Consider the following 121,896-nt stretch of genomic DNA (forward strand, 5'->3'; position numbering starts at 1 on the left):
CTGCCTGAGAATCCTGGTGACGGACGCTCTGCCTGCTGTCTCTGTGTTGCTGCCCAGGGCCGCAGAGCCAGTGCACAGATGCCATTCACTTAATGTGGTCATCCAAGCAGCTTGTATCCACGTGGCTTTGAAAACATTTTTTAAATGTATATGTTTTATCTTTGTAAAGAGAAGGTGTCACTACGTTGCTCAGGCTGGTCTCAAGCTCCAGGACTCAAGTGATCCTCCCATCTTGGCCTCCCAAAATGCTGAGATGACAGGTGTGAGCCATCACGCTTGGCCTAAGTGTCTTTCATTTAAGACTGTGTTTCCACCTAACTGTGAGTTTCTCAGGGTCTCTGCCCTTCCTTGTCTGTTTTCATTGCCCGCTCACTTCCCTGGAAGCTGGCTGGGTGCTGTGCTCACGCTGGATTTTCCAGGTCCAGTCTCTGCCCTTCCTTGCCTCGCCTGTCATGCGGAACCAACCTCTAATAGGGAATTGCCCAGTCCCCGTTACTGCCTGGCTTCCTCCTGGGTGACCAGGGGATGGCATCAGCCTCAGTGGCTCCACATGCCCTCCCTGCCCTCCCAGCTGTCCACCTGCAGCCATGGCCCCTGGCAGCCCCTCCTGCAGTTATAAATCTAGCTAGGTGAGGCTCACACGTTCCTCCCTCCGCCTTTCATGGCCTCCGAGGGTGGGGGCATGGTGGAGATGCTTGGTTGCTTCCCTAACTGCCTCACCTCTCAGTCGCCCAATTAAACTCCCTCCACTGTAACCCTGTAACCCTCTCGGTGTCTCCCCCTCCTGCAGAGGCCTTGGCTAGCCCCAGCGCGGCTCATGGAAGGCAGGAAGCAGACCCTCTCCCCGAGGGTGGACAGAGGGTCGCCCACCTCCGCACACAGCGTGCCACGGGCCTGGGCTGGGGAGGCCTCTGTCTACACCCAGGACCCCCGTTGGGGAGGGGGTTATTAGCGGGACCCCTCTCCCAGACATGAGCCTTCCACCCTCTGACTTCATCACCTAGGCATGCAGAAAGCCCTTGTTGGTGCCTATCTGAGAAAAATGTGGAATCTAAGTGTGCAGCTTAATTTACATAAAGATCCCATGGGGGAGGAGCAGTGAAGACGTGACTCTAACAAGGTGAGGACCCTCAGGACCCCTCTTCCTCTCTACTCCTGGGCATGTCCCACTTTAAGAAGGTGAGGACCCTCAGGACCCCTCTTCCTCTCTACTCCTGGGCATGTCCCACTTTAAGAAGGTGAGGACCCTCAGGACCCCTCTTCTCTCCACTCCTGGTCATGTCCCGCTCTAACAAGGTGAGGACCCTCAGGACCCCTCTTCTCTCCACTCCTGGTCATGTCCCGCTCTAACAAGGTGAGGACCCTCAGGACCCCTCTTCTCTCCACTCCTGGTCATGTCCCGGGTGCCTGACCCAGTGCTCTGGCGGACAGAGGAAGCTTTGGACAGAGAATTGGTGACTCTCCATGCTTAGCATTTAAATTCTAGCATCTCATCTTTCTGTGGCTGAACTGAACACAGTAAAGTATGTTCTGAGCCTGCAGCTGCCTCTCACCGTGGGTCTGCCAGGAGCCCGGTGCCCTGCCCGGCTGCCCTTTGCTGTGGTTGAGCTGACACTGACCAGGAACTCACTGGGAACAGAGCTCTGACCCACTCACCTGAGCCTTGTGACATCCAGCAAGGGGGACAAGCCTTTTCCATACGACCTCGGGCCCCAGCATGAGCACCCAGGAGAAGATCTCAGTGCAGCTCCTGCTGTGAGCTGGTCTTCAGACAGCCGCCGCCATGGTCTTCACGGGCCTGCAGTCCTGGCACCCTGCCTGGTATGCTGTAGCACACAGGGCAGTGTGTGCAGAGAAGGGCGCCCGGGACCAAGTGTCTCTTCACTCACCGCCTCTGAGTACTATGTGTGACAACGAAACAGTGTTCCTTGGCACAACTTGCACCTGGAAGGAGTGTTTGCTGTGGGACAAATCACAAGACTGGGGGCGGATAACAGGATTGGAAAGTGGCCATCAGAGGGGGTGAGAGTATTTCACCTGGACCCGGAGAACATGAAGCTTAAGCTGCTGTGCTCCTGCTCAGACAATTCACCCGCAGATGCGCCAGGGAGGTGCGAGGCTTCTGTGGGCCTCTAGAGGGCAGACACAGGAAGCCGTGAACAAAACACACCACTGCACATTCAGCTCCACAAGGGAAGAGCTCACCACCAAAACCTCATTCTTTCAGGCCCAAGTCATTGCACTGACCACCCCCTGCCCAGACTTCCCTGCCAATGCCACACACATGCAAACGAATGCTGTGCCACTCGGGGATCTTCAGGAACACATAGGATGGGGTCCATAGGATGGATCCGTGGATGGGGATGGGGAGGAGGAAGGGAAGCAGGGAAGGGATTGGGGGAAGAAGGAGGAAAGAAGAGAAGGGAGGGAGGGAGGGAGGTGGGGGGAGGAGAAGAATGAACGAAGGAGGGAAAGAAGGAGGGAGGGATGAATGGATGCAAGGATGAGTACATGTATGAATAGGTGAGTTGGTGGGTCGATGGATACATTGATTGATGGATAGATTTTTTAAATCGGCTCAGGTGATTGTGGGGCCAGCAGGTCTGAAATCGGGAGCTGAAGCTGCAGCCTTGAGGCAAAATTTCTCCTTTTCTGGGAAACCTTAGGTTTTGCTCTCAATGCCTTCACCTGCTTAGACAGGGCTCACTCACATCATCAAAGGTCACCTCCTCCACCTAAGGTCAATTGATGATAGAGATTAACCACAACCGCAATACCTTCAGAGCAATGTCTAGAGGAGTGTGGCCATGTGGACATATAAAAGCAATCATCACAGGTGACTTGGGAGATGCCTGTTGAACTGGAAAGAAAAGCCATCAATTCATGATGCCCTGAAATGCTCCTGTGGGTGGCAGCAGGTGGGGAGTGTGGATGTCAGGTACGGGCCGCCGTGTCTGAGCGAGGGTGGACTACACACTAGGGAGCCTCTGGGCCACTGGGTGACACTCTGAGAAGTGTCACTTGAAGATGGCACCAGCGCACTTGGGAGGCATTGAGTATCTGCAGTCACAGGGCCCCTCCTCACGATGGAATGTCCATACCCAGCACTTCCCCTGGAGTTCTGTTGAGATGCTGAAATGACCTCATAATCATTATTACGATGTTTCTGATGATTTCTAAACTTGAGCAAACTTAAAGCAGAGAATGCAGAGGTCTTTCCAGATGTTTCTAGTCTTTGTCACCCACCCCAGTGAATGTCAGGGCAAACTCAGAACTGCAAGGCTGCCCAAGAGTCTGCCTGATCATCTGGGGCTGGGCAGTGCTGCACGGTACACTTGTTTTCACTCAACAATGACTGTTCTAGTCCATCCCCGAGGGCTCCTGGCCTTGACAGGGAGCTAGGCATGGAAACCTTGTCCTGGGGCTGCATGGGGTGGGCTGTAGCACTAGAAGGATATTCACACTGGGAAGACGGTGAGAACCAGGGCCTGGAGGGGTGCACAGAGGGAGCCACGCAACTGAGCAGATTCTAGAAGGTTCAGTAGCAGTTTGCCAGGAAATAAAGTTGAAATAAGTTGATGTCTGGTGTTTGGGGAGAGAAGGGGCTGGAAGAACAGATGCAAAGCCACCGGAGATGGTGGCCCCAAGCCCACCCCATTAGGCAGGGGGCTGAGAGGTGCTTGCATACAGCGGTGGCAGGGTCCGAGCTGCGGCACATTCTCTGTGAGCGGCATTCTCTGTGATGAGCCAGGCAGACCCAAAGGCACGTGCCCAGGAGGGGTCTCAGTGGTGGTCCAGGGGCCAGAGCTCTGCCAACAGCCACGTGGAAGGAACAGTCCTTGGCACAAGGAATTAACAGGATCCTGTGACTGCTGTATTTAAGGACGGGGTAGGGATTGAGGTGAGAATGACCTCCAGGTTGGCAGAGGATCGCATTAGAGATTCTGGAGAAAAAGCGCATTCTTTATGGAGAGCGATGTTCTGGTTTCTGACATCACAACATTGGAATTCTTGTGGGACATCGAGGTGGAGATGTCTGGAAAGCATCTGGAAGTGAGTACAGAGCCCCAGAGCGTGCTACGGGTAGATGTGTGACTCCTTAGTACCTAGGACACCTGGATGGCTTGGAAAGGGTCCCTAGATGACCAGAAAGGTGATTACGCCTTGTGAGCGGGGTGCTTGCTTAAAACGGCAGACACAGCAGCGGGTGCCACTTGCCTAAACAAGAGTATCCATGTAAAGCTTGTGTGTTTGAGAAGGAATTGGGTCTTTTCCTCAGGTTCCTGGGACAGAGCTTCCAAAACCCTTGGAATTTCCCCAGGGACAGGAGTGTGTGTATTCATGATGAGCTCCCAGCCATGTCTGAGCTGACGCTGATGAAAGAACGCAGGATGGAGGCTGATCACCAAGACTGACCTTGTAGGGTGAAGTGTTTGGACCTTGTGCTGTCAGCCTGGCCTCCCTGGAGAGTTCAACCCCATGGACAGTGAGTCATCAGTCCTGCTTGAGCCATAAAACCCTGGTGAAAACTCTGGACACCAAAGCTCAGTAGAGCTTCCCTGTTGGTGATCACGTCCCTGTGCCGGGTGGTGATGGGCCCTGATCCCACAGGCCAGGCACAGAGGCTCTGCATTTGGGACCCTCCCTGACCTCACCTGATGTATTTCATTTGGAGGTTCAGATTGGTATCAATTATAATACAGCTGTATTTGTAACCACAGCACTTTCATCTGTTGTGTGGGTGGTTCCAGCAGGAGATGTAGCTGAAGGGGGTCTCAGAAACCTATGAATCTGTAACCAGTCAGAAGTGTGGATGGCCTGGGGACCCCTGAACACACAGGTAGTATTAAAGTGAGGGCGGCCTTACTGAGGTCCATCCACGTCCATAGCCTGCAGGGTCTGCTCTAGCTCCAGGTACTAAACCGCAGGACTGTACTGAAGTCTGCCTAGGACTCTTGTCTCCTCCTCTGCTGAACATAATGTTTGCAGCTCCCACCCAGCATTCTGCCCTTATGGAAATACAGAAGAAGCATTCTCGCAAGCATCCCTGTTCTACACAAACTCAAGAGTGACACATGGTAGGCAGCCTCTAAGATGGTCCCCAGTGGTTCTGTCTCATGTCCTTACACTCCCAGTTGATGCTCTGCTGTGGCATGTGCTGGACGCAAGAGCATCTATGGATGGAATCCAGCAGGAGAGATGGCGTCCACAGTGTGAGCTGGAACCACAGGAGGGTGTGGAGAGGATCCAGGAGGAGTGATGGCATCTGCATCTGGACCCACTGGAGTGTGTGCACAGGATCCTGCAGGGGTGATGGCACCCAGAGTCTAATCTGAACCCACTGGAGTGTGTGCACAGGATCCCGCAGGGGTGATGGCACCCAGAGTCTAATCTGAACCCACTGGAGAGTGTGCACAGGATCCCGCAGGGGTGATGGCACCCAGAATCTAATCTGAACCCACTGGAGAGTGTGCACAGGATCCTGCAGGGGTGATGGCACCCAGAGTCTAATCTGAACCCACTGGAGAGTGTGCACAGGATCCTGCAGGGGTGATGGCACCCAGAGTCTAATCTGAACCCACTGGAGAGTGTGCACAGGATCCTGCAGGGGTGATGGCACCCAGAGTCTAATCTGAACCCACTGGAGAGTGTGCACAGGATCCTGCAGGGGTGATGGCACCCAGAGTCTAATCTGAACCCACTGGAGTGTGTGCACAGGACCCTGCAGGGGTGATGGCACCCAGAGTCTAATCTGAACCCACTGGAGAGTGTGCACAGGATCCTGCAGGGGTGATGGCACCCAGAGTCTAATCTGAACCCACTGGAGAGTGTGCACAGGATCCTGCAGGGGTGATGGCACCCAGAGTCTAATCTGAACCCACTGGAGTGTGTGCACAGGACCCTGCAGGGGTGATAGCATATGGAGTTTCAGCTGGACCTACTCGAGTGTGTGGATAGAATCTTGCAGGAGAGACGACATGTAGAATGTAAACTGGACCGAGTGGAGTGAATGCAGAGAATCCTGCAGGGGAGATGGCGTGTGCAGTGGGAACCGGACCCACTGGAATCTTTGGGTAGGACCCAAACTCAACCACTGCTGTGTGTAGACAGGATCTTTCAGGAGAGATGGCATCTGCAGTGTGAACCGAACCCACTAGAGTGTATGGATAGCATCTTGCAGAAATGATGACGTCTGCAGTGTGATCTGGACTGCCTCGAGTGTGTGGGTAGGATCCTGCAAGAGTGATGGCATGTGGAGTGAGAACTGCATCCACAAGACTGTGTGGACAGCATCCTTCAGCAGTGATGATGTCTGCTGTGTGAAGTGGAGCACTGTAGTGTGTGGGTAGGGTCCTGCAGGAGAGACGGCAACTGGAGTGTGAACTGCACCCACTTGAGTGAGAGGCTGGGATGCTGCAGGTGGATGGCATTTGGAGTGTGAACTGCACCCACTTGAGTGTATGGGTAGGGTCCTGCAGGAGAGATGGCAACTGGAGTGTGAACTGGACCCACTGTTGTGCCTGGAGAGGATCCTGCAGAAGAGAAGTCATATGCAGTGTAAACTGGACCACTGGGGCGTGTAGCTAGAATCATGCTGGAGTAACGGCTTCTGGACTGTGAGCTGGCCCCATTAAAGTGTGTGTATAAGATCCTGCAATAGTGATAGCTTCTGGAGTGTGAATGGGACCCACTGAGGTGTGTGGATAGGATACTGCAGGGGTGATGGTGTCTGCAGTGTGAGCTGCAGCCATGGGGCATGTGGATAGGACTCTGCAAAGAGACAGCATCTGTGGTGTGAATGGCACCAGTGGAATGTGTAGAGAGGATCCTGCAAAAGTGATGTCCTCTAGAGTGTGAACTGGACCCACTGGAGGGTGTGGACGTCGTCCTGCAGGAGAGATGGCATCTGGAGTGTGAATGGCACCACTGAAGTGTGTGGATAGGAGGCCGCAGGCGAGAGCACATGGAGAGCGTGAACTGGACCCACTGAAGTGTGTGGACAGGGTTCTGCAGAAGATATGGCATCCGGAGTGTTAAATGCACCACTAGATAGAATCCTGCATAAGTTATGGCATCTACAGTGTGAACTGGAGTCACTGGAGTGTGTGAATAGGATCTTGCAGGAGAGATGGTGTCTACAATGTGAACTGAACCCCTGGAGTGTGTACATAGGACCCTACAGGAGAGACGACATCTGGAGACTGAAGTATGGAGATAGAATCCTGTAAGAGAGATGGCATCTGCAGTGTGAGCTGGACCCACTTCTGTGTGTGGATGGAATCTTGTAGGAGAGATGGCATCTGCAGTGTGAACTGGACCCACTTCTGTGTGTGGATAGGATCTTGCAGGAGAGATGGTGTCTAGAGTGTGAGCTGGACCCACTCGAGTGTGTGGATAGCATCCTGCAGGAGAGATGTCTGCACTGTGAGCTGGACCCACTTCTGTCTGTGGATAGGATCCTGCAGGAGAGATGTTGTCTGCAGTGTGAGCTGGGCCCACCAGAGTGTGTGAATAGGATCCTGCAGGAGAAATGGCATCCGGAGTGTCAGCTGCATCCACTGTAGAGGGTGGATAAAATCCTGCAGGAAAGATGGAATCTGGAATGTCAGCGGGAGCCACCGACCTCTGAGGATGCACCCTGCAGGTGTGATGCGGGGCCAGTTCCAAGGCTAGGTTAGGTTTTACCCTGGCTTCTGCGTTGTACTCTCATTCTCTTCCTCTTTCTTCTAATACCTGCCCTGGGAGGCATCAAGCCACGTCCGGTGTGCAGGCCATGGAGACCCACATGGCAAGGAACTGGAACCCCTGCCAGCAGTCTCGGGAGTCCAGTCCTTAGATGGTGCCCTGTGGTCAGCAATGCACCTGTGACCTCCCGGCTATGTCTTGTGGTAGTTGCTTTTGTGTTTTAACATAGCAACAGGAAACTAGCCTATTACCCACCAATCCCATTCCAGGCTGCTTTCAAACGCAGCTCAGGCTAGAACACCAGCACGGGGACACAGCTGAGACTCGGGGTTTGCGACGGGAACACACCCATGCTGTGCCTCTGAATCTGGCACCGTCACCCTGTGGCCTGGGTTCAACAACTTGGCCTCACCTTCCTTATCTGTGAAATTCAGACTGGGTCCTTGTGAGATGATTGGAGAGAATGTATGAACTATGTGAGAACGCCACCTTTAACTGTGCGTATTTCACGCAGTGTCTTCCCTCCTTTCCAAAGTCTTCCGCTGTCTCTAGACACACCCGACGTGGGGGGGGTTCCCTGGGTGTCCTCCTAGGTCTGTCCCAGGAGGGCACGCACTGAAGGCCACGAGCATCCCGGGGGCTGCGCTGAGCCAAGGACTCCACACAGGACCTTTCATTCTCCCAACTGTGCTGAGCCAGGCGGCCGGCAGAGAGCAGGTGGCTGACAGGCCCCGGGGAGCCGGACCGCCTGGGTCTAATCTTCCCGCAGAGACTCCCTTGCTGTGCGCTTTGGGGCTTGGGCCTTAGTTTCCTCAAAAGGAATGAGGGGCTTTTTTAAACGTTAAATAATTTCCTACGTGGTTGCTGGTAGGGAGAGGGAGAAAGAGAGGAGCGCGCCTGCGCGCCTGGAATCGTGCCCGGATCAGAGCAAGCGCTCTAAAAGTGTTACAAACAGCAAGGCGCCAACTAAAAAACCCGTAGTGAGCGCAGGCAGAAACCACGGGTAAGAGAAGTGGAGAAGCTCCGCGTAGGCCCCAGGGTCCCGAGCGCAGAATCAGGGGTGCCAATGCTCTCCTCCGCGCTCCCGAGCGCTCGCCTTGGCCATGCGGGCCGCCCCACCAGGATGCGGGCGCCCGGGCCGGACGCTGGGGCCCCGGGTTCTCGCCCCGCCCCGCCCTCGGGGATTCGGAGGGGCCGGGAGGAGCCTCGCGCATGTGCACAGCTGGCGCCCCCCGCCCCCCGCGCACAGCTGGGACGTGGGCCGCGGCCGGGCGGGCGCAGTCGGGAGCCGGCCGTGGTGGCTCCGTGCGTCCGAGCGTCCGTCCGCGCCGTCGGCCATGGCCAAGCCCTCCAGGGGCCCCGCGCGCCGCTGCCTGTTGGCGCTCGTGCTGTGCTGCGCCTGGGGGACGCTGGCCGTGGTGGCCCAGAAGCCGGGCGCAGGGTGTCCGAGCCGCTGCCTGTGCTTCCGCACCACCGTGCGCTGCATGCATCTGCTGCTGGAGGCCGTGCCCGCCGTGGCGCCGCAGACCTCCATCCTGTGAGTGCGGCGGGGGACGCCGGGGGCGTGGGGTCCGGGGGTTCGTGGAGATCCGGGAGCGCAGGGGTGATCGGAGCGGGGGGCGCCGGGGGTGGAGGGGCCATCGGGCGCGCGGAGGGCCTGGGGACTCGGGACGCAGAAGCGAACCTCCGAAGGGGGACGTGGGGGGACCGTGGCGTGGGGACCCGCTGGGCCTTTGTCCGCCCTGCGGGAGACGCCGAGGGGCGGACCACAGCGCTGTGCGCGCGGCCTTCGTAGCCGCCTTTGTTCGGAACTCGGAATCCCCGCAGGACGGGGAAGTTGTTGGAGCCGCCGGGGGGAGCCCCGCTCGCCTCCCGCCGCCCCCTCTCAGCTCCGCCGGCCTCCCGCTTCCCCCTGGTTCGCGGCCCCTCCTCCGCTCACCTTTCCCCCGCTCAGGACCCCTCGGTCCCCCTCCGCTCCCCGAGCGCGGCGCAGCCCTCTCCGTCCTCCCAGCCCCCTCCGCCCCGTTCCTCGTCTTGTTTGCTCCCCTCCTCCGCTCCTCTTCCTCCTTCCTCCTCCCCTTCCTCCTCCTCCTCCCCCGGCCTCCGCCCTCTCCCCCTCCCCCGCCCCTTGGAGCGCAGTGCCCACCCCATCCCCCCGCGCCGGGGAAGCCTCCCCAGAGGAGCTTCAGTTCCCGCAGCCGCGGCGCCCCCGCTCCCACTGCCCCCGCATCTGCCCTGAGCGTCCTCTCCTGGGGTGTCCTGGGGGCCCCGCGCTTTTCAGGGGCTTTTCCTGCGCCCGGAGCGAGCCGGGCGGCCGGGGTTCCCGAGAGGGGCCGCGCGGTAGTCACGGAGCCTCAGGGCAGCCCGGGTCTAGACGGAGCCGGGACTCAGAACGGGTTTCTGCCTCGGGCATTTCTCTTCTTTCGCTTCTCATCCACGCGAGCGTGTTCGCAGTTGCGCTAAACGTTTAACCGGATGCGTTGAGATGGGGTTGACACCCTGTGTCCCGCCTGCGGGCCTCCCCGCGTCACGGTCTCCACAGCAGGAATCCCCACCTCCGCGCCGCGGCTCCAGGTACCGAGATGCCGCCAGAGTTCGCTGCAGGCCTCCTGTGTTCTGAAGCGACTCGGATTCAACATTTTCGGGATCTGTGAACGCGGGCTGCGTTTCAGGCGCCGACTCTAATTTAGTCCTGTAGCGACTTTTCTGCATGCCAAAAATAGTTTTCACGTTTCTTAGCTGAGCCAGAGGACTTTTTGGCACCAGCAAGGAGTCTGCAAAAGTTGTAAAAAAATTGAGTGAACAATTCAGGAAGTGGGCGGCCAGTGCGCTTACCTCCGAAACAAAGTGCTGGGACAGACCACGGCTCCCAGGGGTCGCCGAGTTTGCAGGCCGCTTCCTGGAGGCCCTGGGGCGGGGCGGGGCGGGGCGGGGGCGCGAGTTCCTCTCCGCCTGGGAAATTGTTCCTCCGGAGAGAGACCAAGGCTTTCTTTCCAGAGCCAGTGAATGGTCAGCCCAGGCTGGACGACTCGGTGGCATCTCACTCAACAGCAGTGGACTTTTAGAATGGAGCCGGGTGAGGTTTCCCTGGGTCTGGATAATGTAATTCTTGCTGAGCCAGTGGAAAAATGGGACCTCAAAGATTTTTCACATCTGGTCAGTTTCATAAAGCTTGCGGTATGCTTTGCCCTGGAATATTAATTGCTTGTTGAAAATAACATTTTAAAATAAGTGTTGTAGGACACACATGGGGTCCTCTGCTCCGCTTTGCATGGTGTGCTCGTCCACAAACACCTCACCGAATTTGAAAAAGGAGCTGAGACTAGACGGGTGACATCATCGTCCACTCGCACAACACTTCCTCAAAGGGTACATTTGCATCCATTTCTATCTTATACTTTCAGGGGTTTTTGCAGTCTTCAGTGATACTTTGAAATGTTGCTGTTGAGTCACGTTGATTCTGTGAGGCAGGTAGACTGGTAGCTGTTAAGTTGATCGAATCCCTTATAGAAAGCACTTTACTGGAGAAATGAACATACCCATTTTCTGGCGGTGGAAACAGAAACTCTGGGAGAGAAGCGCAGCTCCTGACGCTATTCCTGTGGCCAAGAGGAGGAGGGTAGCGCTGGTGGCCAGAATGGAGTCCTGGCTGGATGCATTCCAACAGGGTGATTTTTAGCAAGTCCCGTGTCCCCTGGGAGAACGTGAGGATGTAGCTGTGCGGACCTAGGCACAGTGGACGGGTGTCATGAGCGAGCGCTAGCGAGTGCAGCCTGGGGAGGCAGAGACCGAGGGAAGAGGGAGAGCTATTCTGCGGGGACATCCTGTTGAGGGGTCTCTGGGGGCATGGTCTTGAGATGACTCTGGGGAGACTCTTGAGAGTCTCTGGGGGCATTGCTTGAGATGACACAGTTCTACATGATACATGCTACACGTGAAGCAACATTTCATGTCCACTTTCAGCTTTCTCCCAGGATTGTGCTCTCATGTATATGTGATTATTTTCTATTAAAATTTTTTGGTAGAAATTGGGAACATACTATATATGAAAATTAAAAAAAAAAACCTGCCCCAAAGTTAATTGGGCCGTCCAACCATCACACTGTCCCTTTGCTTTCAAGAGACTCACCTCCATCCCAGCCCCCCAAAAGATTAAATCAGAGCCATTGGGAAACATCTTATTGCTCCTTCCCCCGAAATGCTCCAGGAGTGTGTTTAAGCGGGTCTGATACTGGATTGTTTGATTTGTGGCTTGGGGGCTTTGGAAAACAGTGGAATAAGCCCATCCACGACTCAGTTTGGATCGACCTTTGAGCTCCCTCAGTTGCAAGTGTGAAGGGAGCTCTGGAATGGCAGGAGCCCGCGCCCTGTGCTTCTGGGTCGGTGGTTTGGCCTTGCTGCTGGGTCTCCTGGAATGGCAGGAGCGCGCGCTCTGTGCTGCTCGGTTGGGGGTTTGGCCTTGCTGCTGGGTCTCCTGCAGAGCGCCTCCCCTCTGGAGGCCTTACTTAGTTCAGCTGTGTAGAAATGGTTGGTTTTTGAATACAGAATCATTCTGTATCCAACACAATAGAAGTTCATCACAAATGGTAGTTCAAAGCTAGTATTAAAATAAAGTATGCCGTTGTACGCCCCTTCCTTTCCTCCTCTCAACCCCAGCCTTTTTGGGGAGGTCACATTTGAAACATTCTTCATCGCGGTCGCACCGCTGGGGTGCTGGCTGGACACACTGGAGCTAGGCCCTCCACGCCCTTCTCCTGTCCTGCCTTCCTCTCTTCCCTGGAGGCGCCACGGTTGAGGCTATGGTCACGGACTCATCAAAACTAACATCCTCACCACAGTCCAGGCTGCTGCAAAGCCATGAGTTATCCCAAACTGCAGTTCTGTGACAGAAACCCTGACACTGGAGGGGTCTGGGCATGTGGAGCTTGGGGTGGGCTCAGGGAGGTGGCATTGCAGAGAAACCACAGGCAGGCGCCATGGCAGGCGGGGCGGGGCCTCCTCTCCTGCAGGATCTCCAGACCGCCGCTCCTCATTCTCAGTTATTCTCAACATCTGCTGGGTGTTAGGCCCGCGCCGTGTGCTGTGTGTTGGGCCAACCACAGAAAAGGAGACCGGAATCTTGCCCTCATGGAATCCCCAGTCCAGCGTGGCCCCCAGAGAGTCAGGGGGCTTCCTGGGAGTGGTAAGATGACCCCAGGTGTGTGCAGTACTGGTGGGACGGGGGATGGGGAGAGGGTGCAGAGCGCTTGGGACCCTGCACTCTTGGTGGTCTGGACTGAGTGGATGCCCACCTCCTGGCCTGTGTCCACATGAGCAGAAGGTTCCAGTGTTGCTGCTCCGTGGGTCTCCTTCCACCTGCAGGCCCCTCAGGCCCTCTGGGGCTCATAGTCCATAGGTGGGAGTGGGTGTTTGGGCCTTTTAACTGACTTCCTGTGTCTAGGAGACTGCGTCCCCTGAGTCACATCGGCCCCTGAGTCACATCGGTCCCGAGGTTGATCCTTGGAGCTTCCCTGACCTCCCTTGGAGAATTGGCTGCCTTTCGGAGAGGACTTCTTCTCCTCACACGCAGATAGAGGTCACAGGGTGTTTGTTGCCTGGCACTCAGGGAGCCGGCTGGCTGGTGCTGCAGAGGGGCCCGCCTGCCAGGGACTCCCTGGCTGTCCACCCTCAGCACTTTCCGTACGCTCCTCCTCCTCTGCATCCTCCTGCTCCCGGGAAGTTCCCTCACATCTGACTGCGTCTTCTGGGAGCACCCGCAGCCCCGGGACGCCAGGCCTCTCCTCCTTTGGGCAGGAGACTGCAGGGTCCCCGGGTGTGAGTGGGAGCCTGGGGCTTCTCCGCCCTATGCAGGATGTGCAGATGCGTCTGCTGGGACGGTCCTGCAGGTGCTAGTGTCAGTGTTTGCCTTCCATAGAACAGATGATGCTCATGTTTGTTGGCACAACAGAGTCAAAGACTTTATTATTGCCACGCAAATACATTGAAAAGTACCATAGAGACACTTAAAACGTATTTAGATGTTGATAATTTATCTTTGCAAGGTGGTGGGTGGACCAAACATTTTCTCAGCGTGGGAGCCTGGGAGGTGGCTGATCTTCAGAGCTCTCTGTGTTCTGTGGCCAGAAGAGGAAAATTTTCAGTGTTCAAAATAAGCTTAGGGAGGGCCCATCCCCAAGACAGTGTGTGTTGGGACCTTTCCTGGGATGTCCAGTTTGCCATCCAGGGAGTATATGAGACCCTTAGGCTCTCACCATGACTTTAACCTTTGAAAACTAGTATGTGAGTACATGAGTGCTGCGTGTCTGGAAAGTGCTTTCTCTTGTTAGGAAGTCAGAGTAATTGAGCTCTTCTTCTATTGTTAGAACTTGCCTCCCTCCTCTGTGTTTTTTCATATGTCAAGGAAATAGTTGTAAAAAGAAAGCATATCCTTCTCTATGACTCTGAATCCAGGGGCAGCTCTAGCTTCAAGCGTAGCTTGATCCAGGGTCGACATGCTGCGATATTCTATGGTTTTCTCCCCTGGATGGGTGACTTGGCTTGCTTCTCTGGTGTTCTGACTCAGTTTCCCTAGTTGCTGATGATTGGCAGCTGTGTAGTTCCCTTCCGACAGAGCTAAGTCCGGTGGAAAGAGAATGCGTGACTCAGTGCACAAGCAGAAGTTTGGGGAATTGTCTTAATGGACCAAATGGTCTGTGTGGCACGCCAGTTTTCAAGACGTCCATGAGTGGACAGGAGGCCTTGCCACTGGGTCTGGAGTGCATGACTGCCTTCTGGGGCCATGGAAGGCACCTGATCTGCCCGGAACACACTGGCCAGAAGCTGATGAGGGCCCCTTACCTGGGGTAAAACTTGGGCCTTTTTAAGCGAAGTGGGTGTTGCATTGTCTGGGCAGGAGCCTCCGTGGCACAGATCCAGGGTTCAAAATTAAATATGTAAACAGAACAAAGACAAAGTTCCAGTCTGCAGGGCAGATCTCATGAATCTCAAAGCTAGGTAAGAGTTGGAAGATCAGGCTGGGTGTGGTGGCTGATGGCTGTAATCCCAGCACTTTGGGAGGCCAAGGCGGGCAGATTGCCTGAGCTCAGGAGTTCGAGGCCAGCCTGAACTACATGGCGAAACCCCTTCTCTACCAGAAATACAATTAGCTGGGCCTGGTGGTGCACACCTGTGGTCACAGCTACTCGGGAGGCTGAGGCATGAGAATCGCTTGAGCCTGGGAGGCAGAGGTTGTAGTGAGATGGGATCACGCCACTGCACTGCAGCCTGGGTGACAGAGCGAGACCTAGTCTCAAAAAAAAAAAAAAAAAAAAAGTTTGAAGATCAACTTGCATTATGCTGATTCCCATTGGCTTATTATGAGATAAATACCTTTCTGATTGGAGAATCCAAGTGTTTTTCCTTTGCACATGACAGTAAGAAGCTAAAATAGATGCAAATGCATGCAGTCCTGCTGGGCCCACAGCAGTGCTCTGGGAGGGGAACTCAGGGCTGGGAATCGGGCGATCTCTCAGGAGTACAGAGATCTTCCCCGCTCCTACTCAGGATCTGGAGCTGAGAAGCTGATGCTGGCCTCTGGTCTTTAGTGACCGACATGTGGGCTCTCTCGTGCTTCCCAGCGCCCAGGTTTACTAATTATTTTAATAGTGATAGTTCCATATGCTTTTGGGGTTCAGAAGAAAATGTGATTTATTTAAAAGTACCTTTTTTGAGGGAATTCAGTTTAAGAGAAGACAAACTTTACCATGTTTGATGCTTAAATAGCCGATCAGGACATTTTATATGTTAGTGGTGTCTCTCTATGTGGGCCAGTGGCTCCCCAGGATCAAGGCTGGGTGGTTGAATTGTTAAACTCTGCGTGCTGCCGGACCACCTGCATGTGACTTAGCACGCATGTTAGTGGGTGGGTGCATACTTCTTTTGATGCTAAAGTAATACAACTGGTTGATAGATATTTTTCTAAATTCATAACACTAGTAATTTTTGTTTTCTTTGTTTTAAAGTTTATTTTGAAAAATAGGCATTAAGGCGGGCGTGGAGGCTCACACCTGTAATCCCAGCACTTTGGGAGGCTGAGGTGGGCAGATCACCTGAGGTCAGGAGTTCAAGACCAGCCTGCCCAACATGGCAAAACCCCATCTCTACTAAAAATACAAAAATTAGCCGGGCATGGTGGCTCATGCCTGTAGTTCAGCTATCGGGAGGCTGAGGTAGGAGAATCGCTTGAACCTGGGAGGCAGAGGTTGCAGTGAGTTGAGATCGTGCCACTGCACTCCAGCTTGGGGGACAGAGCAAGACTCCATCTCAAAAAAAAAGAAAAAAATAGGCATTGTGTTTTTCCCCATCTAATTTCTCTTCAGATCCAAAAGGCCGCAGCAAAATAGTAAATCCAAAAGATGTCTCAGTGGAATGATTACTCACGCAAGGTAAACTGAAGCTGGCAAAAACGAACAAAAACCATGAGTAGACTGTCCGCTGTTTCGTGGGTTAGATCTCCCTGGCGTAGATACGAGATCAGTCATCACTGCTGTGTTCATTGGTTTCTTTATTCTGGAGGATGTTGCTTTCCCTCCTGTTTCAAGCGAAGAGGATGGGAGACACAGACCTCCAAGGAGACTAGCCCGGAGGTCCGAGGTGAAGAATGGCAGCCGTCCTCCGGGCGTCTGAGGGCCCTGCGTGTTCTGGCGTCTTGTTTATTCCAGATCTGACTGCCTCCTGCGTCATCTGCCCGTGGAAAGCAGGGTTCATGCCCTGCTCCTGTCCAGATGCCCTGCACATCTGAGCAGCCCGGAGCACCAGGGCAGGGTGTTTACGGGAAAGCAGTATGCGGTCAGCCCCACACCCTCTGTCCTACCTGGCTGTTGCATGCTGAGCCCTGCAGAGCTTTGGAGGCTTCAGGAGGAGCCTGTGGGAGCATCTGTCTTTTGTTCTACAGTTAAATCAGAAGGAGAAGCTTGACCAGTGACTGTTATCCAATTTGACCTTTGTCCACATGAGATAACAAAACTCTTATCAGACACAATTGACATTTTAAAAGGGCACATACTTAAAGTAGGCTTGCTGAGTTTTGACATCTACCTCCAGGGTGCAAGTAATCCTCCTGCCTTACTCTCCTACTTTTAGCTACTCCTGAGTAGCTGGGACTATAGGCATGTGCCCCCATGCTGGATTTTTTTTTTTAAATTTATTTTTAATTTTTTATTTTGTAGAGATGGGGTCTTGCTATTTGCCCAGGCTGGTCTTCAACTCCTGGCTTCAAGCATTCCCTGCACCTTGGCCTCTTAAAGCCCTGGGATTACAGCTGTGAGCCATTGTGGCTGGCTTGTAATCAGTGATCTTTGATGTTACTATTGTAATTGTTTTGGGGTATTATAAATCACACCCATGTAAGACTACAAACTTAATCTAAATGTTGTGTGTGTTCTGACTGTCCACTGACTGGCCGTCCCTCCATCTCTTTTCCCTTTCCAGGCCTTATTCCCTGAGACACAGCAGTATTGAAATCAGGCCAGTTGATAACCCTACAGTGGCCTTTCAATGTACTAGTGAAAGGAAGAGTTGCATGTCCCTTACTTTAAATCAAAAGCTGTAAATGAGTAAGCTTAGTGAGGAAGGCATGTCAAAAGCTGAGATAAGTCAAAAGCTAGGTCTCTTGCATCAGTTAGTTTATGGAGGAAGTTTTAGTGGTTTGGGAAGAAGAGCAAACCAGCTACAACATTCTGCTCAGCCAAAGTTTGATCCAGAGCAAGGCCCTAACTCTCTTCATTTCTGTAAAGGCAGAGAGATAAGGAAGCTGCAGAAGGAAAGTTTGGAGCTAGCAGAGATTGGTTCATGAGGTTTAAGGAAAGAAGCCAACTGCATAAGATAAAAATGCAAGGTGAAGCAGCAAATGCTGATGGAGAAGCTGCAGCAAGTTCTCCAGAAGTTCCAGCTAGTATCAGTGATTAAGGTGGCCACACTCAACAACAGATTTTTAATTAATGTGGACAAAGCAGCCTTCTATTGGAAGAAGATGCCATCTAGGACTTTCATAGCTAGAGAGGAGAAGTCATTGCCTGGCTTCAGAGCTTCAAAGGACAGGGTGACACTCTTGGTAGGAGCTAATGAAGCTGGTGACTTTAAACTGAAGCCAGTGCTCATTTACCATTCCCCAACCCTAGGGTCTTAAGGACCATGCCAAATCTACTGTGTTTCTGCTCTACCAATGGAAAAAGAAGGCCTGGATGGCAGCATATTTGTTTGCCGCATGGTTCTCTGAATATTTTAAGCTCACTGTTGAGACCTACTGCTCAGAAAAAAAGATTATTTTCAAAATACTGCTGCTCGTTTACAACGCATCTCATCACCCAAGAGCTCTGACGGAGAATGCAAGGGGATTAATGTTGTTTTCATGGCTGCTAACACAAAACATCTATTCTGCAGCCCATAAATTAAGGACTAATTTTGACTTTCAAGTCTTATTATTTAATAAATTCATTCCGTAATACTATAACTGCTATAGACAGTGATTTCTCTGATTAAACTGGGCAAAGTCAATTGAAAACCTTTTGGAAAGGAGTCATCATTCTAGACGCCATTAAGCATATTTTTGATTCATGGGGGGGTCAAAACATCAACATGTACAGGAGGTCGGAAGAAGTTGATTCCAACCCTCATGGATGACTTTGAGGGGTTCAAAGACTTCGTGGAGAAAGTCACTGCAGATGTGGTGGAAATAGCAAGAGAGCTAGAATTAGAAATGGAGTCTGAAGATATGAGAGAATTGCTACAACTTCATGATAAACTAGAACAGGTGGGGAGTTGTGTCTATGGATGAGCATAAAAAGTGGCTTCTTGAGATGAATTCTACTCTTGGTGAAGATGCTGTGAACATTGTTGAAATGACAACACAGGATCTAGAATATTCCCTAAACCTAGTGGATAAAGCAGTAACAGGGTTTGACTCCAATTTTTATAGGATAGGCAAATGTGAGCCTTTATTTTTATTTATTTATTTATTTAGAGATGGAGTCTCACTCTGCTGCCAGGCTGGAGTGCGGTGGCACAATCTTGCCTCACTGTAACCTCCACCTCCCAGGTTCAAGCGATTTTCCTGCCTCAGCCTCCTGAGTAGCTGAGATTACAGCCATGTGCCACCACGCCCAGCTAATTTTTGTATTTTTAGTAGAGACGGGGTTTCACCATGTTGGCCAAAATGGTCTCAGTCTCTTGACCTCGTGATCCGCCCACCTCGGCCTCCCAAAGTGCTGGGATTACAGGTGTGAGCCACCATGCCTGGCCGATTGACTTCAATTTTGAAGGAAGTTCTACTGTGGATAAAAAGCTATGAAACAACATCACATACGACAGAGAAACCTTTTGGGAAAGGAAGAGCCAATAGATATGGCAAACATCATTGTTGTCTTATTTTCAGAAATTGCCGCAGCTACCCCAACCTTCAGCAGCCACCACCCTGATCCGTCGGCAGCCAGCAACATCAAAGCAAGGTTCTCTACCAGCCAAAAGAAGAAAACTCTCTGAAGGTTCAGGTGTTTTATAAAATATTTTTAGCAATAAAATATTTTTTAAATAAAGTATGTATAGTTTTTAGATGTAACGCTACTGCATAGTTAGTCAGCTATATTATAGTGAAAATAGAACTTTTGTATGTACTGGGAGACCAAAACATTCATGTGAATAACTGTTTTGCAATTTTTAACTTGTTTCAGTGTTCTGGGCCCAAACCTGAAATCTCTGAGCAGTATATTTCTCTCTGGCCCCAATTTTTGTGATATTGTTGTCCTACATTTTATTTGTACATATGTTATAAACTTCACACTCTACTTCTATTATTTCATTTAAGCTGTCAGTTATCTTTTTAGAGATTTAAATAAACAGAGACATGTTTTTGTTCTTTCCAGTGCTGCTTATTCCTCTGCGTAGGTTCATATTTCAGTTCTTTTACTTCAAGAGCTCTAAAAAAAAGTCTTATAGTGCAGCTGTATTGGTAATCGATTCCTTTAGCTTTTGGATGTTTAAAAAGTGCTTTACTTTGCCTTAATTTTTGAATGATATTTTGCTGAGTAATATTCTGAGTTGGTGATTTTCTCTGACACTGCTTTTTTTTTTTTTTTTGACATTTGACACAGGATCTTGCTCTGTTGCCCAGGCTGGAGTGCAGTGGCACCATCTCAGCTCACTGCAGCCTCCGCTTCCTGGGTTCAAGCGATTCTCCTGCCTCAGCCTCCTCAGTAGCTGGGATTACAGGCGCACACCACCACACCTGGCTAATTTTTGTATTTTTAGTAGAACCGGGATTTTACCATGTTGGCCATGCTGGTCTCGAACTCTTGACTACAGGTGATCCACCCGCCTTGGCCTCCCAAAGTGCTGGGATTATAGGCGTGAGCCACTGCACCCGGCCGACACCGCTTTAAAAATGTCCTCTCACATTGTTTCCCATGAGGAATCTACTGACACCCGTATCGTGTCAGTAGAACATCTGTGTGTCTCTGGCTGCTTTTAAGATTTTCTCCTTATCCCTGGTATTGAGCAATTGGATTATTATGCCTTGGTGTGGTTTTCTCTGTGTTTTTTTGTGCTTGGGTTTTTTAATTTTGATTTTAATTTTTTATTTAATTTTATTTTTAAATGTTTGGACCTGTGGGTTTACAGATTTCTTCAAATTTGGAAAATGTGGGGGTGTTATGTTTTCTGTCCCCATCTTTGTCTCCTCTTCTTTGAAGATTCCAGTTATACATGTATTGGGCCACGGCTCACTCATCCAATGCTTAATTTTTTGTTACTGTGTCTTTTTCTCTATGTGTTTCATTTTGGGTAGTTTCTATTTTTTGTCTTGAAAGTAACAAGTCTTTCTTTCTCAATGTCTAATTTGCTGTTAATTCTACATATTTTTTAAATCAGACATTATGATTTTTCACCTTTAGAAAATGTGGGTATTAAAAACAAACCTTCCATGATTGCTTGATGTTTTGAACTTATGGAATAAATATAATTTTAATAATCTGCTAACTCTGCTAACTCTAACACCTGTGGCAGCTCTGGGTTGGTTTTAATTGAGTAATTTAATCTTCTCAATAGGGATTGTAATATCCTTCCTTTCATGCCATATCATTTTTTTTTAGCAGATTCCGGACAATGGAATTTCACTTTGGTGAGCACTGGATGTTTTTGTGTTCTTATAATTATCCTTGAGCTTTGTACTTGGTGCAGTTATATGGAAACAGTTTGGTTCTTGAAGGTCTTGCTTTTAAGATGTGTTGGGCAGGATTGGAGCAGTGCTTAAGGCTCATCGCCTTCAACCACTGAGGCAAGGCCCTTCCATGTCCCATACCAACTGCCTGTGAATCATGAGGTTTTCAGTCTGGCTGATGAGAACGGCACTGCTCACTTCTGGCCCAGTGTGTGTGTGGCCCCGTGATCCCTGCTCCATTTGGGTGGCTCTTTTCTGGCTGCGGGCAGTTTGTACGGCTCAGGGCTCTGCTCAGTGCTGGACGCTCTGCAGGCCCCTGGGCCTATCCCGGGAGGGCTCAGGCGTCCCATCTCTGTCCTGCCACAGGTCTGCCGCCTGGCCTTCCTGGGCTCTCAGCTTTGTCTTCTCTCTTAGGCAATGAGCTGGGGCCGTTTTCTGCTGGCTACATCTGTTTTCCGTCACACGGATCAGTGCTTCGTTGGCTGATGCCCAGTAACTTGAAAACAGTTGCTTCATATATTTTGTCAGTTTTTTTGGTTTTTGGTTGTTTCAGACAGAAGAGAAAGTCTTCCCTCTATAATCCCATCTTGTTCTAAAGCAGACATCTCTGAATTCTTCTGCAAGCAGGTGTGGTAAAATAAATAACATCATAAAATAATGACCACATTCACATTCCCAAGCTCAAATTTAAGAAAAGATGAAAATGACTCAATCCTGGTGTTCTCCATATTTCTTTGGAATGCCGTTGCGTTAGTCAGGGCCATTCAGCTTTAGCTGGTGTCCTGAACAACGGCAGAACCTCAGTGCCTTAAAACAGTGTGAGTTCCTGCCCCACTCACACAAAACCTCGTGCAAATGTTCTTGGCTGGGCAGCTCTTCACTGGAGGTTCAGCTCTAAGCCGTGGGATAGCTGCGTGTTTTGTGCCTGAGCTCTGTGGGATATGCCAGGCCGATCTGTCTACATTTCGTCTGTGGCTGCCCACTTCTGGCAGAGGCAGAGGTGAGTAGTTGTCACAAGCCAAGCTGTTTAGTCTGGCTTGGTAAGAACATGTTTGCTCTAACATTGACCCAAGGATCCCAGCTGTGCCCCGCCTGAAGCTCCACCGTCACCGGTCCCTGGCCTCGAACCTGTCACGGAAGGGGAGAGAGGAGGTTATGTGAAGGCTCACTGCTCCCACCTGCTCGGAGCTGACGCGTTGTTTCTGCTCCCAGCGCACTGAAGAGACGGTACATGTCTCAACCCAGATGCAAGGGTGCTGGGATGCGGAGGTCAGCCACGTGTCCAGCAAACCCCGATGCAAGGGTGCTGGGATGTGGAGGTCAGCTGTGTGTCCAGCAAACCCAGATGCAAGGGTGCTGGGATGCGGAGGTCAGCTGCGTGTCCAGGAAGTGGAAGTGGACCGTGAGCTTATCGGTTTTTGCCATAGCTGTCCCAGAGTTTAATAGCACACAATTATTGCTCGCTCTCTTAAAACTTCCTCTCGCTAGTTCATTTGTGTGTGTGTGTGTGCGTGTGTGTGTGTGTGCACGCTCTCCTCAACAGTGTTCTGTTGACATGGATGGAGCAGCTCTGCCTGCTTATCACCTTTCAGAGAGGTCTGTGATGTTGATATTCCCTTTGCTTGCTTCTGTGTTCTGGGACTTGCAGTGATTTTATCACCTCCCAACCCATCTTCTAATGTGGGCTGTAGCAACTACTACCACAGATAGTTTTAAGCTCTGTCCATCCTCTTCTAACAGGAAGCATTTTGTTATCATTTGGGGATTAAAGGCAGTTTATGTACGCGTCGTGGCCCAGTGTGATTATTGCGCTAAGAGTAGAATGGTTTCAGCGACTGGAACCATAGGTCACAGCCGGATTGCTTGTAATCTAGTTGCTTAACTGAAGACTTTTCTCTAAGGGATGGGACAGATTTGGGTTTGACCTCACGTGTGCCCTGGGTAATTAGAGAAGTAATGGGTCACCAGTGGAGGCTTTGAAGGAAGCCAGCAGGAATCCCGAATTCTCAGCCTGGATCATTGGCTTCTGGGGACCAGGAGTTGGATGTTTAAGTGGTTTTACTCAGATGTAAACCATGCCTCCTCCCCTGCCTGTGCTGGGCCGTCCGCCATACCCTGAGCCTGACTGCGGTCCTGCCCTTTAGCCAAGGAGCCCCGGCTCTTCCTGTTTACTTAGCGCAATTCTAAAGTTGTGTATGAATTTGTAAGAGCTTTGGAAATATGCCCCACTGCCTTCTCTCCCAGGACCCCTCAACTGCCCATCCATGTTCACCTCTTGTAGGTGTGGAGTTTGGTTAGGCACACAGAGGGGTATAATCTGCCAGGCCTGTTTGCCACAAGGGCTCAGCAGCTTTTTCTCCACGAGCTGTAAGCTAAGAATTATGATGCCTGCTCTTTTACCCACTAATTGCATCATCCAGCTTTCTTTTACAACATATTTTAAAAATATTTTTATGCAAGTTGCACATGTTCATGTTAGAAAAATTCAAAAATAAACAGGAACAAAATGAAACAAATTACTCACATTGCTGTCATTAAAGAGAAACATTAGTTGGGCTTTGTTCTCAGATGCACACACACACAGGCATTCAGGCGTGTGTAGTGCGTAGCAGTATTTATGTACCTGTTAATATTTATCTGTCATGTATCTATTTTCAAAAATTGGGTCATGCTACATGTTCTGCTCTATAATGCACTTTGTATGGTTTTAAAATCTGGGAATATATCATGATTGTGTGTCTGTTCAATAATTGGAGGCCTCCATCATCATTGTTAATGACCACACAGTATTTGTTTGAAATGGCCGAATTTGCCTAACCGAATTCTTATTATGGGTCATTTCTTTGTTTCTACTTTTCTGCTCCTGCAAACAATATTTCCAAAATGTGATTGCATGCATTTTTTTGTGTATCTGTCTAGGTTGTTTTTGGGGCACATTTGTATAGAAATCTTTTTTTTAAAAGATTTTTTTTAATTAAAAAAAAAATTTTTTTTTAAATCTTTTTTTAAAAAAATTTCTTTTTTTGGGGGGAACAGGTGGTGTTTGGTTACATGAATAAGTTCTTTAGTGGTGAATTCTGAGATTTGGGTGCACCCATCACCCGAGCGGTGTACACTGCATCCAATGTGTAGACTTTTATCCCTCACCCGCCTCCCCGACCCTGCTGTAGAAACCTTCTGGGAGGTTTTGATCTGCACCAGGGACTGTGGTTGGCCTACGGTGGGCTTTCCCTGTTGTGTTTTCTTCCTGGCCCCTTTCATATTTTCCTGTGGATGGATGTTCTCTGTAGCTGAGCAGTGGTGACTGACTTACTACAGGACTAATATAGAATGCACCTTCGGAGGGGAGCCTGTAACGGGTCAGGAGGGAGGGCTGAGGGGGAGGGTCAGGGGCCAAAGGTACCGTCTGTGACCCCGGGATGGTGGAAATACAGCCTGTGTAAGTGCTCATGTTTCTTTGCTGAGTAACTGCATTTTGATTCTTACAATTTGTTTTTTCTCCAACTGGTTTGATTTTCGGTATGCCCTAAGAGCCAAACCATCTAGCGTTTGTGCTTGTCATGTGTGTTTATTTGCCAGCTCTGTCTTTATCCCGGGTTCTGACAGTTCGCGCCGTGTGGCTTGTCTGTGTCTTGTTTGGTCTCTGCCTCACAGTCAGCTGTTCTTACCAGACCCATAGTCACAGTGGGACCTGCACACCGGGCCCTGAACTGGGAGGAGCTCACAGAGCAGCCAGCCCAGCACCCTGCCTGCTGTTCCCTGGGGCGGAGCCTGGTTAGCCGTGGTGGTCCTGTTCTGCAGAGCCCCGGAAGGCTGAATAAAAGAGTGTTCGGCCTGTCTCGCTTCTAGAGGACTTGCAGGGCTATATCTCTGGCCACAAAAGTTTTTTCAAATCCTCCTGTTTCGCGTGCATTCCTATTGAAGGACACTTTGTTTCTGTACATTGTTGATTCACTGACATTGTTAACGAGCTGTGGCCACGAACACCGTCCCCCACTCCTGAGTGGAGCTCCTCCACCACACCTGTTCCTTGTGAGGACAGCACAGACAGAACGGCAACACTGTGCTTTGGGGCCGTTTTAAATGGCAAAATCACCAACAAAAGCACAAAAAGTGTGAAATGCGTGGCCCTAAATAGACCTTGAAAAAGACCCTGTTTACGGCAGGAGAGTGGAAACAAGAGGGCTGCTGTCAGCTTCACCAGCTCAGCTGTGGACCCGGTTATCAGGTGACTCTGATTTTTCCCCATTCTGCGCCTGTCCACGGATAATGGCGGAGGTGCTCCAAGTACTGATTTTCGAGGTGAAGTCACAAATTTGGAATCTGCAAATAATGCGGAGGGACTGTATTCTCCGGCTGGTAGCTTCTAGAGAGAGGCTCTGTGCTGAGGGCCCAGGGACCCTGCCAGCAGGTGCCCTTGCCGTGTGACCGCCTCAAGCGAAACCTGCCTCGGAATCTGTGCTGCAGGGTTTACATTAGTCGTTAGGAACGGGACAGTTGGCTGGGTGGGTGCAGTGGCTCAGGCTTGTAATCCCGGCACTTTGGGAGGCTGAGGCGGATGGATCTCTTGAGCTCGGGATTTAGAGACCAGCCTGGGCAAAATGGCAAGACCCGTCTCTACAAAAAATACAAAAATTAGCTGAACATGGTGGTATATGCCTGTAGTCCTGGCTACTTACTTGGAGGCTGAGGCAGGAGGATTGCTTGAGCCTCGGAGGTTAAGGCTGCAGTGAGCTGTGATTGCACCACTGCACTCAAGCCTGGGCAATAGAGCCAGACCCTGTCTCAAAGAAAAGAGAACAAAAAAAGGAACAGGACAGTCTTGTGCAGAATAGCACAAGACAGTGAACAGTTTAGCAGTCCCTAACTAATCTTCTTTAGGGGAGAAAATATCTTGCCTTTCAGGCTAGATCAACTCTGAAGTTGTTATATTTAATTATACTATTGGGAAGTCAGAGAGAACACGCCACGTGGAGGCCCTGCCGGCGGGTGCTGGGGATGGAGATGAACTCAGCTGGCTCTGGGCGATTGACTCACAGGGGGTCTGGTGGGCAGGGGGTTGGACTCCACTGACCTGTGGTGTGACACGGTGGAGACTGTTCTTGAGAGGGATGGGAAGGCTGCCTAATTGAGGGCTGAGGAAAAATGCACCTGCGTGGTGGAGCCAGCAGCAGGTGCAGGGCATGTGCCAGCCTTGAGCTGGGGTCCTGCTCTGTGCTTTCCAGATGTGCTCCCTCGAGGACGTGACCGCACCCCCTGAAGCCTCAGCTTCCCCATCTGTAGGAGTCCTGAGGAGTAAGGAAGGGTGTGCGTGCAAACCTCCTAGCACACAGCCGAGCACAGTAGATGCTCTTGCAATGGATGCTGCTTATTACGTTACGGCTTGCATGGAATCCTGCACATTTAAGTGCGATACACTGAAATATGAGGCCAAAGAAGTCCGAAGGAGGGGCAGCCGCTGGTCCAAGGCTCAGGAGGAGGGAGCAGGAGGGACTCGGGATGGCTGTGATGGGGCAGTGGCGGTTCTCCGGGTGGAGAGTGGGCTGTGTGTGCTCGCAGGGCTCGGTCAGCGTCAGTGGTTACTTGATGTGCTGACTTTAATTGAAACAGATACTTCGATGCAAACAGGAAATTACAAGGAAGCCGAGTGTTCACTGCATTTTAGAATGGCAATTTTGTCTAACCGACCAGACCTATAGTTTAAGAAACATCTGATTTTCCCTTTTGAGACAACACTTTCTGCATTCTGGGGGTCCAGGACATGATCTGTGAGTGTGCCCTTCCCTTCCCAAAGCCCTGTCTTTATTTTTTAAAAAGCAGTTCTCGATTTCTAAAGTGTCATACTCACATAGATCTGTTAAGTCTTTGCTAAGAAGTACAGACAATAAAAACGGAAATTCAGACTTACTTTAAATAAAATATAAGGCTGATGTTGGTAGAGATGGAAAAATTTTGACTTAGCACTGATTGAAACTCTTAGATTAATATTTTTCTGTGGGGATGAAAATAAGACTATAACAACTTTCAGGCAGGAAGATTTCTTCACTGAGAATTGTTGTAGGAAAGAAACATGGCTTTGGAGACAAAATGCGACAGTGTCTGTGTGTTTCAACAGTGGAAAACAAAGGCTGCAGTTTATCTGAAGTCCTTGTCATTAAATTTATGCTCCTTTTCCTAGTCATAGCCAAGCTTCCTTTTGGGAATAAGATGAAACTTGTTGCATCCTGGCATGAAGCAAATATTTCTAAAAATGTATAACCAGCAGAGCAACACTTTTAACTTTTAAAAAAAATCAATTAAAGCAGATACAGTTACTCACGGTTGTAACTTACTCAAACACGTGGGATGTTTGTATTGGCATGGCAATAGGCGGCTGATGTTAGTCTTGAACATTTGTTTTCTTGTGCATGTTTTTTTCATTGTATGATTTTCCTGGATCAGTGCCCATGTCACCCCATCCATTCACGTTTACCCATCCATCCATAACCCCTCTTTCATCCATCCATTCATCCATCTATCTATCCGTCCATTAATCCATTCATTCATCCATCTATTCATTTATTAGTCCATCTGTCTGTCCATCCATAACCACCTATCCATTTATCCATCCATTAATCCATCCATTCATTAGTCTATCCATCTGTCCGTTCATCCATAACGACCCAACCATCTATTCTTCTATCCATCCATTAATTTACTCATTCATCCATCTACCCATTAGTTCATCCATCTGTCCATTCATCCATAACCACTCATCCATCTATTTATCCAGTCATCCATCCACCCATTAATCCATTCATTCATCTAGTCATTCATTAGTTTATCCATATTTCCATTCATCCATAACCACACATCCATCTATTTATTCATCCATCCATCCCTCCATCTATCCATCCATTAATGCATTCATTCATCCACTTTTCCATTCATTAGTCCATCTATCTGTTCATTCATTCATAACCACTCATCCATCTATTCTTTCTTCCATTCATTAATTCATTCATCCATCTGTCCGTTCATCCATAACTACTCATCCATTTTCCAGTCAGCCATCCATCAATGTATCCATTCATTAGTCCATCTGTCCATTCATCCATAATCACTCATCCATCTATTCATCCATCCATCCATTAATCCATTCATTCATCTATCCATTCATTAGTCCATCCATCTGTCCATTCAGTCATAATCACCCACCTATCTATCCATCCATGATGCATGCATCCATCCATCCACACATACATATCTCCATCTAGCTACCCACCCATGCACCCATCCATCCATTCCTCACTACAGGAATCACTGTGAAGTGTCCCACACTGGTGACAGCAGCAGGCTGTCAGGTGCTAGTGGTCTAGAAGGGGTCAGGCTGTGAGGCACACCGTGCCCTGCAGCACTGTGCCCCTTGAGCCACAGCCCTGTCCCTGCTTCCTCGTACCCCCTCCCATATTTTAAGAATGGCGTTGGAAGCCTAGCTAGAGGGTTATAGAGAAGGAGATAGCTGTGGAAGGAGCCCCACCTGTAGACGCACACCTCTTTTTTCCTAAGTTCAGAATGCACTGATTTTAAAATACAACTTTCTTATATTTTTTGAGGGGAGGTTAGAGAAGCCTCCTTTGCTGGGAGGTTCCTCAGAGTTCTGTGTCTAGCGGTCTTTTTCAACTGGTTATTGAGAAAATAAAGCTCCAAAGAAAATGATTTGGGTGAATATGTTCCCAGTTCTTTTGAGGATCACAGCCAGCTAGAATCTGGATGCTGGGATAACCCATGCATTGCACGCAATGGATGCTGCGTTGAGATTCTCCTGTTCTCAATTTCTCATTGGAGAGGGACTGCCAAGCCACCAGGACTCTGAGGACTCAGTGCCGAGAGAGGAGACTGCGTCAGCGTCACAGCCCCGGAACGAGGGAATGGCCATGCTGGCTGCTGACCGGAATAACCTGAGGCGAAGTGAAGACGTCCATGTGGAGAGCTTTCAAGAGGGACTGCTTTGGCTTAATTTTATTCTTTTTACACATTCTATTTTGTGTCTGCTTGCTCAGAAACTTCCTGATAGTTCATCTTCAGCCCATCCATTGTCAACACTTCTCGGGTTCATTATTTCTCGCATACCTCTTTGTCCTGTGGTATTTTTTCATTGATAAAACTGTCTTATTTAGCACTTTAAAAAGGGTTTCCTCATTCACTCATCAGTTTGGCTTGCCTTTCTCGCCTTCCTAACAAGTGATGTGTATGTGGGAATTCCCGTAGGTTAGATCCCCCTTTAAGTCTCTTAGTAACTATTTGGTATAAATATTTCTTGATTCCATTTTATGATTCATTTCCTCAGTGGAGGTCATTAAAACACAGCCTGATTTGAGGCTTTTATTTATTTATTTATTTTGAGACAGAGTCTCTCTCTGTCTCCCAGGCTGGAGTGCAGCGGCACGATCTCGGCTCACTGCAAGCTCCGCCTCCTCGGATCACGCCATTCTCCTGCCTCAGTCTCCCGAGTAGCTGGGACTACAGGCGTCCACCACCACGCCCGGCTAATTTTTAGTAGATACGGGGTTTCACCGTGTTAGGCAGGGTGGTCTCCATCTCCTGACCTCGTGATCCGCCCGCCTCGTCCTCCCAAAGTGCTGGGATTACAGGTGTGAGCCACTGCACCGGCTGATTTGAGGCTTTTAGAAAAGCAACAAGCAAAACTGAATCTGTTTCAGTAGAGCCTGGAGTCAGTTACTTCCTGGGCTTGGTTTGTGAAGAGGGGCTTCCTGCCTGCCGGTTGGCTGAATCCTGGATGAATGCCCAGTGGGATTAACATGATTCATCCATTTATTTTGCTCAACTCAAAGAGCACACTGGGTCTTTCTCAACAGGAACCACCTCAATTAACCCGTACAGTTGTTTAAACTATTCCCGTTCAGTTGTTTGAATTCTGACACTTCTCCTAAGTTGGCTTCATCTCAGCTGCCTTCCACATTTGCACCTTCTAAGTGAAGGAGCCCCGCCCTCAGCCACGCTGCATGCCTGCCTGTGATGCTGAATTTTATGTCGACTTGGCTGGGCCACTACACCCAGATATGTGCTCAGATATTATTCTGGATGTTTCTGTGGAGGGGTTTTTAGAGGACAGTAACATTTAAATCTGGCCGACTGTCCTCTGTGGTGTGGGTGGACCTCGTCCAGTTAGTTGAAGGCCCTAACGGAATAAAGGCTGACCTCCCCTGAGCAGGAGGGAATTCCACTAGCAGAGGCGGCTTTTGGACTGGAGCTGCAACTACCATGCTTCCCCAGGGCTGTAGCATCGGTAAGCGGCCAGCATGTGGACTGCTGTCCTGGGTCAGGTGCCCACCCAGGTCCAACCAGCTGCGGTCCAGGAGGACCAGGTCATGTGACACACATTGTGAACACTGGGTTGGTCAGGGTTCTCCAGAGAAATGGAAACCACAGGATGTGTGCACATGCGTGTGTGTGTGTGTGTGTGTGAGAGAGAGAGAGATGCAGAGAGAGCTGTATCTGAGAGGCAAAGGTGGTTGGCTGCCTCCCCAGGCTCTGGTCTGGAGCAGGTGGTATGAGAAGGCGTGGAGCGAGGCACCCCTGCAAACTCTGGACTTGCCAAGCCACCACCATCTCAGCCAGCTCCTTAAAATACACCTCCTCCTTCTGCCTCTCTCCTCAACTTCAACCCCACCTCTCTCTCTGCATCCCTTCCTCTCTCTCTGCATCTCTCTCTCTCTGCATCCCTCCCTCCCTCTCTCTCTCTCTCTGCATCCCTCCCCTCCCTCCCTCTCTCTCTCTGCACCCCTCCCTCCCTCTCTCTCTCTCTCTGCATCCCTCCCTTCCTCTCTCTCTCTGCATCCCTCCCTCTCTCTGTGCATCCCTCTCTTTGCATCCCTCCCTCCCTCTCTCTGCATCCCTCCCCTCCCTCTCTCTCTCTCTGTCTGCATCCCTCCCCTCCCTCTCTCTGCATCCCTCCCTCTCTGTGCATCCCTCTCTTTGCATCCTTCCCTCCCTCTCTCTGCATCCCTCCCTCTCTCTGCATCCCTCCCTCTCTCTGCATCCCTCCCTCTCTCTGTGCATCCCTCTCTCTCTGCATCCCTCCCTCCCTCTCTCTCTCTGCATCCCTCCCTCTCTTTCTCTGAATCTCTCTCTCCCTCCCTCTCTCTTTCTCACACACACACACACACACACACGCACGCGTGTACACACATCCTGTGGTCTCCATTTCTCTGGGGAACCCTGACCAATCCAGTGTTCAAGATGTGTGTCACATGACCTGGTCCTTCTGGACCACAGCTGGTTGGAACCGGGTGGGCGCCTGACCCAGGACAGTGGTCCATGTGCTAGTCGCTGATGGCCAAGCTTAGCCCAGCCAATGCTGTCTCCTGAGAACTTGAACTTGAAAATGTTCAGGGATTAACAGCTGGCCGTGGGGGCTGAAATCGGAGGGCTGTGGTGAGAGTCCAGAGAGGCCCTGGAGGCCACTGTTAGAGGCACAGGGGCGCTAGGGAGCCAAGCAGGCAGGTCAGCGGGGACCCGCGGGGAGTTCAATGCCTCCTGCAAGGCCAGCGTCCCCTCTTAGGTTCCATGTACCCTCGAGGCACACAGGCTTTGTGTGGTTTATGTAAGGATTCGTGCTGGGGAGAGGACCCTGACCAGGGGCACAGACTCAGGGACCTCACCCAGGAGAGCCTAGGACAGAGCCTGGCTGGGTCGGGTGCTGCCGGCTGCTGCCTGGGGAGGGCCTGTCTCCATGGGGTGTGCTCTTAGGGGACTGCCAGGCTGTGGCTGAGGGGCAAAGGTGGGTGGCTGCCTCCACTGGCTCCGTTCCCACATGGGGAGCAGGTGGTGTGAGAAGGTGTGGAGCAAGCCCCCTTCCGAGTAACTCAGGCGGGAGGCTTGGCCGCAGGGCCCCAGGCTGGCTCGCTCGTCTAAGGAGCCATGACTGTGCCAGTACAGCCAGCCCCTGGCCCCTGGCATCTGAGCTCGGCTGCTGTGCCCAGTGTTTGCCTTTGCAAGGACCTTGCATGGCTGTCAGCGTGTCCTGGGTGTGCCCTTCACATGCCATCTGCGAGGTATGGTCTTCGGGGCTGGGCTTCCCCCACAGCCATAAGAACCCCTCTTTGGGCTGGAGTCATGGCAGGTTGCCGTGGGCCACACGCGGTGGCAGGTGCTGGGAGCTGCCCGCTCTGCCCTGCCCTGCCCTGGCCATTTCTTCCTCAGCCTGTTTGGCTGTGGCAGGCCAGAGCTGGAGACCAGGCTCAATCAGAGGACTGGACATCACCAGAGAAAGGATGCCTAGAAAGGCCTGGAGATCCAGCAGCCCTAAAGGGACCACACACGCCCTGCCCACATCACCCCGTGTTTGCTGCTCCATGTCACCCCGTGTGTGTGGCCCCACGTCACCCCGTGTGTGCTGCCCTGCGTCACCCTGTGTTTGCTGCTCCGCGTCACCCTGTGTTTGCTGCTCCGCGTCACCCTGTGTTTGCTGCTCCGCGTCACCCTGTGTTTGCTGCTCTGCGTCACCCTGTTTTTGCTGCCCCGTGTCACCCCATCTGTGCTGACGTTGCTGGCCTCTGGGTTCCTGAAGATAGTCTCTTCCCTGTGTCACCCTGTGTGTGCTGCCTGGGGTCACCCTGTGTGTGCCTGCGTTACTGGCCCCTGGGCTTCTGAAGACCGTCTTTGCAGGTGGACTGGGGCTGTGCCATACCCGCATGCATCAGGTGGATTGGGACTCCGCCATCGCCATGCGTGTCAGGCGGGCTGGGGCTCCGCCGTCCCCGCGCGCGTCAGGTGGGCCGGGGCTCCGCCGTCCCCGCGCGCATCAGGTGAGCCAGGGCTCTGACATCCCCACATGCATACCTGCTGCACGCTAGCCTTTCTTCTGTTCCCCTGGCCCCAGACACCCTCTGTGTCCCCTGTGTCCTCTGCTCTGTCCATGTTCCCAGTGTTGGCAACACCCTTCCTGGTCAGCTGCCATCCTGGGAATTGCTCAGTCTCTCTCCTAAAACTCTGGGCTTAAATTCCTTTGGGTGGGGACACCAGACAAAAGGGGTGACCCACAGGAGGGGCTCAGGACTCCCCTGTGGGATGGGCAGAGTGGGTGAGTGTGGCAGGGCGGGGAGTGTGGCAGGTTAGTACAGTAGATTCATATGTTGGATTAGTGTGGTAGATAGTGTGGTAGACAGTGTGGCAGGTTTGGGTGGTAGATTAGTGGAGTAGGTTAAAAGAGTAGGTTTGGGTGGTAAGTTAGTGGCATAGGTTAATAAAGTAGGTTTGGGTGGTAGGTCAGTGGAGTAAGTTAGTAGAGTAGCTTCAGGTGGTAGGTTAATGGAGTAGGTTTGAGTGGTAGGTTAGTGGAGTAGGTTAAAAGAGTAGATTTGGGTGGTAAGTTAGAGTAGGTTAGTAGAGTAAGTTTAGATGGTACGTTAGTGACATAGGTTAATAGAGTAGGTTTGGGTGGTAGGTTAGAGGAGTAGGTTTGAGTTTTAGGTTAGTGGAGTAGGTTAGTAGAGTTGGGTGGTAGGTTAGTGGAATAGGTGAGTAGAGTAGGTTTGCGTAGTAGGTTAGTAGAGTAGTTTTGGGTGGTAGGTTAGTGGAGTAGGTGAGTAGAGTAGGTTTGAATGGTAGGTTATTGAAATAGGTGAGTAGAGTAGGTTTGGGTAGTTGGTTAGTAGAGTCACTTTGGGTGGTAGGTTAGCACAGTAGGTGAGTAGAGCAGCTTTGGGTGGTAGGTTAATAGAGTAGGTTTGTGTATTAGTCTGTTTTCATGCTGCTGATAAAGATACCCGAGACTGGGTAATTTATACAGAAAAAAGGGTTTAATGGACTTAACAGTTCCATGTGGCTGAGGAGGCCTCACAATCATGGCAGAAGGCAAGGAGGAGCAAGCCACGTCTTACATGGATGGCAGCAGGCAAAAAGAGGGAACTTTTGCAGGGAAACTCCGCCTTATACAACCATCAGCTCCCATGCGACTTATTCACTGTCGTGAGAACAACAGGGGAAAGACCTGCCCCCATGATTCAATTACCTCCCACCAGGACCCTCCCATGACATGTGGGAATTCAAGATGAGATTTGGGTGGGAACACAACCAAACTATATCATTTTGGATGGTAGGTTAGTGGAGTGGGTTGGTGGAGTAGGTTTGGGTGGTAGATTAGTGGAGTGGGTTAGTAGAGTAGGTTTGGGTGGAAGGTTAATGGAGTAGGTGAGTAGAGTAGGTTTAGGTAGGTTAGTAGAGTAGCTTTGAGTGGTAGGTTGGTGGAGTAGGTTTGGATGGTAGGTTAGTGGAGTAGGTTAGTTGAGTAGTTTTGGGAGGTTGGTTAGTGGAGTAGGTTAGTAGAGTAGGTTTGGATAGTAGGTTAGTGAAGTAGGTTAGTAGAGTAGCTTTGGGTGGTCGGTTAGCAGAGTAGGTTAGTAGAGCAGGTTTGGGTAGTTGGTTAGAATAGCTTTGGGTGGTCAGTTAGCAGAGAAGGTTAGTAGAGCAGATTTGGGTAGTTGGTTAGTAGAGTAGCTTTGGGTGGTCGGTTAGCAGAGTAGGTTAGTAGAGCAGGTTTGGGTAGTTGGTTAGAATAGCTTTGGGTGGTCAGTTAGCAGAGAAGGTTAGTAGAGCAGGTTTGGGTAGTTGGTTAGTAGAGTAGCTTTGGGTGGTCAGTTAGCAGAGTAGGTTAGTAGAGCAGGTTTGGGTAGTTGGTTAGAATAGCTTTGGGTGGTCAGTTAGCAGAGAAAGTAGAGCAGATTTGGGTAGTTGGTTAGTAGAGTAGCTTTGGGTGGTCGCTTAGCAGAGTAGGTTAGTAGAGCAGGTTTAGGTAGTTGGTTAGAATAGCTTTGGGTGGTCAGTTAGCAGAGAAGGTTAGTAGAGCAGGTTTGGGTAGTTGGTTAGTAGAGTAGCTTTGGGTGGTCAGTTAGCAGAGTAGGTTAGTAGAGCAGGTTTGGGTAGTTGGTTAGAATAGCTTTGGGTGGTCAGTTAGCAGAGAAAGTAGAGCAGATTTGGGTAGTTGGTTAGTAGAGTAGCTTTGGGTGGTCGCTTAGCAGAGTAGGTTAGTAGAGCAGGTTTAGGTAGTTGGTTAGAATAGCTTTGGGTGGTCAGTTAGCAGAGAAGGTTAGTAGAGCAGGTTTGGGTAGTTGGTTAGTAGAGTAGCTTTGGGTGGTTGGTTAGCAGAGTAGGTTAGTAGAGCAGGTTTGGGTAGTTGGTTGGAATAGCTTTGGGTGGTCAGTTAGCAGAGAAAGTTAGTAGAGCAGGTTTGGGTAGTTGGTTAGTAGAGTAGCTTTGGATGGTCGGTTAGCAGAGTAGGTTAGTAGAGCAGGTTTGGGTAGTTGGTTAGAATAGCTTTGGGTGGTCAGTTAGCAGAGAAGGTTAGTAGAGCAGGTTTAGGTAGTTGGTTAGTAGAGTAGCTTTGGATGGTCGGTTAGCAGAGTAGGTTAGTAGAGCAGGTTTGGGTAGTTGGTTAGAATAGCTTTGGGTGGTCAGTTAGCAGAGAAAGTTAGTAGAGCAGGTTTGGGTAGTTGGTTAGTAGAGTAGCTTTGGGTGGTCGGTTAATGGAGTGTGTTAGTAGGGTAGGTTAGTTGAAGATGTCCGTGGTGCAGGTCAGTAGAGTAGTCCATGTGGTTCCAGGCTCAGGATCAGCTATTTTGTGATTCTGTCTGCATTTATTAGAAGACCTTGTATAAATAAGTTTCCCACATCAACAGTTTGGTGACCTGATTCTTTTCATCTATTAGGTAAATTAGGTGAGTCTATTGTTGCAAGTTTTTCTTTTGTCAATAGAAGTTTACAAAGATTCAGGGGTGTGTGAAGTCTTTTCCGTTAGTGTGTGGACCCATTGTTTCTTGGTTGTGTGGTTACCAGTCAGGAAAAGCTGCTGAGCCCAGTTGAATCAGATAGCCCCGGGCGAGAGGCATTTGGACTGATCCGCAGAACCGAGAACAAAGAGGCCTTGAATAGTGGACAGGCAGCTGCGGAATCCCTGTTCCTGTCAGACTTTCCACCAGCCAGTTTAGGCATTAATCTATTGTCAGGGGAAGGCCAAGAATTCACCAGCCAAGCAGCCTTTTTTTCTCAGGAGTGGCCTCAGCCAAGAGGATAGTGAGGGAGCTTTCTCATGGCCATTGTTTCTAGACGTCAGATTTGGGGAGGCCTTAGCATTTTAAGATCGATGGCTGTGTTACATCAGATTTGTCTTCCCATCAGTATGCAAACCTTAGCCAAGTTAAAAATGGGGAGTGTTGAGTGCAGCAGAGATCATGCTTACCAAGGGGCTGTTGAGAGTGGGTCAGGGAGCAGAGTTTTGGGGACATGGGGCTGGATGGGGGCGAGGCTAGTGACCCCTTCTTTTTCTTCTCCTGTTGGGCTGTGGGACTTCAGGCACAGGGACCCACTTATCTGAACCTGTCCATGTGGTGTGAAATGAAGGAGTGGAACTGGGCATCCTTTCATCATTTTCCAGCCCCTTATGTTTGTCCTTGGGGTCAAATGGGGTGTCTGGGGTGGTTACCCCTGTACTGATGGAGAAGGGGCTGGGAGGGCTTGAGAGGTACCACCAGGGCATAAGGCTCCAGACAGGACCTCACTGTGGGCCCCACCACGTGATTGGAGGTGCCTGTCTCTTTCCGAGGAGGATGCTGCACACTGGGCCTGCATGCCAATCCCTCGCCCTAGGTAGAGGGTGTCCCTGTGCCCAGCCTGCCTGCCACCTCCGACGCTGGTCCTCCTTAACCACCAGCTTCCCAGTGTACACCTCTTATTTCATCCGGTCCTTGCCGCAGTCCTGGGAGGCAGGCGATGTTGCCGCCTTGGTTTTTTTTTTTTTTTTTCCTGAGATGGAGTCTCGCTCTGTTGCTCAGGCTGGAGTGCAGTGGCATGATCTCGGCTCACCACAACCTCCGCTTCCCGGGTTCAAGTGATTCTTCTGCCTCAGCCTCCCAAGTAGCTGGGATTACAGGTATGTACCACCATGCCCAGCTAATTTTTGTATTTTTATAAGAGATGGGGTTTCACCATGTTGGTCAGTCTGGTTTCGAACTCCTGACCTCAGGTGATCCACCCTCCTCAGCCTGCCAAAGTGCTGGGATTACAGGCGTGAGCCACCGTGCCCAGCCCGTCACCCTGGTTTTATAGATACATACACTGAGGCTCAGAGAGGCCCAGACATCTGTCCAGGAAGCCACAGCCAGTCAGGTGGCACAGCTGGATTCTACCCCAGGCCTGCTGTTGCCTTGTTTTCGGCCAACACTCCACCACCTGCCTTCAAATTAGAAAAGACCAACACTTGCTCGGAGCAGCTGGGTGAAGGCTATATCGTTTTCCTGGAAAAAACTATGTCTGTGTCATATGCACACATTGGGCAGCTGGGTGAGGGCTGTATTGTTTGCTGGAAAAAAACTATGTCTGTGTCATACGCACACATTTTGGTATCCCCGGGCAAGTACCTTAACCCTGAGTATGGAAGATATTCATCCTGCAGAGGTTGGGCTGGGCAGGGAGGTGAGGCCTTTCCATGAGTTACCTGCCGCTCTGGTCTCTGTGCTCAGAGCCTGGGAAGTGGTCCACTCTGCACTTCCCTGGCTGTTTCCATCTGCAGCTTGTTCGGCTGCTGCAAGCCAGGGCTGGAGACCAGGCTCCAGCAGAGAGCCGGCCGACCTGTGGCTGAGTTGCTTTGGTGTTTCTGGGATGCTGGGGACGACACCCGCCCGGCACCGTGGCGTGTTCCTTGAGTTAGAAGATACAGCCCCTTATTTGCACCTGTGTCCTGTTTTCATAACAGGAAGGCGTTTACAGTTTCTCAGCAGAAGCTGAGTTGAGTTCCCACTTCTCTTCATCTGGGATTTCATTTGCATGATTCTGCTGGGAATTGGCTCCCGCTCCGTCGCTGTTTTTTGTGGCTGTTTCTAATTAGACAGATGACGGCCGGCAGTGTTTTCCCGGACATACTTAGCGGGAAATGTGGAGTTCCTGCAGTTGTTTCACATGCCTGGTTCTTTAGCAGATGACCGTCGGCTGTTTCCCTCTCATGACCGCACTGTCCTTGCCCTTAACCCCGGAGCAGGGTCTTTCTGGGGCAGAATGAAATGGCCTTGGAAGAAGTTTTCAGGATCGCAAAACTGCCCAAGTTTTTCTGTCTGGAAGGCAGGAAAAATACTGAATTTTATTTTTTAACACCCATGGAAGAAGTTTTGGATTATTTTTCCCAAAGAGTAAACTGTATATGCATGAACAAACAGATTTGTATTGTTTATTTGTAAACCGGGGATGGGGGGAGGGGGCTTTGTATTAATGGGTGGTGTGTTCACATGTAGCCTAAAACCTGATGCTCCCAAAAGATAAATGCTAGAAATGGGTTAATCTTGGACAGAGTGAGCAAGACAGGGCGCCAGGCCAGGCTCCCAGAGCCTGGAGGGGGACCCCCTACTTCCTGTGCCCTTGGCCAAGGGCCCCATCTGACCCACGCCTGGTTTGTCCAGACCAAGAGCTGTGCACTTTGCATTTCTAAATGGTTCAAAAAAATCAAAAGGGTAATATTTCATGATGTGAACATTTTATGAAATTGGAATTTCAGCACCATAAATAAAAGCTTATTGGAGCTTGGCCACAGCCACCCGGTCGTCTCTTCTGTGGCTGCATTCCTGCTGCAGAGACGGAGTTCAGGAGCTGCAAGGCCACGATCTGCACCTCAAGCAAAGATGTCCCCACCTGGCCTTTTAGGGAACGCGCGCACTGGGCCTGCTGTGGGAGGGGCATTTCCCTGAGCGTGGACCCTCGGTCACTGCTGGGCGAGGATTGGTGGTGATGAGGAAGGGGTTGGAAGTTCAAGAAAGTGTAACTGGCAGGGTCCCTGCTCCCACAGTAGCCCTGTCTTCTTGGCAGAGGCAAGGCCTGCTCTCCTCTCAAAGGCGTGGGAGCAAGTGGGCCAGGGTGCAGGACCATCGGGGGACACGGGAACCTTCCGAAGATTGGCTCCTGGGGTTTTGGAGGGCTTGACCTGGGCTAGGGTTGGCCCCTCAACTACCTACCCAAGGGTGCTGTGGGGTGACGTGTAAATCCATAATAATCAAGTGCAGATGTAAGAGCAATAAATGAGGCAGTCGAAAAAAATAACAGTATCCTGGATGCGGATGGGTGTTGTGGCAGGGAGGTCACCAAAGGTGACGGATGCACTTTCTTGAAGCTTTTTATCTGAAGGCCATTTCCAAAGCTGCCAATCCCAGTATTATCGTAGGTTGCCCAGGCTGGGCCATGTTTCAGGGTGAACGAACCTTCGCTGTCCCTTACGACCCACGTGCCCAGCCCGCACAGCAGAGCCTGGGAGCCTGTACCTTCCTGGCTCTGGGAGCTCCTTCCCACCTGCTGAGGCACTCTTAAGTTCTCTTCTCATGTCTCTTTTTAAGCAATACCAAAAAAAATGGGGTCAATGAACACCCCAGGACACTTATGGGGAGATGCAGTTCTCTGGAGCAAGCTGCACTGGGGTTGCCTGGCTGCCCACCTCTCACCTCTCAGGGGCCCGGGGTCTCAGGTGTGCCCCTCAGTCGGTGCCCCCATGCTCTGGAGGCACTGCAGCAGCTGCAAGTACCAGGAGCACACACCAAGGCCCCGAGCACACGAGCACTGGGGGTTGGGGGTGCCGAGGCTCCCACCCACCCGGGGTCCGTTTGGAGGCACAGCCGCTGTGCGGCCACCCCGGGCTGTGAGGGAGGCAGCCTCTGGCGCTGGAGCGGCCAGTTGAGAGAGGTGGCCCCCAAGCTCTTCCTGTCAGAGGCAGGTGCCCCTCCCACTCTCCCCAGCCTGCAGTCACCCGCAGGAGTCTGGAATGGGTTTTCCAGGTGGGGATTTTGCTCTGGACTGGGGGGCAGGAAGACCTCTGAGCCGCAGACTTCCCAGGTGCCTCCTGTCGGATCCACCTGCTTCTTTTCGCAGGGATGGAAGCCCGGAGGCCAGGCTGAGTTATCACAGCACAAAACTGTAGCAGGGAGAGGCTCAGCCTTCTTTCTTCTCCGGTAATTGATCGTTGGTGCAGAAAATTAGAGTTGCTTTAGATCTCGCTCTGCAAGGCACTGGGGAGCGTGTCTGAATCCTGAGGGCCCTGCTTGTGACGTGAGATGGGAGGGTGGCGGGGGCCTCGTGCAGCGGCTTGGGGACTCGGGCCCCAAGATCACCAGGTCTAGGAACCAGGGGCCACCTGTGTGACTCATTCATTTACTTTTAATTAAAGGAGTATTCTTTTTAAGAAAAAATATACAACATACTCCAAAACGGCCGGACACAGTGGCTCACGCCTGTAATCCCAGCACTTTGGGAGGCCAAGGCGGGTGGATCACCTGAGATCAGGAATTTGAGACCAGCCTGGCCAACATAGTGAACCCCATTTCTACTAAAAATACAAAAAATCAGCTGGGCCTGGTGGCGGATGCCTGTAATCCAAGCTACTCGGGAGGCTGAGGCAGGAGAATCGCTTGAACCTGGGAGGTGGAGGTTGCAGGGAGCCGAGATTGTACCACTGCATTCCAGCCTGGGCAACAAGAGCAAAACTCCGTCTCCAGAAAAAAAAAAAAATCTAAAACTAAGAATAACAGTTTCCCCACCCCCGAGTCTCATCCGATGGTTTTCGTTTTAGTTCTGCTGCTGGCTGCTTTTCCATGACAAGACCGCCATGTGTGACCTCCTCAACTTCAGGCCGTCCCTGGGGATTCGCTGCTGTGAAGAAGAGGAATTTAGCAAATTTAGATTTCCATTCTTCTCCCCTTTCTGCCTGCTTGGAATTTTGTTGGTGATGTGATCTGACATGAACCAGGCTCCTGACATTTCAACTTGATCCTCCAAACAGTTGTCTTCCACAGTCTCTCTATAGGCTCATTATAAAAAGTTGAACCCAGTAAAACAAGGTTTAGTGTTATGATTATTTTATGACATGATGCATTACAAAAAAGTGAAACATCACCTTAAGAAGGAAATGATATTGTCATTAAATCCCAGAGAAGCCTAATATTTAAATATTATCACTGCATTTTTACATTTGCTGATTGAACTCAGAAACCTAAAATCATAATAAAAATTATAATGTACGTTCTTCCTTTCAACTTGTCAATACTTTGATTTATTTCCCAGTCTTCTTTGGAAATAGCTTTCTGTCCTATGCTTTTCATACTAACTCAGTTTTCTTTTCTGAGTCTGTATTAATTGGAGAGAAAAAATAGCTTTTTACCTTCTTTGATCTTGATCGATATATATTCCTCAACATTTTCATTGACAAGATTTTAAAATAATTTACTGGATGATTACTTGAGAGTTGAGTTAACTTGACATCTTATCTTGGGAAGCTGAGATGGGAGCTGCTGGTTGAGTGCAGTGGAGCTTTGGATGAGGAGGAGCTCCTGGGTCAGCCTCCTGCCTCCTGAGAGAGCAGTTACAAGTCCAGGCCCCTGTTTATAGGGAGCTGAGATCTCCCCAGACCTTCTGAGTGAGGATTTGGTTCGTGGCTCCCAAATGCAGTGGGAGCTGGCTGTTGAGAGGCGTCATCACTGCCAGAGAGCCTCCACCAGCACCAGCACTAGCCTTCCCCCAGTGGTTCCTGCAGGTGGCCCTCCTTTTATTCAGCCTAGTGGTTCAGCAGGTGCTGGTGGAGGAGGTGCTGGTGGAGACTGGGTGCTGTTGGAGTGGGTGCTGGTGGAGTGGGTGCTGGTGGAGAGTGGGTGCTGGTGGAGAGTGGGTGCTAGTGGAGAGTGGGTGCTGGCGGAGTGGGTTTTCGTAGAGTGGGTGCTGGTGGAGTGGGTGCTAGTGGAGAGTGGGTGCTGGTGGAGTGGATGCTGGTGGAGTGGGTGTTCGTAGAGTGGGTGCTGGTGGATAGTGGGTGCTGGCGGAGTGGGTGTTCGTAGAGTGGGTGCTGGTGGAGTGGGTACTAGTGGAGAGTGGGTGCTAGTGGAGAGTGGGTGCTGGTGGAGAGTGGGTGCAGGCGGAGTGGGTGTTCATAGAGTGGGTGCTGGTGGAGTGGGTGCTAGTGGAGAGTGGGTGCTGGTGGAGTGGATGCTGGTGGAGAGTGGGTGCTGGCGGAGTGGGTGTTCGTAGAGTGGGTGCTGGTGGAGTGGGTGCTAGTGGAGAGTGGGTGCTGGCGGAGTGGGTGCTAGTGGAGAGTGGATGGTGGTGGAGTGGGTGTTCGTAGAGTGGGTGCTGGTGGAGTGGGTGCTGGTGGAGAGTGGATGGTGGTGGAGTGGGTGCTAGTGGAGAGTGGGTGCTGGTGGAGTGGGTGCTGGTGGAGAGTGGATGGTGGTGGAGTGGGTGTTCGTAGAGTGGGTGCTGGTGGAGTGGGTGCTGGTGGAGAGTGGATGCTGGTGGAGTGGGTGCTAGTGGAGAGTGGGTGCTGGTGGAGTGGGTGCTGGTGGAAAGTGGATGCTGGTGGGATGGGTGCTCATCTAATGTGTGTCAACTCCAAAGGCTTCACCTCCTAATACCACCACCATGTGCTGCTGTCTCCACCTGTCCCCCAGAAACGCTGCGCCCCCAGCGGCCTGGGTCTGGGTCTTTGTAGATCCATGTGCTACGGTCAGACTTGAGCAAGTTCCTGTCCTTCAGGCTTGCACAACACCTGTATTTATAGAAGTGGCCCACACCTAGCAAGTGAGCAGCAAACGGCAGCTGTTCTTCGGCGTGTGTCTCCTTTGACACAGCAGTGCCATTTTTAGGAACCTGTTTCATAAGTATATTAACACGCATCACAGATGGGATGTACCGAAAGCTCATCATTGCAGGGCTATTTGTAATAGTGCAAAACTGGAGGAACCCAGATGCCCTCCTCTCTGCAGCTGCGTGTGCTCCTCTGGTGGGCTGGGCGGCGGGAAGGGCTTGGAGACAGTGTGTGCTGTTTGCATTGGGCAGCCAGGGCAGCCAGGGCAGCCCCACAATACCACGGATGGGGCAGCTTGAATCACAGATTTATTTTCTCACAGTGGTGAAGGCTGGAAGTCTGAGATCAACGATGCCAGCAGGGTTGGGTTCTGGTGAGGGCCTCTTGCAGGTCTGCAGATGACGCCCTCTCTCTGTGTCCTCACGTGGTGGAGAAAGAGGAACATGCTTTCTGGGTCTCTTCCTCTTCCTACAAGGACACGAATCTCATGATGGGGCTTGTTGTCAGGACCTCATCTAAAGTGCGTGGCCTCCAAAGCCTCCCCTCCTGATAACACCACCGCATGGGGGTGACAGCGGGAGGACCGATGGGAGCCGCCTTGCCAGCCTTCCGGGGCTGGGCAGTTGTGGAGTGGGAGCGCCGCCGGGAGCATGTCTTGTTCAATGGCCCTGACTTTGGAACCTTCAGAGTGTTTGAGATAAAGAAAGGGAAGCTCCGAGCTGGCTCCGGCTGTACCCCAGCCCCGCTGCATCCCAGCCCCGCTGCACCCCAGCCCTGCTGCACCCCAGCCCCACTGCACCCCAGTCCCGCTGTGGCTTCTGTTAGAGGCCCTTTCCTCACCCTGTCTTCCGTGGGGCCGAGCACAGTATCCATTCAGCAAACCCCACACACCCTGCCCTGGTCAGATCAAGCACCTGCACTCTGGGGCCCTCTCTGACCCTGCAGCCATAGCTACTCCTGGGCCTCCTCCTGAGCCTTTCACTGCAGCGGGCGCCGTGGTCACCTGCTGGCACCTGGCCGCCTCCTCACTGAACAGCTGTGCTCATGGTCCCCGCACCTGTGGTCAGCATTGCTCATGACCTGCAGATATGCCGCTAATACCAATGAGTGAGCGGCAAGCACAGGGGCTGGGATGTTCTTTGCCGTTCCACGGGTGGGATCAGAGCCAGGGCGCAGGGACCGGAGCCTGGCTCCCGTGGGGAAGACCGGCCACCAGCTCCCTCCCGCGGTGAACCCGCAGCTTCAGCAGATCATGCCTGTCATCATGCTGTCTGTGAAATCAGACAACACCATGGTCAAAGGCGCTGCAGGACTGTTTTGGAGCCAGCATTCTGCATCATCAGTGACTCCTTAAAAAAACTGTACTTGATAAAACCTGTACGTGTAGAGAGGCTCTTAATGAACCCATCCGGGCACACCAGACTCCATGTGCTCTTGGTGATTTGTGTCTCACACAGGAAGTGAGGTGATCCAAATCGATACCATAAAAGATGCCCCCGTTGCTATGAAATGTGCGTGCCCAGTGCCCGTGCAACTCGGATGCCTGGGAGAGGAGGTTCCGTCACACCATGGCCTGGAGGTGAGGGCAGCTCAGGGAGCTCTGTTTCTTCCTTGCGGGGCGAGTCGGGGGTTCTGGGTGCATGACTGCATCAGGGACCCCCTCTCCCCTTCCTCTGCCATCATGGGTCAGGGCGGAACCTCCCCGGCCTCTGTTCCTGCCTCTGTAAAGGAGGATTGACAGTCACTTGGCTTCTTACGATTTTTGCCATTCTAGTCAGGAAGAGGCTTCCTGCAAAGGGTGGAGGCTGACTGGGTTCTTGGTGTTTGGGTGGGATTGAGCAAAGCCCTCCAGTCAATCCACAGGGGGCCTCAGGGGCAAACTCCAGGCCCAAACCAAAGAGGAGCTGCTCGAACATGAAAGGGCGAACCTCTTTTAAATCCAGGAGCTTTGTCGGCTAAAGCGTCCTGCTGGGTTGTAAGAAGCATGTTTCCCCCTTTTAACTAATTGCAGAACAATGGCAGGGACAGAGGGTGCGTGATGAGACCTGGGCCTGCGCCAGGGCACATGCCGACAGCCAGCCCAGCCCCACGATCGCAGCTCGAGCAAGGCCAGCTCCAAAGCAAACACCAGCTCCCGGGTTTACTTGGTGGGGAGGTGGGAGGGTAACTTGAGAAGTCCCATTCATCCTGCAGCTTCCAGGCCTGGGCGTGCCCCCCTTGTTCGCGGGACAAAGCTCATTGTTCCAGCTGGAGAAGAGCTCCTTGGAGGATTGCCTGCGTTTGGTTTCCGTTCTCTGGTTCTCCTCTCGCTTTGTGTAACTTTCCAGTGCCTTAAGAGTTCCTCTCTAGCCCTTAGGATGCTGACGTAAGTGTGGTAAAACGTAGATCCTAAATGGGTTCCTCTTAAACGTTGGTGATTCTTCTTCCCTTTAGACAGTCACCAGAATTGTTGCTAGGGGAAGGATATCTGCAGATTGTCGCTTTAGGCACCTTGGTACGAATCCCTCCTCTGCACCAAGTTTTAATGAAGAACCCAGAGTGTGTTCATTCCCTGCCTCGTGCAGGGAAATGTCTTCCCCTTTTTTGTTCTCTTCTACGTAGTTATTGCGTCTTTGACAGCTGATAGCCCCTCTGCAGGGATTTCTTTTGTTCCATTTTGGAAGACTTTTGGCAACCTCGTGCTTCCAAAAATTTGGGTGGAAAGTGTGGGTTGATTATTTACACAAAAGTCAGACATATCACAATTAAATCATAATTTCTTTCTGATTACTTTAATTTGACAGTTTGATGTTCTGAAGGCGTGGATGAGGCATCTGGGATTGATGAGCAATGCAGCGTGCTCTAAGGTTGTGTTATTAGTGGGGCAGGTGATGCTTAGAGCTGATTGGTGAACACTGCAGCGTCCTCTCAGGCTGTATTATTAGTGGGGCAGGTGATGCTTAGAGCTGATTGGTGAACACTGCAGCGTCCTCTCAGGCTGTATTATTAGTGGGGCAGGTGATGCTTAGAGCTGATTGGTGAACACTGAAGCGTGCTCTCAGATTGTATTATTAGTGGGGCAGGTGATGCTTAGAGCTGATTGGTGAACACTGCAGCGTGGTCTCAGATCGTATTATTAGTGGGGCAGGTGATGCTTAGAGCTGATTGGTGAACACTGAAGCGTGCTCTCAGATCGTATTATTAGTGGGGCAGGTGATGCTTAGAGCTGATTGGTGAACAGTGAAGCGTGGTCTCAGGTTGTATTATTAGTGGGGCAGGTGACTGGCTTCTGGCAATGCCAGCGGGATGTAAGATTCTGTGGCTTGCAGTGAGACTGTGTCCGATTTGTGATTTAAACAGTTATTACTGCACTTGCTCCCTGGAGGACTTGATATCACATGGAGGCAGGACTGTGACCCAGTGAATACCAGGCCGACAGTGGGACCCGGAAGCCCCACCCTCCCCGATAGATATTTAGGTGCTAGACAGACCAGCTCCCAATTTCGTAGAATAACCCAGGAGCTCCTAACTCTCACTGAAGGTCAGAGATGCTGGGACGGTCTCTGGGTGTGAGAGCCCAGTAATCGGAGGATGGGGTAGAACTTGAATCCGGCATCCAGTCGGATCCAAGTGCTTGCTCTGACTGAGGTCTGGAGACCTTGAAGAAGCTGGACCAGAGAAGCCAGTAAGCTCCGGGGGTGTCCAAGCCACATGGAAGCCTGAGCGGCCCTGCTCGGGAGCCTGGAGTGCCTGGGGGAGGCCATAATGGACGGAGAACTGCTCCTTGTAGCCTCACACTCCACGCAGGAAACTCTCCAAAAGGGCTGGTGACACTCCACGCGTCCAAGGTCATGGGCAGCTGCACCTGCATCCCAGGTCATGGGGAGCTGCACCCTGCATCCTGCGTCCCAGGTCGTGGGGAGCTGCACCCTGCATCCTGCGTCCCAGGTCGTGGGGAGCTGCACCCTGCATCCTGCGTCCCAGGTCGTGGGGAGCTGCACCCTGCATCCTGCGTCCCAGGTCGTGGGGAGCTGCACCCTGCATCCTGCGTCCCAGGTCGTGGGGAGCTGCACCCTGCATCCTGCGTCCCAGGTCGTGGGGAGCTGCACCCTGCACCCTGCGTCCCAGGTCGTGGGGAACTGCATTCTGCACCCTGCGTCCCAGGTCATGGGCAGCCGCACCTGCGTCCCAGGTCATGGGGAGCTGCATCCTGCATCTGGGCTCATGGGGAGTGGCACATGGCTGCCTCCTACACTCACCCCTCCCAACCCCAGGCTTCGTGGAGGGAGTGTCTTCAGTGGGTCCTGTGGGTTTGGGAGTGAACTGAGCCGTTCTGCCTTTCCCTCAGGGGAGGCCCAGGGCCCTGGGATGTGTGCAGCATGCCCTCTGCTCTCACGACTCTCACGTGAAGGGCAGTGCCGGGCGACATCGGGGTTGTGCTCTTAGTACTGTTGTCTTTTTTTCTGTAACTTCAGTTAATTTTTAGTTGGTTACTAACTAGCTCCTGTGTGCATCCTCTCATTACATCCTCAGAATACACTGACGGATAATGCATCATCTGCTTTTATGAATATAATGTGATAATGGTTGATTCCCAAGACTTGTATGAAAAGAAAGTAAGCCTTGGGACCCCCCGAATCACTAAGTTAAAGGGAAGAGTCAAGCTGGGAACTGCTTAAGGCAAAGCTGCCTCCTATTGTATTCAAAGCCACCCTCTGCTCACTGAGACATGCATATCTGATTGCATCCTTTGGAAAAGATCATCAGAAACTCAAGACAATGCAGCCATTTGTCTCTTATCTACCTGTGACCTGGAAGCTCCCTCCCCTCTTGGAGCTGCACCCCTTCACCTGGAGTTGTCCCCCCCTTCACCTGGAGCTGCCCCCCCTTCACCTGGAGCTACCCCCCCTTCACCTGGAGCTACCCCCCCTTCACCTGGAGCTGCCCCCCATTCACCTGGAATTGTCCACACCTTCACCTGGAGCTGACCCCCCTATTCGCCTGGAGCTGACCCCCCTTCACCTGGAGCTGTCCCCCCCTTCACCTGGAGCTGTCCCCCCCTTCACCTGGAGTTGCCCCCCCCTTCACCTGGAGTTGCCCCCCCTTCACCTGGAGTTGCCCCCCTTTCACCTGGAGCTGCCCCCCTTCACCTGGAGCTGTCCCTCTTCACCTGGAGTTGTCCCCCCCTTCACCTGGAGCTGCCCCCCCTTCACCTGGAGCTGCCCCGTCTTCACATGGAGTTGCCCCCCTTCACCTGGAGTTGTCCCCCCCTTCACCTGGAGTTGTCCCCCCCTTCACCTGGAGTTGTCCCCCCCTTACCTGGAGTTGTCCCCTCCTTCACCTGGAGTTGTCCCCTCCTTCACCTGGTGTTGTTCCCCCCTTCACCTAGAGTTGTCCCCCCTTTCTAGACTGAACCAAGTTCATCTTACATATATTGATTGATGTCTCGTGCCTCCCAAAAATATATAAAACCAAGCTCTTTGGGAGGCCAAGGTGCATGGATCACCTGAGGTCAGGAGTTTGAGACCAGCTTGGCCAACTCCGTGAAATCGCATCTCTAAAAATACAAAAAATTAGCTGAGCATAGTGGCGGGCACCTGTAATCCCAGCTACTCAGGAGGCTGAGGCAGGAGAATTGCTTGAACCTGGGACACGGAGGTTGCAGTGAACCGAGATCGCGCCAGTGCACTCCAGCCTGGGCGACAGAGCGAGACTCTGTCTCAAAAAAAACAAAAAACAAAAAAAAAACAAGCGGTGCCCTGAAGACCTTGGACATTTGTCGTCAGGACCTCCTGAGGCTGTGTCGTGGGCATGTCCTTGACCTTGGCAAAACAAACTTTCTAAATTGGCCAAGACCTGTCTCAGATATTTGGGGTTCACACATGTCACTGGGGTGGCATCTGTGACCTGCGGGAGAGTCGGCCTCTGTCTCCCCTTCTCTCTTAGAGCAGCTCCTGGCCCCGTCCATGCAGCCCTGGTGGGGCCTGCCCCAGGCCGAGGCTGTTCGCTGCGTCCTGGAGGAAGCCTTGGTGACGGGACACTGTGCCGGGGTTGGGGGGGCGGCATCTGGCAGGGGAGAGGATGGGCAGTTCCCCACTTCCTGTTGCCTGGAAGCCAGGATAGATCTTCACTCAAGCCTCCTGCTCCTTCTGCCTTCAGGTATTTGCGATACTCCGGGATCCCACAAGAAATGACCCTCAGAGCCAAAGGATTGAGGCCAGGTTTCTTTAGCTGAGGGCCAGGCAGTTCCTGACTAATGTAATTTGATCTCATTAATGGTATTAGTGGGCGTCTTACTCCATTCAGGCCTCTCTGAGGATCCATAGGCGGGGCAGCCTGTAAACACAGCAGCAGTTACCAGTTCACCCCTGCAGCTCTGGAGGCTGGAAGTCCAAGATCAAGCACCAGCCAATTGGGTGTCTGCTGAGGCCACCCGGGTTCAGAGAAGGGCCCTTCTCCTCGTGTCCTCTCACATCGTGGACAGGACAAGGCCGCTCTCGGGGTCCTTTCATAAGGACAGTCATCCCACCCACCCGAGGGGCACCACGGTCATAGCCTCCTCACCTGCCAGAGGCCCCACCTCCCAACACCATCCCTTGGGGATTAGGTCTCAGCACAAATTTGACGGGGCGCGAACGCTCAGTCTGCAGCAGTGGGGTCTCAGGGAGCCATGAGCACTAGCCCTGGACCCAGGCAGCCGGACACCCCTGACCCCATCCCGCACCTCCCACCTTGAGCCCGCTTCTCTGCGGCTCCCCTTCACCTGCAGGGGAAGTAAGGGGCATCCTGAGGCTTCCCTCGCACCACACAGCCCACCTCAGTGGTCCTATCCACTCTTCCTCCAAAATACACCATTGCCCTCCACTCTGGGCGCCCATTTCTCCTGCGTCTGCCGGTGTGCAGGCTTGAAACTCGTCCGTGCCCTTCGTGTCACTGTGGCCGCTGGCACGGGTGGCTCAGGTCACACCTGTTAAGTACAGAAGCGAGTACATTATGAAGTCCTAACCCTTCACAGACTTCAGTGGGCCACGTGAGACTTTCTGACATTCAACCCAAGTGCATGGATGTACTCAACCCTGTGGTAAAGCAGTGCCATCTGTGACTCTCAGAACACAAGCTCTGAGTGTTCCTTCAGTGACGAAAGGCAGTCCTTAGTAGGAAGCGCTGAAGTGATTTTAGGTCAGGCAAATGTTAATGGAAAACCACATGGCCTGGCTTTGGGATGCAGCTTTTCAAACTCCCCCAGCCTCCCACTTTCAGCAAGACTGGGATGGGGAGATAGGACTCAGCCTCCTGCCTTTCCTAGTGGGGCCAGGGTGGCGGTTTCTGTCCTGTATTCATCCTGGGAGAGAGCATGTGGCATCGGTTATAATTCCAACCTTTAAAATCAGTAAAGCACTTTGCATATTTGCCCCTCTGAAGCAGCACAGTCTAAGAGCCTTTGGGTTGTATTGATTTTTTGTTGTTGTTGAGACAGAGTCTCGCCGTGTCGCCCCGGCTGGAGTGCAGTGGCTCCATCTCAGCTCACTGCAACCTCTGCCTTCTGGGTTCAAGCGATTCTCCCACCTCAGCCTCTTGAGTAACTGGGATTACAGGTGTGCGCCACCATGCCTGGCTAATTTTTTGTATTTTTAGTAGAGACAGGGTTTCACCATGTTGGCCAAGCTGGTCTCGAACTCCTGACCTCAAGTGATCCACCCACCTCCGCCTCCCACTGTGCCTGGCTTTGGTTGTGTTGCTGTATCCTGTGTGTTCTCACTGCTGAGCAACACAAATGACAAAGAACCACAACATCATCACTGTGATTTACTTCAGGAAGGCACATTCGTGTTGAAATCCTGTACCTTAATGAGGAGCTTAAAATGATATTTCTGCCATTAGCTTCAAGATAATTTTTAGCATTGTGATCCAAATGTGATCAAAAATCTTAGGTAACATGTTAAGATGCACAAAATAAAGAAAAAAAAATCCAGACAATGGCTGGATGTGGTGGCTCATGCCTGTAATCCCAGCACTTTGGGAGCCTGAGGTGAGTAGATCACCTGAGGTCAGGAGTTGGAGACCAGCCTGGCCAACAAGGCGAAACCCCATCTCTACTAAAAATAAAAAAATTAGCTGGGCGCAGTGGCACACGCCTGTAATCCCAGCTACTTGGGAGGCTGAGGCAGGAGAATTGCTTGAACCCGGGAGGCGGTGGTTGCAGTGACCTGAGATCGTGCCACTCCACTCCAGCCTGGGTGACAGAGTGAGACTCTGTGTCAAAAAAAAAAATAAATAAATAAAAATGCAAATCTAGACAACAAAGATAAAGTCATAATAAAAATGTATTGAGAAAAAGACAATTTACCTCTGAAATGCATAGCTTGTGCAGGTAACCCCTGGCTCTTGTTAGTTGGAAACATAGGCCTATCTTACATGACTAGCGCAAGAAAAAACAAAAGGCAAGAGTTCCCATCACATCATGAGAGTAACTTCTTACATTTCAATGCTCTGACCTGAAATTTTCATTCCATAATTGAGATAATTTTGGTTCTCGAACCGAACAATATAGTGTGTAACTTTGAATTTGTTGGCAAATTGGCAAACTCTTATTTATTTATTTTGTTTTGTTTGTTTGTTTGTTTGTTTTGGTGAGACAGAGTTTTGCTCTTGTTGCCCAGGCTGGAGTGCAATGGTGCTACCTTGGCTCACTGCATCTCCACCTCCTGGGTTCAAGGGATTCTCCTGCCTCGGCCTGCCGAGTAGCTGGGATTACAGGTGCCCACCACCATGCCCAGCTAATTTTTTGTATTTTTAGTACAGACGGGGTTTCACCATGTTGGCCAGTTTGGTCTTGAACTCCTGACCTCAGGTGATCTGCTGGCCTCGGCCTCCCAAAGTGCTGGGATTACAGGCATCAGCCACTGTGCCTGGCCAAATTCTTAATTTTTTATATTTAAAAATGAATTCAAACACATCTGAGACTTGCATATGGGAAAAGTCAAGATTGTTTTATTTTAAAAATCAGTATTATGGAAGGTATTATAATAGAATAAACTTTATAAAACAATCTTTAATGACTGCTTTTTAGAATTCATAACTTTGTCATGATTAAATTAAGCATTACCAAGTGGTCTGTGCATTTTAGTTTACTGTGGAAGGGAATCTAATGGCGAAAATCCCTGGAGGGAATTAGATGAAAACTTGGATCTCCAAGCTTCCTTTTAGTTCTAACCTTCAGCTGTTCTGTGGTTCTGCAGTGACTTGTGTTTTGATATTGAGTGTAAACCTGTACTTTGATGTTTCGTTCCAAACACTACAATTCTTGACATTTTTTTTTCCTAGTAGGATTTTTAGTACATTAAGATTTGAGAATAATGGAAACATTACAGCAAAACAAAAGGAAACACAAAAACTACCCTAAAATTTCTTGACTTGAAGTTCACTTGCTTTTTAAATGTAAAATGTAAATGAATCTGTGTTCTGTTTTTGAGACTGTAAATTGAAAAATTCATAGTTCATGCTTAATAGTTATTGCAGGCTTCTCTTTAAACTTGAGAGGGCTTGTGTTGGCGTCCACGTTCCCTAAGTAGGTCAGAGGCAGCGGCTCTGCTCTAACACTTGGGAGAACTCTTGAATGTAAGTGGCAGAGTCGGTGAGTTCTACCAGAGAGGATTAACCTCTTGAAATGCCTTCAATGAGAGCAATTTTAATGCTGAGAAAACAGCCCTAGGCTGACTCTAATTGCATTTCTAGTTCTGCCGCTTACAGACTGACTGACTTTAGACAAATTACCTGATCTTTCTTAGTTTCTTTTTTTTTATTTTTATTTTTTATTTTTTATTTTTTTATTATTATTACTATTATTATTATTATACTTTAGGCTCTATGGTACATGTGCACAACGTGCAGGTAAGTTACATATGTATACATGTGCCATGCTGGTGCACTGCACCCACCAACTCGTCATCTAGCATTAGGTATATCTCCCAATGCTATCCCTCCCCCCTCCCCCTACCCCGCAACAGTCCCCAGAGTGTGATGTTCCCCTTCCTGTGTCCATGTGTTTTCATTGTTCAGTTCCCACCTATGAGTTAGAATATGCGGTGTTTGGTTTTTTGTTCTTGCGATAGTTTACTGAGAATGATGATTTCCAATTTCATCCATGTCCCTACAAAGGACACGAACTCATCATTTTTTATGGCTGCATAGTATTCCATGGTGTATATGTGCCACATTTTCTTAATCCAGTCTATCATTGTTGGACATTTGGGTTGGTTCCAAGTCTTTGCTATTGTGAATAATGCTGCAATAAACATACGTGTGCATGTGTCTTTATAGCAGCATGATTTATCGTCCTTTGGGTATATACCCAGTAATGGGATGGCTGGGTCAAATGGAATTTCTAGTTCTAGATCCCTGAGGAATCGCCACACTGACTTCCACAAGGGTTGAACTAGTTTACAGTCCCACCAACAGTGTAAAAGTGTTCCTATTTCTCCACATCCTCTCCAGCACCTGTTGTTTCCTGACTTTTTAATCATTGCCATTCTAACTGGTGTGAGATGGTATCTCATTGTGGTTTTGATTTGCATTTCTCTGATGGCCAGTGATGTTGAGCATTTTTTCATGTGTTTTTTGGCTGCATAAATGTCTTCTTTTGAGAAATGTCTGTTCATGTCCTTCGCCCACTTTTTGATGGGGTTGTTTGTTTTTTTCTTGTAAATTTGTTGGAGTTCATTGTAGATTCTGGATATTAGCCCTTTGTCAGACGAGTAGGTTGCGAAAATTTTCTCCCATTTTGTAGGTTGCCTGTTCACTCTGATGGTAGTTTCCTTTGCTGTGCAGAAGCTCTTGAGTTTAATTAGATCCCATTTGTCAATTTTGGCTTTTGTTGCCATTGCTTTTGGTGTTTTAGATATGAAGTCCTTGCCCATGCCTATGTCCTGAATGGTAATGCCTAGGTTTTCTTCTAGGGTTTTTATGGTTTTAGGTCTAACATTTAAGTCTTTAATCCATCTTGAATTGATTTTTGTATAAGGTGTAAGGAAGGGATCCAGTTTCAGCTTTCTACATATGGCTAGCCAGTTTTCCCAGCACCATTTATTAAATAGGGAATCCTTTCCCCATTTCTCGTTTTTGTCAGGTTTGTCAAAGATCAGATAGTTGTAGATATGTGGCATTATTTCTGACGGCTCTCTTCTGTTCCATTGATCTATATCTCTGTTTTGGTACCAGTACCATGCTGTTTTGGTTACTGTAGCCTTGTAGTATAGTTTGAAGTCAGGTAGTGTGATGCCTCCAGCTTTGTTCTTTTGGCTTAGGATTGACTTGGCGATGCGGGCTCTTTTTTGGTTCCATATATGGGTAGGAAGAATCAATATCATGAAAATGGCCATCCTTCCCAAGGTAATTTACAGATTCAATGCCATCCCCATCAAGTTACCAATGACTTTCTTCACAGAATTGGAAGATCTTTCTTAGTTTCTAAATTCCGATTTGTCCAGGAGCGGGATTTCTTCTAACCTGGATCTCATTCTCTCCTCCCTTCCCTCAGTCAGCCACCTTCATGTGCTCTGTCTTAGTGTGCTCGACCATTTCCCCAGGATGTGCCTTTGTCACTCTGAAGTAGGGGGTGACCTTGCTCTATGGTCATCATTTCTGGGAGCTCTCTAGGGTTTCCTGTACGCACCGATCTTCTCCAAGTGCAGGTGCTGCTGCCTAGCTCAGAGGTCGCCCCAGATCCATGCTTCGTATGCTCAGTGAATGAGCTGATAAGACCCACTGGAATTGCAGGGGATGTTCAAGATGGATATTTACAGAGTTTTGGTGTTTATGAAGGACTTTTCACACACAAACTCGTCGTCCTTCTGTGACCTTGTTCACCACTGCTTACTGTCATTGGTGCTTTATGGTTTAGGGCCCCAGGCTTTAGAAGGGATGCACCCCTCACGCTTACCCAGGCAGGGGTGTGGCGTTTTTATCGCGGTCTCCTGGGGCTTTGGCCTTGGCTTCAGCAAGAGTTCATGGATGACCTGCCTGATGTTAGCCCTCAGTGTTCATCTGTGTTCTGCTTGCTTTAGTAATCATGCCACTTACAGGTTTCCCAGAACTTTCTAGAATCTGTCTCCATGCTCATCATGCCAACTTACTTCATGGAGGGAGTGCCAGAGCCCCTTGCTTGTTGGGAGAAGGGTCCTGTGGCTGCGGAGGGCAGGTGACCCAGCGGTCCGCTCATTGGCATGTGGCGCACAGCTAGGGCCACGCCGCCACACCTGCCAGGGTCCCTCTCCAGTACCCTCATCCCCTTGGGGAGACATCACTGTAGGAGGATGGGGTGGGAGCACGGAGCCCCGGGGAAGAGCCAAGGAAGGCTTGTTGAGTGCTCTTTCAATCTTTAAAGTTTGGGGAAGTTTTTTTCCCCTCGTTAGGCTTATCTGTGGAACTATTTATTATGATTGTTAAAATAATAATTCTGTTTTTCAAGTTGTTGAGTCATATGTAGGTACATAATGCAGGGATCAAATGCCTCTCCACAGTCTTATTCTGCCCAGACATGTGCAAAGCTTGTTTTAAAAGTTGTAAAGTGGGGAGCACTTACATGTGGCACTTAAATTTAAGTACTTTTTAATTGGAGAGTTTTGCTTTACATTTATTGTAAGCTTTATGTCAGTGATGACCGGTAAGCTGAGGATCAGACACGGAAATGCAGAGGAAACAAGCAAATACCTGCTACTAGTGTTTATGAGTTTGCATGTGTGTGCAAATGCTTTTCCTATATCTCCTCACACACACACTTAAAAATATACATAGTGTGTATTTGCATTATATCTTCAGCATTCCCCAAGAACAATGACTTCCAAACTTTACCTTGCTTAGAATCACTTCGAAATCTTATTAGAACCTACATTACTGGGACCCACTCCCAGAATTTCTGATTCTGGAGATTTGGGGTGGGGCCCAGAATTTGCTTTTCTAACAGGCTGCCAAGCACTGGTGCCGTGGAACAGACCCCACCTGACCTCTCTAGAATCTCGCAAGTGAGAAATGATTCAGGCAAAAATCAGCCCTTGCATTTGTCTTTGTGACCTTGAAGTTGGGGTTCATATTTGAAACGAACGTTGGCTTCTTGTGTCTGTGGTGTCTTCTTGCCCTGAGCTTGTCTCTTGGGGATGGAGCCACAAGAACCTGGACCCTCTGCCCTTTCTGTTGCTCTGGCACCGGAGGGTTTCTGAGGCAGCTCCAAGTCCACTCCAGTAACGTGTGTAGATGTAGCTGTGTTGTAAGTCAGCCCACCCCAAACACACGCTCCAGTTTGGTGACAATCTTTCTAGCTCCTTTCATGTGCTGTGGTATCAGACAGAAAATGTAAACACGCACACATGCAGATGAATATGTGTGTGTATAAATATTGGTGTATGAGTGTTTTTTCATCTCTGTTCCTCAGATTAGATCATTTCTAATGCTGAGTAGCTCCCAAGTCCTCTCCCCTCTGCAGTATTCAATATGTTAAGTCCATGCAATGAGCTTTTTATTTCAGCTACTATATTTTTCAGTTCTAGAATTTCAGTTTGGTTCTTTTTTTATTGTTTCACTTTGTCTTCTAAGGTAACCCCCTTTGCAGTAAAGGGGACCGTCTGTTTTACCCTCTTCATAGTAGAAGTCTTTTTTGGTGGTCTGCCTTGGAACATGGTGGGAGGTCTGACTGCTGTGAGCAGGTGGTGAAATGATCCCCTTACCCTAGACCAGTGCCATCCCACAGAAATATGATGAGAACTACTTATGTAATTTAACATTTTCTGGTCACTTCGTGAAAAAAACTAGAAATAAGCAGTTAATTTTTAAAATGTTTTATTGAACTCTGCATGCCAAACTTGTACATGTTTCAGCATGCACTCAATATAAAATTTTATCGAAGATATATTTATGTTCTACTTGTTTGTAGGAAGTCCTTGAGGTCCAGTGTGAGTTTTGCACTTTTACTCAACACTGGCCACCTCTCAGGTGCTCAGACACAGGGCACAGGGGGTTGTGTATGGGACAGCACCTCTCTGTCCAGCAGGGCACAGGGGCCTGTGGATGGGACAGCACCTCTCTGTCCAGCAGGGCACAGGGGCCTGTGGATGGGACAGCACCTCTCTGTCCGGCAGGGCACAGGGGCCGTGTGTGGGACAGCACCTCTCTGTCCTTCACTCTAGAGGTTTTGGTGCAATCGACTTCAGATCTGGGGAAAGGCCTGCATGTCAGGAAGGTGGTTTTGTGGCTCTTCCTGCTGTCTTCCCAGGCTCTAGGAGCCAAGTCCACATCTTGCTTTCCAGCTTCCACGCTGTTGCCGCTGCCTCCTCCGTGCCTTGAGTGTGGGTTCCCATGGGGAATGAGGAGCCGGAACAAGTGGGGCTCACTCCATCCTCTGCTCTGGAGGAGCAGCTTGGTTTCTGGATTAGATGTGGTCGGAGTTGATTTCTGCTCTAAGCTGTGATGCCTGGCTCGGCCTTCCAGGACAGCCTTTCTTACCTGTTCAAATGCTGGGAAGCCCCTCAGCTCGCTGTGTCTCAGGTCCAGGAGCTTCTTTGCAATCGTTTGTTTATCCCGAAATTGCAGCTGGTCAGAATTCTCTCCTTATCTGTACTTGATCTGTGTTTTCCGTATGGAGTGAGTGGGCATCCTGCATGGCTGCTTTCCCCTCCCGTGCCTTCCTCCAGCACCGCCTCCCAGTTTCGGTGCCTCTGACTTTCAGCAGCTCCTACGTGGAGAGTACGTGGAGCCACTAGTGATATTCTGAATATGAATGTAAATTAAAATCTCATCTGTTTAGAAAGGAGCATGGCAGTGCAGGGGGAAGGTGCGTTTGAGGAGACTTGGTGGACAGTGGGTATCACTGAGGAAAGCGAACCCAGGTACGAGGGCACAGCGTGGAATGACGGCCAGGAGGGCCAGGGAGGAGGGCCGCCTTCCCCTTCTCCTCCGGGAGAACTTGACCCACAGCACGGGGGCGGCGCTGGGAGGGACACATTTCATTCACTGACCTCTAGGCTGGATGCTGTTGCTGTCAGTGACACAGATACTTTTTTTGAAGTATCTTATTGAACCATAAACTAGAACCAATTCTACAAACTACTGACAGTGATTACATTGGCATAGGATAATCGGATTCCTTAGAAGGTTATAAACATTTTATGTTATGATACCCTAATGCCCTGACCTTACCTGTGATACCCTAATGACCAACCATAGTCACGTCTGAGGCACTGGGGGTGAGCGTTTCAACATGTGGATTTCGGGGAGACACAGTTCAACCCATACCAATCCCTACTGGACGATATTAAAAGAGATTGGACCTATGAGCAAGTAATTTTCATTTTTCTAAGAGTATTTGATAAATAAATTGGTCTTTCTGTTAATTTTTCAGTGGTTTCTATACCTGTTCAATTTATAGTTTTAATTCAAGCTGGGATGGGCTGTCTACAAGGGTAGAGCCGATGCCTCTGCGTGTCTGCACTTCCCATCGCTGCCTTCAGGCCTCTGACCTGGCTGCCTGTGCTGCCCCCAGGCCCGTGGCCTCCGTGGCTGGGGCCCCCCAGCTTTCTCTGCCTGAGCATCAGATCAGCAGGAATTGAAGTGTTTCTCCTTCCAGCACCAGATTCAGTCTCTGGTCGATTCTGGCGTACTCTCTGGTCTCTCATGGGCTATTCGGATCCTTTCTCCACCCCTGAAATATAAATCAATAACTGCCTTAGCAGTGGACGTTTAACTTTACTGAAAATACCTGTTTGGAACCATTAGGGTAAAACCCATGTGTGAGAAAGCCTATTTTCCCAATTAGCATGCTGAGTTCACCTTTGTGGTTTTGAGACATTCAGTTTAAATCTCATGAAGGTAACAGTTTAGGTCATTGACTAAGGAACGCTGAATTCCAGCTCATGAAATCACTGGAGTAAACCCTAAAGTGTTTACTCAGTTGCACAGGTGGCGTCACTCTCTTCTTGAATGTCATCAAACCTAACCTAGGTTTATTATCCTAAGACTTATCGACACAACATTTTCCAGTGGGTTGCCAAAGATAGGCTGTTTAGGTAGTTTATGTAATTTTTCTCCCCATAATTACTGTTTTTAAAAATTCTGTAATGTGATACTGTTGTTCCACCATTCAGGTAAATATTCATACACTTATTAGCCTCAGTGAAAAAGAAGATTCATTTAAGGAGTGAATTGAGTGGTTTAATATTTTAAATGCATTGTCACCATTTTGAAACTAAGAACAGCAAAGGTGTAGCGATGTTTGTAGATTTCTTTTTCACGTAATAATACCTTTCTTGTTTCTTCACAGAGATCTTCGCTTTAACAGAATCAGAGAGATCCAACCTGGGGCATTCAGGCGGCTGAGGAACTTGAACACATTGTGAGTGGAAATATTCTATTGGAAACTAATAGAAAAATAGAAATCATTACATTATTTACCTGTAGGTAGAACTCATCATCCACAATCAGTGGGCTTGGGTGGGGAAAAGTGGAGCAGGAAAGTGAGGCTGGGAAATGCCCCTGAGTGCCAGGACCATGAATACCAGGACTGTGGCCACTGTGTTTCTCGTCTCATGGCTGGGTGCCTGTCTGTTGCATGTTGATTGGGACCCATGCTGACCGCTAAGCTTGTCCCTGGCCTTCACGTGGGTCACTTGCTCCAGAATCACTCTGCCCTTGCTGGGTCAGGCTGACCTCTGTGTGCTCCTGCACCTCCTCTGTGGCAAGATTGAGCAGGACAGTGCTGCTTCTGAGTGTGGAGTGGACTGAAGTGAGGGTTCAAGGCAGTCCCATGTTGCCCGGAGGGAGCAGGCAGGGCCAGGTCCAGTGTTGCTGTGCAGACCTCAGGCTCTGCAGGACACGCCCAGTGCAGTGGAAGCTGGTTCCCTTCTGCACCAGGACTGAGCACGATGGTGTAAGGGCAGGGTCATGGGGACCGTGGGACTGCCTGGGCCGCCTGTTCACTGTTGACCCTGGAGGGCAAGTGGTCCGGGGCCTCTCACCCCAGGCCCTTGTCTGTGCACACGAATGGAGCACGGGCCGCAGGGCCCACCTTTCCTGGCACGTCTGTCCGCCCAGACCACCCTCCCCACCATGACTGCCTTAGCACTGGCTACAGTCCTGGCTACAATAGAAACTCTAACAGACAGCAGGATAAAGCTACAAACTCCCTTCTATAGGAGAGAAGGAAATTTTTCTCCACTGTATCAAAAGGTGGTAGCTGTGGAGTGGTACGGACACCATTGCTGAGCAACTTTTTCATCATGATGGTTAAACGCTAAAGCTGTGTTTTGTCCTGCGAATTCAGCGTTCATTGAATGTTGATGGAGAGTCTGTAACTGAATTGTTATGTGACCTTTTCCGAGGCTGTCGGGATGTTTTAACACAACTTTGAAGTTTGTTTTCTGTTGTTTTTTAAAATTCTTATTGACTCTCTTTCATAGGCTTCTCAATAATAATCAGATCAAGAGGATACCTAGTGGAGCATTTGAAGACTTGGAAAATTTAAAATATCTGTAAGTTAATGATCAGTTCTTTAACCTAAAAGCTTACGGTATCCATATTTAGATTACTTAAAAATAGAGCTAAATTTCATGCTGTTTATGAATTATTGTAAATATATTCATTTAAATGAGGTTTTATTTTCAGAAGGTGAGTAAACATTTAGCTGGGATTATAAAAATAGGTTGTCAGTGATATAAAGTGCTACATTCTGTGATTTTTAGTGTTTCGTCACTAAGCCTTAGTAAAGTGGATTGCATAAAATTAAAATGCACAGCCTCTGAAAAGCGCTCTGGAAATGATGATGATGCTTCTAGAGGGGAAACTGATGACCCAGTGAGTTGCCGATATAAATAGCTGACAGGTGTGTTGCAGAATATCCGCTATCAAAATAGTTTCCAGTTGCCTTGCCAGCTGCAGGTGACATGTAAAATCGAAATAACTAACCCCGGTGGAATGTCACTAATTCCTGAAGATTTTCCTGTCTCCTGCTAAGTGATTTCACCTCTTATTTTTGTGTAGTTAAATTTTATTTCACTTTTTAAAACTGATTTTAATCGATTTATTTTCATTTAACACATCTTCTGCTCGTTGAGATCAGTTTTGCAGTTTAGAAAATGAGCTTCCTGGAAAGTACTGGTTTAGTCTCAGTCACACACATACCTGCTATAAAATTGGAAAGGTGAAGAAAACACTCAGAGTAGAAGTGTGTGTCATGTGCTTTTAGAAGAGTATTCTTTTAAGACTTAGTCACTTTCCAAAAAGAGCTATTTTTAATAAAAATTATTTATTTCAGCCATTTTTGTTGGAAATTTTTATCATATGTGAACCTAAACATGTTTAAGTTATTTTGATTTTTTTTTTTAATTTTACTTTAAGTTCTGGGATACCTGTGCAGAATGTGCAGGTTTGTTACATAGGTATACATGTGCCCTGGTGCTTTGCTGCACCCATCAACCCGTCATCTAGGTTTTACACTCCACATGCATTAGGTATTTGTCCTAATGCTCTAGTTATTTTGATTTGTAAAACAAAGTCGTCTTGTTATTGTTGATGTATACTCTGAAATCTGTTTTGATTCTAGCTGTGTCTGTGACTGTTAATTACAGAGCTACCTTTAACTCTGTTTATTAAAATATATTCCCTCTGTGAGATATTTGTCAGTGTTACATACATCCTTTTTCCCTCCATCATTGTGGCATAGGATGTTAATTTTTAATTTCATATAAACATGACGAAGCCTTGTCCCACATTTTTAAAATGAGAGGCAGGCCTTTTATTTGTTTATTTACCCTTTTTTTTTTTTTTTTTTTGGTATTTCGAATGTTGTGCAAGTTCCAGAAGAGGGCTTTTGTTTCCTGGAAAGTAGATCCAGATCCAGTCAGCTGATAGCCAGCATTCCTTGTGTGTGTATATGTGTGTTTAATAGGTTTAACAGGTTTTTTAATATTTTATTTTATTTTTTGTTACTGGTTTTGAATTATTAAGAGCAACTTACTGTGCACTCAGCAAACGTGTTCAAAGTGGAGTTGTTGGGGATGCTCTGTTTTCACTGATCTCTTTTCAATAACCCTCATCCAACCTCATCTGCTGCACAGCTGGCTCTGAGCGCCCACACTCCAAACTCTTCCCTCTCTCCCTTGATAACAAACTGCGGTGTCCCTGGCGGTGGAGGACACAGATCACTGGGGTGGAGGAAGCACAGGCTGGTGGTGAAGGGGCCGTGGGTCATGACTCAGAAATGGACTAAAGACCAGGGCAGAGGAGGGAAGCCGTCCAGAGAGGCCCGGGGACCCCTTCACACAGCAGCTGCAGCCTCCGCCTCTCAGCTCTCGTTAGTGGAGTACATTTGATAAGTGCTGATTTAGGAAACTGTGTGAGACTTAAATGCTGTGATTTAAACTGTGTACAACCTAAATGCTTAAGAACTCTCCTGAAATTTATTGATTATTTCAGCCTTCTATATTGAGTCAGTACCAAAGTATACTTGTAGAGGTTGAGTAGCTCTTATTTCTTGGAACTCCAATTACTTCTAGCAAGGCATAAGCCTTCCCTTTAATTCACATTGCTTAATGAAATTATTTCTTGAGACAATTAGGACTCATTCAAGGGTCAACTCTATGATGAAGCAGAAAATCACAATTTATGATCAATACTCACCTTTTTTTTTTTTTGAGACCGAGTTTCCCTCTTGTTGCCCAGGCTAGAGTGCGGTGGTGTGATCTCGGCTCACTGCAACATCCACCTCCCAGGTTCAAAGGATTCTCCTGCCTCAGCCTCCTGAATAGCTGGGATTACAGGCGTGCGCCACCATGCCTGGCTAATTTTTTGTATTTTTAATAGAGACGGGGTTTCACCATTTTGGTCAGGCTGATCTCGAACTCCTGACCTCAAGTAATCCACCCACCTTGGCCTCCCAAAATGCTGAGATTACAGGCATGAGCCACTGCGGCCAGCCGATACTCACCTATTCTTATGAAAACAAATTACATTCCAAGGTCTTTATAAACACACATTCATACATGTTAGTTTGATTCAGTTGTCCTGTGTATTCTTTAAAAAGATTCCCTTTCATTTTTTAAAATGCGTCTAAAGCAATGTTCTCATTGATGCTTTGTTTTTATTTTTCTTTTTAAAGAAATGGGCACAGAAAATTACATTTAAACTTGCCTTCTGCAGAAGTGTAGTAACAACTCCCATGTGAACAATAGTTAATGTGTGCAGGGGCCATATTGTAAGAGCTTTATATATATATATATATATATATATATATATATATATATATACACACACACACACACACACACACACATTAATTTCAATGACTTCTGTCCATTTTAGAGAAGAGGAAACTGAGGCCCAGGCATTACGTGGAAGTTCAAGGATTCCCACACATGTGGCCTAGAGAAGTAACGGCCTTACCAGGCCTCTGCTGCGGGCACTGGGCTCTCGGTCGCTGGGGAGTTCTGGGTGGTTCGTGTTAAGGCTTGTAACTCTTTATGAGGTCAGCTCTGCAAATTTGCATGGAGGGAGGATGTGAGAGCCACTTAGATGGGTTGTAAGAAGTAAGGCTAGCAGGGCTGGTCCTATTAAACTGGATCCTGCACCAGACATTATTAATTACTTACAATCAAACACTCGGCCCTTCTGGATATGAATTATATAATATTATAAGCATTAAGACAAAAAATGTTTATTTAGTGGAGCGAGTAGGTGAAACCCAGGCATAAGTAATCAATTTTGAAGAAACGTGTCTGCCTGAATTTGAAAAGTAGGAAAAGCGTGGATTTTGCCTTGCCCATCTGCCTATGTCAGAGATGGAGCCCAGGGATTCTAAGAAAGGGTAGTGGCAGGTCTCCCCATGTCTGGGCACAGACACAGATTCACAGCCTTCTTGGGGTCCCCCAAGCTGCTGGCCTAGAGCTGTGTTGTGAGGCAAGCTGGCTGAAGGCGAGTCATGTCTGAGATGGGTAGGCACAATGCACATGGTTTTGGGGCTCTTTTTGGAATTGTGATACCTTGGTGTGGAAATTTTCATCCTCCATCTGTTAGGTCGGGCTTGGCAAGTGTTTTCTGTGCAGGACCAGGCCTCTGTGAGCTGCGCAGTCTTTACTGGGACCACTCAGCTCTGCCACACAGTGCCAGCACAGCCCCAGACGGTGCGGAGTGAGCGAGTGTGGGCGTTCCAGCAGAGCTTCATTTATGGACACTGGCATTCCAAGTTCACATGTTAGGAAATAGGATTCTTCTATTGAGATTTTCCACCATTTATACAAAGAAAAGAGCCAGGCCAATTGTGTGGCTCTTCCAATATGCCTCTGTTGCTTCTGTTTCCTAAGAATGCAATTCTAGGGATGAGTTATTCAAGATGCATTCGGTCTTCATGTTTTCCACTCCCCAGATTATTTCTAGGTATTTTAGAGATGTATCAGTATCAGTTATAGAATCTTACAACCAATGCATTATACATGCCTGTGGAAAATGGTTTTTATCTTCTCCAGGCTTTGAAGCAAATGTATTGTCAGCAATTCATTAGCCATAGTCTAAGGTCTCTGAGTTGCCTGAAAAACCCGTCGCAGGGGTTTGATCACCTTCAGTTGGCACCGGTTGCTTTTAGCTCCCTTGAGATCTGAGGGAAGGGAAGCCCTTGGGAGAGGCACTGTACTCACCGTGCAGATGGTTTGTTTGCATTCTAATAGTCATTAATTGTGAAACTGTCTCCACGTGTCAATTTAATTCTTCTTTTCCGTCTGAAGTTTGACCTCCTGTCTGTGTGCTAATGCTCCCCAATGTTTCTTGTTTCAGCTATCTGTACAAGAATGAGATCCAGTCAATTGACAGGCAAGCATTTAAGGGACTTGCCTCTCTAGAGCAACTGTAAGTGCCCCTTCTCTTCGTGCTTTAGTTCTTGGGTGCCACCTGGCTCTTTTCCTCTTGTAGGCACCAGTGGACTGAGCTAGCTGTTTGCATGATGCATGACTGTGCTACCTGAGGTGCGGGGAGTACGTGCATGATGACGGAAAAATAGGGATGGGCGAGTCATTTGCCCTCTGCCCCACCTTCCACCCAGCCAGCCCTCCACCCACCCCTCAGGACGCATCACTGGTTTCCCTACAGCGGCACCAGGCCCTGGGCCATGCTTTCCTGACACCAAGGACAGTAAGATCAATGGAATCCCTGTCACAACTTAGAGGAGAGACAGGCAGGCGCACAAGTCCAATCAAGGCGTCCTTCGTAGGGGAAATATCCAGGGTGCCCGGGGAGGAGAGGGCTCTTTGCCTCGTTCACTGTTCCTCCTTATGACTGTGAACACATGAAGCTGAATTTCTTCAACTGTGATGCCATTATTTTGGAGAAAACCCTTTTTTCCCTTGTAGTTCTAGTTAGTGTATGCAGCATGTCATGAAACGCTCTTAGTTTCTTTGGCCAACGTGAAGTCGTACTTTGCTGTGAAGTCAGCATGTTGATTTTTCATTACGATGTCCTGGTAAAAAGGAGGCTTTGTCCTGGTTTGTTTGCTCGGCCGGTCACCTTTCACTCGGCAAGCTGAGCCCATTCCCGAGGAGTTGCAAGTTGTCACGGTTTTAGAAATGTGGATGAAAGCAGCTGTTTGCTGTGATGCAGCGTGACGTCTTCCTGCCACAGCTGCTGATCTGTGGTCACGGGTCACTGGCTGACTGGACACAGCGATGTTGTCAGAGAGTTTGAGGCCAAGCGGTGCGGGGGAGAGAACACTCTGGGATTGTGCATCCTGAGGACCCACAGTGCTCATGTTTCGGAAAGTGTGTGTTGATTCAAGTGAGCATGGACAGGGTGCGGGTAGATTTGGGAAGAGGTCTGTCTCTACAGAGAAGGACAGTGCAGCTCATTGCAGAAACACATGGAGGTATCCAGGGAACACCCAGATGTAGGGAGAGCTTGCAAAGGAGCAAGTTCTCATATCCAACAAACGTTTCACTCAGTGGGGGTGAGAAAATCTTCATAGCAGACAGTTCTTCAATCCTGAGTGGATCGGAAAATCCTCATCTGGCTTTGTGCTGGGTGAGTCTAGTGTTATTTTTAAGGAAGGAAAGGGCAAGTCAGGGGAGAAACGAGGCTGAATGAGGAAGGACATCTGTGAATCACCAAGTAGATGTTCGCTGAAATTTTGGATGATGGGGAGGGCTTCTTGAGCTGGCCAGGCTGCCTTTAGCACCCAGGGTTAGGTGAGCTGGGGTCTCTGGTGTTGCGACTTGGGTTCCATTCATTAAATGCTGTACAGTGAGCCTGAGGGCAGCCCGACCCCCACCCTCAGGCAGGGAGCTGTTGGGGAGGGGATAAGCGAGTCCACCAGACCTCAGTGAGAGACTTGGGCAAAGGGCTGTGTGTCCAGGGAGGGCGGCTTGTGCCGGACCCTGGCGAACTGCACCCTTTCCCTGGATCGGCTCTACAGCCCTGAGCTACTGAAAACATGCATTCCTGGTGACACTGGGAGACCGGAATGCAGGAATGCCCTGGAGCCTGCAGATGCAGTCCTGGGAGATCTGAGTGTCCCTGATCCAGAAAGAAAGGCTCCTTGGGAAGCTGTGGACACAGGTCAGAAAACACACCTGGCCAGTCAGGAAACGTGCGTTTGAATTCAGTGATGACCTCAGTGTACTTGGGGAGCCATTTCCTGTCTTTGGTCCTGTTTTCTCAACTGTTCAGGGAGGGGTGGAGGACACCCCAGGCTGCCCGGGGCCCCGGCCTCTCTAAGATCCTGTGCACCCTGGACCGTCATTTCCCATAGCACCTGTGCAGCAGGTGCCAAGTCCCACCCGCTCAGCCGTCCCCCTGGCCAACCTGCATTGCAGAGTCTGGGTGGAGGGATTTTTACACCCACCGCTCTCCATAGGGCTTGAAATCCCCACTTTCCTTCCCTTGGTCAGCGCCTCCTCATCCTTCTGGGCTTTGCTTGGGGGACTCCACCCCTGCCTGCCTGCACTGAAACCTCGCTGAGCAGCTCACAGCCACTGTGTGTTGATGGTGCCTGGGTCTCACATCGGTCTCCGACTGGCGTGGGCTGCGAAAGGCCAAGGACCCCAAAAAACCACAGGTGCTCTGTCAGCACACTGCCCGGCAGAGACGAGGCTCCAAGGATTCTGTCGTGTTCGGCCTTCCTCGGGACCCCCGCATCAGGTGCCCGCCCGTCATGCTCACCCACGGCGGTTTTCCTTGTCTTCCTGCTCCAGTTTTCCCTTCCCTCACGTTTCCCATTCGTGCGTGGAGTGCTGAGCACAGACCTGTCCCGGGGCAAGGGGCAGGGACAGTCTGCGTTTGGGGGCCCTCCGGCTGCAGGTGTTCGCAGAGACTCAGTGTGGCCTGTATGGGTGCTGCCCGGGGAGCTGGCCCTGGGACGGGGTAGGCCCTGGCAGCCGCACTCTGGTGCCCTGGTGGTGACGGTAATCTCAGAATGTCCACAGACCTGATTCTCAGGCATGTGTTCTGAGGTTTCTTCCTTTCTGTGGAATTATGAAGACCTGTGAACGCTGGCATGCTGCTTCTTTACTCATTTTGGCCTCCTGAAGAAGTAGTCATTTAAAATGTGTGCTGGTTGCAGGGGACACCTGCGTGGGCAGGAGGGGTCTCCCAGCAGAGCAACCCCAGGGAGAAGACTGACTTTGTGTTTGACTTAAGAGGAAAAAACCCACTTTTCAAAATGAGAAATTTCATATTCAGGAAAAATTAGAAAGAATGAGTTATATCAAAAGGTATAAATTGTGGAAGTATGGAAACATGTTAAATGGAAAGAAACAGAAACACTGGGTATTCTGTACAATCAACGACACCCGAGGAAAGATGGTCTCTTATTTAATGCTTCAGGACTGATGGAGAAAGTCGTGTGACATTCTTTTTGTTTCCTTTGTGGTCTTGAAGGATATCTTTGTATCTGTGTCAAAGTATATGATGATGCCCCTGCCAAATTCATACACGAGTTAAAAGATTTGAGTGAAGGTATTCACCTGTTTATGTATGTGCTATCATTAAAGTTATCCTTTTGATTTTTGCTTTTTTCCATATATTTTGGAAGCGAAAATGGCCGAGTCAGGCCAGGCCAGCACTGCCCTTCTCATGCGGTGTCAAGGACCTCAGTGAACACCTCTAGGCCTCCCTCACCCTTATCCAGTCACTGGGGTGGACGTCTGTGCCTAGTGTTCAGTTGTATTTGTCGAATCATTTAATAATTTTATATATTTTTCATACAATGTAGGAAGTCTATTGAGTGAGCTATCGATAACTGAATTTGAAATGACTAGGAAAAAAAATTTGGGCAAAAATCTGGATCTAAGAAAATAAATTGTAAGTTATCCTTTTTTTTTTTTTAACATCTCTAGATACCTGCACTTTAATCAGATAGAAACTTTGGACCCAGATTCGTTCCAGCATCTCCCGAAGCTCGAGAGGCTGTGAGTTGTGTGTTGTTCCTTGCCTTTCCATTCACAGAGCCCAGCCTCAGTCACTGGCTTGGTTAGATTAAGGTCAATATCTACCAAACACCTGAAAACTGTTTCAATATAAAGTCCATATTTCTAGTCTAACAATTTGGAAATAGGACTTAAAGTTTTCTCTTTAATTGAGAGTGTTGACAAAATAGGAAAAAAAATCCATTTCTTTTGTTTTCAGATTCATTTGTATTAAATAAATGTAATCACTGAGATTTTTTTAAAGCTGATATATATTTGACTGCCTGTATTCTTTTCTACACATTTTAAGAAATATTTTTCAAAATTGGTTTGTTATAAAATCTCTTTCAACAGATTTTTGCATAACAACCGGATTACACATTTAGTTCCAGGGACATTTAATCACTTGGAATCTATGAAGAGATTGTGAGTATAATACCTTTTGTGTTTCCTTTGCTGCAAAGCCTTATTTCTCTCTGTTATCCATTCACCTGGTTCTTTTTCAAGTATTGTGAAATGCTGATAACAATCTGATTCTGGAAGAAAGAATATATGGAGGGTGGATTGAATCCATTAGAGAGCAAAATGAAAAACATGTGGTTCAGACAGTGTGGCAAGTAGTTAATCCTTTGATAGGCAATTAAGACTTAAAAAATTTTGTTTTCAGATAGGGTCTTGCTCTGTTGCCCAGGCTGGAGTGCAGTGGCATGATCACAGCTCACTGCAGCCTCAACCTCCCAGGCTCAAGCATTTCTCCCAAACAGCTGAGTAGCTGGGACTATAGGCACATGCCACCATGCCCAGCTAAGTTTTGTAATTTTGTGTGGGGTTTTTTTTTGGTTTTTCTTTCTTTTTTCTTTTTTTGTGATAGGGTTTTGCCGTGTTGCCCAGGTTGGTCTTGATTTCCTAAGCTCAAGTGATCTGTCCACCTCAGCCTCCAAAAATGCTGGGATTACAGGCATGAGCCACCATGCCTAGCCAACATTTAAAAAAATCACCTTTAAATTCATCAAATTAATTTTTAATTCCAGTGCATATTTTACTGGTAGAAATAAAACCAGTGTGGAAAGAACCTCTGTGCTGTATTCTATGTCTTTCTACAGCATACTAAGGAGGCTGATCTTCACCCTTTTTTTTGAGACAGAGTTTTGTTTTTGTTGCCCAGTCTGGAGTGCAATGGCTCGATTTCAGCTCACTGCAACCTCTGCCTCCCAGGTTCAAGTGATTCTCGTGCCTCAGCCTCCCTAGTAGCTGGGATTACAGGCGCGTGCAACCACGCCTGGCTAATTTTTGTATTTTTGGTAGAGACAGTTTCACCATGTTGGCCAGACTGGTCTTGAACTCCTGACCTCAGGTGATCCGCCCGCCTCGGGCTCCCAAACTGCTGGGATTACAGGCGTGAGCCACCGCACCCGGCCTCCACCCATTTTTTAAGGCTTCCAAATATACTTTTTGCTTATACTGAGCTATTTCATATAATTAAGGCATTTTAGTACTGGTGGAGAAAGTTGTGACATTCTTTTTGTGTTTTCCTTCATGGTCTTGAAGCCTTTATTTTCGGTTAGATATTACTGAGTGTATGCAATCAACTAGACCTAGAAAGAAACAGAAAATGCCAAGAGACAAGCCTAACTCCAGAGTGGTCTTATGTTGTTTGTTTTATCTCTTCAGTGAAATAAAGTGGAGTAAAACATAGACCTTCAGAACTATATGTGATTTTTTTTTCCTTTAGGATAAAGATATCACAAGCCAAACTAAAAACTACATCCTGGGTAGGAAGATGGGATGAATACTTCCATATTTGATAGATAACAGAGAGTAGAAAGAAATCACCAGATAAACGCTCTAGAAAGTAGCGAAGACAAGTTTAGGGCAGACTGGTAACAGCCTGGATTTTGCTGACAGCTGCCTTCTCTCTGTTCTCAGCCTCTGTCTGGGTGTCTGGCAAGGTCCCCCTCTCCTGTTTGCTCACTTTACTAAAGTTGCTCAAACACTACAACCCCAGATTGAGATTCTGTGATAGATTTACAGAGCTGCATCAAGAGAGCACGCTGTGTCCTGGCTGCCGTCTGCTCGGAGCAGTCTCTAACCTCACGTCCCTGAAGGGTCCCAGGCCGAGGAGGCCGCGCCAGCTGCCCCACCTCTCCAGACCTCCTGAATAGCCCTCTCTGCTTCAGAGCAGATGAAGGTTGGGGGTCCTGTGCTTCCTCGGGTGCCCTCCGCCAGGACCGACTGGCCAGATGCCACATACTTAACCGTGACCATCCAGGTCTTGCATGTGTCTGTGGTCCTGTACTGACCTTCAGCTGTGGGCACAGGTTGGGTGCCCTGGGCACGTGGCTGACACTGTCCCCCTCACAGCCTCCTCAGCTGAGAGCTGTGCACCTGCTCACGGGGGAAAGGGTGATTCTGGTCGTGAGGCCAGTTCTGTGTTCCTGTCTCCTCTGGGCTCATGTCTGGGAGAACCTTGGATGGGAGGTGCAGCCTCCCGTTCCCCTCCTGGAGCCAGCATCGGCCCCTAGTGATGCCCTCACGCTGCTGCCCTGGTGAGCACCTCTTGGGATCCCATCCCCATCTCGGGGGTGCCCTGGGGCCACCTCATTGAGGGTTAATAGTGAGCACGTCTGTTGCAGGACTTTTCCCTAATTCAGCAAAAGATGGGGTCCTTGTTACATGGCCACAAAAATTTAGGCTCGCAGACTATTTGAAGAGTGAGAAAAATGGGATTTATTGGGCAAAAAGGAAAAAAAAAGGGGAAACAGAGACCCTTAGCAAAGCAAGATAATGTGTTTCCTGACAGTGGGCTTCCTGCCTCACAGATTGAATTCCACCCAGGAAGAGGAGGGCCAGGCTTCTCCCCGCCACAAATGGCACAAACCTCTGTGGGCTCCACCCCAGTGTGCATCCCTCCCAGTGCGCAGGCCGGCTGGAGGGGCCTGGGAACCCCTTCCCACCTGGCTGTCTCACATCCAGCTGCCAGCCTCTTCCAGCCCTTGCCCTGTAGCCTGTGTTTGCTACCTGGAACTCCTCTGTCCCCCAGACAACCTCTTCCCCGTGTGTGGAGACAACACTTTTCCCAGGGTACAGGCACATCCTGCCCGTGTTCCCCTTGTTGGGACAGGATGTGCTACTCACTAGAAACTTTCCAGGTCAGCTTGGACCTCAGGAAACTTAGGTGTGAACCCCAGCCAGGAGATGCAGCCCTCCCCTCCTACACTCCCTGGGAAGGCTCATGCCAGAGTGAGATGATATAGAACTGTCCTGCCCGTGATGATGGGCACTGAGTGACAGTGGTGGTTTTGTGGATGTGGTTTTCATGTTACTGATTTCTGTGAGTGGCTCCCACCCAGTCTCCTTCACAAACTTCCCTGACCTGTGCCGCTGGCACACTCCTTCGCCTTGAACTCGACACCCGACGTCTGGGTGTGCACCAGCCCTATGCTACTCACGCCCTCTCCGGTTGGTGCCTTGAGGGGCACTGTGCACCCTCGGGCTCTTCCTGGTGATGTGTGTGTCTCGACATCACTCCCTGAGTCAGGCACTGGGGCTCAGATTCCATCATGAGACGTGTCCCATCCCCATGTTGCAAGCCCGGCAGGCCTGGCACATGTTTCCTGATGCAGGACCTGGAAGCCCTTTCTGATGGACGGATGGACAAGCCCACCCACCCCGTGTCTCACCGGCTGCATCTTCCTTCCCACAGGCGATTGGACTCAAACACACTTCACTGTGACTGTGAAATCCTATGGTTGGCAGATTTGCTGAAAACCTATGCGGAGTCGGGGAACGCACAGGCAGCAGCCACCTGCGAATATCCCAGACGCATCCAGGGACGCTCAGTGGCAACCATCACCCCGGAAGAACTGAACTGTGGTGAGTGGCCCAACACGCACACACCATCCACAGACACACACACACACACCATTTACACACACACACACCATTTATAGACACACAGGCACACACCATCCACACACACACACACACCATTTATAGACACACAGACACAAACCATCCACACACACACGCACATACAATCCACACACACCACACACATGCACATACCATCTACGCACGCCATTTATAGACACACACGTGCAGACACAAACCACGCACATGCACATACACACACGCACACACCACACACTCACCACACACACATGCACACACCATCCACAAACACACCATTTATAGACACACACATACACACACACACGCACGCACACACACGGCTGTTGATTTTGGTAAGGTGAAAGGATCTCCCTGGGTGTTGGTTTTGTAATATGACAAAAATACATAGTTTTTTTTTTTAAGTTTCTTCTAGCTCAGTTCTTGCTGGAGCTACGGCAGGGGCAGTGAGAAGTGAGCGCGGGCCTTGTGGCTGGGGATACTGCACCACTCAGGTTTCTAGCCTGGGGAGCAAGAGAGGCCCAGACCCCTGTGCAGCCGCCTGCCTGCACTGCTTCCCCACCCCAGACCTAGACTCCGCCCTCAGCTCTGCAGGGCACTGGCTGTCAACAGCTCCCAGAAACAGCCCTCAGTGGAAGGAGCTGACCCACCTGCATCCCTGAAGGGAGGGCCCTCAGTGCTCAGGGGGGCCCAGGGACCTGTGTTGCCCAACTTGGCAGCTCTGCTGAGCTGTGCGAGCACCTGTGTATCAGCCGAGGCCCTGTCGTTGCCGCTAATGCTCCTATGGGTGTTCATTCCAGATGGCTTTCCAAGAAACCGACTCACGGCCTCTCCGTAATCCCAGTGCTGAGGTTGTGCCCTTGGAGACCTTGTCATAATTTTACTCCTTACTCCAATTTGGCTGTCAGTGATTATTCTTGTTTTTCATAATAGCTTTATGGAGGCATTGTTCCCGTGCCAGACAATTCACCCCGTTCAGGTGTACAATTAGGTGGGTTTTAGGATGTCTGCAGGGTTGTGCAGCCTAAATCATGAAGAAAGCAGCGAAAGCTTATTTTGATTTGGTGGTGACGGGGAGTCATGGGAGGGTTTACGGAATGTTGGGATGATGTTTGTATTCTGGAAGGAGCTTTCTGGGAGCCCTCAGGAGAGGGAATCGGAGAGTGTGTGAGGGAAGCAGGGAGGCTGGGCTAAGGCCCGAGCGGTGAGAACCTCCATGAAGCCAAGGGCTCCAGTGCCGCAGAGGAGAGACAAGAGGAGGCACGGTTCCCAGAGTGACGTGGGAGCACAGGGAGGGCTGGGCAGAGCCGCCCCAGCCTCCTGACCTGGGCTGTGCAATGCTGGGGAGACGGAAGGAGGCAATCCTGGAGGAGCCCTTGCTGATAGCCCCAAGTTGGGTCGAGGCCTTTGTTTTGGTTGGCAGCGCTGAGCAGAGTCAGCTCCACTGCACACAGACACACTCCTACCCGCCCTTGTGTCTGCCCCACTGCAGGCACTCACTTGTACACACCTGTGTGTGGTTGTGTTTTTCTTCTTGTGATGCTCACAGAAGGTACATGGAGACAGAGTCGCACACTGAGGTGATGAGGCAGAGATGGAAGCCTAGGCCTGCCCTCGGCGTGGTTGTCTCATGGCTGCTGAAGGGAGCCTTAGAGAAGGCTGCTCCCTGTGCAGGTCTGGAGCTCCAGAGTGGCCGCCAGGGATGGGAGCCTGGGAGCCGTCAGCCCTTGAGGAAGGCCTGGGAGCCGTCAGCCCTCGGGTGGCCCCTGGAAGCCATGTGGAGTCACGGGCACGCAGGAGGCGGGAGAGGCCTCCCCTTGCCCAGGGTGGAGGGTGAAGGGTGGGGCAGCTGTGGAGGAGGCAGCTGTGGAGGAGGGAGGCTGAGAGTTGCTCCAGCTGTGGTGTCTGCCACCTGCCTGTGCTTTTAGAGACTTATTCTTTCAGGGATGCTTTAGCTACAGAGTACTATTTTTTGTCTTTTATTCACTGAAAATAGTGACCCGTGGCGTATCCACTCTGCACAGGTGTTTGGCTTTCCCGAAGGGCCTTGAGGGGACGCCGAAGGCTGTCATTTGGGGCTCGTCTGCCCAGCTCTGAGCCATCCTGTCTCTCGGGTTCTCAGAACGTGGCACCCTGAGGCGTAGACATTGTGTAGATCCGCACCGTAGACGGGGCTGTAGAGAAGCCAGTCTGGCACTTTTGTGGGGAATGTTTATGGCTGAATTACGCCTTTGGGCATCTGTGGTTTCCTCTTGGACACAGAGAACTCAACGTGGGTTGTCATTTATTTTCATGTCATGGTTTAGACTAAAAAGGTTTCCATTTTCTGGTTGGGCACAGAAAGGCCCCGGATCACCTCCGAGCCCCAGGACGCAGACGTGACCTCGGGGAACACCGTGTACTTCACCTGCAGAGCGGAAGGCAACCCCAAGCCTGAGATCATCTGGCTGCGAAACAAGTGAGTTGGGGCCAAACAGAGATGTCCCCGGCGCATCTCTCGGAGTTACACCCAGACGCCCAAACCACACCTCACTCCTCACCAAGGCCCACGCCCACTCTTCCTCCTCCACGTAGGGAAAAGTACAAAGGAGAAACTATTTCTGCTCCTTTTCCGGTCTTACATGGCAGGGGGTGTGACGACGTTTCTGCCAGGCTGGGGCCCCTTCCCTACTCTCTCCTGGGCAGCACAGGGGTGCCCTGGCTGGGCAACGCGTCACTGCGGCCCTGCCCGGTCGGAGGGAGGGAGAGCGTGCTGGTCGTTCTCTCCCTGCCCGCTGACCTCTGGCAGCAGCCTGTATGCTCTGGTCACTGTTGTTGGCAGCCTTGACCTGGGGCATTGTGACCAACCTGAGTGGGTGCGGGAGGGGCCCTGACCTCTGCTGGGACAGCGTCCTCAGGAGCCTGAAGCGCCGTGCAGCTGCTGACACAGGTTCGCTCAGCTCCCGTGTGGATCTAACTTGTCTCCCAAACAAAGAAAGTCTCCCCTTGTGTCCACAAACGTGGTGTGGGCCTGTTAAGGCTAAGATGGCCCCGGCTGCGGGCTGTCAGGGTGACAGAGGGAAGTCCTACCGCTGACCATCACATGCGTCCTAGCAGCGAGCCCCACCTGTGAGCCCAGGTGTGGGGAGCACCCCTGCCCCGCTGGGGTTTGTGAGCTGGGGCTGTGTTGGTTAAGGAGTGATGGAGTCTAGGGGGAGAGATGGGAGGAGGTGAAAGGCGTGCAAGGGGGGTGGGTGGGGCAGGAGCCAGAGAGGCCTAGGTGGGAATGAGGTCAGATTGCTGGAAGGCACCTGGGGCCAAATCATTGAGGGTCCTGAGGTGGAGTGGAGCACTTTCAAAGTGACCTTTTGAAAGGAATCCTTAAAAGAAAATCCTGAAGTAAAGCCACCGTGTCCTGGCTTCTCCCATCTGCCTGCGTGAGGACAGCTTCTGAAGGAGCTCCTCCTGCCGGCCCAGCCCCAGCGCTCCTGCGCTGCTCCTCTCTGGCCATGTTTAGTCAGGAGGGAGCAAGAGGGATGCATCTGAGATGTGAGCCCTGTGATACTCGGGCAGATAGATGAGGCACAAACTGAGTCATTGTTCCAGACTCCAGAGGCAAACAGGGCTGGGCTTGGCTCTCAGGCAAGGTGGTGTTTATAGAAGAGATGGACAGGAGCAGGGAGCTGGCCGTCCCCAGTTGTCAGAAACAGAATGGGAAGATGTGTTCATGCCAAAGAGGACATGGGAGGCTTGTTCCAGCTCTAGATTTTGTTATCCTCATGACTGAAAGGTCATGTTGACCTTGGCTGCAGTGCCGGACAAGGAGCTTGTAAGGTGCCGTCACTCTCTTCACAGCTTTTGTCTTGGATGGCTCCCAAGTTGATGAGATTTAAAATCCAGAGAACACTGGAGGAATTCTGCAGTATTATGTTGTGTGCATTTAAAAGTCAGGGAAGCATAAATTTGGCCCCAGTCCATCACACCTACATTTTATATACGAAAAAATTGATGCCCACAGTTGAAATCTCACAGCTAAATATGGCAGAGCTACAGCCAAAGCCCTGAGGCCTGGTGACCTGTGCTGGGCTCTGCCCTCCACCAGCTGGAGTCTCACCTGCCGGCTGGCCTTACCTAACATCCAAAGTCACCTGCAGGCCAGCCTCACCTGCTGGCTCGCTGTGTTTCTGGGAGGGGGATTGGGCCACATCAGAGAGTCTTGTTTATGGGGCCTAAGCTGACGTTGCTTCCCTCCAGCAAGCCCTGTGAGTAAGGACAGATTGCAAGACAGGGGCTTGGTGCCAGCCAGAGGAGAGCATGAGGAAGATTTGGGAGAAGGTGGGCGTTGGTCTTTCGAGTGTTCCCGACGGTTTGGCTGCGCGCTGGCAGGTTTCTGAGGGCAGTCGCGGGGAAGTGCTTTTGCACAGTGCTGGTGCTGCTCCTCCTGCATGAGCGACCCAGCTTGGTCCAGGCTGCACAGGTTCCTTAGGAAACTCGCATGGAAGATGGTGAATCTCGTGCACTGAGGAAGTGGGTTTCTGTTTCACAGATGCCTTGTCTGTCTTAGTGATCTGGAAGTAGGAGTTCCCTGTAGGCCCATCTGCATTCTCAGAGGGCTCCGTGCCTGGCTGTTCTTACTCTGTCCTCACACTTGCCGTAGACTGGGATCTCAGTGGCATCCAATGTCACCTCTCTCCTCTTCACCTGCTTCTGCATAAAGGGAACTAAAGCGAAGTTACAGGTGGGGTGAGGATGAGAGGCAGCAAGACTGAGCGTTGGAGTAAAGGTGTTGCAGCTTTTCTTGGCTGCCCGAAGTGTGTGTGATGCCCAGGGGAGGTCCTTGCTGCCCGAGGACTGGCCAAGCCATGCAAAGGTGGGGTCACCCGTGTCCTGGCCTCTTTGTGGTGCAGCGCCACAGGTTCCTACCAGATCCCAGAGGGAGGCCAGTCAGCAGCTTGCAGGCACTGTTTGTTAAAATACAGATAGAGACATCTGGCGCACACCTGCAATCCCAGCGCTTTCGGAGCTGGAGGCAGCAGGAGCGCTTGAGCCCAGGAGGCTGACATTCAGTGAGCAATGGTTATACCGCTGTACTCCAGCCTGGGCTGCAGAGTGAGACTCTGTCTCTAAAATAAAAAAATAAAATACACAAAGATACATCTCTGGCTTTTAGTAATGTAAAAATGTTTCCACCCTTTTTAGTTAATTCACCAGAAACAAAAGAAAATGTTTCCTTGGAATTTTTTCCATTTTGTTCATTGCTTTCTCCTTTGGAATTAGGAACACTTTAAAACATGTAGATAGATTGAACACGTGAATCCTAAGGGTAAGTACCTGAGTGAATGAGATGTGCAAATACACGGTCCCCTTTTCAGAATTGCCTGTTAGGTCAGGGGCTGCCAGGAAGGAGGAGACCCTGGAAGGTGAACTGTTCTTCGCACGAGTTCTGATGTGCTTGCTGCAAGGCTGGAAACCCCTGTGCTGGGGATGGGTGAGGTACGTCTTTGTGCTTTCAACACTTGACCAGACCAAATTTCTGTCTTTGTAGTAATGAGCTGAGCATGAAGACAGATTCCCGCCTAAACTTGCTGGACGACGGGACCCTGATGATCCAGAACACACAGGAGACGGACCAGGGTATCTACCAGTGCATGGCAAAGAACGTGGCCGGAGAGGTGAAGACGCAAGAGGTGACCCTCAGGTACTTCGGGTCTCCAGGTATGTGGCGGGCATTTCATACCTGGATTCCGTCCAGAATTGTCGTCCCTCACTATCTGCCTTCTCCTTTCCTTGCACCCCAACTCAGTAAAATAAGAATGAACACTGAAGTCTGAAGTTGAAGCTCCAATACCAGGGTTGGCTCACAAAGCTTTTGAAGCACAGGGTCGTAGATGATCCGTGAGTGGTGCTGTGGTCCCCAGTTAGCCCCTCATCTGGGGACACACTCATAGTCCACACAGCCGGGGCAGTCCATGCTGTGAGCCCAGCCCGTTGAGAGAGGGCCTTGGGAACCTGGAGAGACTGTGCCACACCCTGACCCACCGACCCCACCCCCCCAGGCGTCATCTGAAGGGACAGCTACTCAGCCACAGCCAGCTGTTGCCATGTGGTAACAAGGTCTCTGTTTTGCTAAGGGCTTGGATTATGTAAAAGAAACCACAAATCTAGATTTTTATCCAATATTTTCATGTTTAAGATAATGGCACCTAAATTTAAAACATTTAAAAACTGTCTCAGCTGCATCAAGTCCAGCTGTGGCCTCTTATCCATCTGGGCCCCACCAGGTTGCAAACTGTGCTCTGACCCACCTGTGTTATCCATGGCCCTTGCTCAGAAGAGGAGCTGGGCCCTTGCAGAGCAGCGGAGTGAGGCGATGGGTGTACCCACCACGGCTCTGGGAAATGATGCAGATCAGTTCACGCCTCTGGATGGGTCTGCCTGTCCTCCTGTGCAGAAGCCGGTAGAGTCGGAGCCCTTACCCAGGGAAGCTGCAGGTGTAACTTCCTCTCTGAAACCTTCTGGCTGCCTTTAGCTTCAGCCACAAATCATGCCAGGGTTGCCGTTTCCCTGGTATTTTGTATTTCAGGCCATTATGGTTATAAAACCTTTTGTTTGGCAATGTAAGTGGTTTTGGTGTTTCTTGTTTAAATCCCAGCTCCTTAATTGGCCTGGTCTCTGCATCACCTGGTACATCCCAGCACAGACACAGTCAACAGTTACCAGTGACTGGGAATTCCTGGCTATCACCTTTCCATTCAAAGGAAAGCCCAAGGATATAGCACTGCTGAATCAAAGCCCTTAATCAAACAGCGTTCCACATGTTTAGCACAAGGCATTCAGCATCTTTCCAAATTCAGAGTGCTGTGGGCCTGTGCAGAGAAGTTAAGACACAGCTGCTGCTCATAGAAGGAGTATGGGCTCTATTTTTAAGGAATTAAAAAATCCACAAAATAGGGAGAAAAAGTTATGTAGTACTGTTAAGTATATGTTATAGACAAAGGAGAATAACCATGGATTATGAGTAATGAACTACTTAGGAGAGTTACTATGTTCGTAGGTTGATTGATTCCTGGACAGGAATATTTAGCCAGCTCTTTATGGCTTTAGAGTTCCAAATTTCACTCCTTTTGATCTGAATTGTTGTGTCTTTCTCAGGAACAACAACCCTATTTAGTATACTAGTCTGAGCATGTGGGTGTAGCTCCCTCAGATACACATGAAGTCTCCCGCCATCCGGTGCATAGGGAGTCACTGCAGTGTGGGGGAACCAGCCCTGAGAAGCCCAGAAGCCTAGGCTGGGCTGACACACTGCAGCCTGCAGTCCACACCTGCCTACTGCCTGTTTTTCCTAAGGTCTATGAACTAAGAATACTTTTCTACAATTTTAAATGATCAAAACTTTTAAAAGAAGAACAATATCTTATGACCACATGACAGCTAGAGGACATTCAGGCGTCATTGTCTATGATTAAGTTTTCTTGGCGCATGACCACACTCATTCTTTTGCACAATGTCAGTGGCTGCTTGTGTGCTACCATGGCAGAGTTGAGTAGTAGCAACAAAACCTGCGTGGCCTTCAAAACTTAAAACAGGACCAGTCTGGCCCTTTACAGAAAAAAATGGTCACAGACTATGGTAATAATGTATAGTAATAGGAATAGAGTGACGTGTAGGTCTCCGTGGGCCATAAGGGGGTGTATCGCACCCAGTATCCTGAAGCTCTGTGATTAGGGGCATATAAAAAGTTTGCAATTTTTATGTTTCTGATGAGTTACATTTTTGATCAGTAACACTTCTATCTCTATCAGTGCTTTTTGCTTCAAGGTAAATTTGTTGTAAGATAAATAGAGCAGCCTCTACTTGATTCGTATTTTCAGGTGTCTTTTCTCACCATTTTTCTCGGAGCCTTTCCATGTACATATGTTTGAGATGTTTAATATAAATAACATAGAGCTAGAATTTTTTTTAATCCTAAGTTTTTCTTAAAGTTAATCCATTTAAATATGTTTATTCTAGTTAACGATATGAGATTTATAAATTCTAGCTCTTATTTTGAACTGTTTGTCCAAACTTTTCTGTTTCTTGCTTTAGTTGGAAATAATTATTTTTCATATTTGCTCCCCACTACTAGTTTGGACACTATATGCCCATTTCTGTTCTTTTAGTGGTTAGCCTAGAAAATTTTAAATGCATTCTTAAATTGCCAAAGTCTAAAGTTAGTATACCTTCCCCTCTAGCGTGCGTTCATCCCTCTGAGTTGATGTGCTTAGTTCTGTTTTTTTTTTTTAACCTATAAACATTATTATTTTGTTCTCCTAGTGTTTGTCTGGATGCATCCACGTGGTTCCCATTTCCTTTGTCCTTCCTTTGTTTATCTCAGCTCTTATGTCGGGGATCACCTTCCTTCTGCCTGATGTGGGGCGAGTTGGGCAGCAAGCTCATGTGAGGACCAGATTTTGGTGAACAACACTTAAATGAGATTTATTTCTCTCTTCTACTGGGCATCGTTCCCTGGGTGGGGCAGGCAGGTTTTGAAGTTAGTTCTTTCTTATGGCGAGGACACAGCACTGTGGGGATGCAGCTGCTGTTCAGTTTTCTGTTGGACTTCTCTTCGTGGGCCTATGTTGATCTGTGTCTTGTCTTCTGTATCACATGAGGCTCTTAAGGCTAAATTTAAGTTATAAGGGTCTGCAAATGCCCTCAAGGCCGACTTTGACTTTGGTGTTCGTACTTCTGTGAGTAGCTTCATGGTTTCCAGTTTGTTATTCTGATAGAAATACTAATATTAAATGTCATTTCTGTATTTTTTATAATTTATACTTAAATATTTGATTAACACAGCTTACATATTAACATATATAAAAAAGGTAGAACGTCTTCCTTCTGGCTCTTTTCGTCATCCACTCAATTCCTATTCCCTTCTACTCTTCCCAAAATGCTTAGTAGTTTCTTCCCTATCTATATACAAAAAAAGTAAGCATATTTGAGGCAAGTGATTTTTCTTAGATGATATCTTAGAAATCTTTCTAGTCTTTCACTTTTAATACATGAGTTTTCTTACTCTCTTTCTTTCTATAGCTGCGTAGAATTCCATGATCTAAATGCACCATAATTTATTTAACAAGTTCTCTTTTGGAGTGAGTTTAGATTTTTTTTCCAAATCTTTAGCTATCACAGTTCTGTGTTCTTTATTCAAAAGCCTTTGGGCCAGATGTCTTTTGATATCCAGAAACTTGGGGAAATTTTTAGAAGGGTAGCATAGTGTAAAATCCACATACCAGTTTAGACTGTCAGCAGAGTCTGGGATAGTACCCTGTAATCACTGTATTAATATCCTATAGCAAACTGTATGGATATTCACAGAAAGTAGAATGAAGACTATAAGTAGCCTTATGCTAGATAGATCCAGTTTTGCAAACAAATAAGTTATGAAAAAATAATGATTTTTGGAGCTTTCTGAATTTTAGCATGGCAGATAAGGATGGTTGACCTGAAGAAACAACAGGGCAAAAGGAAAACAAACAAAAATTATTTATTTATTTATTTAGACAGAGTCTCACTCTTGCCCAGGCTGGAGTGCAGTGGTAAGATCTCAGCTCACTGCAACCTCTGCCTCCCTGGTTCACGTGATTCTCCTGCCTCAGCCTGCCGAGTAGCTGGGATTACAGGTGTGCGCCACCATACTGGCTAATTTTTGTATTTGTAGTAGAGGCAGGGTTTCGCCCTGTTGGCCAGGCTGGTCTCAAATTCCTGACGTCAGGCGATTGCCCACCTCAGCCTCTCAAAGTGCTGGGATTACAGGCATGAGCCACCACGTCTGGCCCAAACAAAAATTTATTTGGACATATGACATTTTATGTGCTTGTAAAAATATCTATGGATTAAGTTTCTAGCAGAATATATATATTTTTAAATTTTACTTTAAGTTCTGGGATATATGTGCTGAATGTGCACGTAGGTTACATAGATATACATGTGCCATGGTAGTTTGCTGCCACCTATCAACCTGTCATCTAGGTTTTAAGCCCCGCAGGCATTAGATATTTGTCCTAATGCTCTCTGTCCCCTTTCCCCCAACCCTCCAACAGGCCCCGGTGTTTGATGTTCTGCTCCCTGTGTCCATGTGTTCTCACTGTTCAACTCCCACTTATGAATGAGAACATGCGGTGTTTGGTTTTCTGTCCCTGTGTTAGTTTGCTGAGGATGATGGTTTCCAGCTTTTTCCATGTTCCTGCAAAGGACATGAACTCATTCTTTTTTATGGCTGCATAGTATTCCATGGTGTGTATGCCCTACGTTTTCTTTATCCAGTCTATCATTGATGGGCATTTGGGTCGGTTCCAAGTCTTTGCTATTGTGAGTAGTGCTGCAATAAACATAACATGTGCGTGTGTCTTTATAGTAGAATGACATAATCCTTTGGGTATATACCCAATAATGGGATTGCAGGGTCAAATTATATTTCTGGTTCTAGATCCTTGAGGAATCGCCACACTGTCTTCCACAATGATTGAACTAATTTAAAATCCCAGCAACAGCGTAAAAATGTTCCTATTTCTCTGCATCCTCGCCAACATCTGTTGTTTCCAGACTTTTTAATGATCGCCATTCTAACTGGCATGAGATGGTGTCTCATTGTGCTTTTGATTTGCATTTCTCTAATGACCAGTGATGATCAGCTTTTTTTTCATATGTTTGTTGGACACATAAATTTCTTTTGAGAAGTGTCTGTTCATATCCTTAACCCACTTTTAGATGGGGTTATTTGTTTTTTTCTTGTAAATTTGTTTAAGTTCCTTGTAGATTCTGGAATTAGACCTTTGTCAAATGGAGAGATTGCAAAAATTTTCTCTATAGGTTGCCTGTTCACTCTGACGATAGTTTCTTTTCTTGTGCAGAAGCCCTTTAGTGTAATTAGATTCCATTTGTCACTTTTGGCTTTTGTTGCAATTGCTTTTGGTGTTTTAGTCACAAAGTCTTTGCCCGTGCCTATGTCCTGAATGTTATTGCCTAGGTTTTCTTCTAGGGTTTTTATGGTTTTAGGTTTTATGTTTAAGTCTTTAATCCATCTTTGAGTTAATTTTTGTATAAACTGTAAGGAAGGGGTCCAGTTTCTGTTTTCTGCATATGGCTAGCCAGTTTTCCCAGCACCATGTATTAAATAGGGAATCCTTTCCCCATTGCTTGTTTTTGTCAGGTTTGTCAAAGATCAGATGGTTGTAGATGTGTGGTGTTATTTCTGAGGCTTCTGTTCTGTTCTATTGTCTATATATCTGTTTTGGTACCACTATCATGTTGTTTTGGTTACTGTAGCCTTATAGTATGGTTTGAAGTCAGGTAGTGTGATGCCTCCGGCTTTGTTCTTTTTGCTTAGGATTGTCTTGGCTATATGGGCTCCTTTTTGGTCCATATGAAATTTAAAGTAGTTTTTTCTAGTTCTGTGAAGAAAGTCAATGGTAGCTTGATGGGAATAGCATCGAATCTATAAATTACTTTGGGCAGTATGGCCATTTTCACAATATTGATTCTTCCTATCCATGAGCATGGAATGTTTTTCCATTTGTTTGTATCCTCTCTTATTTCCTTGAGCAGTGGTTTGTAGTTCTCCTTAAAGAGGTCCTTCATGTCCCTTGTAAGTTGTATTCCTAGGTATTTTATTTTCTTTGTAGCAATCGTGAATGGGAGTTCACTCATGATTTGGCTCTCTGCTTGTCTATTATTGGTGTATAGGAATGTTTGTGATTTTTGCACATTGATTTTGTGCCCTGAGACTTTGCTGAAGTTGTTTATAAGCTTAAGGAGTTTTGGGGCTGAGATGTTGGGGTTTTCTAAATATACAATCATGTCGTCTGCAAACAGAGACAATTTGACTTCCTCTCTTCCTATTTGAATACCCTCTTAGGAGGGTGTATATTTCCAGGAATTTACCCATTTCTTCTAGATTTTCTAGTTTATTTGTGTAGAGGTGTTTATAGTATTCTTTGATGGTAGTTTGTATTTCTTTGGGATCAGAGGTGATATCCCCTTTATCATTTTTTATCCTATTTGATTCTTCTCTCTTTTCTTCTTTATTAAGTCTGGCTAGCAGTCTATCTAATCTGTTTGTCAAACTGATTAACAAAATATGTATTTTGTTAATCTTTTCAAATTAATCCAGCTCCTGGATTCATTTTTTTTTTGAAGGGTTTTTCGTGTCTCTTTCTCCTTCAGTTATGCTCTAATATTAGTTATTTCTTGTCTTCTGCTGGCTTTTGTTTAGCAGGATAATTTCTGGGCAATAGAGTGTGCACATCTTCAGTGTCGGTATGCATGGCCACGTCTCTGCAGGTGGGCTGGGCGAGGGTGTGCTCCCACTGCCAGCGTGGGAGAGTTCTGTTTCCACACAAACTCACACATGAAACACTTTTGAAATTGTATGGACTTTTTTCTGGATTTAAATTTGAAAAATATTATTTCTTGCTTACTTTTAATTTGCATTTTTTGTGAGTAAATTTGATATTTTGGTATACTCTAAATATACTTCACTAACAATAATTTGTGCCAATAAGAACTACTAGCAAGGTCTAACAAGATTGACATAATGTATTTTATTTAGAAATAAGAACCCTCCATGGAGTTCGGCACATGTTTTAAGAAAAAGCCCTTCCTAATTAGCTCTTCCTAACCAATCATGGTTGCTCACTTTTCTCAGGTGGCCTGCATTTTGTTTGACCAGAGGCTGTGAACCATTTTTATTGTCTGCACATTTCTTTAAAGAGAAAATACGCAGTTACATTGTGTTTGTTTTGCCTATTTCAGTGGTAAATAGAATTAATAGCCTGACATACGAAAAATCAAGCAAAAACCATGTCCAACCGGGAGAAATTAATTGAGAATTTCTGTTTAATTGTGACAGCTCGACCCACTTTTGTAATCCAGCCACAGAATACAGAGGTGCTGGTTGGGGAGAGCGTCACGCTGGAGTGCAGCGCCACAGGCCACCCCCCGCCGCGGATCTCCTGGACGAGAGGTGACCGCACACCCTTGCCAGTTGACCCGCGAGTGAACATCACACCTTCTGGCGGGCTTTACATACAGAACGTAGTCCAGGAGGACAGTGGAGAGTATGCGTGCTCTGCGACCAACAACATTGACAGCGTCCATGCCACCGCGTTCATCATCGTCCAGGGTGGGTATCCATCCTCTGTGCCAAAGCCAGGGCTCAGCCCCATCCTCACCCCTCCACCAGCTCGCGCTGCCGTACCCACAAACGCTCCGTAGAATCTTCTGCCCTGTCCACTTCACTTGGTTTATTTTTATCCATTACATCCCCATTGGACTAAATACAGACAATTGCAATTTGTAGATTTTTGGAACAGAAGGCTCTGTAGTATGGGCTCTGTGTGCTGGCTGTTATGTCTCTGTACCTCCAGCACCTGGCCAGCAGGAGTGTCTGTCAGATAAGTGAGAGAGAGAGAGAGTGTGTGTGTGTGTGTGTGTGTGTGTGTGTGCAGTAAGGTGGTTGATACACCTTGCAGACAGCTTTGAATCCTTCCCTAAGATCAGTTTTGGATGTAATCTGGGAGTATTCATCGTTTTACGCCTTCTGCCATGGATTTCTACATTGCTTAATTGACTGTAAAATGAGTTATTCTTGTGAAGTGGGACGTTTGTTGGAAAACATTCAAACAATACAGAAGTGCAAAAGATAAATTATTAGAGATGATATTAGAGATAGAGAAATCATTTCCTTCTGCCAGCCTCTGTTCAACCCTTTCCTGTCTCACTGGCAATCTGTCGAGAATCTTTCTGATTTTCTTTGCACGTACAGCAGTGCAACTGTGTTACATGGATTTACTTTTTTTGTGACTGTTACTTTAATAAAAATGGAATCATACCAGACAATACTATTCTGTAAGTTATGTTTTTCATCCAGCGATAATAACCACTATCATCATACACAGCTATACCAGATGGCATTTTTTTAAGCATTTGCAAATATTAGTTTAGGGTGAGGATTGAGAGGAATTGTTGTAAGTCGGCCTGGTGTCCACGAGCTGCAGTGTGGCCTCATCCGTGCCCCGTGTGCATTGCAGCTGGCGGTGTGGTTGAACAGTCTTTGTGTGCTTTCCAGGGTGATGCTGAGAACACACCCGTCCTTCATCTTCTTTCTGTTTTGCTCCCATCTTCTCCTGTGCCCTCTGCCTCTTTCTGTCTCTTCGTTGTAGACATTGCTTCTGATGGTCAGGTGTCTGCCAAGACTGTGGTCATTTTCTTGGTGGCGTTTTTACCCCATGCTGTTTTTTACATGTCCTGTTTCGAATGCTTTCTCTCCGGAAGCTCTTCCTCAGTTCACTGTGACGCCTCAGAACAGAGTCGTTATCGAGGGCCAGACCGTGGATTTCCAGTGTGAAGCCAAGGGCAACCCACCGCCCGTCATCGCCTGGACCAAGGGAGGTAAGAGCCAGGCCCCAGCCCTTTGCCTGCTCCCTCTGCGGCCACAGACCCAGGAAGCACACATTTCCACTGTGCCCAGGCAACCCCAGCGTGTTCTGGATAGGGCTGAGCTGGGACTGGATTCCACAGGACCAAGGCACTGGGAAGCGCAGAGGTGTCTGCACACCCCCCGCGGCTTCCTGTCCATGCATGGCCGTCCCTCATGGACATCATGGCAGGAAACTCTAAGAGGCTGTGTCATTACGGAAGAGACTTGGGGTTCCTGCCCTTGACTCCCTCACACCTGCCTTGTTTCAGATAGTCTCTAGGATGTGCTTTTAAGTAGCATCTTGAAGGAATCTATTTGCATAGAGGATAGAATTTTCTGGAAACAGTCATGGAATATGTTGAAACAGACGAACAGCTTTTGCTCTGACTTTGCTTCCCAGAGCCCTCACTGTCACCTCCCCATTCGGCATCATGACCTTTTATCACATTCTTTGCCTACAGTCCTAGCCCTCTTCCTTCAATGGGAAAGTCGCCGGGCACGTTATTGCATAAAGGCACAGCCTGGATGGGAGTTGGGGTGAGGGGAGGAGCTGAAACTGCTGGAGAAGGAGCTACGCAGACCTCCTGGTTCCTGTCCTGGGATGCAGGCAGTGACCCTGAGACCTCCTGGCCACTCCAGCTTGCACCAAATGGCCAGCCCATCCCTTCAGCCCTCTGAGGGGCCCCACCCAGGGCTCCTGAAAGTCTTTGGGGAGGAGGCTTGTGCCTGCATCACATGCCCTGGACTTCCCTTTTCTCAGACAGTTATGGGCGAGAACAGGAGGGGTTTATACCCTAAAGGAATGTGCTGGGGCCTCACTTGACTCTTCATCATCTCCAGCACTCAATCCTCTCCCCGGTTCTCCCAGCTGGCCATCCGCCCCCCTCTGACTCCCCGAGTCCCCATGTCCTCCTGACTCCCTGTGTAGTGCTTTTCCCTCTGTTCTCTGCCCCTGTCAACCCCTCTGTCTCAGTTATGGGTGCGGGGACATTCAGGTATCACCATGGTGTCTGCTGGGGAGGCAAAGATTTGCTTATGCAGGGCCAGGCCGAATTATTCGGTGCCCTGACCCAGGTGGAGACAAGCTTCTGTGATCACGCTGTCAGTTTGAGAGCAGGAGTTCTCCATACGTCCGAGCGTCCAGTGTAATGGACCCATGCCCTCGCAGGGAGCCAGCTCTCCGTGGACCGACGGCACCTGGTCCTGTCATCGGGAACGCTTAGAATCTCCGGAGTTGCCCTCCACGACCAGGGCCAGTACGAATGCCAAGCTGTCAACATCATCGGCTCCCAGAAGGTCCTGGCCCACCTGACTGTGCTGCCCAGAGGTAGGTGCCAGGAGGTTGTGGACTGAATTGATTTTCTCAGATCAGTTATCAGGAAACACAGATTCTGCAGCTGACGTTAGTATTACTCTTCGTTATAAAACGTTGGCTCTTCTCTCTGCATTTTATGCACCGTCATTGTGCTTGTGCCCCCAGGGTGTCTGCATAGTAGCTCATTCAATCGCTGTCCCTTTAGTGGGTGAAAACATTTGCTTATTTTTCAGTGATGGTTGTTTTGAACTTGGATAAGACTGACTTGTTAAAGTAAAATCTATCAGGTTTTTTTCCCTTGGTTAATTAAGATTATTTTAGAAAAGGGTTGTTTCTAACTGCCCTTTCTGGGGTGGTCATTTAAGTAACAGTCTAATTAAGTCAGCTCCCAAGGCACAGACCCCAGATGATGTGTCATGAGGCCAAATCCGGTTTCTTTCCCGTCTGCCTGCTCATCCTTGGACCCTGGTCTTTCTCTTGTTCTTTTTGGATGTCGCCTTTGCCTGTTCTCTCCAATGAGAAGAATCCCCACAACCTCATATCCCTCCTGATAGAGTCGGCGTAGCACTGATTGTGGCCTCTGGAAGAGTGAAGGCCCCTGGCCCAGCCCCCGTGTTGCAGGCGTCCTGTGCTAACTCCAGCGTTAGCATGAGTGGCCCCCAGAGCTGAGCAATCCAGGTTGCCACAGACCCTGAGCTTGTCGTGGGGACCATGGGGAGTGGGGCAGAGATGTCGTGCGGGGAGGATAGGGGTGGATTTCTTTGTGTCCCTTTGGGGATGTCCTGAGACTGTGCAGACCTCTAGAAGGGGCTTCCCTCTGCCTGTTATCAGTAGGCTGTTGATGACTGACCCGCCGGATTGGCTCTGTATTTCTTGGGTTTGCCCTTTGCGTCCCTGCCTAGCAGGACTCTGGGTGCCTGTGTAGAGAATGCGGGGGTGGGATTCCTGAGCAGCTCCCCCGATCCCGGCACTCAGCCACGCTCCTGCTCTTTCAGAGGAGGAAGCTCCCCTCTGTTTCCTTCTCCGAGAGTCGGGCTCTCCCCAGAGCTTGTTGTCCTCCGTGGGCCCTGTGGCACAGCATATGCCTGAGACTGCCCCACCATCGGTGAGGGACTGGGGGGCTGGAGGACATGGCAGCCAGCCCGTCCTGGACCCTGCGGCTGTCTGTCTCTGAGCAGGGAAGACACTGGTTACGCTTTGCTCTCCTTGCCCTGGGAGGCGGGGAGGCGGGCAGATCTTCCCTGGGACCTTTCAGGCTCTCCTGCCCTGTGCAGAGGCCACTGGGAGGCAGAGAAAGGGTCTATTCTGAAACTGACTGCGAGCTCCCAGAATCCCTGGGTGGGCCTGCTGGAGGGCAGGGGATTTTGTTCTTCTGAAGTTTTTTGATGTAATTGACTCGTTTTCCTGGATTCTCTACATCTGCCTTCCAGTCACCCCAGTGTTTGCCAGCATTCCCAGCGACACAACGGTGGAGGTGGGTGCCAATGTGCAGCTCCCGTGCAGCTCCCAGGGCGAGCCTGAGCCAGCCATCACCTGGAACAAGGTAGGCGGGCTGGTGCCCAAGCCAGCCACCACCCAGATACAAGGTAGATGGGCTGGCACCCACACCACCCACTACCTGGAACAAGGTAGGCAGGCCAGTGCCCACGCCCCAGTCTCCCCTCTGCTGTGGGGTGTGATGGGCTGGACAGCTGCTGCCTGCCCACCTCCTCTATAGACTTTCTGTAGCAGAAAGAAAAACATTCAGATCTTAAGCCTTGAGGTAAAAATACTCTCAGGGGATCCTTACTAATAAGAACAAAACGAACTTGGAGCATTCCATTTTTTTGATCTTTTCAATAACAAAAGCAAAGAAAAACCCTCTTATAGAACTGTGGTCTCATCATCAATAAGGAAGGGTTTTCATCGTTATTTCATTTTTTTGCTGTTTTTATTAAGCTCAGTAGGAAAATGTGGGTAGCACTCACACACCATGACCCGTGTTTCTGTGAAATCCCTCCCAGGAGCACAGGGCCAGCCACACTGGTCCCCGTGGAAGGAGAGTGCTCAGCGGAGATGGTCCCATCCTCCACCTGCATGCCTGCACTGCCCTGTGAATCTCTGTGTCCTTTCCTTCCTCGCTGCACACACCCCAGGCATCTGCTCGTGTTCCTGCCTCAGCTGGGAGGTCACCTGTCCCTCTGTGTCTCCCTCTGAATCCTTCTTTGCCCTCGGCGCCAATGCCCTCTCTTTCTGAGACATTCCTAGGTCTCTTTGTAGAGCCCCCCACCATAGCGGGTGTCTAAGGGAGCTGTCATTGGTGCCTCCTCTTCTCATTGTGGAAAATCATCCTTGCCTCAAGCTATCAAGCTCTGTTCTCCCGAAGAATGAGATGTGGGAAGAGTTTATCTCGCCAGCTTGGTATTGGGATAATTGACCACGTCTCCTTCCCTTTCCAGCCTGGATGGATCTGAGCGCAGCCTGGGAGCTTCTCCATTTGCAAATCCTAACAAATGGCTCCCCTTCCCCAACCCTAGGTGAGATAACTTCTGCTTCTTAGTCTTATTTCTAATACTGTTTTCATTCTGTTTTGCTCCAGGATGGGGTTCAGGTGACAGAAAGTGGAAAATTTCACATCAGCCCTGAAGGATTCTTGACCATCAACGACGTTGGCCCCGCAGACGCAGGTCGCTATGAGTGTGTGGCCCGGAACACCATTGGGTCGGCCTCGGTGAGCATGGTGCTCAGTGTGAACGGTAAGGTGCCACATGCCCACATCTACCCACATGGTATCCACAAAGAAAGCCCGCAGGCCCCTAGTGTGGTCCCAGGCCAATTGGCTTAGGCTGTTCAGAATTATTCAGAAGACAAAGCACCCTTGATTCCCAGGTGGGGACACTCTCCTGAAGCATGGCCGGGCTGCTCGCCAGCCCCTCCCCTCCACTCAGGCACCTGCAGGCCCTTGCCGCCCGTCCACGGGGCAGAGCTTTGTCCTGCAGCCTGTCCACTGGGCAACGTCTTACTCTGCAGCCCATCCACTGGGCAGAGCTTTGCTCCGGGGTCGTCCACATCTGTCCAGAAATGACCAGGTGTAATTTACAGTTTCAATTTGGCAAATGTGGTTGCTTGAAGAGATTCTGATTCCTTAGCTGCAGTTTCTCTCTCCTCGGACTTTGGCCAGGAATGCTCTGGAAGCATCTTTCAGTGGGAACCTCTAGGTGCTCGTAGGCAGCCTTACATAGATCCAGTCAGTGGTCCTAGAGCCGTCCTGACTCCATGCCTGCATCTGCCTGTTTGCATCCTGGTCCCCCACCACTTCCATCCCACTCACCCCGAGGCTCTTGGCACCTTGTCCAGGTTCTTGTAACAGAGGCCCAGGTCGCTCTGACCCCTATTTCTCAACCCACAGATCCCATGATGCCCATGATGTGTCCCTGAGCCTTCTCCATGTCTCCTGTGGCCACCAGGGTGACACTCACACCCTTTAGTTTGCATGGAGTCTTTACGGTGTGACCCAAACCTGCGCCTCATCAGTGGTGTGTTCCCCACTCCAGCTCTGTCCCCCTAGAGTTAACAACACTCTGAGAACGCACACAAACCCCCCTTCACGGGGTAAAGGACCGTCTGGCCATCACCCCACTCCCCGCAGGCACTGGCCCTCCCCCGTGACTCTATTTTTGCCTTTTCCACTCTCATTGTGACTGATCTGCCTTCTCCATGGGACTTGTTAACAGACAGGAAGAGTGACCCCCACTCAGTGCCATGAACATGGCAGACATAAATGTGAACCGTAATGGAATTCCTCAAAGACTTTTAAGAATTATTTAGGAAAAGTCTTAAGTGACCTTATTTTCCCATTGTATGTAGAGTGTAAAATGTAAAGTTGATGTAAAATTAAGTGTAAAATTAAGTTGATGAAACTTAAAAACCAGTGGATTATTTTAAATTAATAATTGTTTTTTGCTTGAAAAATGCTACCTTAACATGAATTAATTACATCTGAAATTTAATCTTCCACCCCTAATTCCATCCCCCAAAAATACCATCATTAATATTATGGTTGGATTCCTTTTCTTTTTATAAAAAGGTAGATAAAGAAATGCTTTTGGATTATTTTTCTGTGATCATTGCTTATAGAAAAACAAATTCAACTTAAACCATTAATAAGAATGAAATGTTAGAGTCATAAAATTATATAAAATTGTATGTCTCATTTATCTACCTATTGGCATAAAAATATTACATTCCAAAAATTAGTAAATTTGAGCTCTGAGATACACACCAAAAAGTAAGGTTTCTGCCTAGCTGAAATTCTTTTCAGCCATTTGAGTTGTCCATGTATACATACCTCAAATATGCAAAATAACCAATCAGCTCACCTAATCCACATGCCTGTGATGTTTGTTAGCGGTGAAATAAATCAGGCTGGAGGCTTCCATCCATAGTTCGGTGTGAGCACATATTGTAAGAAGATGGTTCAGAAGGGCCCTCGGGTTGGCCCAGTTATCACCAGTAGTCGCCGCCGCTTGGTCATTCATTCAGCAAATGCCTTCGTGGGCTGGACTCTGTCCTCAGTGCTGAGCCAGGTGTGCCAGGCACTCGGCTTCACGGAGTTAGATCCTCGTGAAGAGATGAGTCGGAAGCAGTGAGATGAGCAGCCACACTCAGATAGTGAGGAGTCCGTCAGGAACCGCAGGGCAAGGCATGGGCTGGAGCGGGAAGCAGAGGTGGTCAGCGCTCGCCTGCGTATTGAATTCTGAGCAGAAGGAGCACGGGGAGATGGGGGGTGGCAGGGGGCAGCCTGGTCCGGGAGAGTAGAGGGGTGGGGTCCTGGGGTCAGAATAAGCCCGATGCCGAGGGGGTGGGGAGCACAGAGCTGGGGCAGTCCTGGGGGTCCTGGTGCTGACCGGGCTGCAGAGTTCGACTGTCCTTGCAGACATACCGGGACGCCCTGAGGAAGTTCCCAGCAGAGGAGCACCGTGAGCCGGTCTGCTTTCCTAAGATTCGGCTTGGGCTGTGGATGAAGGGTCCGGGGCGAGGTGTCGGGGAGGACAGTGGAGGGTGCTGGGACAAGTGGGAGAAGGAGTGCCTGCACCCGGGCCCACAGCTGGGGTCTGTGGAGCTGGTCCCTGGGCTCGTGGCCAGTAGCAGATCTGAGGGGCCTGGCAGTAGTTGGCTTGCACTGTGGGGTGACGGCTGGGCTCTGCCAGTGTCACCCATTGAGACCCAGAGACAGCTGGGGAGAAATCGGCCTGGGGAAGAAGAGATGGAGGAGTCCTGTTTGAGCATGGAAAAGGGAAAAGCCTGGAGTGGGTGGTTAGAGCTATGAAGTGAGCTGCAGGGAGACGTCAGGACGATGGTGTGAAGTTGGGAATATGAAGACAACAGCGTGAAATGGAACCACACAGGGAGATGCTGCCGAGGATGGAGGATCAGAACACCCGGTCACTGTGCTGGAGCTCCAGCATCAGAGGCCTGCCGGGCAAGGCAGAATGAGCGAGAAGACACTGAGAGTGGACGCACGCAGGGACGGTAACAGAGAGCAAGGGTAGGACTGACCTCAGCCAGAGAGAGAGAGAGAGAGAGAGAGAGAGAGAGAGCCCAGAGCTGAAATGGAGTGCTCAGGAGGAAGAGACAAGGAGAAAGGAAATTACAGTGAGGGGGCAAGTCCCAGTGAGGAGGGGGCAGGTTTCAGTCAGGAGGGGGCAGGTCCCAGTCTGGAGTGGGCAGGTCTTTGTCAGGTGGGGACAGGTTCCAGACAAGAGGGGGCAGGTTCCTGTCAGGAAGGGACTAGGTCTCAGTCAGGAGGAGTAGGTCTCAGTCAGGAGGGGGCAGGTCCCTGTCAGGAGGGGGCAGGTCCCTGTCAGGTGGGGGCAGGTTCTTGTCAGGAGGGGGCAGGTTCTTGTCAGGAGGGGGCAGGTCCCTGTCAGGTGGGGGCAGGTCCCTGTCAGGTGGGGGAAGGTTTCACACAGGAGGGGCTGGTCCCTGTCAGGAGTGGGCAGGTCGCTGTCAAGAGAAGGTAGTTCCTTGTCAGTAGGGGCAGGTCGCTGTTAGGAGGGAGCTGCTTTCAGTCAGCAGCCAGGGTTCAGGCAGGAGGGGCAGGTGTCTGTCACAAGAGGGCAGGTCCCAGTCAGGAGGGGGACGTCCTAGTCAGGAGGTGACAGGTTTCAGACAGGAGGCAGCAGGTCCCTGTCAGGAGAGGGTAGGTCCCTGACAGGAGGCGGCAGGTTTCAGTTAGGACAGGGCAGGTCCCCTTCAGGAGAGGACAGGTCTCAGTCAGGAGTTGGCAGGTTTCAGTCAGGTTGGGGCTGGTTCCAGTCAGGAGGGGGCTGTTCCCAGTCTGGAGGTGAGAGGTTCCGGTCAGGAGAGAGAAAGTTGCAGTCAGGAGGGGGCAGATATCAGTCAGGAGGGGGCAGGTCCCAGGAGGAGGTGGTAGGTTTCAGTCAGGAGGAGGCAGATCTCAGTCCGGGTGGGGGGCAGGTCCCAGTCAGTAGGAGGCAGGGCCGCCCCAGTCAGGAGGGGCCAGGTCGGTCCCTGTCAGCAGGGGGTAGGTTTTAGTCAGGAGAGGGCAGTTCTCAGTCAAAGGGAGTAGAGCCCAGTCAGGAGGGGACAGGTCTGAGGCAGGAGGGGACAGGTTCCAGTCAGGAGGGGGTAGGTCCCTGTCCGGAGGGAGCAGGTTTCAGTCAGGAAGGGGCAGGTCCCTGTCAAGAGGGGATAGGTTTCAGTCGGGTGGGGGCAGGTTCCAGTCAGGAGGGGGCAGGTCCCTGTCCAAAGGGGGCATGTTTCAGTCAGGAGGGGGCAGGTTTCAGTCAGGAGAAGGCAGATTCCTGTCAGGAGGGGGCACATCCCAGTACGGAGGGGGCAGGTCCCTGTCAGGAGGGGACAGGTTTCAGTCAGGTGGGGGCAGGTTGCTGTCGGGGGGTAGGGGGGGCAGGTCCCAGTCGGGATGGGGCAGATTTCAGTCAGGAGTGTGCAGGTGCCTGTCATGAGGGGACCAGTTTTATTCAGGAGGGGACAGGTTTCAGGCAAGAGGGGACAGGTCCCTGTCAGGAAGTGGCAGGTTTCAGTCAGGAGGGGGTAGCTTTCTGTCAGGAGAGGGCAGGTCTCTGTCAAGAGCGGGCAGGTCCCCACAGAGGGCTGCGTTCCAGCAGCCAAGTGAAAGAAGCTTTCTTGTAAGGGTGTGTTGGGCTGTGTCAGCATCTGTCAAAAGATTGCGTATGTTGAAGAAAAATGAAATCAACTTTGGGTTTATTGGGGTTCATGTCATTGGGTGAGATGGTTAGAGCTGTTTTCATCACTTAAAATAAAAGTTGGTTGGAATTAGTTTATATTATTTGGTAAAATATCAACTAGGGACTTACTATTAAGCAGAAAAGAATGACAAGAGGGAACTAGAAAGAGGGCAGTAACTTTAGGGGTAGATAAGGTGTGTGATTCTGTGTGTATGTGTTTCTTTGTTTGGTTTGATGTGTTTGTGTATGTTGTGTGTGGTGTTTGGGGTGTGTATTTGTGTGTGTTGAGTGGTGTGTCTGTGTATGTGTGTGTTTATATATAGTGTGATGAGTATATGTGGTATGCTATGGTGTTGGTATGTGTAGTGTGTATCTGTGTGTATAGTGACGTGTGTATCTATATGTTTGGTGGGCTATGTGTGTGTTATTTATAAGTTGCTGGGTGTGTTGTATTTGTGTGGTGTGTATGTGTGTCTAATGTGATGTGTGTGTGGTGTGTATCTGAGTGTAGTGTGATGGATGTGTGATTTTTGTGTGTATCTGCATATATAATCTTCTGTGTGTGTGTGGTGTGCGTGTCATGTCCTATGTGTGGCGTGTGTCTGTGTTTAATATGCTGTGTAGGTGGGATGCGTCAGGAGGGGGTAGGTCCCTGTCTGAAGGGGGCATGTTTCAGTCAGGAGGGGGCAGGTTTCAGTCAGGAGAAGGCAGGTTCCTGTCAGGAGGGGGCAGGTCCCTGTCAGGAGGGGACAGGTTTCAGTCAGGTGGGGGCAGGTTGCTGTCAGGAGGGGGCAGGTTTCTGTCAGGAGGGGCAGGTGTGTGTGTGGTGTCTGTGTGTCTGTGTATAATGTGCAGTGTGTGGTGCATACCTCTGGTGTGTTTGTGCAGTGTGATCTGTGTGTGTGGTGTATGTGTGTTTGTGTGTACAACGTGATGTGTGTGTATAATGTGATGTGTGTGGTGTGTGTGTATAATGTGATTTGTGTGTGTATAATGTGCTATATGTGTGGTGTGTGTGTGGTATGTATCTGTGTGTGGCATGTGTGTGATGTGTTATGTGTGGCGTGGTGTGTCTCTATATAATGTTCTGTGTAGGTGGTGTATGTGTTTCTGTGTATATAATGTGATGTGTGTGTGTGGTATGTGTGTGTATAATGTGACATGTGTGTATAATGTGCTGTGTGTGGTGCATGTGTGGTGTGGATCTGTGTGTGGCGTGCATGTAATGTGCTATGTATAGTGTGTGTGTCTGTGTATAATGTTCTATGTAGGTGGTGTGTGTGTGCCTGTGTGTATAATGTGATTGTGTGTGTGTGGTGTGTGGTGTGTGTGAGGAGGGAGTTGCCCTGTGTAATGATACAAGTCCACAGGTGAGAAGATGGGATCATGGAGGTAGCAGATCTTTAAAGAGGGGAGCAGGTTAGGATCCCGGAGTGCGGGGAGGCTGTGGCCTTTGATGAGAGGAATGGATGAGATCTGCTGGACACTGAGGTGTCTCCACAGACATCTTGTCTGCTGGGCTGGCCACACAGGGAGGCCTCAGTCCACACCTCCCCCCATGCTGTCGCATGTAGCGTTAAGATCTTCCATGCTTCACGTTATAACTACTTCCTGTCTTCTTCTTAAGTATAACATGATTTCAAAAGCTAAAGTCTGTAATTTTCATGCTGTCTGGAACAACTTCTAGTAGAATTTGTGATAAAATAATTTGAGTTTGGGTTTGAAAAATAGAAATAACATTTGGAGAAAAGTATGCCTTGTGGCTAAATGATGTAGTGTCTAGACATCATTTTATGAGTAATTGTGCAGTATTTTTCCTGGTAATACGCAACTTTGTATTTTCCTAGTTCCTGACGTCAGTCGAAATGGAGATCCGTTTGTAGCTACTTCCATCGTGGAAGCGATTGCGACTGTTGACAGAGCTATAAACTCAACCCGAACACATTTGTTTGACAGGTATCATGGGGCTGTAAACACGCTGACCCTCAAATCACTGAGCTTTAGGGTGAAGGTGGGAGTGATTAAAGAATGCATGCAGTTCTAGTATACAAATTTTGATTTGATTATCTGACGACCAAAATGTTTAATTTAAAAATCATGAACAACATGGGCATCTGAGTTTTCTGGGGGTTGAAATAACAGAAGGATGTGTGCTTTTCAAATAGAATTTGGCTGTGATCCACAACCAAAACATTCTTTGAAAATTTCAACTCATTCCTTTGGCCTATGAGTAAATGATTTGGCAAAAACAAATAGTTTAAAAGTCATTAGTGTATTTGTTCATGTTGCTGGTTCCAAAGCAGTTTTTCTGCATCTTATGTGAAATGCAATATCTGTGATTTTCTCTATTGACTTAATTAATTATTTGTTTTTAGTGTCTTCTGGTTTTTGTCTGTTTGTTTTGTTTTTGTTTTGTTGCCTCCCACTTCGGATGAGGAAGGTATAGTACATTATGTTGTAGAAAGTAGCTGTAGAAATATTAATAGCAATGATTATATTTTTGGGTACTATGAATTTTATCCTCAGTAATTTGTTTCATTCTTCCTTTTTTTCTCCCTAAACTCTGGTTAGCCGTCCTCGTTCTCCAAATGATTTGCTGGCCTTGTTCCGGTATCCGAGGGATCCTTACACAGTTGAACAGGCACGGGCGGGAGAAATCTTTGAACGGACATTGCAGCTCATTCAGGAGCATGTGCAGCATGGCTTGATGGTCGACCTCAACGGAACAAGTCAGTGCCAAAGCCTTTTCTTCCTCCCCCATGGCCGGAGTAATGGGGTTGAACACGCCTCAGTCAAGTCACATTCCTAGGGAAGAGTTCCAGCATTTTCTTTCCCACTGTGCTTATGAACTGTGAAATTATTTCCTTAAACTGTGATTCCTCTTGAGCCCTACAGCCCTGTCGCTCTCACTTTGGTTTAATAGGAATCTCTGGGGGACGTGAAGTCCCTTGGAGTGCTGGTCAGGCTACAGCAGGTCCACCTGCCCTGAGTGGGTTATGCCATCCTGGCCAGGGTGGGTTATGCAAGCCCAGTCCCTCTGCAGCAAATGAGCCGTAAGGGAGGACTTGGCAGCGTGCTTGCTCCCTGAGTGACGTTGTGTCCTGGGAATGCGGTGCCATGCATATTAGGAGGGCTGTTTCTGAAGAGTCTCGGGTCTGTGAAAGCAGCTGATGAGATCACCTCAGGCTGGTGTGGAGATGCTGTTGGGGGAGGTATGTCCCCCACTCACTCTGCTCTGGCACTTTGCCCTTGCCCAGTAAATAACAGATGCCTTTACATGTCATGATTGTCCTTGCTGGTAATAGTACTATTGATGAACCCATAGAGGACCCTGATTTTCTTATGTAAAAACATCGTTTTCAGCAGCAGCTGGTTACTCACGGTTCTGTACACACACACACACACACACACACACACGTACACACACAGAGCACAGAGGAGAATGTAACAGTAGCTGTCCCTGTGGGATGAAAGAACTGCTTTATAATTTTTCAGTTTTCCAAATTGTCTTCAATGAGCATATCTTTTATGATTAGAGCAAAAAAATGTTCTTCAAGGGTTAAATGAAAGAGATGTGGAATTGAGAGCTGTAGGGTGATTTATCCCCATCTTCGAAGTAGAGTGTTGCTCTGAGCCAGCCCCGTCCTGTTAGGTTTTGGAGCCCTGTTGGTGCTGAAGCCCGGGCACCAGCCAATGTGAAGCTGTGCATTCCGCAGCTCCTGCTTCCTGATCCTCTCCTGGCCTCTCGTGGCTGGGGGCCGGGGCAGGGCAGGAAATGTTGGAGTTGGAGACCTCTGGACGTTTCTGCTTTTCTTGATGGATGAAACTCCAGCCTCACCTCCCAGGCACATTCTTGGGGAGAAGCATCAGAGCCCATTTTGTTATTTCAACAAGTATTTATTGGGCACTTTCTGCTTGTCAGGTGCAGGGGGACACTAGGATGAGAGGTACCAGGCATGGGTCCCAGCCCCTTCCCAAGTCCCTGGTGCCAGTCTCCTGGTAGAAAGGCCGTGTTCTCTTCTCCAGAGAATGAAGAGGGAGTTACTAAGTGTGATTTCTTGCTACTCCCTACCTTTCTTCATTTAGTTACAGGATCAGTTCTTTAAACACTATTGTGGCAGCCCAGCAAGTGGGTTCTGCCGCCACCACAGAAATAAAGGCATCTGGAAATGTGTCCTCAAAGCCAGGCTGTTGGATGTTGTTCCTTGTGAGGAATTGCATGTCCATTGTGTCATTACATGCCAATTATAGAAAGATTTAGACTCAGGGAAAGACAGAAAGGAAAGAGTAAGATCACCCCAACAATGTGAAATCATTTTATACGTTTGCTGTTTACCCAAGCAGCAGTTAGATGCACATGCAGGCACTCATTTCTTCACTTATTCGTTCCACCTGCCTGTCAGGGCACATCCTCTATGCCAGTCATTGTCCTGGGTCAGGGCCTACAGCCACAAACGGAAGAAATAAAAACCTCAGCCCTAAGATCAGACCTTCCAGAGAAATGCAGACGGAAAACCAGAGAGAGGCCCCTGCACATAAGAAGCCCCAGCAAGTGACCCAGAGAGAAACAGCAGGCGGGAGGTGGGTGGTGCCCTGGCTGGGATGGGGTGCTGTTCCCCATGGGCAAAGGTGACATGTGAGCAGGGGCCCCACAAGGGCGAGGGGGCCTCCCTGGAGCACCTGAGGGGACCACACATGCAGAGTCTTGGAGGTGGGGCACGTCGGGGCATAGTGGAACAGCAGGTGGTCAGTGTGGCTGGAAAGGGGGTGGGGAAGGGCTGATAAAGTCAAGGAGATTTGTGCTCCACCAGAAAGGGCCTGGGAGCGAATATAAGGATATGTCGTTGGCTCTGTATGAAATGGGAACCTCAGGGTTTCCTGTAGAGAAGTAACATGGTTTGATGCATTTTCAAGCATCGGGCTGGGTGACCACTCTGCATGGGGTGAGGACAGATGTGGGCAAACCAGTCCTGGGAAACTGGGGCCAGGGTCGGTGCCACCTGCTCTGGTTGGCGGGTCTGGTCTGCCTCTGAACCAATGGCCAACGCCACGGAAAAAGTGAACGTTCTGGAGGAAAGCCCGGAGACCAGCCCCACAGCCCAGCCAGGCATTTGGGAGGAAATGCTTTTCCTCCTGGCACTCTGCTTTCTTGGCTGTATGGATGTTCAAGACTGATAATTCTGTAGGACTTCCTAAGAGTAGCTGGAAAATAGGGCCAGATGTTTCAGCTCACTGTTTCAGCCTCTGGGAAAAATCAGACAGAGCAGAATCAGGGGCTGAGGGGAGCCCGGTGTTCATGTTCCCTGCACAGACCTTTCCCACCCAACACACCAGGGTGTGTGTTTCTGACTTATTCTTCCCAGCCTGGAAAATGCCTCACTTGCAATTCTTTGCATTCTTATGTGGGTGTAATGGACACCGCTCCCCCACAGAAAAGGGGCTGTCTCTTGTTTTCTTTAAAGGTGTCCATAGTGATACCTGTGATCTTGACAAGCAGAAATGGGCTGGAGAAACTTTAGAAAAAAGAGGCAGTGATGGCTTGGAACTCTGTGAGTGTGTGCACACGTGAAAGTGTGAGTGTGGCTCTGTAAGCATGTTTGCATGTGAGTGTGTACATGTGTGAGTGGAAAACATTTTAGCGTGCGTGTGCGTGTGTGTGTGTGTGTGTGTGTGTGTGCGTGTGTAGCTTTTCAGCAGGCGTGACATGTGCCTGGAAAGGAGGAGTGTTGAGGAAGGTGAAGGCCTAGGATGTATGAATATGTGGGGGAAGCACTTGGTGAACACAGAGATCTGAGTGTGTCTGACCCCAGGAAGTGGAGTAGCTGTTGCTTGGAGCAGATGTCTTGAAGGCGAAGACTGGGAGCTGAACTTAGGAAGATCTCTTTCATCTGTGGAGTGATGGCCCAGGCTACCATGTTTTGAATTTCTTCTGTAGCTAGTGGGCAAAGATGGAAGGTCTCTGAGCAAGAAGGTGACCTAGTCGGAGCCTGTGCGAGGCTCATGGGAGGGCATGCTTGCTGTGGGGAGGGCGTGTGGATGACCTCCACCAGGCAGGAGGCCCTTCTGGAATTGAAGGCCAGTGCCATGGAAATCAGTCCCAGGATTCTGCCAGAGGAATGGAGAGGAGGGCACAGGGGCTGGGAACGTTTTGGAGGCAGCATGAAAGGAAGTGGCAATCTTCTGGACGTTGGGGGAAGAGAATGAAGCCTCAGTGGACCGAGATGTGCAGTGACAGGTGTCAGGAAATGCCCTGCTCGGTGGCATGTGGAGACTGATGGTGTGCACTCGTATGGAGGTGTGGTGACTGTCTCTTACACAGGGCATTAAAAATTGGTGCAGTGTCAGCCTGGACTGGTGAACGTGGGTTGGGCTCCATCGGTTAGGGGTCTCCCAGAGGAGAGCTGCTGGTTGAAACCAGGAGACTGCTGAGTGGGGAGGGGAGACAGGGCCCAAAAACTGGGGCTGCGGAGAGAATACCTGTGTTCGGGGCTGGAGGAGGGGAGGAGCAGTTTTACCAAACAGAGGTGAGCAGGTTTCCAGCAGGAAGTGCTGGTTGCATGGCGCACAACAGGTTTCATGAGCTGGGGGTAGATAGCCCCATGTCAGCGGCAGAGGTGCCAAGGGGTACCGGGCCGTCACACATCCTCCAGGGGAATTGAGTGCCGTCTTGCTTTTCTCCATGTCCCAGGTTACCACTACAACGACCTGGTGTCTCCGCAGTACCTGAACCTCATCGCAAACCTGTCTGGCTGCACCGCCCACCGGCGCGTGAACAACTGCTCAGACATGTGCTTCCACCAGAAGTACCGGACGCATGATGGCACCTGCAACAACCTGCAGCACCCCATGTGGGGCGCCTCGCTGACCGCCTTCGAGCGCCTGCTGAAATCCGTGTACGAGAATGGGTTCAACACCCCTCGGGGCATCAACCCCCACCGACTGTACAACGGGCACGCACTTCCCATGCCGCGCCTGGTGTCCACCACCCTGATCGGGACGGAGACCGTCACACCCGACGAGCAGTTCACCCACATGCTGATGCAGTGGGGCCAGTTCCTGGACCACGACCTAGACTCCACGGTGGTGGCCCTGAGCCAGGCACGCTTCTCCGACGGACAGCACTGCAGCTCCGTGTGCAGCAACGACCCCCCCTGCTTCTCTGTCATGATCCCCACCAATGACTCCCGGGCCAGGAGCGGGGCCCGCTGCATGTTCTTCGTGCGCTCCAGCCCTGTGTGCGGCAGCGGCATGACTTCACTGCTCATGAACTCAGTGTACCCGCGGGAGCAGATCAACCAGCTCACCTCCTACATCGACGCATCCAACGTGTACGGGAGCACGGAGCATGAGGCCCGCAGCATCCGCGACCTGGCCAGCCACCGCGGCCTGCTGCGGCAGGGCATCGTGCAGCGGTCCGGGAAGCCGCTGCTCCCCTTCGCCACCGGGCCGCCCACTGAGTGCATGCGGGACGAGAACGAGAGCCCCATCCCCTGCTTCCTGGCCGGGGATCACCGCGCCAACGAGCAGCTGGGCCTGACCAGCATGCACACGCTGTGGTTCCGCGAGCACAACCGCATTGCCACGGAGCTGCTCAAGCTGAACCCGCACTGGGACGGCGACACCATCTACTATGAGACCAGGAAGATCGTGGGCGCCGAGATCCAGCACATCACCTACCAGCACTGGCTCCCGAAGATCCTGGGGGAGGTGGGCATGAGGACGCTGGGAGAGTACCAGGGCTACGACCCCGGCATCAATGCTGGCATCTTCAACGCCTTCGCCACCGCGGCCTTCAGGTTTGGCCACACGCTCGTCAACCCACTGCTTTACCGGCTGGAAGAGAACTTCCAGCCCATTGCACAAGGTCACCTCCCCCTTCACAAAGCTTTCTTCTCTCCCTTCCGGATTGTGAATGAGGGCGGCATCGATCCGCTTCTCAGGGGGCTGTTCGGGGTGGCGGGGAAAATGCGTGTGCCCTCGCAGCTGCTGAACACGGAGCTCACCGAGCGGCTGTTCTCCATGGCACACACGGTAGCTCTGGACCTGGCGGCCATCAACATCCAGCGGGGCCGGGACCACGGGATCCCGCCCTACCACGACTACAGGGTCTACTGCAACCTATCGGCGGCACACACGTTTGAGGACCTGAAAAATGAGATAAAAAGCCCTGAGATCCGGGAGAAACTGAAAAGGTGAGCTGAAGAGGCTGTGTGGGATGGCTCGTGTACCTAGGCACCTGGAACACCTGAACTGTGGTGTGTGTGTTATTTGTCTCCGTATGTGAGTTTTGTTCGTGTCGTGCAGAGGTGAGATGAAGGTCAAGATGGGAACCTGCAGCCTCCCGTGGCTGCGTGGTTGTGGGGAGGGGGCAGAGCCAGGGGTGGATGGACGGTGGAGGGCCCTTCCGCCAGCCTGTTTTGTTCCAAGAGAGGAACTTTGCTGAGCTGTGGCACATTTTCAGCTTAGAGATGAGCTATACTTTTCTGGCAGAGGGGTTGACTGCAGAGAAAAATACACTATTCGCACCAGAAAACACCAAAACTGACACTGTGGTTGTTGGGCAGCTTCAGGTTCCTGCTGTTGTATCAGGGACAGAGAGAGGCAGAGCTTGGTGTCTGCAGATCCGGGCCCTTGGGGCCACCAGCCCCCTAAGGCTTGGCCTGTAGCATCTTCCATACTCACTGTGTTGCCCAGACCCAGGCCTGTGGAGCCACCTGCCCATGACTGCCACAGATGGTGCCGCTTCTGAGCCACAGCCTTGATCACCTGTGGGTGCGGTTCTCCTTGTCTTGCCACAAAGGCAAAATGGGACGCTGTCACCCCTGAGACAAGGAAAGCTGGCCAGGTAGATTAGGGCACCTCGGACCACGTAGGGTGGCAAATATGGCAAAGTTTTACAGGCAAAGCAGCGACCACAGCACTACCCAGGCCTAGGACTGGGGTAGGATCAGGGCTGCCTGGTCCATAGCCAGTCCCCTTCCCAGGACTCGGTGCCACAGTGGGGTTCTCATTAACTCAGAATTCCCCAAAGTGGAGACATTCAGTGGCTCTCCTTTTTGCTAGATATTCACATCTTTTACTCACTACCTTTTTTTCATGTTATTTCTACCAGTTTATTTGCTTTTTGTATTTTAATGAAATAAAAATAATTGCAGCCAGGCGCGGTGGCTCACGCCTATAATCCCAGCACTTTGGGAGGCTGAGGCGGGTGGATCACGAGGTCAGGAGTTCAAGACCAGCCTGGCCAAGATGGTGAAACCCCACCTCTACTAAAAACTACAAAAGTTAGCTGGGCATGGTGGCAGGTGCCTGTAATCCCAGCTACTCGGGAGGCTGAGCAGGAGAATTGCTTGAACCCGGGTGGCAGATGTTGCAGTGAGCCAAGATCGCGCTACTGTACTCCAGCCTGAGTGACAGAGTGAGACCCCATATCAATAAAATAATAATAAATAAAAACAAAATAATTGCTCATCAGTGTTTTTCCATTGTGATTCTTCTCAGTCCTTGGATTATGAATCAGATCTATAGGTCACTGTGTATTAGGACATGTTATTCCCATTCAAAAACATTGTTTTAAAAAGAAGAAAAACCCTTTCTTCTTAAGACTGTCTTCCTGTATTTTCTGGACTCTGCAGTTGACTCCTAAGTTACTTAATGCTGAAGTTAGGACATACCCTGTTAGGATCTGACCTGTGCCTTCTAAGGGAAAGTGATTTTTTACTTGTAATTTATTGTAAGTTATGACTAAATGAACATGATGTCCTATTAAGTTTAATATGTTCCAATATTCATTTAAATAATGCTCTTAAATTACTGGCATTTGGAAATGTGTGCGCACTCCATTAATCCAGTGTAATTTTTTATCGTGGTTTTGCTGAATTAGGACTGATGTGAACTGTCTGTGTTTTTTATGTGCTTAAATATCCTCCTTTGTTCTTGTCCAAACTGACACAGATTACTCTCCCAGATGATTCTCTCTTTTGCCAAACTTATTTCAAAACATTTCAAAAGAGCTAGATGTGGAGCCCAGTGCCGGGTGGACCGCGGCTGTGTTGCATGCTAGGCCCCTGGTAAAGAAGTTAAGGATGTTACCCACACACTGAGCCCCTCGTCTCTTTATTTATGTTTTCCTGTCTCAGCCCATTGCTGACTAAGGGGAAATGAAACATAAACATGAGAAAAGTTACATGACCATCGGAGACCATGGGGCCAGGAGGACTTCACAGGGCAGAGAGGTTGCCTTCAGCAGACTTTAGAGATTGTTTAGTTCTCATCTCTTTGTGTTTTACGGCCACACGGCGAGTGTGGCGTTGGCCTGGGCTCGCCTTTGCTGCCCATCCCCAGCCGTGGGACATTCCGGAACTGCGAGATCTCTTCCCTGGAGGAAGCTCCTTGGATTCAGGTGGAGGCTTTAGACTCTGGTGAGCCTAAGGAATGTGACTATTTCAGCCCCTGTGACGTGGGGTCCCTCCCAGCGGTGGGGGACAGAAGAGAGCAGGCACCCAGAATAGGAGCCGCCCAGAGCAGGAGGGAGTCCTCTGAGAAAAGGTGTGGACGCTTCTGGTGGCCCCAGTGTGCTGTCCTCAGCCACAGACCAGATGCCGCCAGGGTCCTCCCAACCAAGTTTCACTCCCAGGGGACATCTTAGAGCTAGAAGTTCAGCCTGAATGTCATTGAACTTAGAAGAAAAAGGGACAATTTGTCTTTGAAAGACTAAATGCTAGTTTACATGAAATTGTGTTTATTCTACGGTAAGACCAATGGCCACTGAGGACACAGGCCTGTGTGCATCCTGTTCAGTAAGCAACAAAATCTGTCTTGACCCTAGGGGTCAGTTGGTGGTCACTGATTTGAGTTTTGTAGAAAAGGGCAGTGAGAATTATAGAATATATATATGTTAAAAATCGAGTAGAGCTTTGAATAGCAGTTGAAACAGGCATCATCTGCTGTGTAGTCGAGTTCTAAGATGAGATTAGATGATTTGTAGTAGAAGTTGTGACATGTTGCTTATAAGCCTATATTTCTAAGGAATTGGAAGAAGTCAATGAAAGTGTTTGTTCCTGAACATATAAACCTAAGTTTTTTGCCCTATCTCTGCTTAGCAGATATTTTCTTTATGGCAAATATACTTTCAATATATAGTAGAATCAAATGTTATTCTTTAAAAATGTATATACTTTTAAAAATAAACATGAACAATAAACTATCCATTTAGCTATATGTAGTTTATTGTTCATATGTTTATTTTAAAAAGATTGGAAGGGTGTACATTATGATGTTAAGTGTGGTTATCCCTGAATAGTAGGAAAAGGTGTGGCTTAAATTTTCTTCCTTGTTTTCTTGGCTTTTCTAAATTTGTTATAATAAATGTGTTTGTGTGTGTATGTGTCTCACATATATAACAGAAAGTAGGGAAAATCCTTTAAAGCATTGTGGAGAGATGCTGCAAAGAAGTAAATATTTTCTTTGTTAAGTAAAATTCTAAATAATGTAAAATAGTGATAGAAAGAACTGTTTTTATATTGCTGTATTTTTTACCACGTGCAGCTTTGTTAAGTAAATTTCAGTTTTCTGTTTATTTTTTAGGTTGTATGGCTCGACACTCAACATTGACCTGTTTCCGGCGCTCATGGTGGAGGACCTGGTGCCAGGCAGCCGGCTGGGCCCCACCCTGATGTGTCTTCTCAGCACACAGTTCAAGCGCCTGCGAGATGGGGACAGGTGAGCACGTGCACCAGAAAGGGGAGCACCCTCCTAAGCCACCCTCTCGAGGAGAAGAGCTGTCCTGGTTGAGAATGAGGGAGGCACGAAGCCCTAATGTCTTGTGTGTCCCCGGTTGAGAATGAGGAAGGCACTGAGGCCCTGGTGTCTTCTGTGCACCGCCTTGGGCTTACATGTCCTTGCAGCCTCAAAACTTAACCACACGAGGTTCAAAGATGCTTTTCCCACCCCTTCATTTATAGGAATATTTCTGTTCCTGTAAACCTATTGGACAGTCCATACAGCTAAACCACTGTGGGACTTTAGAGGAGTTTGGGCTTCAGGCAAGATCTGTGTTTTATCTCTAGTCTACTGTTATTACATTACTTTAATGTAGTGGAAAGGCAGACCCTACCTATTACTAACTATTTCAGCAGACCTGAAATAACTGCCATACCAGTTTTTTTTTAAAGTTGCCCATTGTCTTTGTTGCTAGTCAGAAGAGCTAACACTGTGGGGTTTTTTGTTTTTGTTTTTTGTTTTTTTTTTGAGACGGAGTCTTGCTCTGTCACCCAGGCTGGAGTGCAGTGGTGCCATCTCGGCTCACTGCAAGCTCCGTCTCTCGGGTTCACGCTATTCTCCTGTCTCAGCCTCCCGAGTAGCTGGGACTATAGGTGCCCACCACCCCACCATGCTAATTTTTTGTAGTTTTAGTAGAGACGGGGTTTCACCGTGTTAGCCAGGATGGTCTCGATCTCCTGACCTCATGATCTGCCCACCTCGGCCTCCCAAAGTGCTGGGATTACAGGTGTGAGCCACCGTGCCTGGCCAACACTGTCATTTTTACATCAGATTGTCTGCCTTTGGTTTTGTTATGGAGTAGGGGATGTGAGCAGTGTGGTGAGTCCATTTTTAAGTGACACCTAATCAAACCTAGTGGTTTCTGTATTGCTGTGAACTAAGTAGGGGGAGATTTTAACTCAGCTCCTGGTGACCTGTGAGTCTCCTGCCCTTCTCTGATCCTGCTTTCATTTTGGGGGATCCAGGTTGTGGTATGAGAACCCCGGGGTGTTCTCCCCGGCCCAGCTGACTCAGATCAAGCAGACGTCGCTGGCCAGGATCCTATGCGACGACGCAGACAACATCACCCGGGTGCAGAGCGACGTGTTCAGGGTGGCGGAGTTCCCTCACGGCTACGGCAGCTGTGACGAGATCCCCAGGGTGGACCTCCGGGTGTGGCAGGACTGCTGTGAAGGTGCGTGCCAGGGGCACCACGTCTGTTCCTTTTTCATCCCTGGTTTTGGTGACTGCTTGGTGGGTGCTTAATTACCTGCAGATGTCATCCTAATCTTGAAAACTGAAAACAAAATACTCAGCTTCAGATTTAAATTGTGCTGTATCCATGCTGAGATGGACTGTGGAGCCAAAAATATAAACAAAGTTGGTGATTCTGAGGAATTGGCCATGCTGTGGGAGAACATTCATAATAACTAAAACACTAAGAGAAACAGAAACCCAGACTTCAGCAAGGTGTGCCTCTAATTTTTCCTTAAAACCTAATGTATGTCTAGCTTCCAGTACTTGTGTAGCCAGATGAAAGACGAAAATCAAAATATGAAAGAAGCATATCAAATATATCAGGTTTTCTTAAAAATTAATCTGAATGTTCTAAATATCTATAACGTAAATGACTGAAGATAGATGTTATAAAATATCTCGTGAGGTGCCCTGCAGGTAGGAGGTGGTCTCATGATTGGCGCACGGGGCCCTATAGCTGAGGGATGCCCTGATATCAATCCCACAGCCCCGGCACTCGTGCCCTGGCGTGCCAGGTCCGTCTTCCCAGCAGAGGCGTCAGTGGCCGGCTGTGTGCGGCGATGGTTCTCCTGGCTGAGTTCCTGCTTCGCATTCCTAACTCCCAGTCTTGGTTAACCTCCATTTCCATTACTAATTTGAACGTAATTTTGGCTTTATTCAAACTATGATCAGAGCCCCATAAAATACCAAACTGGGGATGTTTAGAACCTAAGTTGTGGAGCACTCACTCTTGTGGTGAGAGAAGCAGGGCCCATCACAATGGGGGGATCTGGGGACCTGCGGTGAGCGGTGAGCGTGACCAGGAGGTGGGGCCAGACCCCGGCCTCACCCGGCACTCTGTGGAGCTTGTGGTGTCTGTGGACACTTGGTAGTTTAAGAAGAGACATACAAAGTTCAGACACTGTACACATATTCTCCACCACCTCATTTTTCCTGAAGTAATATTTCTGGCCAAGATCTTATTTAATTTAGTAAGCGTTGAAATCTGCATTGATAATAGAGCTGTGTTTTAGCAGCTTCTTCTTAGAGAGTGCGTGCCTGTGTGTCTGTGTGCGACTGTAGGGGGTGTTTGTGGAGTGTATGTACCTGTGGGGGGTGTGTGTGATTTAATTCTGCATCTGCCTCCTCATCTGTCCCCCCCCACCACCCACACATGCATGCAGGGAAGCATATATGATAGGAGAATTCACATAAAAAATAAAATTATGCTTGCTAGGTACCCAATTTTCCAAATTATTTACATGCTTGTTATTACATCTGTTGGAAACGTATATCTTTTTATTGTTTTGTTTTGTTTTTGTTTTTGTTTTATATCCTCACTGGTTTATCCAATTCAAAATGCTTTTCTACAAGCATGGTAGAAAATTTGTTCTGTTTGTAGAAAATTGTGCTCTTGAAAATGATTAGGAAAAGCCAATGATACAAAAACCCATTTTCTGATAACTTTACCAGGCCCCTGTTAGCTGCTTATTAAGAAGTACAGCCAGGTTTTCTGCTCTTTTGCTAAGAAAATCCAAAGTTCTTTGAAAGACTTCATCTTTAAAGCCAGTCTTTGTTCCCCTCATGTTACAAGTCCCTCCTCCTCTCAGGGCACTGTGAGAGAGGCTTAGCTGCCTGAAGCAATTGCTGACATTGTTTCCTCCGGATACTTTTCCCTCTTAAAATACCAGGCATGGCCTTAAGTTGACACAGCTTAGAGAATACTTGATAAGCTTTACCTGTTTTTATTTTACTCCAAAAGCCATATCTAAATACAGCAGAAAAATACAAAAACAGAACTCAGATTTGACAGAACCAAATGTCAATTGCTATTTACTTTTCAATTAAACTTTTTAAAAAGACACATTGGGGGCTGGGCGGTGGCACATGCCTATAATCCCAGCACTTTGGGAGGCCGAGGCAGGTGGATCGATCACCTGAGGTTAGGAGTTCGAGACTAGTCTGGCCAACATGGTGAAACCCCGTCTCTACAAAAATACAAAAATTAGCCGGGTGTGGTGGCAGGCACCTGTAATCCCAGCTAGATGGGAGGCTGAGGCAGGAGAATCACTTGAACCCAGGAGGCAGAGGTTGCAGTGAGCTGAGATGGTGCCATTGCACTCCAGCCTGGGCAACAAGAGCAAAACTGTCTCAAAAAAATAAAAAGACACATTTAAAGCGAATGTCCTTGAGCTGCAACTCTTCATCATTCACTTCATTGATGCCTACATCCATAGTGTAGCTGTGTGGTGTCTACACTAGGTCCGGGAAGCCAGCCTGCTCCTGGCTTGGCCAGCCTGGGCAGCACAGAGCAGGTGCAGGCCAGGCCGCTGAGCAGGGGTGGCCCAGCTGTGCCCTGGGGCATGAGGAAGAGACGGCCATCCTGGAGGGATGGAGGTCCCATCAAAGAGTTCTGGGGTTGGGGCTGGTGTGCGCTTTGGCAGGGACCCCACAGTGCCTGGGACCGTGTCCTGGCCCCGCTGCTTCCCTGTCACCCTGTAATTCTACCGGGGACCCACCCCAGACCTGCACAGCCCTGGATGGACCTGCCACCTGCCAGTGAGGCTCATTCTTGTCCCTGGGTGTTGCTGGGAGGGGCTGCGGTAGTCTGGGAGGCAGCTGCTGTTTTATGATGTATTTGTGTGCCCAGGAGTTTTAAGAAACTGTGCCATTCTCTGCTCCTGAGACGATTTGTGGGTGGAATCAGCGAGGGGTCCAGCCAGCTGGGTTTACTCAGAAGCTGTATAGTTAACTGTGGAAATAAACAGTGGGTCATTCAGTGGGACTGTTTATGGGCTCCACTGTGGAGGCAGAGGGGGCTTTAGGTCTCTGTCTTGAAGATACTCTTTCCAGCCAGTCAGGCAAATGCTAGACCAGAAGGAGCTGGCTGCCCTTCAAGGGAGACAGGAAAGCTGGCTGCCCTTCAAGGGAGACAGGAAAGCTGGCATGGGGTCTGAGGTTTATGCTGCACGTGCCTCTTCTCTTCTCATAGAATTTCTACTCCAGTGGCTTCCTGAGACATTAGCATTTTGCAGAGGTCCATATTTGCCCTTCACTTTCGTGCTCTGCCACAGCTTTCTTGGGTGAGGATGATGTACAAGACAGACCGAACACCCCATCACTTCGTTAGATAGTGTGTCCACAGGGCCCAGGTGGGACACGGCACTGAGGGCCCCTCACTCACCTGGGGACCAGAAGGGACACGGCACTGAGGGCCCCTCACTCACCCGGGGCTCAGGTGGGACCCGGCACTGAGGGCCCCTCACTCACCCGGGGCTCAGGTGGGACCCGGCACTGAGGGCCCCTCACTCACCCGGGGACCAGGAGGGACACGGCACTGAGGGCCCCTCACTCACTCGGGGCTCAGGAGGGACCCGGCACTGAGGGCCCCTCACTCACCCGGGGCTCAGGAGGGACCCGGCACTGAGGGCCCCTCACTCACCCGGGGCTCAGGTGGGAGCCACACCTAGGCAGGAGGTGTTTGGGCGACATTCAGGAGAAGCAGGGTCAGGCCGCCTTTTGTCTGACAGTGTGATACGGGGAGTGTAGTATAATTTTAAAGGCACTCCAGAGTGCAGATTGTCACCTGGCCATAGGGGAGGGACCCCCAGAAACAGCAGACTCTGATCTCCAAGGCAGAGTGCCTGAGCCTTCCTCTGTGGGTGGAGGGAACTCCGCAAGGGTGTGGTTAGATGGCGTGGTGGGCCTCCTCAGTGCGCCCAGCTGTCCTCAGGGCGGCCAGCACCATGAGGTCACGAGGGCTGGGGCACAGGTGGGGAGAGGCTTGGCCCCTCAGACCAGGAGAACAAGAGCTGCAGACCAGCTGCCAGGTTGCCTGACTGAAAGGTGCCACAGTTTGCTCCACAGGCAGCCAGTGAAGACGTCATAGTCGGCAGGATGTGCTTAATTTCCCCGAGGTCAGAGCCTTCAGAGCTGACATGCTGCTTTGTGCTTCCATTTTAGACTGTAGGACCAGGGGGCAGTTCAATGCCTTTTCCTATCATTTCCGAGGCAGACGGTCTCTTGAGTTCAGCTACCAGGAGGACAAGCCGACCAAGAAAACAAGACCACGGAAAATACCCAGGTATGGTGGTCTCTGAGGTCAAATGATGTGCAGAGGGGCCCTCGCACTTCGGGCATCGGGCAGTAGGACCGGCATCCTGCTGTGGGCCTGTGGCGAGGATGGTTCCTGTCAGGGACGTCCCGGGGCACTGGGGGCCAGGCTGCAGCCTGCGTCCTGCTGTGCTGCCCGCTCAGAACATCAGGGGCGGTGCACACCCAGGAAACCTTGAAATGAGACCCAGCTCAGAGCATCAGGGGCGGTGCACACCCAGGAAACCTTGAAATGAGACCCGGCGTGACCTGCCGAGGTTATATTTCCCTCCTCTTCCTTTCCCCTCACCAGTGTTGGGAGACACGGGGAACATCTCAGCAACAGCACCTCAGTCTTCAGCACACGCTCAGATGCACCTGGGACAAATGACTTCAGAGAGTTTGTTCTGGAAATGCAGAAGACCATCACAGACCTCAGAACACAGGTGAAGTGCCTGGGGGCCTGTGTCTCCCCCTCCAAGATTCCACAGCAGCACAGCCCTGCCCAAACCTTCCGGGTATAGTGCTTTATTCCCAGGCGACTGTTCAACTGCCCACACGGGACCCCGACCCTGGAGCCTTGGGGGTGTCATTTCTGCATGCTGGGTCGGGCCGGGCCATGTGCCACTGGTGTCCCTGGGTTTCCCAGCAGATGGGGGTCACTGGGCAGGGGCAATCTGTGTCACGGCCGTGGGACTGCCAGCCAGGTAACCTTGCTGGAGGGAACACAGGATTAGGATGCTGTAGAAGAGTTCAAACATGAAGTCCTGTTCTTAAGCCTCTTATTCAAGAATAACACTGAATCATCTCTCCCAGAGCGTGGTAAGGAGGCATTTCCAGGTCAGCCCTCCACACCTGATCCAGCCTCTCCGGGTGTGAGGAAAGTCCTGGTGTCTGTGGTACGACCACAGGGATTTTCAGACGGGGCTCTTCTCTGGCGCTCTGCGGAAATGAGTTCTGTCCTCTCCTTCCTATCCCAGGAACTTACTTCTGCTTTCTCCAGCGCCTGTGGTGGGGGTTGTCTCTGGGATTTTACGTAAGGGGGTAGAGACTGAGATCTATGGCTAAAATAAAAGGAAGTGCAGTCACTCCGCTGGTGTGGATGGATTCACAGGGTATGCAGGTGCTGGCTGTCTGCAGCACATTTAGTCTGTAAGCACAGCTCCTTTCCTACTCACAGGACTCTTAGCCCTTAGGTTTGGGAGAAACTTCTGTCATCTCCTAGTGTAGCCCCAAGGTTACCCCCAGCCACAGGGAGAGGTACCCTGACTGCTCCTGTGCTGCCCCGTCATCCCGTGCAGCTGCAGGTCCTCCTGCCTCTGCAGCCTAGAGACCAGGTGCAAGTCCTCACACAGCTGTCAGAGTGGACAGTGTGTGGCAGGTCCTCCTGCCTCTGCAGCCTAGAGACCAGGTGCAAGTCCTCACGCAGCTGTCAGAGTGGACAGCATGTGGCAGGTCTTCCTCCGTCTGCAGCCTAGAGATCAGGTGCCCATCCCCTGGCAGCTGTCAGAGTGGACAGCATGTGGCAGGTCTTCCTCCGTCTGCAGCCTAGAGATCAGGTGCCCATCCCCTGGCAGCTGCCCAAGTGGACAGCATGCATTGTTCACTCAGCTGCACCTGGCAATAGGAGAGAAGCAGAGACAAACCCAAGCTGACCCTTGGGGTCCGTGCTGGGGCCTGGGTGCCCTAGGGGGGTCCACTGGGGAGGGGGGGTCTGTGAACTCCAAGGTTTTTCAGGGCAGGCCTTGTGCACAGGTGACCCTGGACAGCAGAGCAGAGGCAGAGGGGGACCAGCCACCCCACCTATGTCTGCAAATACCAACGCCCTGTGCCCTCCCATGTTGTTGATTCTGTCCACAGTGCTGGACTTCCCTTCCACCCTCAGGATGAACGGGCAGCTCCCTGGGTGGCAGCGCTAGGTCTGAGAAATGCGGATGTTCCTTGTGATTTTGCGGCCGGCGGCAACACAGGGTGTGTTCCGTCTGTGGTCATTTCCCTGCACGCCATGTGTGCAGAGATGTTCATGTATCTTGGTGACTGCAGAGGCGCACATGGGCCGGCGTGGTCACTGCTTCTCTCTGGCTGTGAATTAAAGCAGGTCAGCTGCAGACACAGAGGTGACATGCAGGTCACCTGGAACCTCTGCAGACCGTCCTGGCTGCCACCCCCAAGTGCTCTCTGACCTGGAACCTCTGCAGGCCATCCTGGCTGCCACCCCTAAGTGCTCTCTGGCCCCTATGCCACTGTTCCTGAGGCTTCCCTCTTTTTTTTTTTCCCCCATGGTTTCAGCTAGAAAGTTCTAAGCTTTGGTAACTTAAGTGCCAGTTGCTAATGAATGAGGCATACAGGAAAGATGGCTTTCATTTAGAAGCTGTATATGAGGCGTTTCCCAAAGTGAGTAGCTGTTTGGCTAGTTAGGACTTAGATGTCCAGCTGTCATTATGAAATGCAGATGGTACGGGGAGGGGGCGTCCACCTTTTTCAGCATGGTGTGTGCATAGGTGAGACACTGCTCCTGTACAGGCTGGGGACCACACACTTATGGCTGACAGGAGACCAAAGAAGATCTTTTAATTGAAATAAGGAAGAGGGTGGCTTGCTGAAGTTATTCACAGCCATCATCGTGGATCGGTCAAAGCAGACAGCCTCACCTGTGGCTGAACATGCTTTATGAGAAGGCTTATTAGAAGAATTGGGATATATATGATAAATAATTTGTGTTCATTTCAGACATCACGGACGGTTTAGGTTCACTTGCAAGGGACAGAAAACCCCAAATCAGGATGGTTTTAATGAGGTGTGCGAGTTTACTTTTCTCTCACTCGTGGAGATTGCTGGACCCTCTGCAGTGCAGGGTCCCTGCTGCGGCTTGGTGCTGTGCTGTGGGTGGCCTCTTCCCAAGGTCACCTCATGGCCCAGGCATTTCCGGCCACTGTCACCCTGTCTGCGCCCCGGCCCTGCAAGATGCAAGAGAGGGTTTGAGGAAGGAGACCCTTCCAGGAGGCTCCTGCTACCCCTGTGCATGGCATAGCAGTTGGAAAGGGCGCCTTGTTATACGGCCCCGTGCTTCCAGAGAAAAGCCAGTGGTGTTGTTACTTGGAAAATAAGGCAGACTTGACTCTGGGGATTCTGAGTGATCATTGTTCGTTCTGGTGGAAGTGTAGGTGCAGGACGTTCTTGTCATCTGGTTGAATCTTGCTCCCACAGTCCTCTGAGAACGTCGCCTTTGTGACCAAGGCTTTTATTTGACAGAACGGTGGTGGGAACGTCTTCCATTGGGGCGTTTGGTTACCCATTGCCAGTCTAATAAGGACATTGGAGATTCTGTAAAAGTTCTTCAGAAATATTCCCCTCAAATGTTGTTTATTTTAAGGCATTATTTTCAGTGAAATAACATCTTTTAATACAATAGCCAAGCTGTTACTCTGAAGTGGCCAATGAATGAATGTTCTTTGCTTTGCTGCAGATAAAGAAACTTGAATCACGGCTCAGTACCACAGAGTGCGTGGATGCCGGGGGCGAATCTCACGCCAACAACACCAAGTGGAAAAAGGATGCATGCACCATTTGTGAATGCAAAGTGAGTATGGGCGGAGGGGGGGGTCTGTCTTCATGCCCTAAGGTATACCCAAGTCCGAGAGTCCCATGTGACCACTCAGGTGGGTGGGCCAGAGGTCAGGGCCAGGCCCCTCCCCACCCACCTGTGCCGGCCTCCATCCCTCCTTCACTCCTATGGAAGCACCAGGCAAGCCCAGCTCTCTGTCCACAGAGGACGTGCTAGGAGACCCAGAACCTCAGAATGGTTCACCCCACAGAGGGCGGGCAGCCCCTACTCTGTGCAGGGCCACCTGGGGCTGCTTGTGTGTACTGGCTTCACCTCCCACCAGCTGTGGCAGGAATACTCATGCCATGGAAACCCATGAATGGGGCAGATCAGCTTCTCCCTGCAGAGCTGGTGGGTAAACACTGACGTGCCCACCACTGTCCCTGTCCCATCTCCCATCAGGGCTGCGGGTGTTACAGAGGTCACTGGGGTCCCTGCAGAAGGGAGACTGGTGGCAGGTGGAGGGTGCCCTGGTGCCGGCAATGGACAGACGTCTGGCTGGAACCAGGCTCTGTGGAAAGCTTGGGGCATAGTGTGAGGAGGCAGGATGGTGAGAACAGCGGGCCAGCCTGGGCACCTCACTTGCCATGGCCATTGGGAGAGGGTGCATCAGTGTCCCTGAGCTGGTCAGGTTTGGGAAGGGCAGACCGGGGAAGAGCAAAGCCCTGTCCCTTCCCCCCTCTCTCTAGTCCCATCCTGCTTCCTGACAACGCCCACTCCCAGACACAGTCCGAGGGGATCCAGGTGTGAGGTGGGAGGATGTGCCCAGCTGGTGGTCTTGGCCCCTCAGGGTGAGAGGACCGTGGGCATGGACGGAAGGGTGTGATGGGAGCCTCAGGGAGACTTGTTATGGGGGCTCCCATTAACTCGTACCTGTCTGCAACTATGAAATCCTTAGAGAACCACAAAACCCATGCCCACAGGGCAAGCACAGCGGGCAAGGCAGGGGCCTCAGGGCAAGGCCTGACTCATGGCTGTGGCTGGCACCTGTCCCAGAGCTGACAGGCTGTGCTCACCTGAAGGCCATCCCAGAGCTGACAGGCTGTGCTCTGTCTCTCTTCTCCAGGATGGGCAGGTCACCTGCTTCGTAGAAGCTTGCCCCCCTGCCACCTGTGCTGTCCCCGTGAACATCCCAGGGGCCTGCTGTCCAGTCTGCTTACACAAGAGGGCGGAGGAAAAGCCCTAGGCTCCTGGGAGGCTCCTCAGAGTTTGTCTGCTGTGCCATCGTGAGATCAGGTGGCCGATAGCAGGGAGCTGCAGGCTGCAGACCAGGAAACACCCAGAACTCGTGACATTTCATGACAACGTCCAGCTGGTGCTGTTACAGAAGGCAGTGCAGGAGGCTTCCAACCAGAGCATCTGCAGAGAAGGAGGCGGAGCAGGTGCCCGAAGGGAAGCAGGCAGGGGTCCTAGCTTCACGTTAGACTTCTCAGGTTTTTATTTAATTCTTTTAAAATGAAAAATTGGTGCTACTATTAAATTGCACAGTTGAATCATTTAGGCGCCTAAATTGATTTTGCCTCCCAACACCATTTCTTTTTAAATAAAGCAGGATACCTCTATATGTCAGCCTTGCCTTGTTCAGATGCCAGGAGCTGGCAGACCTGTCACCTGCAGGAGGGGTGAGTCTTGGAGCTGCCAGAGGGGCTCACCGAAATCGGGGTTCCATCACAAGCTATGTTTAAAAAGAAAATTGGTGTTTGGAAAATGCAACAGAACCTTTGATGAGAGTGTTCACAGGGACACTGTCTGGGGGTGCAGTGCAAGCCCCCGGCCTTCTCCCTGGGAACCTCTGAGCTCCTCCTTCCTCTGGGCTCTCTGTAACATTTCAGCACGCGTCAGCATCTAATCCCAAGACAAACATTCCCGCTGCTCGAAGCAGCTGTATAGCCTGTGACTCCCCGTGTGTCAGCTCCTTCCACACTTGATTAGAACATTCATAAACCACATTTAGAAACAGATTTGCTTTCAGCTGTCACTTGCATACGTACTGCCTAGTTGTGAACCAAATGTGAAAATCCTCCTTCATCCCATTGTGTATCTGACACCTGCCGAGGGCCAATTGTGTGCGTTGACAACGCCACTCCCAGCCGGCCCTGGTTGCGTCCACGTCCTGAACAAGAGCCGCCTCCGGATGGCTCTTCCCAAGGAAGGAGGAGCTTGAGTGTCGGGAACTGTCTAACTTCAGGTTGTGTGAGTGCGTTAAAAAAAAAAAAAAAGAATCCCTATACCTCATTTGTATTTTTAAAATGCATGATGTTTTATGAAATTTTGTCCATTTTTTAGGTATTAGATATGACAGAAAAACCATTTCCACTATGCAAAGTTCTTTTAGAAGTCAGTGAAAATCAACTCTCATACCTCATGGTCTCTCTTTAATTGACCAAAACCTTCCATTTTTCTCTAAATACAAAGCGATCTGTGTTCTGAGCAACCTTTCCCCGAACACACAGCTTCAGTGCAGCACAGCACGCTGACCTGAGTACCCACCGTGTGCCAGGCACAGTGCTGGGCACACGAGGCACCAAGGTCCGGGCCACCTGCCCGCAGCAGGGCCCAGCTGAGGTGGTGGAGGAGGAAGCCCCTGAGGTCACGGGCCATTTCAGTTCAGGGTGGCAGGTGTCCAGCACTGGAGTATGGCATCGAGGCTTCCATGGGGTGGGGGAGGCCAGCTTCCTTCTGACAGGATGGGCACATACAGTGCCTGGTGTGATTTGTGCACGACCCGTGTTCCAGATGCACATCCTCCCAAGGAGACACCCAGACCCTTCCAGCACGAGCCGGCCAAGTTGCTGTGGTGGAGGCAGCATTTCAGCTGTGAGGAAGGTCATTGGATTCATGTGTTTTATCTGTAAAAATGGTTGTCTTGACTTCTTATCCTCATATTGGTAAATGATTGATAAAAATTGGTTGGCGTTTCATGACATGTGGACTTCGTTTGAAACAGCAAGTCAAATGTAGTGACCAAATTGTTGAAGAGATTTCTGTAAAATAGGAAATGTGTAAGTTTGTCTAAAAGCTGATGGTTATGTAAGTTGCTCAGGCACTGGGAGTATTCTGTGCCTCTTACACGCCCTGGAGGCCTCGCGGTCTCAGTACTGAGGTGGCACACCTGCGGCACACCTGCGGCACACCTGCATAATGTGCGGTCTGGTCCAGTCACAAGGAATTGTGTTGTCTAAGCCAAACGGGGAAGCTGACTGTGATTTACCAAAAAAAATTCCGTAATTCAACCCAAAATGTCTGCGGAATCACCAGTTTGATACTCTCTGTAATCAGATCAGTGGGCAGTGCCTGGGTGAACGTGTCTAGCAGCCACTGTGCGGGATCGCTGTAACAGGAGTGGAATGTACATATTTATTTACTTTTCTAACTGCTCCAACAGCCAAATGCCTTTTTTATGACCATTGTATTCAGTTCATTACCAAAGAAATGTTTGCACTTTGTAATGATGCCTTTCAGTTCAAATAAATGGGTCACATTTTCAAATGGAGAATGGCTTTATTTTTTTTAACTGAAACCACTACGTGAGGCTAAAACTTTTCCAGGTGAGATGAAAAGCCTGAGAAGGGAAGGAGGTAGGTCCAGGAAGAAGCCCCAGAACTGTCCTAGTCACTAATCATTTTGTGACTAAATGTGAAAAAATTACTAAAAATAAGGTATCAGATAAAGTTGACTTCCTTTTCCGAAGCAGCCGGGATGCTTTAACCTGACTGAATTTTGGCAGGTGGGAGTGAGCTCTTGGGAAAAACCTCTGGCAAATAAATGCCCTTGTCTCCTGGGATCTTTGTGTTGTGGAAAAGGACATTTCTTTGTCAGAGAGGAATGTATAAGCAACTCACACACCGACACACCGAGGTGTCTGTGATGGGCAGATGCTTTTCCAGAAGCAAGAGCGCAGGTCAGGAGGGGACAGTGCACGGAAGACACTCCCTTTCCAGGCCTGAGCCATGTGTGGCTCTGCGGTCAGAAGTCGGGGATGACATGTGACAATTGCTGAGCCCCTCAGGCTGTGGATGGGTAGGATAGAGGATGCTGCTCTAAAGGAAACTGGAATGGATCTGAGGGCATCTTTATAGGGCCTGGAAAAAATACTACTCGTCTATGTAAGGAGAAAAATGAAATATTAACGAAAATTAAATATTATGTTGTTAAAATTGCCAAATCGTTTCAAAATTAGAATGAGAAATTGAGCTGCTTTCATGGAATGTTTATGAACATGGGATGAACACTCCTCAATCAACAAAAGACAAATTAGGTGCTTTTCTGTCACGAGGGAACGAGTGCCATATACCAATTTTAATTTAAATGAAATGCCTAATACAAAACTAGCAAAAGTTAACCATATGTATCTTGTTTTAATAATATGTACAATGCATTGAAACATTCCTATTGCTTTTTGTTATTAACAATACCTGTTTCTGGTGTGCAAAATTATATGTCAAATGACATAAATACAGGCATACCTGGGAGATATTGTGGCTTCAGTTCCAGACCACCACAATCAGTGACTATCTCAATAAAGCAAGTCATACAATTTTTTTGGTTTCCCGGTGCGTATAAAAGCTGTGTTCACATTATACTATGGTCTATGACATGCACAAAAGCATTATGTCTAAAAAATGTACATACCTTAATTTAAAAATACTTTATTGCTAAAAATAGTGAACGATCATCTGAGCCTTCAGTGAGCTGTAATCTCTTTGCTGGTGGAGGGTCTTGTGTTGGTGTTAATGGCTGCTGACTGATTACGGTGGTGGTTGTTGAAAGCTGGGGTGGCTGTGTCAATTTTGGAAAGTAAGACAAAATGAAGCTTAGCGCATTGGTTTAGCCTTACTTTCATGAAAGATTTATTTGTAGCAAGGGATGTTGTTTGATAGCATCTTACCCACAGAATTACTTATTTCAACATTGGAGTCAGTCCTCTTAAACCCTGCTGCTGCTTTATCACATAAACTTAATGGAATATTCTAAATCCTATGTTGTCATTTCAACAGTGTTCACAGTATCTTCACCAGGAGTAGAGTCCATCTCAAGAAACCACTCTCTTTGCTCATCCCCAAGAAGCAACTCCTCATCCATTCAAGATTGATCATGAGATTGCAGCAATTCAGTCCCATCTTTAGACTCCACTTCTAATTCTCTTGCTATTTCTACCACATCTGCAGTTACTGCCTCCACTGAAGTCTTGAACCCCTCAGAGTCATCCATGAGGGCAGGAATCAACTTTTTTTAACAGGCACTCCTGTTAGTGTGTATATTTTGACCTGCTCCCATGGATCATAAATATTTTAATAGCATCTAGAGTGGCGAATTCTTTCCAGAAGGTTTCAGTTTACTTTGCCCCAATCCATTAGAAGAATCACTATCTATGGCAGTTACAGCCTAATGAAATGATTTCTTACTTGAAAGTCAAAATTATAACTTGATCCATGGGCTGCAGAATGGATGTTGTGTAAACATTCATCTCTTTGTACATCCCCATCAGAGCTCTTGCATGACCAAGTGCATTGTCAATGAGCAATAATATTTTGAAGATAATTGATTTTTTCTGAGCAGTAGGTCTCAAGAGTGGGCTTAAAATATTCAGTAAATCGTGCCATAAACATATGTGCTGTCCTCCAGGCTTTGTTCCATTTATAAAGCATGGGCAGAGTTGATTTAGCATAATTCTTAAAGGTCTGAAGATTCTGAGAAGTAAATGAACATTGACTTCAACTTAAGGTCACCAGCTGCACCAGCCATGACAAGAGAGTCACCTTGTCCTCTGAAGCTTTGAAGTCAGGCATTGACTTCTCTCCAGCTATGAAAGTCCGAAATGCATCTTCTTCCAATAGAAGGCTGTTTTGTCTACATGGAAAATCTGTTGTTTAATGCAGCCATCTTCATCAGTGATCTCAGAGCTTCTGGAGAACTTGCTGCAGCTTCTCCATCAGCACTTGCTGCTTCTCCTTGCTTTTATGCCGTGGAGATGGCTTCTTTCCTTAAACCTCAGAACCAACCTCTGCTAGCTTTAGAATCTTATTTCGGCAGCTTCCTCACGACTCTCAGCTTTCATATAATTGAATGGAATTAGGGCCTTACTCTGTTAGGCTTTGGCTTAAGGGAATGTTGTGTCTGACTTACCTTGTATCCAGACCATTCAAACTTGCTCCATATCAGCCATAAGGCTGTCTCACTTATTATTGTGTTTCATCATTAGTGTGTTCACTGGGGTAGCACTTTTAATTCCCTTCAAGAACTTTTTCTTGGCATTCACGACTTGGTTGTTTGGCACAAGAGACCTGGCATTTGGCCAATTTCAGCTTTCAACATGCCTTCCTCACTAAGCTGAATCATGTTTAGCTTTTGATTTCAAGTGAGAGACATGTGACTCTTCCTTTCACTTGAACACTTAGGGTCATTGTAGGATTATTAATTGGTCTAATTTCAATATTATTGTGTCTCAAGGAA

The 121,896-nt window shown here is 49.6% G+C and overlaps 1 protein-coding gene and 1 long non-coding RNA gene across 3 annotated transcripts; both read left to right on the forward strand.

Moving 5' to 3' along the window:
• Window positions 1-8,870: 8,870 nt before the first annotated feature.
• On the forward strand, window positions 8,871-118,932 carry PXDN (peroxidasin). 2 transcript variants are annotated; one of them, XM_054475591.2, is made up of 23 exons: window positions 8,871-9,223; window positions 58,762-58,833; window positions 59,897-59,968; window positions 64,260-64,331; window positions 67,808-67,879; window positions 68,231-68,302; window positions 71,580-71,749; window positions 74,126-74,243; window positions 77,310-77,479; window positions 84,657-84,929; window positions 86,081-86,197; window positions 87,394-87,552; window positions 88,971-89,083; window positions 90,119-90,275; window positions 96,599-96,707; window positions 97,323-97,480; window positions 101,440-102,943; window positions 106,338-106,472; window positions 107,498-107,706; window positions 111,711-111,831; window positions 112,153-112,285; window positions 115,306-115,419; window positions 116,510-118,932. In XM_054475591.2, the coding sequence occupies exons 1-23, from the start codon at window positions 9,024-9,026 to the stop codon at window positions 116,627-116,629; spliced, it is 4,440 nt and encodes a 1,479-aa protein (XP_054331566.1). In that variant the 5' UTR covers window positions 8,871-9,023; the 3' UTR covers window positions 116,630-118,932. The 2 variants fall into 2 exon arrangements, with proteins under 2 accessions (XP_054331566.1, XP_054331567.1); XM_054475592.2 differs by lacking the exon at window positions 64,260-64,331 and having other exon boundaries at window positions 8,908-9,223.
• LOC134737826 (uncharacterized) lies at window positions 19,100-40,935 on the forward strand. Its single transcript, XR_010123196.1, has 3 exons — window positions 19,100-19,205; window positions 20,811-20,836; window positions 40,473-40,935. It is a non-coding gene; the product is annotated as an uncharacterized LOC134737826 (long non-coding RNA).
• Window positions 118,933-121,896: the final 2,964 nt, after the last annotated feature.

Source organism: Pongo pygmaeus, chromosome 12 (assembly GCF_028885625.2).
Source record: "Pongo pygmaeus isolate AG05252 chromosome 12, NHGRI_mPonPyg2-v2.0_pri, whole genome shotgun sequence".
NCBI classification, from domain to species: Eukaryota; Metazoa; Chordata; class Mammalia; order Primates; family Hominidae; genus Pongo; species Pongo pygmaeus.

Excerpts from the sequence above, each read along its gene's own strand:
- PXDN (XM_054475591.2), top strand. The coding sequence starts at position 9,024 with ATGGCCAAGCCCTCCAGGGGCCCCGCGCGCCGCTGCCTGTTGGCGCTC. Across the intron at positions 67,880-68,230 it reads CTCCCGAAGCTCGAGAGGCT|ATTTTTGCATAACAACCGGA; the intron begins GTGAGTTGTGTG and ends CTCTTTCAACAG. Across the intron at positions 86,198-87,393 it reads CATCGCCTGGACCAAGGGAG|GGAGCCAGCTCTCCGTGGAC; the intron begins GTAAGAGCCAGG and ends ATGCCCTCGCAG.